The sequence below is a fragment of the Mytilus californianus genome, unplaced genomic scaffold (assembly GCF_021869535.1).
Source record: "Mytilus californianus isolate M0D057914Y unplaced genomic scaffold, xbMytCali1.0.p SCAF_4, whole genome shotgun sequence".
Taxonomy (NCBI): domain Eukaryota; kingdom Metazoa; phylum Mollusca; class Bivalvia; order Mytilida; family Mytilidae; genus Mytilus; species Mytilus californianus.
In genome coordinates, this window is record NW_026262690.1 from 118,554,334 (window position 1) to 118,684,792 (window position 130,459).

Sequence of the window (130,459 nt, forward strand, 5' to 3'; positions counted from 1 at the left end):
TAACCTTGAAATGTATCACTTTGTTTTTACTATGGAAAAGGTCAGAAAGACTCCCAAAGTTGCTTTATTTGAGTAGTTTGAAGATAGGCTTTTGGCTAGATGTTGCCTTATACCCAGTTGAACCATAACTGAAACAATGCAATACGCACTCTCTTTTATACTTAAATTTCTACTCGAAAATGACGTTTCGACTCTAAAAGACTCGGAACGTGACGTTAATGACACGTTTAACGACAATCGATACTTGATTTACGGCAATCGTACTAGAATAACAAAGATGACCTTTCAATGTAAACAATCGTACAAAATAATTGACCAGGTATCCGTACGAAGCATGATAAATGTGCCTGATATGAAAATAATGTTCTATATATAAAATTATCTTAATAATGAAGTTACGAATCACGGAAATAACCAGAAAGATACAAAACAGGTAAGTGCCTGCATTAACTTTTACGTTGCATTTGACGTCCGGAATTACTTGAAGGTTATCTGTTTTTAAACAGTTTTTGTGCATATAACTATTCATTTGTGAATATTATTAACAAAAGAAAACATGGTGACTAATACTGAGCATGAGCTGTAAAAGAACAGCGCAGTTAAGAAAAAGGGGGAACAGCGCAAATGCTAAAACGTTACACTGCCCCGTTATCTAAACAACTGTTCGTCCCGGACAGGGCATGATCAACCATGATAAATTCAAACACAATAAAAACATGATATAAGTACATATGTAAAATATAAAATCTCATTAACAATAATAATTTTCAAATGTCCATTCAATAATCTGAAATATAATATGACAACATGAATGTCTCTACTCATCACCTATAGTTAAAATCCACCCCTCCCCCCAATGTCTATCAACGAGTTACATCAGATTAAAATCTTAATTTCTCCACTCTGGGTCGACATGTCCTTTGTTGATGTCTCCGTTTGTGTCCCCTTCTCTTCTGTTTCCTTCCCTTGAATATCCTCTTCCCCATTGGTCTCCTCTTCCGAGTCACTCCCCTCAATTACCACCACTGTTGTTTCAACATAATTGCCCTCTACCGGCTCTGCCACATAAATTGCCTCTTCCTTTTCCTCTATTGGCGGTGAAGGTGGCCTGATACTTTTCGTACACGTTGGATCTGGCATCCAACACGCGCTGAGTTCATAAATGGTGCCATCAGGCAGAATGGCCTTTTCAACCTTTTTGACACCACCTATCCCATCAGGGATTACAGAACCTGAAAACATATCACTTCTCTTTGCCTTTTCTCTTATGCACAAAACCCTGGCGGCATCCTCTGATGATTGATACAAAGATGGCGGTGCCATGAACCTTTTCTTCATATCCTTTAAATCATCTTTCTTTGGGATGAAGAGGTGCAAGTTTCTTCCCTCAGAAAGCCTCTTTTCTTCTGTCATACTTTTTGTTTTCTCACTGGGTTTTGATACTTCAATTTTCCTCTTCTTTAGGGTGCTTGGCAAAGGTGAAATGGGTTTCACAGGCGATTCAAACAATGCCAACATCTCATCTGATAACGAGGAAATGATCTCATCATCAAATCCCAAAGTACGGTGGATTTTATTGGTGAAAAATTCATCGAACACGAGACTTGTTGACCAAGGACTCTTAGATGGTTCTATTATGCCACAATCTAGGAGTCATTGTACCTCCTTGTCGGCTTCCTCTCTTTTATGGAAAGGTAATCTACGGGCTGTAATTTAACTGGAGTAGCCGTTCCTGTGTTTATTTTATGTCTTATGGCTGTTGCTCTACCTAAGTCATCTTTTGTTTTTGAAAATGTACCTTTATGCCGTACTAGTACTTGTTTCAACTCATCAACCTGCGACTCTGAAAGATTTGAACTACTTCTGTCAAACATATCTTGTAAGTACAAGGGAATATCTTCTGAGTTTTCTTTAGTAACCATCTGTGATACTTTAGAAGTATCTTCATATCTTTGAGTCATGTCAACTGACTCACAAACAGCAATACAAGTTGATTTAAATACCGTTTGTACTTCATCCGTCAAATTTGCTATCCTCCAGGGAACATGACCCTGACTGGAGTCAACTAAAGCCTTAGCAATCAGGAGATTACTAGTATGATTTGACATCACTGGTTCGACAATTGCGTCCATGATATGTGATGAGTCACCTTGTATAGTTGCATGCATTGACAATCATTTCAGTATGGGCAGGAATGGTCATTTTTTCATTTATCGAAACCTTAAAAACTGAAGGCATTTGACTCAACTTCATGCAATTTATTTTGATACCATTTATGGTTAATATTCCAAATCCTAAATCAAGGTTACATTTATATTTATGTAAAAAGTCATACCCCAGTACAGCTGGTGCATCAATTTCTGCTACAGTAAATTTTTGTGTTACCGTACTTCCCCCAATCTTCACAGGTAAGTCAATTGTTCCTAAGGTTGGGATACTGACACCATTTGCCATGCACAGTTTTCTTTTATTTATTTTTAATAATGATTTTGCTTCAGGAGGAAGAGCATAAACTTTTCTAGGATGTATAATACAGAGGCTCCTGTATCAACCAAACAGATACAGTAATTGGTAAATATTAGACCTGACATCCAAATGTAATGCTGGTGACTGGTCCGCTTCACCAGCATTTTCTAGTTTCCCTGTCTATCAGTCTGGGTACCCTGTGTATATTGTGAACCATAATTAAACCTTTGTTGTGTGTTGGATGATGAGCGGTACTGTACAGTATTATTTTGCCTATCATTCTGCTATTTACGACAAGTTTTTTTTATATGACCTTTAACCCCACAATAGAAGCAGGTAACACTAGAGTAGTCATTCGATTTTTGAAATTTAGCCATGTCATCTAATTGGTGTCTCATTTTTGCAACCTGTCCTAAAATGTTATCTTCGTCATCTATTTGTTCAAAGGGAGTCTCATGTTGCATTCGAATGGCTGGTTTTGTTAGTAAGTCTATTTTGGTCAACCACAAATGCTTCGTACTCTACACCAACCCTTACACAATCGCCAATTGTTTTAGGTTCCCTATTTGAAAGTGTAAGTTGAATTTTAGTGTCATTTACTGCCCGTATGAAACAGTCTTTCGCTAACTGGTCCCTTATAGCAATAGGAGCTGTTGGGTAGGCTAAGCGTGTTATACGTTTTATTTCTTGGGCTAGTTCCGGAAGTGCTTGTACTTGTCTCCTAAACAAGGAATTCATTTGTGCTTTATACATGTTAGCTTGATTTGCTGGTTCAAATCTTGCCGTAAGCTCTGCTACTAAATATTTGTAATCAAGTCTCATTTCTGGCTCTAAGTCAGTTACTATTCCCCGAGCGTCACCTTTTAAACTTGTTGCAAGCTCATAAGCTTTTGTTGATTCAGACCAATTGTTTTTCAAAGCTATCATCTCAAACTGGACAAGATGGTCTTGCCAACTTGATATTCCATCGTATAAAGGTTGCACTTTGTAAATACAGCTGTTTCTTAAACCACGCCTCTTTTGGGGAGATATATTATATTCATAGATATGTTAATTTGTAAACGTACTGGTTCCCATTTATGATCTCTGTGTTTCATTTCATAGAGACATCACTTGGGAATGTAACCAGTATAGAAAAACATGGTAGCGCCTAAATTTTAATTCTTAGGAGGTCCAAAAATGGAGGTAAGGGTAGTATAGAATTTTAGTATAAGTTTAAACTCTTAGAAGTTCAGGGCATATAAATGTTGAAAATATGCCGCACAGCCCTATATTTTGACCTTTGAATAAAATAGTAGTGCATATAAACTTTCCGTTCTAGGATATTATTTTTCACGAAACTTCATAGTAAAAGTGTCACAGTTTTAGCCGCAAAGGGAGTTCCTATGGGAAATTGCATTGTCTATATTTACAGAATTGCAACCTATATAGGGTTAAAAACTAGAACATACAGAATTTCACAAAATCTTGTTTATCTCAGAGATTTTGAAGAATTTAACTCAATTATGAAGTTTTATAAATATTTCATGAAGATTGAGAAAATCCTGGGCCTAAACTATGATGAGTCAGCATAAATTCACAGTTTACAGTATGCATTGTTTACTTAAAGCCCTGAATTAAAAATAAATTCATAATGTATGCCTATTTTTAATTTAAATTGTTTAGAAGTACTTATATTTACTCTTCGCAGTCATTGCAACTCATTGATTCTTCTTAAATATTTTTGGTGGGGTGTTTTGTCCTGTCGATAACCCAAAAGTAAGCCGTAACACTTAAATGTGCTTTTTTGTGACTGCGGCATAAAAAGTACAAGCTAGAATTACAAAAAGACCTCAATAAAACTTAAAATAGTGTGTTCTATCCTGAATATGTACCAAATATTCCACATTGCTAGAAACAGGGAAAACATTTAGGAAATGTGAGGCCCCAGGGGCAAAAAACAGAGAAAAATGCCTCCCCCTGGGTCATAAAACAGATAATTTAACTTCTAAATGCTATGATTTTATTATTTTAAAGGTCTTTTGTAAAGAAAACAATAACTGTGCTAGGAAGTTATGCAAAAATAAGATGTAAGCAGTCATTTCTATCAAACTTTTAGTGAATTTATGCACCAGACTGATATCTTCATAAATACAACTTTTGCAAATATGGCTTTGTTTAAACACTTCTAGTTCATATATTAACTAACTTATGTTAAATATATGGTTAGGGATGATACTGTTGTAACATGAATTCTAAACTAACCATTTGAGGCAGAAATTGTGAACTTTCATTGACAAATAGGCATACAGTAAGATGTGGACTGGAGACATAGGCAGGATTGGATACTTTGTATAATCTTGAATGTTGGAATGATTAACTACTAAACATTACATCTAAAGTATTTTAAAATGCTTTCAATTTGTTATCAGAATAGTTTCAAACAGGTTTTAGACAGTTCATGTCAGAAAACATGCACATAGGGTAAGCTGGCAATAATTAAAGTCTTGTTTTCAAATTCTTTAAAAAATTGAAACAGGGGTAGGGGTATAAAATGTACTGTAAATGGAAACTTAGAGTATATGCAGTGATTTCTTTAAGGCTATAATTCTGATAAATAAGTATTGTTGTGAGAAAAAGTGTTTTTAGAGAGTTTTCTATTTGAATAAATGTTTGTATAGGTTGCACTTTGTAAATACAGCTGTTTCTTAAACCACGCCTCTTTTGGGGAGATATATTATATTCATAGATATGTTAATTTGTAAACGTACTGGTTCCCATTTATGATCTCTGTGTTTCATTTCATAGAGACATCACTTGGGAATGTAACCAGTATAGAAAAACATGGTAGCGCCTAAATTTTAATTCTTAGGAGGTCCAAAAATGGAGGTAAGGGTAGTATAGAATTTTAGTATAAGTTTAAACTCTTAGAAGTTCAGGGCATATAAATGTTGAAAATATGCCGCACAGCCCTATATTTTGACCTTTGAATAAAATAGTAGTGCATATAAACTTTCCGTTCTAGGATATTATTTTTCACGAAACTTCATAGTAAAAGTGTCACAGTTTTAGCCGCAAAGGGAGTTCCTATGGGAAATTGCATTGTCTATATTTACAGAATTGCAACCTATAGGGGGTCTCTTAGCTTTAACATTGTCTTGGTCATTTACTTGTGATTTTGTTACTGGGTTTATTTTGTTTAACCTAACATCAAAATTGTTTCTGTTCAAGTTTCTACTTGAGTCATATCCTTGGTCAGCTGAGTCAACAACCCTATTCATATATGTATTTGCTATAGAAGTAGTGGTGTCTACACACCCGTTTCTGTTCTCAACAGATATCCTGCAATCCTCCACTGGCCAGAAGGGAGCTACATTTGCCTCTCGTGTAGTCTCGTCTACAGAATAATCATTACCAGGAAAGGAAGCCTCCCATGGAAAGTTATCAATGCACGGCCGTTGCACGGGTCTCTCAGACCTCCGGGGATCATCCAGCTGCAACCTTCCCCTTTCAGTGTTAGGGAATCGTAGCCCAGGGTATTCCTTATTTGAGCTATCCCCCCTTCCATTGGAAAACCTTTTTTCGTATTTAGTTTTAAAACCCGTTAGCTTTTCTAATATGTCTCGCTCAGCCTCCTTGTGTTTTTCTAAGTCATGTAGTAGTTGTTCCTCGTCAGTGATTTTTGCATCATTTGAGTCTTTTTCTTTCTGAGTTCTACATCTCGCCGTTTCTATTGGTTGATCTCTATTTGATGACTGTCTGCAAATTCCTCTCGTTGCCCGCATCTGGACTTCTACCATATTATCCATGGTCAGGTCCATTGTTGATGCGGGGAGCTGTGGTCTCTGGGCAGTTGGTGTTATTTAACTGCTTGGTTCTTCCGTTTCCATAAAATTTAGTCGTCTTGGTATTCCTCCAGTTGCCATTTCACAGTTCTGGACTTCAAGTTTTTCTCCAACAATAAAAAGTGGAATATCCCACCGCTGCCACCAATTTGTAACGTGTCCGCCTCGTGTGAACTCTGTAACTTTCAAGATGTAATGGACTCGGAAAAGAACCTCTTGTTTTATTACTACTATTTTGTAATAGCGGGGAGGAGTGTAACTGAGTTACAGGATTGGATCCCTGAACACTGTGTCTACCTTCGGGCAGTGCTCAACGGACTCAGTTCTGATGTTGACACATTTCTGGCTAAATTAGTAATACCAATTGAAGTTAATTCTTTTATAGATAAGACAAATATTTAATGATGGTTATCTGATATAAGGTTATTAACTTCAGCAAATGTAATTGATTACTTAATATTTTAATAGTCACCAAGATTAAGCAAGTAATTCGTAGGGATATTCCTGGTCAAACAATACAAATTAAAACAATACTTAGCAATAGACAAAAAATGACTAGCTTTGAGCTATTATATCCTAACTTAGAAAATCGGCGTAATAACAATATCTTATGATGTGTTTTTAAATAATGTAATAATCGGACGCGTATAGAGAAACAATAGAGATCTTTTTGAAGATCTGTATAGCTATTTGCTATTGGATACCTAAATTACACGTTACTCTGAATACCTCTGCGTATAGAATTCGGATTAGAAAGTATAAAATTGTATACCAAAAATCTGTATGGCATTAACGTTTGAATATGAAGGTCACGTAGCCCTTTAATAGTGTATCTTCTTTTAAACTGAATAGTGTCTTTTATTGTATAGTTAAATTAAAGACTCTGGTAACGAGTCGTTAAGTATAATACGTATACAGAAATTGAGTCCGAATATTGACTTTAATGACTCGAAAAAGCTTTTTAAATAAGCTAACCTTGAAATGTATCACTTTGTTTTTACTATGGAAAAGGTCAGAAAGACTCCTAAAGTTGCTTTATTTGAGTAGTTTAAAGATAGGCTTTTGGCTAGATGTTGCCTTATGCCCAGTTGAACCACAACTGAAACAATGCAATACACACTCTCTTTTATACTTAAATTTCGACTCGAAAATGACGTTTCGACTCTAAAAGACTCGGAACGTGACGTTAATGACACGTTTAACGACAATCGATACTTGATTTACGGCAATCGTACTAGAATAACAAAGATGACCTTTCAATGTAAACAATCTTACAAAATGATTGACCAGGTATCCGTACGAAGCATGATAAATGTGCCTGATATGAAAATAATGTTATAAATATAAAATCATCTTAATAATGTTACGAATCACGGAAATAACCAGAAAGATACAAAACAGGTAAGTGCCTGCATTAACTTTTACGTTGCATTTGACGTCCGGAATTACATGAAGATTATCTGTTTTTAAACAGTTTTTGTGCATATAACTATGTATTTGTGAATATTATTAACAAAAGAAAACTTGGTGACTAATACTGAGCATGACCTGTAAAAGAACAGTGCAGTTAAGAAAAAGGGGGAACAGCGCAAATGCTACAACGTTACAATACCAATGGAGAGAAGGACGGATTTGCGATTTCCCTTCCTCTCTTGTGAATAATATGGAAGTATATGTAAACTTATCATAGATACCAGGCTTCGTTCTTGGGATTCCCAGTTTTGCCGATTGTGTTCTTTAAAGGTAAGGCTTTTAAAAGAAATTAATATTTCTAGTTCTGACCTTTCAAACTGAATTGACAAAGATAATGAAGCAATAGCAGTATCTAATCAATTGTCCTGCCATATTTAACTTGACAACATAGAATAAGATTTTAACTTCAAAAGTATTATTTTAAATGGTGGTTTTGGAAATACTTTATTCCATTTTAGGGTTTCAACGTACTAAGAAAATTGTTTGGCCTAATTCCATTCTGAAAGTGGTTTGAACAAACGTGTGTGTAATTTGTTGGTGTCCAATTTCTTCTGCAGATGGCAATTATCCATGCTCTTTTTACGGAGGGCTTTAATGTATGCTTCCACATTTTCCAATTCTCCCGGTAAAGTTTGAACAGTTCGGTTAACAGCAGTAATATTTCTTGATAAGTTCGAATTCGTAGCGCAAACACCAAACCGGAAGTCCGAAATACCTACCCACATAGGTAGATAAGTCTTATAATACTTGAATATGCATATCCGGAATTGTCGATGGAAACTATAAACTAACTATTGCTTTTACATTAGACGTTGACCTTAGGTCCTCTGTAACCATATGTGAAATGTTGACTGTCCTTACTGTCAAAAATACTGAGTTTATGATCTGTTGGGCTTCAAAAAGAATTCTGAAAATGAAGGACAAGGTCTTTAGTCATTGAAACATTTTCTCTAATTACTCAAAATTACTTAGCGCCTGCATATGGAGTATAAATCTCCCAGTTCATTGCAGAGCTTGCGTTTCCTATTATGATTTCCTTAATGGAGGAAGCTATTGGACCAAGGGTTCCAAGTGATAAAGTTGGAATCCGTCTACAATCGACAGCAAGATGTGTTTTAGGAAAGATAAAAATAAGTATTTATAAAACTTTAAAAAAAAGATTAAATCAGTTAATGCTGAGTGGTGTCATTTGTTTATTGTCGGCACTAAGATACTAGTACTGCACTTCTAGGCAGGTTTTATCCTAAGGGACTTAGAGTCCACTTGAGGTGTTGTTTGTAATTTCTTTTTTGTTCGTTTTTTATTTAACTTCTGTTCGTTGTATCTTTTTGGTCATTAAGGTTTATTTTGTTCGCTTTTTCTCCGTTGTTTTTTTTGCTTCATAGATTGTCACATTATTTGTGCGTTCGAGTATTTCTGATGCGATTAGTCGAAAACTTAACTTGTGCATCTTAAACAACTAGTCGAAAACTTAACTTGTGCATCTTAAACAACATTGTTTTGTTTTTATAGTTTTAGAGGGATATTGTAGGAGGCGACATCTACAAATAAATAAGTAAATATTACCTTTAGTTTTACTGATGTGTCTCACTTCAAACCCTTTGGGATCTGTTTTTGACTTCAACTGTTCTTCTATCACTAATCGTTGGTGTATTCTTCTTCTTAACCCTGAAGTAAATTGACGGACCATTTACCCATTATTATGATAATCATTAATATTATGAGCCTATTTAGGTTAATTTTGTGGGGCAGTTTCACAAGACTTATTTGGAACATCGACAACATTAGAAGTTTCAGCTACAATGTTGCGACCCCAAAATGTTTAAACAAAACACAAATGTTATATTTGTAATAGCATCTCAAGAATTATACGGGCTGAAGACAAAATGCCGAACAATAAAAAAATGTAGGTACAATGATAGTTCTGAATGGGAGTTTATTGTCACAACTCTTAACATCATGTGACCACAACAACAGTTAGAACATTTGATAGGTGGGTATATAGGCTAGTCTACTGGTAAAAAGGCAGTGTATTTTTTATGGCCTGCAAACGAAAATTACTGTCATCGAAACAAAAGCAAATACTTTAACAGATTTCTTCTATCCAGATTTGATTGTGAAGTTACAGGGACTACTGTATAGTGTTTTGTCGCTTTGTCCTCATCGCATTAGTAACTTGATACAAAAATACACTGTCATGACTGAGGTTGCGTATGAGAAGTTCGAATGCCGCACGTGGCATGTGCGTTCGACTGCAATCTTAATTGACGAGGATTGTTAGTTTTCCTACCAAAGGTCGGTGGTTCTCTACGGGTATTCCGGCTTCCTCCACAACTCTTCGGACACTCTGGCTTCCTCCACTAATAAAAACTGACCGCCACAAAATAGCACAATAGTGCTGAAAGAGGCGTTGAAGACCGATAAATTAATAAATAAATCCAATAGTTTTATTAGCATAAAGGCAAATACTTGTGTAATTGTTGAAAACTTTCAATTTCTTCTAACAGTTGCATTTATTTGTACTCGTTTCTGCATCATTGACCATTCTATCAGTCGCATTTGGAGCATCAGTACTAAAATAAATAAATCAAAATTAGAATAATTTTTTAAACTAGATGTATAAAAACTGTTTGGTTTGCAATTAAACAGCTGTCCGTAAAGCAAGAAAAAGTAACATTAAGAAGCTTCAAGTAAATAAGAATATGCGTCCATATGACACCATGTCCAGCTCACACACTCATTTCAAAGTTCAGTAAACAGAAATCTAGGCAAAATCCTAATTTGGCATAACATATATAATCATTCACTAATATAATAGAAGACAGTAGAGACAGTGCAACGCTCTTTACACGTTAAAATAGATGGCCTGTTGCAAGGCTAAGTTTCTATCCCTATCCAATGTACCCTCATTTTCCAATATAAGTCCAAATACTCGGTCGATCCCTATTACAGGACTTTAGTTACCTATTGTATTTAATGTTAATATGTTCTCATTCAGCCATCCACTATCACCACCATTATCTACATGGGTAAAGAAAAAAGAGGGCACACACTGGTTAAACACACAAAATAATGTGTTGTACCAAATCATGCTATCTGGGCCTAGTGTTGTTCGTTGTTTTGTGCCTCTCTTTGTATGTTTTATTTTTCCAGAAGATTCTTTGTTGTTAGTAGTTGATGTTGTCTGTTGTTGTGTCAAGTCTAAATTTTGTTATTGGTCCTTTCTCTGAAAACTCTTTCTCTTCTAATTGCCCTGCGTCCATTGCGTCTCAAAATAAGTAAGGCGACGGCAATCTTTGACGCTGCGCTTGCTTTGTGACAGGTTCAAGTACACGCAAATAACGTTGGCGATTTACACGCAAAGTACGATTGTTTTATGAAACAGGATTTTTGCGCAACGTATGTGATACGTTTGGTTAACCATCAAACGTACGCTAACGGCTTTTTTTTATGAAACAGCAGCCTGTATTCTTTTTTTGTATGATAAATTTATTGTAGTAAAGGTTTATAATTTGATAGTAGTCGCAAAAAATTAATCCCTTTGGAAAATTGCACTTGTCATTTTTACACAAACGAAACCTAAAATGTTGAAATAGACAATGAAGCAGTTCAATCTGGATTATCTCCCATTAACCAGAAAAAAAATCTTAACTAAAAACTAAATCAATCATCCTTTACATAGATAGATACTCATTTAGTCAAGGAAAGCATAAGTAATGTCGCATATCTGGATGTCCCTTTTATGGTAATAATCTTAACATTTCTTCATACCATGACTTCTGTATTCGTTGCAGTCATTGCTTTTTTTGGGGGGCTAAAATGTGTGTACCTTTTTTACTAATTTTTGGCCATTTTAAAAATTATACGGGTTTTTCATCTGCTCGTTTTTGTTTTGCCACAATATTTTGCAACTCTTTAGGCAAAATAACTTGTCCAGCAACCCTTTTTGTCTCGCTATTCTTTCTTTCACTTGCATCTCAAACTCTGAAGGAAAAATGATGTGTAATAATAATTGTTGAGTCTTGTATGTTTTTGAACTTTATTCCAGTATAACCCCAAGGGTTGACCGGGTATATACAAATATGTTTTTGAAATTTGAAACGTTTGGCAGTTAAAAAAATACCTCCTGTTTACAGTTCATTCTAAATATTACCTGAAAAATAAAGGTATTTTTGAGTAGATTTACCATGATCACCACATTTAATACATTCCACTTTCTGTCAAACTTTCTTAACCCTATATCTATCCTTACTTTTATTGCCTTTATAAAAATAATATAATTTTTATTTCAATTATTGGATTTTTCGACTCTCTAATTTTATAATGCTATTTGGTATAGTCCAAATTCAAAAATACTTTATTAAAGGTTTTCCAAAGGTCCGTGCGACTCGTGTCCTTTTTCCTGAGCAAACTATGCTTTCCTATCAATATTTGAAAATTTAAGAAATAAACTGGAACTAAATAGTTTTCAGAAACGAAAGATGTGTAGGTATAGTTTCAATATAAAATGGGGGTATGTGTTAGCCGTTCAGAAAAGCCTATATTGCCCACAACTGTCTACAACCGTCAGTAACATCAGAAGTTAGGCGTATGGTTAGCTTGCGAGATGTATAAATTCGCAGCCACGTCCAGTCAGAATAGGGACATTTAATCCGATGCCTCGTGTAGAGAGAGTTTCACTCTCTCTGAACGGATAGAACCCTTACAACAACTATATTACTAGAAATTCCAAATGTATTGCTTCCAATTTTGTATTGTTATTTTATAATAATAGAATGTAACATAATCATACCCAAACTTAATTGTGAAATATTTTAATAAGTGAGTGAAAGGTTAATGAAAGTCAAGTATTATACCAACATGTTCACCATAGTACAGTCATTCTAACATTTGTAGGAGCTTGGAGAATAACGTTATGAATTCATCTGTTGTTCCCAAATCTATTGCTGAAATTAACCCTATGTATCAAAAGTCGGAAGGACGTTTTGTTATCTCTTCTTCTTGTCATATTTTCTTTGGCGATTTTTTGCTAGGTCCAACTCGTGCTGGTGTTTTTTGACGGCCCATTCTGCTGGTTTCTATCTTGTTCTTGTTCTTAGTTCTAAATCTTAAAAAGTTGTTTTTTTAACTTTGAAAATTTAAAATATCCAGAATTCACAATTACATTGTTATCAATAGTGTTGGTTTGAATGTCCCTTTGGTATCTTTCGCCTCTCTATCAAAGCAAGGTATCCGTAAACGTAAGATAAGTTGAAATCGAGTTAACTCCCTTTGAACGATTTCTATACTTAAAAAAGTAGCGTTAAACAATTATGCTTAAAAAATTACATTATAATATTGGTGGCTTTAAGTTACCGTGATTTTAATTCAAGTTAAAAATAATCGGTATATCATCTTTATTGTCTGTATTGTAGAAATTCATGTAAACGCGAGAAATCCGATTAAAACATCTCTGAATTTTTATTTGAGGAATAAATGTATGAATACTAATATGGATAATCGAATTGAAGCAGCCAACAATGTAATGGTGGTGGTGGTATGACGTTAAAACTACACGAAAGTTATTTGGAATGAAATTTTAAATTCTTTTAAGTTCAGGTCCTTCTCCACAGAGAGTCAAATAGGGAACAATCGACAACTAATCTTCATTGCTTTTTAACTACCTCCCATTACTATCAAAGAACGTATAATTAACCTCTGCAATAATGCATATAAAAATGATGGTATTGATTATTTCGACTTTGCACTGCAATTCCACATAATCTTATTAAACACTGATTTTCTTACATAAGTAATTGTCCTTTGAGAAATCTGATTGCAAATTATAATGCAACCCATTTCAATCTTTCTTCTGTATTGAAAAGGGTGAATTGCTAGATATACTCACTGGAGATGTTATAAGATGATTAAAGCTTTAAATTTTCTTATTGACGACATGTTTGTATGCTTTGGCAATATACTAGAAGTTTATCGAAATGTTGTATGTATTTCCATAGTTGCCAATAATAATTGCACACCTTTAATAGAAGACTTTTCCTGTATTGTTATAAATCACAATGTATGAGTAAACTCAGTAAAGATCCGTCTAAATTAATTTAATTAATAAATTCAACTTTTTCGTTTAATAATCAAGAATTCTCTAAATATGTAGTACTCCTAGGTTCAATGGTCTGCTAAGTAGTATGTGAATTTGTAATAGCTTCCCCGCTTTTCAGACTTTAAAATAAGTACTGGTTTGAACTAGGAAATTAACCTTTACATGTAGCGTCTATATAGTGGTCTAAATGCTTGTATGGACGTTGGATTATTTTTGTCGAAGCCTGTTTACAAAGACGTTACGTACGATATTGCGTCTCAATTGGTAACGACAAAATTTGACGTGTTACTCCGATAAGTATAGATTATAACATGCCCTTTTCCATATTGGCCCTGGTATCATCCCGAGACTCCCATATCGGCCTCGAGGCTTTAGCCGAGGGCCGATATGGGTCGAGGGATGATACCAGGGCCAATATGGAAAAGACATGTTATAATCTATTTATCACATATTTAAGTTCTGCAGAAAAGAGAAAAAAGTTTAATTATAACAATTTAATGAAATATAACAGGTAAAATCTTAAAAATTTTATCACAAAAGTTTTATCACATTTTTAAATTTAGTTTTTATCATTTACACTATAGAAATTTATTGTCACATTTCCACTTATTTCGGAATCAGGGCACATTTGCTCTACAAAGTCTGCCGAATCGCTTTCCTCCACTGCGATGAAACGAGCAACGTTATTGTTCGCCATTGTCGTTAAGGACGCAATGACGTCACGTCATTTGGAATCAGGGCACAATAACCAATAACCTCTTTTTTGCCCCGGGCAATTTTGAGGTTATTACATATGCAAAACCCAACGTATTCGTAACAAATATGTGATAATCGAGGTTATGATATACATAAGAGTAAATAACATATGATTTTTACAGTAGGATAATAGCATTAAATTTGCGTGAATTCCATATTTTCCGTAATGGTGCTTAGCGGGCTGATATTAAAAAATTATCAACTGCTTCCGGTTATTATCGCATGGCATTTCGACGTCACTCGGCAATTTCCGGAAAATACACCTCAATGGTATTTTTTCAATGAAAAACATAACAAAGTAGGGTACAAAACAAATATTAGGAAACAGGAAAATATATTATGTAAAATGCAAAACAAATGATACAATAAATGCATTTTTCAAAGTTTTAAAAATAGTTCTTGTCTGAATTTCTTCTGCTGAATTATATGATAAAAACATACAAATATATAAAACAAATACATCAAGTACCGATTCATATATTTTTTCATGGTATCATTATATTCTATACTTCCGTGTAAAACTTTTAAAAGTAAAATGAAAATTTTAATTGATGGGTGGTCGGGGTCTTTAAAAAGTGCATACCATGCCCTCATGCGTTTAACTCATTAACAGCCCTTATATTAGCGATTAAATTTCCATTGTTGAAGCAGATGATAAAAAGATCATAACATTTCATTTTTCATATCTGATGTATTATCAGCCCTCGGTCAATATCAGCCCTCGAGCCTTCGACTCTTGGGCTGATATTGAACCTTGGGCTTCGGCTCTTGGGCTGGTATTGAACCTTGAGCTGATAATACATCTGATATGAAAAATGCTATTTAATAATCTGATAGAATTTTTTTTATTCGCTGGGAAAATTTTTTCTGATCAATATGGATACTTTTAAATGTTTGGTTATACTGAATATACAAGAAATATTTCCCACTGGAAATTACGGAAACAAAAACAACACAATGTAATATATTTGGGAAAGATAATAGGGTCTATATAAAAATAAGAAGATGTGGTATGATTGCTAAGGAGAAAACTCTCTAACACAGACCAAATTACAAAGAACGTAATGACATATAATGTTTTCCCCCATTTAAATCCGAGAAGAAGGAGAAAGCTATCCATGTTGCTTTAATAAAAAAAAGTCTGTTGGGATTAAAGTTAGCGGGTCTTACTTAAAAAGTGAAATATAGAAAAAAAATAAACTTAACTATTTTAATAACGGAACAATTAAATAAAGAAATGAAACGATTGTCAGAAAACATATCTATATTCAACCAATATGTTTACAAGCTTTGAATGATATCTAGGTGTAACTCTTCAGGCACAACAACTTTATTTTCACTTTCAAGTTCTATACATATGAATCGTATTGCAGAAGAATAACAAATCGCAGTTTTACGCTTCACAAATTTGAAAATAAATGGCTGATTTTCTATCCTCTCGTAATACGTACAGTCCTTTCGCAACTTTAGAACCTCGGCTAAACGAACAACTCCAGTTATATGATTTTTTATAGTTTGTGGTCTTGTTGATGCTATAACTACTCATAATCTATATCGTCCGCCAAAACCGCAATTAATAATATCATCTTTTTCAACAATGTCTTCGATTATATTATCATTTGAATCGCAATGGTCATCATGTTTTTCGGAATTCGAGTTCCTGCAATTTGAATCATTTTTACCGTTTTGAAATTTCCTATAAATAGCGTTTTCTCGAAATAAATCGTTTATTGCTCCTTTAAAACAGTTATCACAATAGTAACACGATAGTGATTGGGCAGGAAGATTTGTATCAAAATTTGTGATATCCCCATTTGGTGTATTCTGCTATTCTGTTCTAACTGACAGTTTACTTGTAAAAAGCAGCGAAATTCGATATTGGACATGCTTGCAAGTCATTCGCCAGAAGCCGTTGCTTTTTTATTGGTGGTGCGAATGCTGTAAAAATCCGGTTTTGAAATGGTCTATCTTATATTTTAAAACCCCCATATTTTGATAACTTACTATTTTCCGAAATCTGACCATGATTTATTTGCAAATAATCAGCTTTGGCCGTTGCATCAACGCAAATTCAGTAATCATTATACTTTATACGCATATCATTCATGCGAATTTTCGCGGATTTTATACTGTTTCGAAGAGCCCAAACACCCAGTAAAAGTTATTATTCGTATTATTTGTTACGTCTGTCGCGCATATTTTTGACGTTTTGTCAATATTTTTGTCCTTATTTGGACATTTTACAATGCTACCATCGCACTTACGCGTGACCACCGCGATTCAGAGTCCTACATATATATCCCAACTAGTTAGCTATGCCCGTGTCTGTAGTGATATTTTAGATTTCAATGAACGAAATCTATATATCACTGGTAAATTATCAAGTCATGGATTTCGTTTCCACAAATTACTTTTACCAAATTCTTTCATAGATACAAAGATTTGGTTTTGAAGTTTGGCTGTACCTGCAAAAAACTTATTATTAACAGTATATCACATCATAACTTTCACGGTGATGTTGGTTTGAGAGCTCGTAAATTTGGATACGATCTCTGTAGGCTTATTGGTCATTTGAGCAAACTTGTTCTAAAATGTTATCAATTTAACAGTAATGTAATCTCTGAACATTGTTTTATCGGTATTTACATTGATTTTGTTATCAATAAATTAAAACATAACAAATCATGTATTCCTAATCAGCTACTATAACTTACGGTTCTACATCCTGGTGATAACTATATTTTGGTATTGCACAAAGTCATGTTTTCCTAGACTGTAATGACGTGTTTACACTAAATCTATTGGATGTGTACTCATTGATATTGCGTCTTGGATTCATGATTTATTTTATTAATTTTTATTGGTTTTGAACAAGCTTTCAACTGATTTTATTGTTTGTTCTTCTATTGTGATGTTACACCACTGCCCTGGGTTACGAGAGGGGGTATTGTGTGCCCTCAAACATTTTCAACCCCGCCCCATTCTGTATGTGCCTGTCCAAAGTCAGGAGCCTGGATTCAGAAGTTGTCGTCTGTTGTTGTATATCATATTTGTTTTCGTTACTGTTTTGTACTTAAATCAGTTGGTGTTCTAGTTGAATTATTTTTCGTTTTGTCATGTCGGAATCTTTTTTAGCTCAACTACTTTGCGGTATGGGTTTTACTCATTGTTGAATGCCGTATTGAGACCTATAGTTGCTAACATCTACGTCAGTTGGATAGCTGTCTCATTGGGGATCGTACCACATCTCCTTATCTTACATTTTCAATGACGCGAGATCCGAGATAGTGTAGAAAAAAAATTATAGGTACATACATTTATGAGTGTCACAGACAATGTAATAAAAATATTAAGCAATCCAAATAATTAACTCGTGAAAGGGTAATACTAAAAATTCACTCATGATTTTATTCGAAACTCGAACTTATTCTTGGATTAGTTATTTTTTCAACTATGAAAGTCATCTTAGAAATTTAACCTTTTATTTAAATTCAAGCAAATCAAACCGAATCCCACCTATAATAATTGTTAATAGCTTTATAAATTTAATCGATTTTTAAACCTTGCTTGCGCTCGGTTTTAGCAAATTCCAAATTATACTTTATTTCAGTAAATGTTTTCATTTAATATCAGGTTGGTTTTTAAATAGTTGTTTCAGTTTTTTCAATTCAATACTAGCTGCAAATATCGATTTTTTTCTAATTACTAGACCGTAAGCGGCATACAGTTCTTCTTTGGAAAAAAGTCTACAGTAAAATTATCGCAACCGCGCGCCTTAATTGCACATCTTTTTCGTTACTGTTATGAATATTCTTTCATGGAAAAACTTCAGAGAGGTAAAATTGAAAGTGTTGAAAAATAATTATAGCAAATACACACCATTACCTTGATGACGTACTTACTGTCTATAATCCCGAGTTTATTATATATGCTAAATTAACTTATCTAAAAGAACTTAATTAAGCTGATAGAAACAGTCAATATTGTCCTCTCTTTTTAGACAACTGTATTGGTACAAAATGGGATAATTAAAAACGACGAAAAGAGAGCACTACATAGAAAACTTAAGATTGGATAGCACGTACCCCAACAAAAACATGCTTGTTTGGTGCTCCGGAAGGGTCAGTAGTTTCTCCTTCTCAATACGTTGACGAGCCATAATCAGTTATTATACATCGTCACAATAGCAGAAAGGTATAGGCTCTTATATATAGTTATAAAACGTCACCAAATTTATAGACAACCCGTGCATGCAAATTCTACACCCCTAAAACTTGACAAAATGTGGACTAAACTCTTCATAGATACCGGGATTAAAATTTTGTACGCCAGACGCGCATTGCGTGTACTTCGGTTCGAAATTAAAACAGTTTTCAAGGATCAGAGATGGATTGATTGATTGATTGTTGGTTGCTTTACGCCGCATTAGCATATCAGAGATGGACACGACTATTTTAGAGACAACGCAAATAATTAAGGTGTATATGCTTTTCAAAACAAAAAGAAAAGCGAGATAACGACGGGTAGAATAAAGAAAGACTACATGTATATCCATTCGGAATACTTGATCACATTTCGGGTTTCGATGGAAGTTTTATATTGTCCATAATTTCATGTTTTAGTGTTTGCTTTAGGGTTTCTGTATTGCTTATTTCTTTTCCGTATAGCTGTCTTAATCCTTATTTTGCTTTACACATGCGTGACGATGTTTGAATTTTTTATGCCCCCCCCCCCCCTCCCCAACTAAAAAAAGCTAGCAAAAAGGGGGAGGTCAAGATATGATCTATGAAATATTTAAAGCCCTAATATATTCGACATGAGTTAAAGGGGTGAATGAATAAGAGAGATTATCAAAGATCAAACCAAATTCCCAAAACGACAAGACACATTAATTTATGCAAAGATGTAATAGGTGATCCAGGTGTTCTCGATACAACAATAGAAAATTACAGGTCATTAGGTCATTGCACGGAATGCATACAACTCTCGTATGTTATTTACGTAATAGTATTCAAATAAATTTATGCATTTTCAATCAATTCTGTAAGAGTAACGAGAAAAATTAACATCGAATTGTCCACTGTAAGACCAATTATTCATTAAATTCATTTTCATTTTCTTTCCATCTCATTAGTCAAAATGTGTAAAAGCTTTCATCATCCTCATAGTAAATCAGAACACGCAATACTGTTTGCCTAGCAACCTCCAGCTGGACGTATTAAAGCGTCTTTGTGAAGCGTTGAAGCATCAAACATTTAACTGACCTCAACCGTGTTAATAACAGGACTTTTGAATAATTTTACACAATAATGTTTGACTTTAAAATAGAATAATCCGTTATCGATGTAGCCGTACATTCACCACTGAGGGTCTGGATTGGGGGTCCTTTATTTTTATATTCTTTAATTGTTTGGGTTATTTTCTTTATTCTTTGTCTTTTTATCCATTATCCTGTATTCTTTATATGCAAACATCGCATTATTCTCTATTATTTATTTTTTTAGCCTATTTTTCTCTATTCGTTATTTTCCTACTCTCTATTCTGTAAACCCCATCCAGACTCTCACCACTGTGTCCTCAAGGTCAATACAAATATTATTAAACTTCACAAAGAAATTGCTAATGAATCTTGTAATCCATGAGATAATTCATCCGTCTTTTCTTTCATACCTGAATAAAATTTGAAAAAGTTGTCGGTAACATTTATATTTTCACTAAATACTGGGCGAAAAGCCGTGTATAGAATATACAACTTATAAAAGTCACGAAGGTGTCAATTCATCAATGAAAAGGCGAAGATGTCAGGGGGAGAAAGTGACATCTACTGGTCAGCAGCTGTACTTAAACAGATGGAACGTCACTTAAAACTTCAGATTTTGAATATTGCCATGCAATCTTCTCATTCTTTGAGTATCTTCATTTTTTTAATTCATTTTTATTTCATTAGAGATCACGAAAGGAATAAAGAAAATGTCAACTACGATCTGTCAATGCTCACCATAAGAACAATGGAATACTGAATGTCTATGAAGGAGTTTTAGCATGATTTGTTTAATCAGTTTGAACACTTTAAATAGCATTTATTATTGGGTCATAACTTTCTATCCTTTCACGGATTTTGGATGAGTTTTTTTTTTATTAAACATGTGTCCATCTTCATGTGTGCATGAAATAGCTGCACTCATCGTTTAGCAATATTTCAGACTGTAAGGTTCTATCACGGAGGTGTTTAAAACTACCTTGGCTATCAAAGAAGGTCGACAATCTTTTACTACACAGCGCATTTTCCTTTTCTTTGTACTATACAAGACGTATATAAGTTAGACATTTTCCTTCTTTCCCTTTTTTATGGGGGGGGGGGGGGGGTTTATAAAGTATATAAGTTAGATATATCGGCTTCTTTTTGTGGGGGGTGGGGGTTATAACAAAAAGAGTTAACATATCTGTTTTCACTTATGTACTTTGACAAAACGAAACAAACAAAAAACTGGGATAAGAATTGTTTCTATGAAATCTTGAAACCACCCCTTACCTTTAACATGGTTGGTACCTTAAAAAATAATTTTGCAAATGTTGTATTAATCATATTCAGCTGTAGTTTAATTACGACCTGGTGACCGTAAATGACCAAATCAATGGCCTCACGTAACCTTGATGTTGAGGTAAACAAATACCATCAGTTACCACTAACCATGTCCGATCGGCAGGTGTAAAAAGTTTTATTGATTACCTTTACAGCGTCTTACGTAGACTTAATGACTCGATCTCTTCTTTTTTTGGTTTTTGGTCGTATGTCGGTAATATTACATAAAAAGTAAAGGAATACCTTATAATTTTTATTTAAATTATTTTCACAGTAAAATTGTGTCGTTTTCCCCCTCAACCCAATGTTTAATAGCTAGTATCGAACTTTTTTACTTCGTTTCCATGATTTTAAAAGTTTTGTTTTCCCTTTACTTTAATGCTGTTTTTAAGTTGTGACTCTTTTTTGTGTCCGAGGAAGGGTATGTTTGTAATAAAAATCTAACGTGGTTGAGACATATTTTGTAAAAAATATATTGCGTTTTAGTAAGAGTTTTTGTCTTTTTACAATATGGGCTCAATTTCGTGAAATTTGAACCTGATAGGTATACAATTTCGTCACCTTGTGGATATGTGTTTCTAGCCGTTTTCGGTGTCAGTCAAGCGGCGGTACCAACGCTTGTACTAAATTTTCTGAACATACTTAGGTAGTCCTCAATTGATTCTGGGTTTTGGGTCACTTAAAATTGAAATTAACAATTTAAATTTGGGGAGTACTAAGCCTTTTAGTTCTGGAATAACTATCATCAAGAACACTCAAATCCAAAAATTTGAAAGCCAAGGGTGTATATTATCATAAGATTGTATCCAGATAAAGTACTTGAGTACGTACAGAGCTAAATGATCAAACGGAACACCAAAAGAATAGCCAAATCAACTAAGGTCTACTTTAACTTCTCAAACCCTTCGATGAAAAGTATTGCAATAAATAACTTGTGTCTGGCCTTTGTTAGTCTTGTATGTTTTTTTTTTAATTTTGGTTCATTTATATGTTTCGGAGTTTAGTGTGACGTCCATTTTTTCTGAACCAGTATACATTTTTGTTTAGAGGCCAGCTAAAGCCCGCCTCCGGATGCGGGATTTTCTCGCTGTGTTTAAGACCCATTGGCGGCTGTTTTCTGCTCTTTGGTCGAGTTGTTGTCTCTTTGACACATATCCCGTTTCCATTCTCAGTTGTATACCTTTGAACTGTCTTTGTGTCTGCTGTTCTCGGGTAGGATTGGTTTAGAAGGGATGAATGCAAAAACAATATGTGGCATTACTTATGAGGGTCTGGACGTGGTTTACAGAATAGAGAATAACAACAGAATAAACGATAAAAAACATGAAGAAGAGAGAAAGCAAGCAAAAATTTTTGACGTTTGATTTCAGCAAGGGAATAATCAAACACTTCAAAGAATTGACTAAAAACATTTTCTCAAACTCACACGAAATTAGAAGTAGAAAACATTGAGATGTTTAAATATAAAGAGTATAGAAAATAATGGGCAAAAGAATAAAGAAAATGCCCTTAAAAATTAAAGAATACAGAAATGAAAGACCCTCCATCCAGACCCTAACTTTAAAACGGTCATATTTTTAAGATGTCCTTATCTTAAATCATCAAGAAGTGAGCATCGTCCGTGAATTTTTGACGTTTGATTTCAGCAAGGGAATAATCAAACACTTCAAAGAATTGACTAAAAATATTTTCTCAAACTCACACGAAATTAGTATTTAACATAGAAATCGTTGAAGATGGCTTTATGTTACATAAAAATTATATTTAACCATCAAAAGATATCAACATTTAAATAGGAGTAATTATGAAGACCACGTAAGTCAGTTTCGTCATAATATACTCTTGTGATCAATCACTGTTTCAAGGAAGATGGTTTTAGAATTAACTTGTATATTTCAGAGATCGCTGACCTATCGAATGGCCTTACAACACAGCTAGACGTGACCGACCATTGGAAGTGTAAAAATCTTGAAAAATCATTATTTTTCATATTATGAATTAGGTAACATGTGGAGAAAGAATCTTTCCTGGTATAAATCTTGTTATTAAGTAGTAAAAGTCACAAATAAATAACGAGGATTTTTAACCTCAATTTTTATAGAATTATTACTGGACATTTCATTTATTTTGCTGAACGAACTAAAATAAAGTCAGAAATAACACACATATTTAACCTTATTTTTTAAAATTAACGAAAGACATAATTCATTGATTATGTACAATTATATATGCACCTCCCGGAATGAAATAGTCATAACATTTACGCATATGTCTATATATAGTTTTTTCCAAGTCATATATTCTTTTATGTAATTTATTCCTGTCTGTTGTACATTTATACATTTATAGATAATTTACGGCTTACTTTAAATATGTCTGGCGCATATTTTTTCAATTTTCAGTACCAAGCAAAAAAAATCAGTTGAAACCAATTGAGTACAAAAGTTTAAGGAGGGTGGTAAAGGGTTATTTTCGTGCAACGTGTTTTGCCTTTTTTATTTCACGTGCAGCCGTGAAAAAGGTTCCTTATTCACCGTGTTTCGTGAAATCGGTAAAAAGATCAACGTGCAAGAAATTTCTAATTGTTCGTTCATCGTTAAATGACAATTTTATTTCGCGTTCTTCCGTGCAGATACCCCCCTTTACGCCCCTCTTTAAGGGATAAGAACAATTGTGTGTTACATATTGGAATGGTATACAAACATGTTTTTATTGCAAAACAGCCATGAATGTAGATATTAATAATCTCTATGCAATTTTGGAAAGATAATCTTTTACAGAATGCTACAGTGACAAAGGATAAATTTCGAACTTATTTCAAATGTAAGGATATTTAAAAAAAAAAAACCTTATTCAAATATTGTGAAGAATTTTGAGACTAGAAAGCTCCTCACACAATGGAGAATTAATGCTCATAAATTAGCTATTGAACAGGTTCGTTATAGAAAGTTTGACAAAGATAATATATATATAGAATTTGTAAATCTTGTTCTTTAAACTCAATTGAAGATGAAATTGATTTTCTGTCCACCATTCGAACAACAACGACAAGTTATGTTAGATTCTGCTTTAACAACTATGTAATGATTTCAAAAATCTAAATACAGAAAACAGATTTATTTGGCTTCCTTCATGTGAACATAAAGAAATATGCAAAACTTTGGGTTGAATTTGTTATTCATTGGAAGGTTAGGCAAGTGATTCTGTTGCAAGACACTATGTCTGACCGTACCCCGGTATAGAAAGAAGCCTACGACTTCTAAAATTTGACCTGGGCTACTGAAATTTTGTCTATTTCTGCAGAATGCTAGAACTGTGTGCTACTGAAAGTACAAGACTGGGATTCTTACCGAAAATTATAATTTCCATACACAACTATGCGTTATACATCGTACATTGGCATTGCTAGACACTTCTTGGCGTGGTGCGATTTTCTTATCGAACTTGATATGTCTACGTGGAAATATGAGGGTGTCGTATATATATGCTTCTGTAATATACCCTGTTCCTTCAGGACTACTAATATCACTCCATATTCGAAAGAAAGCTGAAATTGCTGATGCTTTTTCTAAAATTTCTTTTTATAGGCATAACTTTCCTCATATTTTTAAGTTCAATATTGATAGCATATTTCTTTACTGAATTCATTATTAATACTGTAGAAACTTAGCATTCCCTTTTATTTTTCATTACTGTGATTTTCTTCGGATTTCCAAATAATTTGTTGGTCATAGGCGCTGGAAGCAGGGACCATTAAACCTATACCCCTTAGTATCAGCCATCAAATTTAATGGATATAAAGAAATCTTAATAGTTCATTTATTTACTTTTTCGTCTCTGTTGCTATAGCACTTGCAGTGACTAAATTATTGCTCCCTTTTACGCCCACTTACACCATGCCATGCACCATAATGATGTGAAAAATTCTAGATTAGTTTAACTTCCAGATTTCTTTAATTGGTGATAAATACGAAAGATATTTTTATTTTTGTAGATTTTATTTGTCGTTGGTGTGGTGATTCAAAAGAAGTGCTCGTCCCAATTTTTAGCTAAGGAATTTGAATTTGTGTTCACCTAATTGCTTTCAATGGCGTCCGTTAATAGTGTTTCGTTCTTGGAGATGATCTTAATCTACCAACAGCAAAATGATCAGCAATACCAGATCTACAAACATGTAAAATTTGACTGAAACCACCAATTTATTCACTATATCAGAAAATGACTACTAGTATTGATTTTTCTACCAATAGTAACATGTTTCCTTCTTTCTTGAAACGACAATATATGAACAGAAACTACATACACAAAAAATGATCAGCAATACAATGAACATAGCTACCACCCATTGGGGTTGTGTATGTACATGAATAAACAAAAAAACAACAAGGATGTACAAATCCAGGAAACACCGTCTGAGGTCAACTATGGATAAATAGTTGGAAAGTTTTTATCAATCTAATTACACATGTTTATCTCCTGAGAAATAACCAAAATATGTGTTCTGAAATCAATCATGCCAAATTACCAACTACTGGGCAGATAGTACCCTAGGGTACTAAAAGTCCACACGCAGTGACGTTAACTAAAACACAAGACTATGTTTTTGAGTATACCAGTCATTACATGTCAGATAGGTTCTTAAGGTTAACACTACACACCATGGGGTTTTCTGGGTTTAAAATGGCATACATATGTCATTGAACGCCCGATATGTCTCTGGATTTCCATCAAGGGACATGCCGGAGAAAGGTCAATTTATTATGAAAAATGTACAAATGATAGACATCATTGGATTTTCAAAATTACTTCTCTTGTAAACATATATATATATATAGTGTTAAGTTAGGCCAATGTTTGATGAGTTAAGGAATATTTTTTTATAGATATATGTAAACCTTGAGAAGATACCAAGGAGGCAATCAAAAACCAAAAGAAGAAAGACCCAAATAAAAATAAGAAGATGAGGTATGATTGTCAATAAGACAACTATCCATTGTCAATGAGACAACTATGCAATAGTCGGAAGTCGCGGACGTAAGCAACGATATGGCCTCCAACAATGAGCAAATCATATACCATGTAATCAGCTATTAAAGGCTCCTACGTGACATTATGTGTGAGATCCTCAACCTCCTAATTATGAAACAATTCAAACGATGAAAAAAATCAACTGTTAGTTTATGATAAAACAATAAACGAAAACACATATGACAACAAACAACGACAACCAATGTGGCAGGTCGAAACATGTTTTTGATCCATGAACCGTTTCCCAAACATGGGACAGTGGTGTAATAGCAGAACATCAGAACCAACTGAAAAAAATCAATTAGAAATGGCTTAACTCATCATATCGATACAGAGCTAAAAACAACAAACATAAAGACGATCAACAAACACAAAATATCAATCTAAGACTATTATCAGCTACTGGACCCTAACTTAAAGCCAATTATAACTAATAGATAAATAATTTTCCCCAAAACTAAAGTATCAATCAGTACACATCCAACATATTTAGCGTAAAAACGTCAATCACAGTCCGATATAAGTACATACTAGTATCGACAGGATGAATGACCATTCGTTTTCATAACTATAGCAATACATATTAAGTTATATTTTGCGAAATTGTATATTGTCATGTCGAGGCCTTCATAGATGGCTGTACGGCGTTTTCTTTTTACAGTATATTTTTTAAGTATATGCCGTACGATGTCTTATAGTTGGTTACATCCTTAAACTTTGGTCTATTGTGGATAGTTGTTCCTTTGGCAATCATATTTCCTTACTTTTTCCTCAGAGAAAAGCTTTAAATCTATAAAACTGAAAGAAAATCGCAATTAATATTCAAATATACAAAGTTTTAGAATAGCCCGTTTTATTCCGATTTAACACAGTTCGAAGATTTCATTTAAAGGGAGCAATTAAACATCATTTTCAAAAGAAAGAAAGAACACCATGACCGAAAGAAAAAAAACGGACAGACACACAAAAAGTTCAGAAAACACCACACAGAAAAGAACTGGAGATTGAGCAAAACGAACCCAAAATACCATGGGTAGGGCACGAGAAGGTTGAACAGTTGATGCCTTAAAGTAAAACTAATGTATGATGGGATATGTGTACAATTGTTGACATTTAAAAGTCCAAATGATCTGAAATCACAAATCTGAAAATCTTAAAATCGTGAAAGGTATTTTGTAATCGTGATATAATACATGTACATGTATTGAAATATTGAAATGAACATTTCAAGAAAGATTGAGTCACAAGAGGTACTCGCAATGGTTGAAAATTGTAGTAACAGCTTCAAAACTATTATGCCTATTCTATGCTACGCAAATACACGGAAGAAATGTATATTGTATTCTGCAATGCTCACGACAGTCACTGAAATTATCCTCATCAGGTTCAAGTATTTGGTCAGCCAATTTAACAAATGGTTGACAATATCAACAACAAAAAAGTTGGTGAGGAAGCTAGGAAGGATTCTTACAAAAACATCTTGAAATTTTGATGTTTGGTGACTTGTAATATCTAAGGACCAAGTAGTGAGTGTTTTTCACAGTCAGCAGTGTCCTTGCTCTACATTTTTCATTGATTTCCTACACAATTTACTTGATTTCACGTTAAACTTTTTTCACTAGGTTGTTCTATTCACTTAATCTTAAGTACAGATAGATAATTACGATCGAATCAGAAATTTTGTTACTTTAATCTAATTTTGGCTTAATAATTTCGATAAAAGAGTTAACAATTTACTATAATAAGAAACCCAATTCTCAAAGCTAGGGTTAGTTCCTTCTTTTTCCTCCTCAGTTTTAGCACATCTGTCAAAATCGATTATCCTTTCCTTTCATATGAATAGAAAGAAATGTGCGGCATACGTTAATGAGACAGCAAAGAAACGACAAAAACAACCATCAGACATCTAGAGAGCAGTGTACAGTAAATAACAAGACCAGACATCTTTAATTCAATTAAAAAAAAGTCCATAAAATCCACTATACTATATATATAGCTATTACATGTATGAAAATTAAGTTTTTCTACAGTATACTTGTAATATCTTTTAACTTTAACAAATTTTGTCTTCATTGGTTTTCTTAGGATTTTAGGATTTTTTCAATGATCGATTTATAATCTCTTGTATCATGTTTCGACGTGTTCCAATGTTGAATTATTTCTTAAGCCAATACTTTTAACAGTGACTGGCATTGTTCCCTCCAAGGCAAGCTTCCAAATGAGGATCACAGTCTGTGCTCTAACTTAGAAGGTAATATCTTTTTCAACTTCTAATGTTTAACGAACGTGAAAATCGATAGTTAGTATTATACTTGGTTTTGGGAAAAGGCCGTACAGAGGGATTTATTATTTGTTTCCTGCATAAAAGTTATCTTTAGTAATCAACTTTAGTAAGAAAAAATTTAGTGATTATTGAGCATTAGTCTTGTGTTGTAGAGGTCTACTCAAAACTAACGTTGAATTTAAATGCTAGTTTGAATAAATATATGCCAATGGAAATGTGGTGGGCACAACAATCACTCATAGAAACTATAGATACGCTCTTTGCTTCTACCTGTTAAGGCAAAGTTCATATACTTCATTGATTGATTGATTGGTTGATTCTTGGTATTTAACTCCACTTTCAGCAACTATTGGGTATATCGTGGTGGCAAGTTTTTATAGGTTGAGAAAGCCGAAGAGAACCGTCGAACTTCGGCAGGAAAATTTACAATTCTAGTTAATAAAGATTGGAATCGACGTGGCGGGTACGAACTCGCAACCTCGGTGTTGACAAACTAGTGATACGGTAGATGAACCACTATATAAATTATTGATAATAGCAAACAAACTTAAAATAAGTCTAACCCCGTCACTTTTAGTCACTGTACCACGTCGGGCTACTGTAACTCAGAAATTTTGGGGCGCATTTTTTTTATTGCCATTATAGATCATTATAAAGCAATGGACAAAAAGGGGTTTAGTTATTGTTACGTCTATTTTTCAGAAGAGTCGGGTGTTTGTGATTGATGGTGACTCTTGTACGGTCCAATATTTTCGATAATTCCTGTATTCCACCTTATGCATTGTACAATCACAAAGACATGCACATGCAATGACTGACAGTTAGAGCTAATACGATACAATCTTGATGAAATCTGCAATTAATATCACGTGATCCAAAGTCGTTAACTGTCTTATTTAAAACATTAATCTTAAATATATTTTTTTTATATTCATTTTAATAATGCGCTGAATGACGAATATAGATAAAACACAACAATGCCAAATGCAACGAACAATTTATGTGTGTAAAATAAATTATAGATTTAATCATATCAGTTACAAACTAACAAACTAGAATGTATGAAGTATTCCAATATGTATATATCTATTTATTGTTTCTTCTTTATTTCTTTTTCTTCATACATGCTTTCAGTACTTTACTTTCCTTTTCCCATTCCTGTTCTGAATCCTTGAGGCAACTTTTCATTATATCATCCACTGATTTTAAATATCTCTTATTGTCTTCTTTTTCTCTCTTTACTTTTCGTTTGTCGTCCTTTATCAGTTGTTTTCTATGTTTCATTTCATTCTTCAAAAGCTTTTTTCTGTGTTTTTCTTCCTTAAATAAAAGTTCTTTTTATTAGTTAATGTAACGTGAGCTTTCGTGGGGATGGTGAAAGGAATATTAACATAGCGATGCATTGCTACATTTAGCTTATTTTATGAATAAGAGGATTTGTGGGTATACACTAATAAGACAGCAACCAATCGAAAAGAACAAAGACATACTAATTTGTTTTAAGTCGTTTAACAAGAGTTTTAGAAGAATTTCGTTCAAAACATTAGAGAAGATTATCAACAAGATTCGAGATTTTTTAAAGAAAGAATTCAAAGAATTTTATTAGCAATTGCCGTAAAGAGGAAGGGGGGTCGCTGATAACTGGACAACATTCCTACCAATTAAATTAAGAAGATGGACGATTTAACCTATCGTTTTTGAACAATGATAATGTCTTCTGCACCAACAATTCCTGGAAGAGAAAAGAAGGTTGCTGCATGATAACTTTACTACATTTCTTCCAATTATAAAAAGAAGGTTAACCTTATAACCTTTCGGTCTTGAACAATGATAAGGTCTTCTGTATTAACATGACCACAGGGATCATATAGTAACCTTTAATTCGTTTGATTTCTTTCTTATTTTATGTACTAGTATTTCTATTTCATTTACTTTGTACTTACTCCAGTCTCTTTCTTGGTTTTTCTTTTCTTTAATTCTAAAATGCAAAAATATCTCAGACTTAAACATTATTGCATTTCACGAGTATAAATGTGAAACGTACCTTATTCACTCTATTCGAAGAGTGTTTCTAGATACTCCAAACATTTGAAAAACCAAACATGTATAAGCATATGGTATTTTAAGCTATATGGTAATCAAAATATTCTATGCCAAACAACAGCTAAAGAAATGCAGTAGTTTCGGTTAAAATTACAGAATTTCTCAACATAATTAAAACTTATACGTAATAGATATTGACCCGTGTCGAAATATTGATCACTGGGCAGATCCTTTTCCTTTAAAATAGACTATGAACCATCGATTATCGTCACTTAATTAAAGGGAAACTCCGCAAAAAAAAATGAAAAATTGATATTTTGTTCTTTATGCATAAAAAATCACATATTCATAAATATGAAAGTTTCATTCTCCTTGTAAAGAGATCAAAATCGATTTTTTAAATTAACTATGAGTTCTCGACATGTCGCCATCGTGACAGCATCTCCGATCTAAAAAGTCTAAAAAGATCTTAAGACAACAAATAGCGAGGTTACCGACTTTGGACAGACTTTTCATTCAATACCATTGCCCTTATCCTCCGGTCAACAAAACACACAACCTACCGAAAGATATATAACTTAATATTATCAATATAAATGAAATAAATGTGACTGAATTTCCAGTTGAAACAACACGTCCTTTAGATTGAGGCCACAATCTGTTGAGTTTATATGGGGTGGGAATTTTTAGTTTGTACCACACAGTCTTTTTTGGTTGCCAAACTGAATGACGAAGACGGATTTCTATCCAACACAATTCTGATCGGACTTGTGAATTTAATTTCCAATATTTGATCATAATAGACTGTCCTGCATAGAAAAGGGAACATGTGTGGCAAAACACATATGTATGACAGCTATTCTTACGCAATTTCTATGTTCCAAAAAAACTTTTTCACATTTACCTTTCTCAAATTTTTTGCTCTCTTTGATATCAATCTCTAGCTTTCTTTGTCGTTTTGTTATATCTAATTTTAGCTTCTTTTCGTGTTCCTTAAGTTCCTGTTTCAGTTCTGCGATTTTCCTTCGTATATCTTTGATATGTTGATGCATCATTCCATCAACAACTTTCTCATATCTCCTGACAACCTTGTTTTCATCCTTTTCTGTTTCTCTATCCATTGCTTTCTCCATTTTATCTCTTTTCTTATGTTCTACCGTCTTTTCGGTATCAAAGTCAAGATTGACTTCATCCTAAAAAAATATTTCAATATATTGTTTGTAAAGCTCGTTCACTTAAAAGCTAGTTGCATCTTAAGTCTGAAACTTGTAACGCATCACGTGGTTTTATATGGTCAGTCCTATGCAAAACATAGCACTAAACAGATAACAAATATAGGGAAAATATATATAGGACAATTCTATTTTGTAATGATATTAGCCAGTATTCGCTACACAATACTATTAAGGAACCAATTCATGATTTGTTCGAAAATACTATATCTTTGTATGGAACTTTGGTCAAAATGAAAAAAGGTAACAGTCGGGTCTTTAGAGCAAACAAACTGGATAATCGAATCAAATAATTACGACAGCTACTATAGAAAACCACAAATAATTTAGAAAGTGAGACAAATATTAAATACAGATACTATAGAAAGTGACAGATAATATACAAGGTACCTTCTTAATGTATCCGATGAGGTTTCCAACTGAGTTTCTGATTTCTATGTAATCTTCTTGGTTCCCACCAGACGCTGAAGCTTCACCTTCGAAACAATATAATCAAAGCAGGATTTATAAACTTAACTTATCACTAAATATATATAAAAAAAAAACAGTCGTACATGTTAAATACCATAGTAAATGGCTTCGTTTAAATGAAACCAAATATTTACAAAACTGATGTTATTTTTATATGTTTTTAGAGATAATCTAACGTCTACAACACACGGAGGACTTTATGATATGCGTGTCGTTAGCATGCGACTATACAACACACAGAGAACTTTATGAGTGTCGTTTACATGCGACTATACAACACTTGGAGAACTTTATGATATGCGTGTCGTTTCCATGCGACTATACAACACTTGGAGAACTTTATGATATGCGTGTCGTTTCCATGCGACTATACAACACTTGGAGAACTTTATGATATGCGTGTCGTTAGCATGCGACTATACAACACACAGAGAACTTTATGAGTGTCGTTTACATGCGACTATACAACACTTGGAGAACTTTATGATATGCGTGTCGTTTCCATGCGACTATACAACACTTGGAGAACTTTATGATATGCGTGTCGTTTCCATGCGACTATACAACACTTGGAGAACTTTATGATATGCGTGTCGTTAGCATGCGACTATACAACACTTGGAGAACTTTATGATATGCGTGTCGTTTCCATGCGACTATACAACACTTGGAGAACTTTATGATATGCGTGTCGTTAGCATGCGACTATACAACACACGGAGAACTTTATGAAATGCGTGTCGTTAGCATGCGACTATACAACACACGGAGAACTTTATGATATGCGTGTCGTTAGCATGCGACTATACAACACACGGAGAACTTTATGATATGCGTGTCGTTAGCATGCGACTATACAACACACGGAGAACTTTATGATATGCGGACACACGGAGAACTTTATGATATGCGTGTCGTTAGCATGCGACTATACAACACACGGAGAACTTTATGATATGCGTGTCGTTTACATGCGACTATACAACACTTGGAGAACTTTATGATATGCGTGTCGTTAGCATGCGACTATACAACACACAGAGAACTTTATGATATGCGTGTCGTTAGCATGTGACTATACAACACTTGGAGAACTTTATGATATGCGTGTCGTTTACATGCGACTATACAACACTTGGAGAACTTTATGATATGCGTGTCGTTAGCATGCGACTATACAACACTTGGAGAACTTTATGATATGCGTGTCGTTAGCATGCGACTATACAACACTTGGAGAACTTTATGATATGCGTGTCGTTAGCATGCGACTATACAACACACGGAGAACTTTATGATATGCGTGTCGTTTCCATGCGACTATACAACACTTGGAGAACTTTATGATATGCGTGTCGTTTCCATGCGACTATACAACACTTGGAGAACTTTATGATATGCGTGTCGTTAGCATGCGACTATCTGCATGTCAATTGTCTGTATTTTGACAGATGAAATTAAATAGTGTATGCATGCAAACTGGAGACATTTCTAGACTTTTTGAAGTTTTTTTTTACTTTTGTTTAAATTTCGTCGTAAGTTTGTCAGTTTTCTTTGTTATGCCAGTTGAGTGTTGTTTAGTATTTTCTTTGAGTTAAAATCTGTCCGAAGAACTCCTTGGGTTCTGTAATGGGAGATATTTACCTGCTGTGGTTGTTATGTCTTCTTTTCCATTATCTGTTGTCTTCTGGTTTTTCTTAAACCCTGTCCATCCTTCCCAACCAGTTTTCGGTTCAGAGAGCATAGCTTCATATAGAAAAGCTTGATCCTCTTTTACCGATTTGAAAAATCTTAAATTATAATATAATTTATTTAATGTTAGGGAAAATATATGTTTACCTAATCATTGATTTATCAAAAATGTACAAAATCATAAACGTACAAAAATGATACAAATTTAATATATAACACGTTTTTTTTTTTTTAATTTTTGTTGCATCCGAGTTGGTTTTTTTAATTGTCCGTCATCGGTAACCCTCAAACCCAATAGTGTAAAGCCAATAGTGTATTAATGCTTGCAGAGCTCTATGATCAAAACGAAAAGCAAAAAATTTCTAAACTTTGACTGATTAGGTTGGAACCTTAAATTTTAAACTATTTTCAAATACTAGTATATCAAAAGAATATTTATCAACGAACAATTATGAAATGTATGTTATAAATATATCACTGTCTAACCATTGACTACTTGGCTAATGATACCCTCGGGGTGACTGTAATCGTCTTTCAGCAGAGGCATCGACACAGTGATAGTAAATAAGGATAACACTTTGTAAACTTGGTGCGTCCGAAATGCTCAAAATCTAAAAATTTGAAAGCCCTGAATGTATAACTACTTGTGGTGCTATATGACAATAAGTGGGTAAAAATGAATATAATCATAGATTTTAATTCTCCCATTTTTCATTGTTATTTTCCTTTTTAAAATGAAACATTGTTCGTTCCTAGCTTGAAACTAATTTATTACGTTGTCTGTTAAAATTATAATACCATTCGCTCCTGTTTCGACAGTGTTGATTTCATTGAAGCTAAAACGCTAAAAATCCAGTTTCAGTCATTTCTACCGAATGAATATAACATTGGAAGAAAATGAGAAGCCAAACTACTCACCAACTTTTCTATCACTCCTTAGTTTGGAAAAAGCTTAAATCGATTAGACCTTTAGACTTCCAACGAAAAATCCGGCCTCTATGTATCGGCGACGAATCTTCGATAACGCGTTGCCATTGGCTATATCTATGACGTCGCTGTATTATCGGCACCGTAGCAAGTTCACGTTTCTTTTTGGTATTCCAGATATTATCAAAAGCATATTTGTTCAATGTATAATAGCATTACCACCAATCCTTACTTTCAAACAAATCACATCGTAATGTTTCACAAGTTTGACGGGTAGAGAAATTACCTCCATACACAGCTTATAAAGATCTTGCATGTGTGTGTTGGTGTACCTTTCAAAACTCGATCCCATTCGTCATCGATCAAAAGATGTTCTTCAAGCTCTACTTTACGGGACTTTATAGAACACCGGTCATCGATTTGAGTTATATGCAAAAAATAAAATGAACGTCTACTGACAATAAGGACTTGGATTCGCTATATATATTCGTGTGTAATACGATCATATCCATGGTCATCTTTGACATAGATATTCTGTCTACCAAGTTATGATAGAGACAGTAAAAAGCGTTCGATGTGAAGGCTTCAACTTTGTTGTTCAGTAAAACTCAAGTATTTGTAATACATATATGTGTGTAATCAACGGTCAGTTTATGTTTGGATGTTATTATATAAATATAGTAATTACAGTTTATCTAACTTGTTTTGCAATATTTTTATGTTGAGTATATCATAGGCGTCAAAGGGTCTAAAGTTTGTAATAAAAAACCGAAAGATATAATTTCCTACGACACAACACGTGTTGCTAGAGTAAATTCGTTAGACACGTTCGGGAAGACAAAAACAAACCGTTTGAGAGCGTAAAAAGTGTATAAATGAAATATTAGACAAAACCTGACGGAGTTGCAACCTAAGTTTTTATCACAATTACAAAATGCATCATTCAATTGATATCAATACCGGCGCAATGGGTACTAGGTGGATGGTATGCCTTCAGGGACTAATAGTTCCGGGTACCGAGTCAGTGTGTTTATTTTTCGCCATCACTGGTTCCATAGCTTTTTCACACCGTTTGCAATCCGACTAGAAACATATTTCCCAAATTTGTTCCTTTCTCAACCCAGATTTGACTCAATTAAAACAGTTGAAAATCGCATTTTAGTCGTTTGGTGTGATGTCTCTGGGTTGCTGTCTTATTGACATGTATCCCCTATTCTTTTATTCATATCCCTAAAATGAACTTTCTCGAGCATCTGATATCGCTATAAATTTTGCATGCAGTGATCTTAATGTATGTCCCTATGATTCCTTTTGGTTATATTCTTAGTGAGGGGAAGGCCATTTGACCCCCCCCCTTTTTTTTGAAAATGACATTACCACCTCATAAATCGCGATGAAATATATTTACATGTAAAGTATGAATAAAAGGGGATGAGGGTTTGTGCATGTTTAGACAGCAACCCAACGATATAAATAACCATAAGAAAGTTAGCGGGCAACACAGCCTTTCACAATTGACAAGTGTCTAAAAATATGTTTAGCTTTAAAGCGTTCAGAGTAAAAATAAATTGAACACGGCTTAAAAGAAATATGTCTGATTATTAAAGAGCTACCATTAAAACAAAACAAAACAAAACAGCATGTTATGGTTAAACAATTTAAGTTGATGTCCGCCGGTAAAATAAGAATACCAAGTCTATAAAAACGGAAAAAGGTGTTGATAATTTCTGCTTTTCGATGATTAATTAATACCTTATTTTGATGCAATATTGTGAAAGCGTGCGGTCACATTTTCATTTAAATCTACTATTCGAGTATTGAACTAAATAAATTTTGCCTAGCTCTATCTCCCTGAGGCAAACTTAATGCTGACACGGATGTAAATATGTTTGGCAGTTCTGTCAAAGGTCTTTTGGTTTCATGTTAATTAATAAAAGACTGGATCCAAATGTTTATTTTTAGACCCTGTCATGTTTGATTGATGCTTTCCCACTAGGGAAAAGTGTCAAATGTACCTACTGATCTTCGAACTAGCCATCCAGCAGCGACCATTCTTTCGGGAGGGGTACAATGATTGTTTTCTGGGACAAACATTTTTTCCAACTTTAATCAAAAACAAACTCTCTTAATAACATAAAGAAACATTTTGCTGATTTTATATTTTTACTAATTTTCGATGGAAGCCAAATAAATCTTTTATCACTTCCCTTCGGAAGCAACGTTTTCATGAATTTTTTAAACAAGTTAACATGTAAGGGGGTAACAATAGGCGTTCGACAGTGTTTTCAATTCACCACGAATATATAGATATGTCTGTTTTTAGTTGGATTCACGTAGATAAGAGATTTAATTTGTCTTCCAGTAATATTTTTTTCCTTATAATGTATAATTCACTTGAATTCGGCGTTTTTTGTCTGCATTGAATTGAAACAATTTGTAAATTTTAATTAAAGTTCCAAACAAATAATGAACATTAACACCTTATTTTAGCACTTGTTTTATATATAATGACACGATTTATGATTGCGGTTTTAAATCGTTAAAACTTGTGCAATGTGGTGTTCATTCCAATCCCCAAAAGGTAAAACGGTCACGGAAATTGACAAACTTATGTAAAATTGATTTGATTTTTTTTTTGGGGGGGGGGGGGGGGTTTGGGGGGGAGGGGGGTATTAGTCAACAGCATAATCTCTGACCACGGACATACTTTGTGGCAGTATAAGCTTCTACAAAGTTACACATTCGTTGTGATGGTCCGGCGTTTGGTTCTATATTTTGAAAATTTCAAATAAAATATTATATCCATTTTGGTAGTGAAATCACTAAATTTTTCATCTTCGGTGATTTCATAGGTTTGATGGTCAATGATTTTTATACGTGTACAATAGAATCTACACTAAAATGGTTTAGAAAAGACATATCATTATGCAATATATGTCTATATCTTATCCACTTCTATGAAAAACAAAAATTGACAATTATAGGGCCAATGATGGACCTTAATGACCCTCCTATCTGTTAACATATATATTTTGTAGTCTTTTAATATACTCAAAAGGGGTTCATTTAGTTATCTACCCAAGATGACTGTTCGTTTTTTTTTTCATTTCTGGTAACAGTCTTAATATGCCGACCTAGATCAGTCATCGACTTTGCTGAACCTACTTAATTTGATATGCTCAAAACAATATCGGGTGAAAAATACTTTGAAAAGGGGGTCATTGAATATTTAAAAAAAACCATAGTGTTCATCTCCACTTGCGGATCCAGGGGGAAACCCCCTTTTTTTCGCATATTTTTTTTATAATTATGTGATCTTTTAGCCACCGGCCTATAAAATCTATTGAGTCGATTAAACATCTACTATATATATTTACAGATCTAACATTGTTGGGCTGATGTTTAGACGAGTTGTATATACAGAATGTACACAGCCATGTATCAACATCACTGCTGGTGATCCGATGGATAAATCTGTTGTAGAGTTGTCACTGGTTCAGACGTATATATATATATATTATATATATATATATATATATTGGCTTTCGACATTTTATGGTAAACGCTGTGTTTAAAGCTATAATGGTGTTTTCTGTAATCTATTTAAAGCTAATGGTGTTTTCCGAAGGTTTGTCAATCTGTACTAAAATTTGTAGTATCACAGCTTCAAAAGTATATATGTGTACAGCTTCTTTTCAATTATAGATGTCAAATTTCTAGTATTTATAAAAATAATAAATGAAAAGGGTATTCTTTATCAATAACAAATTTATTTGAAATAAAGCTGGGGACATTGCCTTTAAGATACAAATATATGTATTCTAGTAAAGTATACAAAACTTAACAGAGTAACATTGAAAACTTGCATTAATTTTATCAATATTATCACCAACAGCATGCTTAGTCAATATCGAATTTTAGGCTGTGTGAAACTTACTCATGGGAAATCGGTACCGTCTCTTTATACTACTTTTCGCCTTGTTTGTCTTGTCTTATTTTAGGTTATGCTTTTAAATGTTCTAAAACTGAATTTTTGCAAATACTAGTATGACATTATTACGATCAATCACATAACGACACTCGGGGTTAATTTACAGTCTCTAACAATGATCAACAATGGACAAGTGCGTATAGAATAGAATAGAATAGAATATTTTTATTTCCCAAATTACAGGGCCCATAAAGGGCATAAAATCAGATACAATTGATTTACATAATTGGTAACAACAACAATAATAGTCACTTGAAAATATATATTTAGTATATTAGCATTGGTCAGAATCAGAGCCAAAAACCACATATATATTGTGAATAAAAGAATAAAATTACATTATATGCATTCATTCTCAAATCATTTACTTGACTTAGTGTCAATATGCATACCTGATCTCCTTAATTCAAAACAGTCACAAATATAACAGCCCAGTTTTTCCATAAGAGTTACATTTTCTTGAGTCAAGAGCCATAAAAATTTAGAAGATTTATTTAAATTTTTAAAATTATAACAATTGTATATACTGTATTTGCTCTTAACTCGCTCCGAGTCTAGAAACCTGTGAATACGAACAAAACATACTATCAAAGAACTGCACAAATCTAAATATAACGTGGTTCCTGATTTGGGAGAGGCACATGGAAATCTGGCGGGGAATAACTTGGGTTTTTTTCTTTTGTTAATTTTGTTGTTTATTCAGTTGTTTTTTGTTTTATTTTTTGTTTGTTTTTTTGTTTTGTTTGGGTTTTTTTTGGGGGGGGGGGGATTTCAATTAACCCTCCATACTAAAAATTTAATCCTTGGCATTAGAAAAATTTCATCGAAAGCGTATAATAAATATTACCAGTCTATTTTCATTTACGTACGTGTTTATCAAGCTATTAATATTTTTGTATTATATAGCTAAAATAAATATTGAATATAATTTAATAATATCAATACTAATAATACTGTTGCTTTTAGTCATCCTTTCTTCATTTCAATGTTTTTTTTATTATTTCCGTAGAGACACTGGTGTCCACCTGTTGAATACACAAACATTTCCGTTAATGACCACTGGCTATCACCCGAGTTGACCTTTGGTCAGTCTGTGGTCAGTATTGATCGATAACATGGTATTTAATAGACGTCTGGACAACAGTTATTTAAGGTCAGCTGTTCACCTGAAATGAACTACAAGCGATAAGGTGTAGATGATATGGCCTGTGTATTGCAGAAGAAAAAACTTGGATTGGGTAAGATTGAATAATAGCGTTTATTTCCCTTTAAACATAATATTATTCAATAACATAATAATGAAGAAAATATTAAAAAGCAACTGTCCACTAAATCAATATCTATAAATAATTTATGATATGTTTTTCTTTGTTTGATTCTCTTATCACTTTGATCAACTAATACACAACCATTGGACAAAGCTGTCATTAAAAACTTATCATATCGGACATTGACCAGAAAGTAAGTGACCGTTACAATCAAAAACAGACAACTTCAAGGTGTTTACTTTATTTATAGTATATATGTGTGTCAATTCAATCAGTTAGCAAGTGCCAGCAGTTTCTGTAAATGCAAACGGAATGCAGAAATTATTGGTGAATACACATGCGGAAATGATGGTCACACTTGCAGATGTAAAATCACGTAATATTGCGCAAACCTCTTACCCCTTTTGATGTAATAGACTGTGCCGGTCGGCGGGGTCATTTGCTTGTAACATTACGGGCCACCACGCATCAGTTGACCGCACGATTACAAGGCGTTTTGACGACAAATTTTTACTTTTCAAAAACCCAATATGTTATTTTATATTGATTAATGACTGAAATCATACATATATATATGTTTGGTCAGGAGTCAGTGACTTTACCGGGATGAGAACGGCCGCAGCAACTCAACTGGACTAAATGATGGCGATGAAAGTGACATGTGCTTGATGTTGATTTCTATAAACTGAAACTAGAACAATACACAAAATACATTATTATATCGTAGATCTATTTAAGTTCACGTAAGAAATAGGATATTTACGTCCACTACAAAAGGTCTCCACGATAAACAGTTGCTTTCATTCGTCGAGAGGGTATTTCCTGATCGTGGTCAGTGATCATTACGTTGTAGCGGTCAGTGGCATAAGTGACCTGAAGTGACCCCAAGGACTTGTCCTGATGATGTAAACTTTGGAATGGAAGATAAGTAAAAAGACAGGTGAAGAAGACACATTACATGAAAATCCGCCATCTTTGTTGATATTCTTTGTCCAGATGTAGAAAAGGCAGTGGAGAGTTGGTTTTAATGAGCATAACAACATGTCCAGGAGAAAACAGGGGCGGCCACAACAAAGACGGACCCTAGATTCTCGTAAGTTGTCAAAATTTTATATTGTCTTTCTTTTAATTTCTATTTTTTATTTATATATAAATGGTCACCGTGGACCATGTCAAATACGTGTGTTGACCAACGGGGACAAGGTTACGTATTCGTTGTGTATTCAGTTATGTTGTAATACACAAGTGACGCGACAATACACATTTTTTCTTTTCAATTTCGACATCTCTTTTCATCAACTATTAAACAAAAAGACTGATTGGTTTTTGTATCTACATTAAATTCAAGCACCTGTTTAAAGTATAGAATGTTTTATATCTGTGACAATATTTGTGTCATATTTCTACATGCAGTTCTTCATACCCCAGTATTTTGGATTAACTAACTTCATTGATTTTTAATACATGAATGGAAATAGTAAAAATAGAAATCATATTATATTGGAAGAATATAGTGAGTATTGTTTTGTCATCATTGAGGTGTACTTTTAGTCTTTTTAATTTTATTCTTTTATTTTTGACTGATTTCTCTCTCTCTCTCTCTCTCTCTCTCTCTCTCTCAGTTTTTTATCTTTTATGTTTCATGTGAGTTAACTTTATTAAATAGATACTTCTATTTAAAAAAAAAAGAAGACTTGTTCATTTCCTTTAGAATATTTAGTTTTTGAATTTTTTTTAAACACATATCTATCAGAACTTTAGCAGTATGTACATGTATGAATTTTAAAGGTTAAGATAAACTGTTTCATTTTAATAATCTTCACCAATTTAAAAATCATATATTATATTTTCCCATGGTGTTTTTATATACATGTATGTCTAGTGTTATGCATTAAATGTTTGCATACATTAGTGAAGTATAATTGTATATGGTCACTGAATTGTGTAATATATGAGAGTGGGCAGCACAAAAAGATATGAGTCATAGTGTCCATAAATATAGGTGTTATAGAACTGGTGTATATTTGAAAGTCAGGGCATGTTTATTGTGTAATTTTAGATAAGACATTTTGACCTTGTCTGAGGCTTAAATGTCTAGCAACATTTTTTGCTACCCTGTTCTCAAAGGCCTCTAACTATCCATCGATCATATTTTATTATTTTCACATTAGATAAATTACTTTTTACAGCCTTTTAAAATTTGATTTTTTAACAATAATAGGTGTTTAAATTGCATTTTGAATGCACAATGTGCAATAGACTGTTGAATAATGTATTTTTTCATAACATTTAACACCCAGTTTTGAAAAATCAATGTTGGACAAACACTTAATGCATTATTTTTATCACAAATGAATTCTGATGCTTTTGAAATATTTTTTTCAAAGTATGAAATTTGATTTTATGTCTCCCTGAGTGGACCCCTACACCAGTGTACAGTTGCATTGTGCATTGATTGGTCACTGTTAGATAACATGTCAGTGGCGTAACTAGGTTTTTAACCCAGGCTAAAAAAATTTAACAAACTTTGATAGGGAAGTTCGCTATTATGTAATTTATAAGATTTATCAAGGGATTTGTAATTTTAACTTCTGGATCTTAAATCAGATTGTAGCAGGATATTCAATAAAGAAAAGGAAAATTATAAATGAACAAAAACAAGTATTATTATAAGTGCGCATAATTTCCTTTTGAGAAATTGCATCTGAACAATTAAACATATATACTAAATGCTAGAAATTTTAAACAGCATAATTCTTTAAAAGAAGTTAAATGAAAAATTAATTGATGTAGACATCAGCAGCATTTATTTTCTAAAGTCATTTCTGTGCCCTGTTTTGTCCCTGCAGATTTTATTGAAGTTCATGCTGTGTGTATTCTGTAGATTAGATATGTGGACATTTTTTGGCTATTACACCAGAAATTGGCATGGGTAATAGATATTATGTTCCTCAAGTGATGTAAATGCTATTTTTAATATGTCTGACTGCATAACATATTTACAACAGATGAACACCTCTAAAAGCCATTGGTTTCTGCCCTCATTACACATTCCAGTAATAAGCCAGAAATTATCTCCCCTGTCTCCACTCTTGAAACCTTGACAACTGATGGAGAGTTGAGGGGAAAGAAGTACACAATTTCCATTATGAAACAACAAATGAATAACCTGTTTACTTTTTATATTCAAATTATTTTAACATAGACGACCCATCTCTGGCATAAAAAAATAAGTCTTGATTTAATTATGAATGTTTAATGTTTAACAAAAATTGTTTAATTAATTGTAGGTTGCTTCATGTCTAATGATTAAAACTTTGGTTCTTTTTTTAAGAAAGATAGCATTTGACATTTCCTAATATGTGGACTTGGTCAATGTCTTCAGACAAGATAAATATCAGCCTGCACGATTAAATCACAAGCCCTATGGCCTAGGCCAGTAAAAATGTTGTTGGGTCGGTATAATTTTCCTGAAAAAAGGACCCAAAGAAATTTTATGACCGTCTGATTTCGGGCTTGCATTAGTTGAAACCTTTTCAAAAATATTGATATCAATTGTTCATTGGGTAAACATATAGATTTAGATAAAGATCCTGTAAATTTGAACACTTATGTGAGTCTAAACTGATGAAAAAGAGGTATTAAACTTTAGAAATGTGATGAACTATTAATTTTTTTTGTAAAAACCTACAAATAAAGGCTAATGGCCCTTTATAAACTTGCTAAGAAAATCTACTTTTTCATGGCAGCAGGTTGTATATAGATGTTAACTTTTTACATTAGTTTTTTTATTTTGTTATTTGATGTCAGTAAATTTTAATAAATTATAATCAATGTATTAACCTTTACTTTGTCTTGATAAGTTTATTAACGTATGAATCATATTTTTATGTTTTAATATATCTTATGTCCAATCATTATGGGTTTTAAAATTAAAAAAATGGTTTTGGCTTCTTTAAATTTTTTTATTGTATTTGAGATGTGATAGTTGATTGGAATGATTGAATTTGGTGTTGTTGTCAGATTGTTGATAGTTTCTGCTTAATTTATTCCCAATTTTGATTGATAGGTGACTATTTAAATCTTGATATATACAAAAAGTTTAGTAAAGACACCTGTCAGTTTTGATGACATTCCCCTCTATATGTCTTTTTGGTTATTTTTGTCTTCGTGTTGCTGTCTCGTTGACATTTAGATCCCCCCATCTATATCATGTACTGAAACAGGTACTACCTTGGTGGCTCACTCACCACTTGTAAGGTTTTACTAGAAATCATATTTTTCTGAGATTAAAATCAAATGTTCTGAAAAAGGGAAGTAACTCCTTTTAGCTCTTAAGATGGTGAATCTATGAAGAACAGACTCCAGAAATCTAAAGACGGGAAGAAAGATGAGAAAACATACAGTAAGAAGATATGACTATATTAGATTTATTACTATATACGTGTTGCATGTAGAATGATAATTTATTGATGCTATCTATAATTCTATATTTCTTTTATTCATATTTGTACATTTTATGATACATGTACTATATATGAATATTTATAAGTTTTATTTTTTTAACGTATGAGTAAAAATGAAGTAGTTAGTACATTTTTGAAAAGAATATAAAGTCTGGGTTCAATCTACAGCATGTCTGCAGAATTCCCATGCTTTTACTGAATTTGGAATGGTTGAAAAAATTATGAAAGGGGCAGTGAGAGTGATGCCAAATAAATAAAAGAACAGGAAGCTCTAAATTAATGTTTATTGTTAGAAAATATTGATATTGCATCATAATTATTGGACAAATGTATTTTTACTATCAATAATATCACATACAATATTAAAAATCTATTTAAATATTAATATTTTTTCTGATGCGGAAATAAAATCAAAATAAATGGAGACATTGAGAATATGTAAATGAGACAGCAATCCAACAACAGAAAAAACCCTTGCAAAAGATATAAAACCATTGCATGTTCTGGAAGTTTGCGTTTTGTAAACCACTAGATTTAAAGATATTTTCTCCAAGACAAAATTATTTTAATATTGAATTTGGTTGACTGCACCATGAAGAAGATAAATTATCCAAAATCAATTATTTGTATACATGTCCTATAGGAATAATTGAACCTTTTTGAAATATAAAATGGCCCCTTTTTTTGAAAGACAATCTATATAGGCCATTTCTTCTTATCACAGTTTCTCTATTATCTGCAAAATATAAATATAAAGCACAATTACACCTAAAAAAAGAAAATAGGTAACAAGCTCCTGAAAAAAAAAGAACAAGAAGTCAAAATATTTATGGTATACTACTTCTTGCTTGCTTTTTAATGGTTTTTGTTATATTCAACAGTCTGCACCAAAATCTTTTCCAACTACTATTCCGAAGACAAATATTTAGACATTTCACTTATGTGTCTACACAAAGTTTTGCAAAAATTTACTAGTCCGAATAAAATTTTTATTAGTCTGGGGCATCAGGCTAGTGGCTTACGGTGCAGGCTGATTCAATTCTGTTAAGATTTCTTAGACTACTAGGTAATTAATCATTGACTGCTTGTCATTGGTAAAGGTGGTTTTGTGTTTGTTCAAAAACAAAGACAACATTTCTGTCTTACCCTAGACAATTAGCCAATGAGGACTCCACAGAGTTCACCAGTCTAAATTACTATGAATTACATTCATAAATGGTTTGAAAGTTTCATGATTAAATGATTGGTTAGAATAGAATATGTACATAATTATCTCAGGAAGATATATATGTAAAATTGAGAATGGAAACGGGGAATGTGTCAAAGAGACAACAACTCGACCAAACAGCAGGAAACAGCCCAAGGTCAACAATGGGTCTTCCAACATAGCGAGAAAATCTCGCACCCAGAGGCAGGCTTCAGCTGGCCCCTTTACAATAATGTATACTAGTTCAGCGAAAATGAATGTCACACTAAACTTTGATATATATGAGTATGGGTAACTTGTATTCTTTGTGTTGTTAGTTTTCTGTTTCATTGATGTGAACTCTATGTCTTCTTCTTCATATTTTGTGTATTAATGTGAACAAAATCCAAAGATAATGCTTTCTTTAATATTGTAATGATTGACAAGTTAAAAAATGATGAAGAGGTCAATATATGTAGGGTAACAAATTGTTAATTTCTTAATATAACATGTTGGCCTATATTTGGTGAACCCCACTAGCAATTCTATGACAGATAAATTGTGGAATAGTGCTGATAGATTTCAAGATTTTTTTCTATGTCAGATATAAATATTGTTAGAAATTAAGCTGGATATACTTTAGTTATTCCACAAGTTATCTGCCATGGTTCGTTTCCTTGAGTTGTCTCCAATTCTGGAAGTTATTCGGCATATATTAATTAAGTCCGTTAAATATGTTATTTTATTTCAAGCCAATGAAAAATGAAAAATCTTGTCATGAAAGTTGGGAAAATGTGTTGTAACATTGATGAGGTCTTTGATCGCAGGTAAACACTCTATAATTTTATGTTCACCTTTTTGTCCAGCCATCCTTGTTGAGTAGCTGTCTCATGGGTGCTTACAACAAAATCTATTTTTATATTGATTTCATTTCAAACCAAATGTGCATGACATTATGGTAAATTGATGAAATGGTCCAGAAGACGCAGTTATATGATTAAAAGTTTACATAATAAATGTCACTTTGTCGTAAGATATTGTTTTTTAGGTGATATTATGTCACAACAAGTCCTTGGAATGTGCACATATCTTTTATAAGTTTTAACATTTTAAATATTTAAATGTCTTGAATTAAACATGGAAAGGTTACAGTCCCCTTGTGTAAATTTGAAAGTAAATAGTAGAAACAGGACGTCAGAAGAAGGCTTGACAATATGTAAGTGACCCTGTATTGTTTGGACTACAATACACGATCCTTATCAAAAAACCCTGTTATTGAATTATGCATATTGGTTGTACAGTATTTCAAAAGCTTGAAATTGTCCGGTCTGGCGAATTTAAATGCGATCAAATATTAAGATATGTTTGGACGTATTGTCCCCATACCAAAAGTGTCAGTTTGTATTGAAATATTGCCAAGTTTTAGTCCACACAAAGACTGAATGCACACCCATTATGCAGTAAGTAAACTTCACCTACCGATGGACAGTTTTATATAACTTAGCGAAGTGTATAATAAATTGAAATAGTACAAGAAAAATCGATAGAGATGACTTTTCAGATCTTTCACACGGAACACTTATCAACCATTTTCTCAAGGAACTTGTTTTAACAATCATTTTTTAGTTGACCTTGTTAACAAATTTAAAAAAAAAATAAAAGGTCTGCTTCTATTTTTAACACAAGACTCCACTTTCAAAGGCCAACAAAATTAACACATTTATTAAGTTCTTGTAATGTTTGAAATTTTATTTTTTCAAATTGTAAATAGTTTTTTTTCAGCATCAACACTATTTTAACAGATTTAATAAATCAGACAAACATCTTTTTTACAGTTTTACTAAGATTTTGATCAATGTAATTACAAGAGGGATGCACTTACGTAAGCAACCAAATGTGACAAAAAATCTTAAGTAAATGTAGTTCTATTTAATTTTAAGAATTTCAGTCAAGTAAGTCTTTTTTAATTTTTTTTAATTTATTATAGAATGTCATCTACCTTTGAATTTATCATTTCTTTGCTGTAGATTATTCTACTTAATTTCTTAGCTTTGACCTTTGCTAGAAATTTCAAATAGATGATCATTATTGCTAATTTAATGTTGATACATATTATTGTTCCAATACAGACCTTAAATTTATTTAATTCTGTTGGCTATAAATGGTCAAAACATATTATTAATAGATTTAAGTTTCTCAGAATTAGGTTTTTAATTTTTTTAGTACAGCCATAGCTAAATGTTGTCAATATAACTAAAGTGTTATTCCTTAAGTAAAGGAGTCCATGGATTTTCTTCAAATAAAACGTCCAACTGTAGGGATGATATATTTATTGTATTAACTATAATGATTCCGATTTCATTGGATAGTTTATTTTATTGTGATGCCACACACAGAGAAGAATTCAAATAAGTTTATAATTAATTATTCATTTATTCATTCATTTAAAAGCCATTATTTTTGTTTAAAAAAATGAAACTATTGTGCTTTTTTTTTTATCAAGTATATACCATTTTGTGTGTGTTTGTATGAATTCAATTCCAAAATCAAGGAAGATAACTGTATTTTTTTAAACAATGCTTTAAGGGGCTCTCAACTAAATAGATGCACTCATTTTGACTCATGTGATTTACCACATAGTAAAAGAAATACTGTAAAAGAGAGGATTTTGCAACTATACTGGAGGACAGGTAAAAAATGTCTAGGGCTCAGTAGATGACCCAAGAAAATGGATATAATAGTAATCTACTTAAATATAACAGATAACTGTAAATTCAGAAATTATTGTGAGGTTTTTATTAATGCGAATAATGCGAATGGGTGATTATCGCAATAATAAGAACTCGCATTATGATATCTGATGCATATATATGTATGCAGATTTTTCTGAAATCGCAATAATTAATCTCGCATTTGTGTACATTCTTAAAAAATCAGAATTTAATAAATGCACACAATAATTTCTGAATTTTCAGTACCTGATTCAATGTAATGCATTTGGGATCAATGAACTTCACATTTAATCATTTCAAAAGCTGTTTGTAAAATCTGTGCTGATGATTTTTTTTATTTTTGTGCATTTTGTTAAAAGTAACAATTATGATTATTTTTTACAAAGTTTATTGGTGTTTAATTCACTCACAAACTTAAAATCAAAGGACTTTTTTTAGTTTTTGAGTGAGTCAGTATGCGTGAAAATAACTTTCATTACTTTTGTGTTTCATTATACTGACTGTTTAAATATCCTTTTTATTTATTAAAATGGCCTTGACCTCATGTCATTTTCATACACTGTTATGAGTGTCAGTGTGGTTCAAAACAATGTAAGGTCTTATTTGATTCTGTGAGGGCTGATGATTTTTTTAATGCAATTTTAATTTCATAAATTGGGGAGAACTGAAAAAAAATTGAATTTGAATTTTGAAGGGCTTAATTATTTTTATTCAAACATCAAGGATCATTTCATTGTGTTCCTTGTTGCTCCATTTGTTCATGTAAATATAAAAATAAGGAGATGAGGTATGATTGCCAATGAGACAACTATCCACCAGAGTTCAAATAAAGTGGTTGTAAGCAATTATAGGCAACCATACGGCCTTCAACAATGAGAAAAACCCATACCATAGAGTTGCCTATAAAAGGCCTCGCAATGAAAAATTTGAAAGAATTCAATTGAGAAAAGTCTGTTAAACTTTTTTTTTATGAATTAATAATTTTTTTTGTATGTCATGAGTATTAATATAATTTAATTGTATAATTGCAAAGGTCCACCAGACTTCTTTTGTTTCATTATGGAAGGTTATATGGTTGGACTTATATAATATTTTCCAATCCAGAATCCCGAGATGTGGCTGATTTACCATACTTGTACTCATATCTCAACCAAGCCAGTTTACTATTTTCTGTTTGGAAAAAGGTCAAAGGCCTTTTAAAAGTTGATTTCCAAAAATAAATTTAAATGTTGAATTTTGAAACTTTAACTCCTCAAACTTGATGTGAAAAACTGGTGAGAGAAATAAACCCTTTAGTTAGACAATTGTCATTCAAGTACTATATATTTGATTTAAATTCAGTAAAATAAAGCTTTATATGGAGTTTGAATAATATTACATGGCTATTGGCATCTTGGGGTGATAAAATTTTTATACAGGTGTTTCTCCAAATAAAAGATACTTAACAAAATGGACCTTTTAAAGAATAAATTACATAGTCTTTTCATATGAAAATTACAGAATTCTGAGGATTAAATTTGTTGGACCATAATATGAAATCTTGAACATTTCTCCTCCCCGGGTACATGTGATTAAGATGAAAGCTTCTCTTGAACATGGCCTGTCGTAAGTACTGTACTGAAGGAATCAAAGAAAAAATGTCAGCAATTTAGATTTTTTTAACATTCAGGACTATAATTTATTTATTTATTTATTCATTTCTGGAGAACAAAGTGTTTTTGTACCTTTAGTTAATGACAGCTTCTTTGTTTGAAATTCGTCTTGGCCTGCAATTTGGATGAAGTATAAAGTGGTAAAGGAACATTCAGAATGGGCAAATTTCTGGGAAAAATGGACTTTATTTGCTGTGAAACTTGTATTTATTTTCACTTTTCAAATTTATAACAGTCATGTGCATTGCGCTAAATAGTTACAGAAGTTGTGTTAAGTGACAAGACATTCCTTCAAGTTTAGAGAGATTTTCTTTATTTAATAGGGCTGAGTAATCAATGATGAAAAAAGGAAATAAATTCCAAATGACGAAATATTCCATGTCTAAAATGATGCCTATTATTATTATTTTTTAAGTGTTACAAAATTTTAAATTAGTATCAGTTTCTTATTTCTTAGTTCACATAAAAATTATCTTTCTGGTATCAGTATGGATCAGATAAAAATGCATTATGGGAATGACACTGTTTCAGATGCTCTGATTGGTTCAGCATTATTTACAAGGATGCAGAGTCTGCCAGATTTAATTAACATGGGGGGATTTTGAATATCCAAATTTGTCTATTGTGAAGGTTTTTTGTTTTTACTTGTGATGTTATAATCTAACGAGGCAAAAGGGGGAGGGTGCTGCTCAGGAACCCAGAGAACTATTCCACATTATATCCCTGAATTAAGAATTGTTAAGGCCAATGTTAAGCTTAAATAGTAATTTATTTATTTTTATTAGTTTTTGATTATCATTTTGATTGATTGGTTTCTTGAATGAGTTGCTTATGTATCGGTAATTATGTTGAGTTTCTTCATTTTTTCAAAGAAATTATTTAAACATTCAAGTGTAAAATGATAAGTTTGTACATTTACATTTAATATGGGGGGAGGGGGGTTATACTAGTTTAATACAAAAATAAGAACATGTGATATGAATTCCAATTCCTTCCTACCAGAGACCAAATGATGTAGAAGTTTAGCAACTATAGGTCAGTGTATGGCCTTCAACAATGAAAAAACCCTTACATCATAGCAAGCTATAAAAAGCCCCAAAATGAATCTGTCCATAATTCCATTCATCCTTTTGTCATTATTTTTGTGGCATTTTTCTCAGGAACTACAAATCAAAACTTTTTAAAATTGGCATGAAGCTTCTTGTGAGCATGTTACACCTTTTGATGGAGTTTCACAAATACATGTATCACTCATCAACTTCCTGTTTACCGAAAACTTGAAACAGGAGTATCATAAATGAGCTATAGCTCAACTTGTTTAATCTTGGCCTAGAATTTTGTATCCACCGTGAACAAGATTATAAGCTTGAGCTTGTCTGTTCTCCCTGTATGGGGGTTGCCTGCATTATTTAATTTGATCTTGCAGCTACCTGCTAACATTATGTAATATCATGATACAAATTTACTCTTAGAATTTTTTTTGTACAAAAATGAGACATTAAATCCGTTTATAGAGTGTTATTACAGGTAAAACATACATTCTAGCAAAAGTGGTTCAGTAATTCATTTGAAAAATAAACGGACCCTGCCCATTCACTGTGAATAGATCATGACAAAAAATTGAATATATAAAAGCAAAAGCTTAATTCCCCTCTTTGAACTTTTCGTCTAATGTCACTATCCTATTAGCCATGATTGAAAAGTATTTTTCAATAAAATCTACCTCCAAATACCCGGAACATTTTCCAGCTGATCGGGTAGTTTTTCTGCTCTGATTATCACTTAATGAGTTTATTACATGTTTTTCCTGTTCTCACTATTCTGTTGACATGGGATCATAATTTTAACACCAATATGTGCATTTTGCAGATTTTAAGTGTGACACAATATTAAAAGGCTGTAGGCAGATTTACCAATCCATGCATACATCTGACACAGATGAACGATTCGGTATAACATGTGACAATAATGTCCACAACCTGTTGTAACATATTCACACTAATCGTTATTAATAAATTTCATACCATTTTAAACCAAAACTGTTTATTTGATGATAATACTTACTAAAAAATACTTGTAATATCATATTCGTGTTGAATTTGTAAATGTTTGTGGCCAGGTAATCAACAGTTTTTTATTAAATCTCATTTTGGAGGTGTCCCTCATTATTCCAATGATTCTTCATTCTTGCCTGATTTACAAATATGTTCTACTTCTCCTTCAGTTGCAAGACATTTCCTCTTCATCAGCATCTATTCTGCTTGCACTGTTTTTTTTATGTAGTTGTTGCCCTAATTTTTCATATCTTGTTGCTGCCTAATGTACCTTTACAAATCACCTGAGTATTAGTCCTTGAATTTATTTTATGTTACCTACTTTTAACTGTTTGTAGTCGAAAAAAGAACTTTTTTAGCTACAATGCTTCAACATTTTGACCTACATTTTGATTATTTATGTGGTTGGGTTTCTGTCTCATTTATGCACATCACAAATGTGCTTTTATTCATAGATGATATACCTGAGAGAACGCCCATTACAGACTTGTACTTTTTCTTAAAGAAAGACTAGCAGATAAATATGGTCCAAAAAGGGCAATGCTATGGACATGGCACATGTGAAGCAGGATATGCCTACCCTTCATGAGCACCTGATGTCACCAATTTTGACAGGAGTTCATATTAACCGAAGCAAAACTTTAAGCATTTTATATGTTTAATTTTGTATTTCTGTTCCCTTTTTTGCTGCTTTTGATATTCTGATATTCCTCGCCTTTAATGCATTTGTTTCAGTATCCGAAACCTGGTATTATATAGATACAATTATCTTTGCTGTTGTGTTAAACCTTTTTTATTTGTGATTCTCTCAAACATTTTTCTTTTTTGGTTTTAAGAGATTAAAGTTTAGACCTCAAGCGTGCCTTAAGTTAAATTGAGGTTATTATTACAGAAACATGGGTTATTGTATGTCCTAAGAGATCCATATCAATTTTTTTTCCCAGTAGAAATATGGGTTTCCTTACATTGTTTAAAGAATAAGATGTATGTAGAAAATAGACCACTGTGAGTGTACCCTTGCATCCGTTTTTTTTTTTTGTTGGTCAATTTTGAATGACCTGTCAAGTACTTTACGTCCCTTTAAACTCACTTGGTTTGATATTAAGTTTCATAAAATGCTTACAAAGCATAAACAGATTAAATGTCTATGTATATATACATTGCTTACTATTTTATTACAAACGTTAATCACTAAAATATGCAAAAATATTGACATTGTGGAGCCATTGGTCAATGACACTTAATATATAGGTCACTAACCTACCTGTTGGCTAAATACATTTTATTGACTATCTCCCAGCTAATCATGTACCTACATGTTTTAACTTTTCCTAGTTTATTGACGGCTTCTAAATATAGAAGTGTTCCAATGTATAAGGCCATTCAAATTGATTTTTAGTTCTAAAAATTCCATCCATGGCGAGTATTTGATTAAGAAGAAAAAAATCTTTGCATTATCTTTTCAAAACAATCTTAAATTTGTCTTTTCATTCACACTTTTATAGGTTTCTATTAGTGCAGAAGGTGTGATTAAGATATTGGACTAATGAATAGCAATTTTCATAGAAAATATTAATCCTGCATCAGGTTTTACCATTTAGCCCCTTTTATATCTGTTTTGTTAACTATTGTTCATTATTATTTGTGGTGGTACCCATGTTTGTGGTTTTCGTGGGTATAGCTAAATCGCTAATATGAATTGTTAAACAAAGTAATTTTACACTTTTTCTATAGACTTGTATATATAGACTTTGGCAAAATCATGAAATAAAATATCCATGAATTTTGTTTTTCCTCACCCCAACAAAAATTGGTACCTCCAAAAATATATAAATCTACAGTATATAAGGTAAAAAAATTGACTCACTAAGCAGCTATTTCTATGCCCCACCTACGATAGTAGAGGGCATTATGTTTTTCGGTCTGTGCATCCGTTCGTTCATCTGCTCTTTCATCTGTCCTTCTGCCCCACTTCAGGTTAAAGTTTTTGGTCAAGGTAGTTTTTGATGAAGTTGAAGTCTAATCGTTTTGAAACTTATATAGATATAAGAAGATGTGGTATGAGTGCCAATTACACAACTCTCCATCCAAGTCACAATTTGTAAAAGTAAACCATTATAGGTCAAAGTACAGCCTTCAACATGGAGCCTTGGCGCACACCGAATAGCAAAAAATGAGAAACGAGAAACACTTATGAACTACATCAACAAACGACAACCACTGAACATCAGGTTCATTAGTACACATGTTGCCTATGATATAATCTGTCTAATTGTTATGCCAAATTAGAGTTTTGACCCCAATTTCATGGTCCACTGAACATGGAAATGATAGTGAGTGGGGCATCCGTGTACTATGGACACATTCTTGTTTTTGGTAAATTCAAAGAAAAAAGATAGGATGGTATTGACCATCATCCAATGGTAGATTTTTAAAATTTTTATTCAATGTGTATTGTAAACTTAGTCACTTGTATGGGAGCATTTGTTGAAATAAAATACAGTTGAATGAACAAACAGATAAATGGACAAAACAAACCACCACTAATTAAATAATTGCATCCCCACTTGACTTTCACTCAGAGGAAGTATAACAATAAGTCTTCTGGTGCTTGTCATGTTCCATGTCTATAGGTATTAAACTCCCACCTTAGTTTCTGTGTGATCTACAAAGTTGATTTTATCAGAGAGTTCATTATCCCAGTGTTTGTGTCATAGGCTAGCTGTGTATGAAAGCCGGATGACTGACTATGCTAACGGTTCAGTCTTGTAAAGTCACTGTCCAGAAAAAGACTAATTAATACTGTATTAAAGGTAAAAGGTGATAATTGGGGCGTAATCAGTTCACCAAAAAAAAAAAAAACACATCTAAAGCTACACCATATAATCTTTGAAAATTGATGAAATTGATGGTACGAAAAAATATCAGAATTCTTTATTGTTATCACATTGATGGAGACTGTAGCTAAAGGTTGGTGACTTGTGACAGACACACCAACATTCAAACATTAACCTTAATTTATGGTATTAAGTCCTAATATTATATCATGCTGTGTATTTTTTTCTGATTGTCACACTAACTAAGAAAAGGTTGTCCAGGATAATTTAAGTAAATTCATGTCTTTAAATAAAATTTGATAAGAGCAAGGTTAAATGTGGAAGTTAGTGGTCATTGAAATAAAGTGTTAAGTGGTCATTGAAATATAAAAGTACATGGTCATTGAGATGTAAAAGTAAACAATCATTTAAATAGAAGTTAATTGTCCAAGGTGAAACTTGTTCTTTTCAAAACGGTTAGAATTAGCTTTTAGAAAAAATTGTTTCATATGAATTTTTTTGTTAGAGGAGAATACAGCCTTTCATTCATAGTTGCCCTATTTGTAAGAACAGTAGGGTTTAATTTTTGAATTTTTTTTTAAGTTATTAATTTAAATGACCTTTGTTTTCAAACATAATATATAATGAAATTCTATGTATTGTTGCTCAATTGATAATACTCAGATATTTGTGTTTTTGTGTTTTCTTGTTTATCTACTGCACACTGCTGTCAGTTTCCAGGAACTGAATTCAAGAGAGAAGTTGCCTAAAGTGATAGATAGGAGGTGCCCTTTTTATTATTTTTATTTTATGGGGAATATAGTGTCAATTATTTGTCTAACAGCACAGTACTCTATGTTAATGTAAATGACAGGATATCTGCTGGTTAAAACCATTGGCAGAAGTGGAAATATATATATAGTAAATTTTCTAAGAAATTTGAAAAAACAATCTTGTATTTCAAATACAGATTAATCTTAAATTGGGTCAGATCTGGATGGCACATGAGAAGGGTAAGTCCAGAATTTCACTGAATGAGATAAAAAGAGAGAAAAAAAAAAGTCAGATTTTCATTAAAAAACATTGAAAATATATGCCAAATCTCTTATCCAAGCATACTAGCTGGTATGTTTACCATAACCTAAACCATATTTGCTCACCCATGCTTGTTGGATATCTCTCAGTTATGTTCTATGGTTTTAATGTGTATTTAGAATTGAACCCAGTGATCAAGGGTCTGACAGAATTAATTTGAAATTCTTTGCAGATAGAAAATCTGATTTCTATCATTTCCATGGTTTTTGTCACAATTTCTGCAGTTTCAATCTGTCTGTCAAAAAGACATTATTGAAATTTCACAAAATTAGAGTTTTACTTTTGTCTCTTCATTGAATTCGAAATTTAATTTAAAAGACAAAATGTTTGATTTTCAGTGTAAAAATATCTGGTAAATTTGAATGAGATTTAAAGGAATAAAAACACATCTGAGACCACGATTTTGGATTATATAATACTATGGATTTTAAAACCAGATGAGGATTTTTCTTTTAATACATTGCAATGATAGCATTTGTTTTGTAGGATTTGGATCACAAGGGACAATACTCTGATTCCAAAGCACTTCGCCATTGTCAAATAATTCAGCTTTAACTATCAATGACATTGTAATAGTAGCTTTTGTGACACTGAATATTTACTTCTCCCTCAGACTGATCATTTCACTCCACATTTTAATTACTATAAGCTTATTGATTTTACTGAAGAAATTTTATTATTTCGTTTTAACATTAAAAACGTGATCTTGTCAAAGACTTGATTGATCGATAGCCCAACACAGGCCGGCTCCAATAGCGGTAATTAAATGCCCTATGGTCAATAGTTTGTCCACTCGGTAGCCCTCGGTGGTCACCTTTAAAGTGGTTATTGATGGAGGTCAAGCCAGGTCGTGATCAAGGATCAGTGATGAAATAAAATAACAATACAACACCAATACAGACCATTCATTGAGACAAATAAATAAATTGTCGTTCAAGTACAAGTTCAAAAAGTCAATGTTTCTGGTCAAATCGAAACAAAATATTCATTTGTAAATGAAAAATTCATGAAGATATCTGATTGATTATTATAATAAATGTTTATTGCTTTAATTATTTTTTTATTTGTTTTAAATGTAACTTTATTGTCCTTAAACTAGACAATGTGACAGCTTCCTGAAAATTAAATTAAACCCATATACAAGACAACAATTTAATCCTAGGAGAACCTTAAAGACATCATTAATATGTATTCACAAGATTTTCTGGAAATTCCAGAATTTCTTTTATTGAATCGACTTTCTGATGGACATTTACATTTCTGTTTTGTGAAAATCTACGATAAAAATTCTGACATGGATTGGTCAATATCAGGATTTGAGCGAGAAAAAAACACATTTGTTTTCACAAATTTATAGGGAAAAATAAAAAAATCCCAATTATTGGAATTCCATTCAGCAAAGAGAATCAAGGACAGGTCATTATGGAGTTATACCACTGGAATAAATTATCAATGTTCTGTCAGTTTGGGAAAACAGTTTTAATGTCTTTTCAAAGAACAGTGACGTCAACAGTGTTTATAAATTACTAAAACATGTTAGGAGATTAATGCTCTAACCTTACACAACTAGTTGCATGTACCCTGTTGGGTTGCTGTCTCATCTGTATATAATTCACATCTCTTTTCATTCATTTCTTATGTCAATTAAAGCTATTTACTCATCTAATTTCCCTCATATTTCGTTTAAAAAAACCTCTCTCAACAATTTTTTTCTGAAAAACACTATAGCTCACCTAGGTGTATACATTCAGTTTAAAATATCTCCTGGTTATGATATCAACAGTGTGAGGTCCTAGTGGGTAGTCAAGGTTATTCAACACCCTGATAGTGATTTTTCACAGTGAATTCTGGGTGATTGCTCGTTGATTCATTCTGTATTCTCTGAAATATCTTTATCTATATTCCATAATTATGAGGCAAATTCTTACCTCCAATTACAAGCAATCATCTTGTAAATGTAGGTATATTTTGCTTACTGTGACTAAAGCTAAAGTACTTGTGTTTCTCTTCCAGCTTTATTTCTTTATACCTAATAGTTGACATTTGGTAATGAACTGCAGTCTGCACTGTTTAAGGTGCCACATGTGGAGCAGGATCTGCTTACCCTTCCGGAGCACCTGAGATCACCCCCAGTTTTTGGTGGGGTTCGTGTTGCTTAGTCTTTAGTTTTCTATGTTGTGTCATCTGTACTATTATTTGTCTATTTGTCTTTTTATTTTTGGCCATGGCGTTGTCAGTTTGTTTTCAATCTATAAGTTTGACTGTCCCTCTGGTATCTTTCGTCCCTCTTTTAAGCCACTAGTCTGATGCCCCAGACTTGTTAAACTTTATTCTGACTTAGTAAGTATTTGCAAAATTTTGTTTAGACACATAAGAAAAATATCGGAATATTGGTCTTCAGACTAGTAGTTGGAAAAATTTTTGGTGCAGACTGGAATTGTGACAAAATTGCAATTTTAAGGTTTTCTAATCTAACAACGCTTACAACATGTTTATTACTCAAAGGAGTTGGTATTATATACAAGAATGTTTTGGGGATCTTGAAATTTCAAAAATTCTCCAATCCTTTCAATTTTTTAAAATTGAAATCTTCTATCAATATACCAGTTATAAGCCCTTTCCAAAGTTTTATATGGAAAATTTAAAGTATACAGAAATCTTTTAGCTTATTTGATACTTTTTGATGTTTTTTTAACAGTCCTGTGATCAATAATTACACTTGGAGTGTTCCTTCAGCTTAAAAATATCTCCTGAAACGCTTTAAATTTCATTGATTCTATCCCATAATGTTTCACTTTAATATTTTACCCATTGGCTTAAAACATCTTCTTTTACCCCTATTAGTTGCAAATACATGTATAAACAATTTTTTCCAATTATTATACTATGTGATATATATATTTGTACATTTCCAAAAAGGGAGCTTACTTGCACGGTTCTTGAAGAAATTTAACTTAACTTATGACATGATACACATACAGAAAATAGTACCTTTTTTTTGGCATTTTACATTATATTCATAACAATCTTATGAAGATCAGTTTACTTCAAACCAGATCTTTGTTTTTCATGTATTTTCAATTTGTGTTTGATATGAAGTCCCAAAAATATATATATGTATTGCAAGCAAAATGTAGATAACTGTGTTGATCTATTGTTTTAAAGTCGGTATTATATAATAAAAATTGGGCATTATCATGCAGAGGATATTTGTTTTAATGATTTGTGCCTATGTTGCATGTATTACTATTGTGTCTTTTCTCTGTGCTCATTTAAAAAATAGATATCATATTATGAATTAAAACAAATGAAAATGTTGGTTGTCTTTATTTATTTATATATTTTATTTTAATTAATATTTTAATGTTTTAATAATAGGCAAAGGATATTTTTACAAAATGGTTTAACAAAAAGTAAAGAAAAAGGATTTTATTAGACATCACATAGTTAAGCTTGACCTGTTTTTTCATAACATACATTTAAAGGAACTTTGTTTGTAATAAAAAAAAAAAATTTATTCAAAATTATATTTTTTGTATTGATTAATAATCTGAAACTGTGATTATTTGATATTCTAAGATAGAAAATTTGTTGATTATCTGATATACCTTAGGTTCACTGAAAATTGTGTGGAAGTAGTTTAATTTTGTAAATTAAAGAAATTTTACATAAACACAGATGTTGCAAATTAGATGCACACATTTTGTCTTTTCAGAGGTTGAATATTTTGATAATTTTCTTTCTAAGAAAGTAAAATTTTGATAAGATGCCCACATTTGTCTTTTCAGAAACTATAGACATTTTTAAAATGATATTTTGAGAATTTTGTCAAATTTCTTATATAAAGATGTACCGTACCTTAAAGAAAAAAAAGAAAAAATTCTGAATGACAAGTTAAAATTAAAAAAAAAAATTTTCGTAAAACATTTAATAAGATGTAAAAAAAATGCTTTAAGTGATTTAATGAACGGGTGAATTTTCCTTTTCTGTACTGACAAACAGATTGTTACTCATGAATGCCTTATTGTGAATTTAAATTTCTCCCTAATTAATTAGAGGTTTTCATCTTTAAAAAAAATTGTAAGTCTAATTCTTTCTTAAGGGCTGTCATTCTAACTACTTAAAAAAAATAATTCAAGTTTTTAATCCTTTCCTGTCAATTAAATGTTTTATACATGGTCATCAGAGGTCTAATGTTCATGAAGATTAAAAAAGTAAAATTCCATTTTGCTATTTCTTGCTGTAAAGTAGCTATTTCTTATTGATTTTACGTAACGGTTAAAGAAATGCTATTGGTAATAAAGCATACAAGATGTCCTCAAATTCCTAGCTTTCACAATTACGTCTTGGCTGTGAGATTTAAAGTATCTCATTAAATCTTGACAATGTTCTATCTTCTTGTCACACTGTTTCAACTAAGAGTCCAACCTCAACATTATATTTAAAATTCAAATATACCAAATGAAAATAAATTCAACATATTTTCCCATTACCATTGACAGAAATTCACTTAAATTTTAAATTTGAAATCTACAATTATGCTTTTAGATCTTTAATTTGCTATTTCATAACAGTATTCATGGATTTAAAAGACTTTTTTCCTAGGAAAAAAAATAATGAAGAACATTTATGTGGAGAGTGAAGTCAGCAATTTTAGCTATGAAACCCTGCTTAAAATATTAAAAAGCAAATGCATTAAAAATTCAGAGAATATAAAATGGTTTATTGCAGCTGCATGTCAATTTGAAAGATTTGTTGAGAAACGCAGGTATAAATTTGGAAAAATATTAATAATATAAAGAAATGGCATTTCCTTCATTTAGATTAAGTAGATGGAGTATTATAATGACCCGCTATAAACTTTTTTATGGTATTCAATAATGGTTGAATGGACAAAGTTTATAATGACAACTGACCGTTTGTACTGACCACCTGAAGCATACCTTTAAAATGCATTTTATTTATGACTGGTCAGGGAACATGGTCTTCTATTGTTGGTTAATTGTGGCAGGATATTTTTTGAGAACATTAATTTTGATGGGATTAAATGACCACGGTCAAGGGGTCCCCGGTGAATTCATTTGACCAGATCTTATTGTTTGTCAGAGGTTGCGGTCAATTCATAAAAAGGTCTGGGAAAATTCTTTTTCTTTTGTTTTCTGCATAAAAAAGAATTAATATGATAGCCATGTATTTTTTCTCTCTTGAATAGATTTGTATTTCTCAGAAGAAATAGTGACTCTTTCAAAGTAATTACCAAGATGAAAATGTCCATGCTTTTTGCAAAATTAACATAGCTTTAGGAAAAGTAAAGATATTCATATTACTTTAAAAGAAACTATTGACGTTTTCAACAGTTATTAAAACTTTGATGTTAAAAATATATTTTTTTAATAAATATTTATAATGATCATTTTAATACAAACTATATTTCTACAAGCTTTTTGTGATGTAATGCTAATGATGAGCTGTTTCTTGATTATGAAATGTATAAGCAATTTCAAATAAATGATTTTCATGAATTTCATATATGTCTTTAGTTCTGTTGTAACAGTGTTTTCTTACACAAAGTCAGAGCTGTAACTTTATTTTAGCCACACCAATTTGAATTTTTCTTTTAAATTATACATATCATGAATTTTTTATGTTTTTCGAGGTAAAAAAATATCTAGTGGCAAACAAAATTTATATTTTCTTTTTCTAAATTATATGAATACTTGCCAAGTGTTTCACTCATACAGGACCTAGAAATGATTTTATTATTTTACGTTGATCTGGAAAATAAGTTCTTTTTTAAAGTTGTGTCTAAAAGTTAGCACTTAATATTACTATCTATTTTGTAAAGGTTGTGCAATTACTCTTTTTATTTGTGTATTTTCTCTTAAATATTTGTACGAGAAGTCTTGTAGTTTCCAAAATATTTTTTTAAGTATAGTTTTGAGTTTTATTAGATCAGGTCTGTTTTGAGAAATTACAATCTCTGCTTTGTCTTTTTTTAATTCTTTTTTATTTAAAAAATGAAAATTAAACTTGATATATTTTATGCTTCCAAAGCGCTTTTCTGGATTTGCCTTCATCTGGAAGGCTCAAAGCTAAAAAGAATTAAAAGCCCAATTTTTTATATAACGAAACAATAATGGAATTGTTTATTATTAACAATGCCTATTTATAGTACTGTAAACCAACTAGTTTTACAAATACAAATACATTTGTACTTTTTTTTCATATTTTCCAATTTTGCTGACTTTTACAGAATTTTTTTCTCGCAATTTTCAAACTAGCTTAATTAATGTATTCAAATGAGAGACGGTCCTTGTTTGACTAAATTCAATGTGAGAATTTTTATTTGTGTTGATGTTCCTATTTGTTATAGTCCCATAAATATATCGCTCATCAAAATTAGTTGGTTTAAAATAAGTGCAAGAGAGTTTTGTTGAACATTGAGAAATATCATGAAGGTAGTGACCGCCATTAGATAAGCGTTTTGATGTAGTTTAACAGTTTTGTTATATTTATATGTAAATTATAGTGTATTTTGTGAAAATGTACAAGAACCAGAAGACCCCATGTTTTTTCTAAGGAAAATTTTTCAGTGCATGATTTTTTACTTGTTAGGGAAGGCCTGAATTTCATTTTAACCTTTGCTGTGACATCAGCACTCAGGGCTCATATATGGCATCTTTTTAATGAACCAACAATTATCCATTGTATCTATTTTATGTAACTGCTTTTATTGAAATGCCATGTGTTTATTGTTTGTCTTTAAAATGTTTTCCATTTTATATACATGACCTATGAAAATTCAATGGATGTCTTGGCACCAGCAATTCAAGGATTATGCCCCTTAAAAAATAGTAATAATAGAAAACTAAAAAAATTATTAGTCCCCTACGACGAAGTCAAAGGGGACTTTAGGTTTGCACTCCGTCTGTCTGTCTGTCCATTTGCAGTCAGGCAAATCAGTTTTCCTCACTTTTTTCTTCGTGCTTGAAGATATTAATTTGATATTTGGTGTATTGTTTTATCATGACAAGTTACAGATCAAGTTTGACTTTTGATCTGGCCTGACGATTTTGTGCAGAGTTATGGTCCTTGAACTTAGAAAATTCACTCAAATAATCAGTTTTCTGCACTTTTTTTTGTCATGCTTGAAGATATTGATTTGATGATTGGTATATAGTTTTATCATGACGAGTTACAGATCAAGTTCGAATTTTGGTCTGGTCTAATGATTTTGTGCAGAGTTATGGTCCTTGGACTTAGAAAATTCACTCAAATAATCAGTTTTCCTCACTTTTTTTCATCATGCTTAAGATATTGATTTGATAATTGGTATATAGTTTTATCATGACAAGTAACAGATTAAGTTCGAATTTTGTTTCAGTCTGATGATTTTGTGTAGAGTTATGGTCCTTGGACTTAGAAAATTCACTCAAATAATCAATTTTCCACATTTTTTTTCGTCATCCTTGAAGATATTGACTTGTTATTTGTTTTACAGCTTACACCATGACAAGTTATAGATCAAGTTAGCATTTTGTTCCAGTACAATGAATTTTTAACTGGTAGGGGACTATGTATTGCCAGGCAATGCTCTTAGAATGCTTGTTGATTTTAGTATACAAGTTGTATGACTAAAATGGTGGTCATTTTATGAAGTTCAAGGTCAGTTATCAGCATCACAGCTTGCTAGGGTCAGCTTTGTCTGTGATTATTAATCAAACAACAATCAATCAATCATGTTAGTGTCAGGAACTATTTCCATTCAAAAACATCAGGGAAAATTGATTACTGCCTGTTTATACATGTATAACAAATCAACACTTTTATAGTGCTTCCTGTAAAATACATGCATTTCCATGAGTTGCGCCATTTTAAAAGGAATAACCATGAAAATTTACATGTACTGTGGATTCATTTATTTTCGTGGGTACCAATTTTCGTGGATTGAGGAATGTGCCAGTATTTTCGTGGATATATGATTTCTTAGTTGTGCCCAAGTCTGCATACAAACTTATAGAAAATTTGCACATTCGTTGAACATTTAAATTCGTGGTTCACCTGAACCCACGACATCAATGAAAATTGGTATCCAAAGAATAATAATGAATCCACAATATATTATGTAGAATTTGGGTAGCACTGGACGACTGTGCTTATCTTTTACATATTTATTCCCATATTGCACGATTATAAGTATTAAAATAGAGGGGGAAGCTACCAAGGTGACATAAAGTCCATTCCTGGAATTCGCTGTTAAGTTTAGAAATTATTAAGAAACTGAAGTACCAACTCTTTCAGGTGAACTTGTCACCTTAGGTGGTTTCAGCTATTCTTTAAAAGATTCCTGTTAGTCATCTAGCTCCTCAAGTATTCACACATTCTTGGCTTTCAAATTTTTGGTTTTGAATGTTCCCTGGTAGAGATAAATCTAGAAAAGCACTGCCAATGCATCAAATGTTTTAGACATTATTTTTAATCTTCAACTTTATCAAATTTTATTAAACCGCTTGACTCTCCCAAAAAATGAATGATATTTTTGAACCATGAAAAAATCAGCTATATTTATTTTTTTTCCTTGCATTTTAATTCCTCTCTATTAATTATTAGTATATTTTAAGTATATATGTTTTAAATTCTGTATATTATCTTCCAATATGTGATAAAAATGATAATAACAAATATGGCAAGTCAATGTTTGTGTAAACAAACAATTGTTTTATTGTCTTGCTGATAGGCTAAACTGATACTAGAGATTTAATCATGGGTTATGAGAGGTCAGCAATGTTCAGTGTCCTGTGACACTAACTGACCCTTCAATGACACCACTGTCCACTGTACAATATTTTATTCTCTACATGAGAACTTTTTTGCTTGATGAATAGTCAAAAAATATTATTTGTTGTTTGATTGATGCAGGTGACCGAGGGCCATTTAAGGCCAATGGACATTAGGACTGACCAATCAGGGTGGCCTGAGTTGTTTATAAGTCTCCTGAACTGACCCCATGTTTTATCACTCCAGTGTAATCAATGTAAATGGAAACTTTATTTTATATCTATGGGATACTTAAAATCCTACCCTGTTTTTGTAAGGTTATTATGATGGAAAATCATGATTTATTATGTAATTGCAATAATATTCCTCACAAATGTAAGTATTCATTAAGAGGCTTTTAGTTCAGAAGTAATAATTATCAGAAAGAAGAATACATACAAAAATAATTTGACACTTCAAAAATGCAATTTAATTCTTCTCTTTGCAGTAGTGCATCAATTTAATTCTTCTCTATGCTGTAGTGCATCAATTTCTTTAATAATTTTTTGTATGTGGTATAAGTCTTTAAAAGTAATGCTTGTCCTTTATTGAGGAAAATTAAAAGAGGCAGACTCTTTAATTAGGAAATGTGACAAAGGCTCAGTTTTCATTAACTTCCTGTAGAACACAGGGTAAGATCAAAGTATCTACCTGCCATTTACATATATGTAGGTAAATCATTAGAAGAAAATCCGAAAAACCTGCTCCATTATCATTAGTGAGATTCTAGAACAACAATGTCATGCAGTGTAACAATATGTATACTATGATGACAAAAGAATTGTCAAGTTATCATCAGCATTCCCCCAAAAGGGACCTATTTAGATAGGCCAAGGGGAGAGTTGTGTTTAAAAAAAACTGGGTTAACCTTCCTGTGCCTGTTACAAGATTGGCTATCTGGATCATGTGTTGTTCCTAGTTGTTTTTCTTTGTTTGTGCTCCTGCTTTCTTGGAAGAGTTGAGGTGTTTTTGTGGTCTGTTGTACTGTCAGGAGTTGAGGTGTTTTTGTGGTCTGTTGTACTGTCAGGAGTTGAGGTGTTTTTGTGGTCTGTTGTACTGTCAGGAGTTGAGGTTTTTTTGTGGTCTGTTGTACTGTCAGGAGTTGAGGTGTTTTTGTGGTCTGTTGTACTGTCAGGAGTTGAGGTGTTTTTGTGGTCTGTTGTACTGTCAGGAGTTGAGGTTTTTTTGTGGTCTGTTGTACTGTCAGGAGTTGAGGTGTTTTTGTGGTCTGTTGTACTGTCAGGAGTTGAGGTTTTTTTGTGGTCTGTTGTACTGTCAGGAGTTGAGGTGTTTTTATGGTCTGTTGTACTGTCAGGAGTTGAGGTGTTTTTGTGGTCTGTTGTACTATCAGGAGTTGAGGTTTTTTTGTGGTCTGTTGTACTGTCAGGAGTTGAGGTTTTTTATACGAACGCAAAAAATTTTTGTGGTCGTATATTGGTATGACGTTGGCATCGTCGTCGTCTTCCGAAGACACATTAGTTTTCGCACTCTAACTTTAGTTTAAGTGAATGGATCTCAATGAAATTTTACCATAAGGTTCAATACCACAAAAGGAAGGTGGGGATTGATTTTGGGGGTTATGGTACCCACAGTTAAGGAATTAGGGGCCAAAAAGGGGCCAAAAATAAGCATTTTTGTAACTTCCAGACATAACTTGTGTGTAAGTGTATGGATCTCTCTGACATTGTACCACAAGGTTCCATATCACAAAGCGAATGCTGGGATTGATTTTGGGGGTAATTGCCTCCAAATTTTAGGAATTAGGGGCAAAAAAGGGGCAAAAAACAAGCATTTTTCTAGTTTCATGACAATAACTTGTGTGTAAGTGTATAGATCTCTCTGACATTGTATCACAAGGTTCCATATCACAAAGGGAATGCTGGGATTGATTTTGGGGGTAATTGCCTCCAAATGTTAGAATTAGGGGCAAAAAAGGGGCAAAAAAAACAAGCATTTTTCTAGTTTCATGACAATAACTTGTGTGTAAGTGTATGGATCTTTATGAAATTGTACTGCAAGGTTCCATATCACAAAGGGAAAGCTGGAATTGAGTTTGGGGGTAATTGCCCAAAAAGTTTAGGAATAAGGGGCCAAAAAGGGGCCAAAAATAGGCATTTTTCTAGTTTCATGACAATAACTTGTGTTTAAATGTATGGATCTCTCTGAAATTGTACTGCAAGGTACCATTCCACAAAGGGAAGGCTGGGACTGATTTTGGGGGTAATTCCCTCAAAATTTTAGTAATTAGGGGCCATAAAAGGGCAAAAAAACAAGCATTTTTCTAGTTTCATGACAATAACTTGTGTGTAAGTGTATGGATCTTTATGAAATTGTACTGCCAGGTTCCATATCACAAAGGGAAAGCTGGAATTGAGTTTGGGGGTAATTGCCCAAAAAGTTTAGGAATAAGGGGCCAAAAATAAGCATTTTTCGAGTTTCCAGACAATAACTTGTGTTCAAATGTATGGATCTCTCTGAAATTGTACTGCAAGGTACCATTCCACAAAGGGAAGGCTGGGATTGATTTTGGGGGTAATTCCCTCAAAATTTTAGTAATTAGGGGCCATAAAAGGGCAAAAAAACAAGCATTTTTCTAGTTTCCAGACAATAACTTGTGTTCAAGTGTATGGATCTCTCTGAAATTGTACTGCAAGGTACCATACCACAAAGGGAAAGCTGGGATTGAGTTTGGGGGTGATGAATCATAAGGGGGTTCAACAAATTTGGGGGGATTTTTGTTCATTTTTTTTCTTTAAAATTTTCCATTTTAAATTGGTTTTTTCTTATTTATATATTAAAGCAAATAATAATGATATGGTTTGAATAGGTAAATTAAAAAATTTTAAGTTCTTAGACCACTTTCATTCTGTGTGAGAAACCTATGCTGTGTCAAATATTTAATTACAATCCAAATTCAGTGCTGTATCAAGCTTGAATGTTGTGTCCATACTTGCCCCAACTGTTCAGGGTTCGACCTCTGCGGTCGTATCAAGCTACGCCCCAGCGGAGCATTTTATTGTGGTCTGTTGTACTGTCAGGAGTTGAGGTGTTTTTGTGGTCTGTTGTACTGTCTAATACTTGTGGTAATTCCTGCTACTCTGGATTCATTATTATTCATTGGACACCAATATTTTGGGATTTCGTTGTTTCAGGTGAACCAGGAATTAAAATGTTCAACGAATTACAGATTTTTTAAAAAGTTGTATGCAAACTTTGGCAAAATCGTGACATCAAATATCCATGAAAATGCAAGTTTTCTTCAATTAACAAAAATTGGTACCAACGAAAATAAATAATTCAACAGTATCCTTTTAATAGTCAATGAGCTAATATAAAAAAAAGCAGATTGGGTATGATTGCAAATGAGACAACTCAATATGTAATGTCAGAATCAAAAGAATACCAAAGGGGCAACCAGAATCTGTTTATCAAGGACAGACAACACCATTGCAAATGGGAAAAACAAGCATTGGTTTTCTAAATATTATTGGGACCTCAGTGGCTGAATGGTGTAAGTAGTCCAACTACTGTATCACTAGCCTGTCAACACTGAGGTTGCGAGTTTTAATCCAGCGTAAGGGAGGTGCTTTTGACTCCAACCTTAATTGACTAGGATTGTCATTTTTCCTACCAAAGGTTCTCTCAGGGCACTCCAGCTTCCTCCACCAATAAAAACTGACCTCCACAAAATAGCCAATAGTGCTTAAAGTGGGGTTAAACACCAATCAATCAATCAATCTAAACATTACATAGAAAGAACCTTTCAGAACTGATTGAAACGGAAGTCACGTAAACTCATACTCAATTGTTGGAAGGATTGTTTTTAAATTTTTGTGTAATTAAAGACCAGAGTAATTTATGGTCAGTGCATAAGACGTTTGCATATTTGCTGCAAGTATTGATTTCTGCTTGATAAATCTGTGTTATATGTTCCTGTGAATTAATAAGAAAGGAAGATATTTATCCTTCTCTATGGCAGTCATGACACATACCTTTGTCACCCTGATGTCATTTGTCACTGCATAACAACTTATCTAGTGTCATGGTAACGTGACATTATTAAATTTTATTCCATATATCGGTATGTCAAGACATAATTTTGCAGTCTCCATGGATTTTGGTCATATGCTTTTCTTCAGAACTGATAAATTGTTTGCAGTTGTAAAATTAAAACTTGAAATGATTTTGAAAAATAAAAATAAAATGCATATGAATCTTTCTTTTTTTTTTTTTTTTAGATGAAATTGCTTTCCAAAGAAGTTAATGAGTCTTTACATGCATTTTAATCTTGAATTTTATACATTTGTGTATTTAAACTAATTCCAATGTCAACATACTTGTATTTATAACATGTATTGATATGTCTTCTCTCTTTGTTGGTTTTGACATCTAAAAATAGCATTTTGTAGTTTCTGGAATCTTAAAAAAGAAGATGAGTGTTTATAAAAAATCAGAAATGAATATATAGCCTTAAGACAGTCTATGTTTTTTTATTGTTAAACCATTAATACTGTATAGATATATTGTATGAAATGTGAATGTCCTTTATAAAATTTAAAATTTAAATAATGAATGTTTTAAAATTGACAAAAAAGATAAAGGGCACTAGGATTCATTGTATCATTGACTTATTCTGTGATGAGCACAATATATTCAAGCTGCAGTAATATTTAAAAGATTCTGTAATAAAAAGTTAGAAAATGTGTACACTAATTGTGTGTACAAAATCAGCTGTTATAAATAAAACAAATTATGAAAAGAAATGTTTTTCTCCTCAAAAGAATATTCTGTTTCATTGTATCATTGATTTTAATGGATATTTACCATGGTTTATAATTTAAAAAATTCAATTTCATGATTACTAATTTGTAGTTCTGATCACAATGACAATTTTTTTTGAGTTACTGCATTAATATAAGTTTACAAAATGTACTACACAGTGCAGTTAGCGCAGTTAGAAAAAATTCTACACTATAAATTTATTCAACTTTGTTCAATATTAAATTCTAGAAAATGCCTCAAGACTTTCTTGTGAATAAATGTCACTGACCTACAGATCAACCTTGAAAGTACATTAAAGTTATTATCTTTAAGAAAAATTGTACTTCATTAAAACAAAAAGAAAACATGCACAATGTTCACTTCATCATTCTTGGGTTTTTGGTGAACAATTCCATTGACAATTTATTATTTTGAAAGTGTAATAAATTGCATATTCTTAATGAGTAAGTATAGTACAGAATGTTTTGTCTTCCTGTATCATTCAAGATGGAGAAGACATACCATTGATCTTGGTTAGGTATAGATCAAAAGATTAGAATAGGAAGTGTATTAATCAGGTGCAAGGGATTTGTCTGGACTGCTCCTTAATCGATATAATCCCCAACATGTAATGAAAGGACTGAAGTATTGCTTTAGTTACTTTATCTTATTAGCTTACCTGAGTACCTAGTGTAATGGAAAATACATTGTCTTACCTTTCCTTAAATCTTTATTGGATTCCTTGCTTGTGGAGGTATTATTTTCTCCATTAGTAATCCTGATGATTTTAAAAGAAAATTTAGCATGAAAATGTTTATTTTTTGGTTCTTAATGTAATTTACTGAAGATAAATGCATTTTGATTCAGATTCAAAGAATAACGAACTAAAGTTTTGGTCATTTAGTTTTGTTTATATTTTCAACAATATACTTTTAGCATTTCTTTTAATGAAGTTTGTTTTTCCAAAGAAATTTGTTGCAATATTTTGTCCATTGTTAACAAGAGATGACCACCATCATGCAGTGCACATGAGTAAAACCAATATAATGTGTTTACTGTATCATTTATTGGATAATATTGGGTGATTTTTAGTTATATGATTACAGATTGTCCAGTGAAACTTTGTTTGACATAGTAGATTATAATTGTATGCTTGGACAAATGTTCATTGAACCATTCAGCACATTTGTGAAGTCTTTTAGTGTATAGTCCAAGACAGTTACTCAAGTCAGTCCTATTATATATTGTGATTTTCTTTTGCAGTGGAACAGGAAAATGACTTACTTGTATGTGGAGAATGCCAAACCAGCTTTCCACTGCGAGACATACTCAAGTTTATCAAACATAAAATCAACAAATGTAACAAAGACGATGGTGATGCAGATACCCCGGAAAATGACGATGAAGACCAGGAGACTGCAGACATATGCAGTATCAGTCTTAAACGTACCAGTATATCTGCACCTATCTCCAGAAAGGAATCCTTAGAGACAAGACTCTCACCGTTACTAGACTGCAGTAACGATGATATCAAAGAAAATGATTTCTCCCCTGAGGAAGAACTCAAACATGTCCGGCCGCCATTGAAGTTGAAACAAGGGGTAGATGCCGAATCTAACACAACTCATACAGGTAGGTCATGTTCACTTGGCAATAAAAAAGATGAAATGGCATTTAGTAGCTAGATATATATAGATTCTTGCTTCTATGCAAATATGCAATAGAAAAGACTAAATGGTATTCAGTAGCATGAAGTGTGAATATTCTTCATTCTTTACAAGTTCATATATGCATTATTAACCAATTAGCTTTTTCTTGTAATAAAAGTGTGAAAAGGTTCAGACCATTGATTTCATTGTACACCTTATCCTGTTTCACTGTGTTAGAAGTACTGTAGGCCCTTTAACATATTTTCATTTTTTATAAAGACTCTGACTATGTGGTATGGGTTTCACTCTTTGTTGAACGCCGTACAGTGACCTATAGTTGTTAATTTCTGTGTCATTTGGTCTCTTGTGGAGATTTATGTCTCATTGGCAATCATACCACATCTTCTTATTTCTATATATCATAGACTTAGAAGGGAGGATTCATGCCAATTTATTCAATGAATTGCTGATGTTATATAAATGTTAAGTCCCCAAATACAAGATAATTTTACCTTGCCAAGGACATTTCTTATTTCTTATAATACTCCCTATAGTCCTTACCTTAGCCTATATCACGTTGCTCAGTCGCTCTATAAATTCTTGTATCACATAGCTTTGAGATGTGAGCAGAACTTATTAGTGACATCACAATGTCTTAGAAGTTATCCAGAGGGGAAAATTATAAGAAATAGCAGGATAAACAGATTATCAGGTTTTCTGCATATAGATATTGTGAAATATCAGCCACTTAACACTATGTCAAAGCATTTAATTAACCCACAAAAAAGATTCACATTGTGGCTTGCGGCAGATATTTGATGATGTCAATGAACAGCAAAGCCAACAACCTATACAACTCATATTCCCCCCCCCCCCAAAAAAAAAATATTAGCTCCTCCATCTGTATACCATAGGATACATGTAAGTTTGATATTATAGGCACAAATTTATCATTCTGTCCAATATTTCCTTCATCTTCAGGGTTTGAAGTAAACCTTTTTTACTGTGGTAGTCAAAAAGGACTTATAATGACCACTACTAAATAACTAATCTGATATATAGGTGTTGTTTTTTTGTCTACAACTAAAAATTCTAACTGAAATATAAGTAATCCTTTTAAGTATATTATTGACCCTTTTATGGTACGCAGCAAAATAAATTTGTTAAAAAAAAAATCAGTAGTTCTTGGACTATCAGATTACTTTTAGTATGATTTTGGAACTCCATGCATTAAAACACATCTTCACCTGTTTTTAGTTACATAATAAAACATCTGTATGATGAGTGTATTCTCTGAAATAATTAAAATATAATCAACACAATGACATCAACAGAAGGGTTCCAGGTTACTCATAATGACAAAACAAATCTGCAGTTGCTAGCTAATTACATCAGTTAGGTTCTTTATTAGTTGATATGTCATAAAATTAACGGAGATAATTATGTTTTTATAAGAAAAGTAGTTCTTCAAAATAGAATTGTTATGCAGACTTGTATAGGACAGAGTAGTTAGTAAGTTACTTCATCTTGTTCAGTTACCTATTCTCCTGATCTACTAATATCTAGTTATCAATCAAAGTATTGTTCAGTTACCTATTCTCCTTATCTACTAATATTTAGTCATCAATTAAAGTATTGTTTTTTTCCCTAAACTTAGCCTATCCAGAAAAACTGCTACGTATACAATTCCAGTCTCAAATTTGTGCAGAAAATTTTTTTTTTCATATATTCTCTATATTGTTCACTAAGCAGTCTCAGTCTTGTTAAGCTCTGTTAAATTGACTTCTAAACACATTGATGAGAGGTATTACTTATATAACTGTTTATCTCATCATCTCTTAACCACAACATAGTTTTGTAAAATAAAAGATTTACCTACCTACAGTATACATATAAGTAAGGAAGGTTGAGTTTAGAGAACACTCAATAAATTATGACTTTAGCATCAATTAACTGTTCCTGATCTACTAATTAGTTCCTTCAGTTACAAATCCTTCATCTACTAATAATTCTCAGTTTCATTTTCAATAATCTACTAATAATTGTCTTCAGTGATCATTCCCTCTTCAATTAACAGATGCATGTTAAGTTGGAGCATAGTCTGTTTCACAAACTTTCGTATGGTGAATGCACATTTTGATTATATTTATTATCAATTGTATTGACAAGGTATATGTCTAATGTTCCAAAAGACATATGAATCTGCATAAGTCATATTCAATAATATGTATTGTATTTGACAGTCATAAAAGCACATCAAAGATACCAGGCTTAAGTTGATCTGTGACTTACAGGCTTACATTGGAAACTACCAGTTTATTAAGATGAAGAACAACAATAAAAAGTGCCATTTCTATAATATAAATCTACTAAATTGTAAAATCATAGTTTTTCCAATGTTATGTCATGTACATCAACCTATTTTTTTGTTTATCCTTTTAAGATAAAATTCTGATACAACCTATTTGTGAGTTACAAGAGAGTTAAAATAAGCAGAAGTTTTTTCCATAGTCAGATTAAGAAACAAGAAATGTGTTCATCGAATCTATCATTCAATTAATCTTATGTTATAAAATTGTAGGCTGATGAATTGGTTTGATTGTCTAAAGTCTTACTTAATATTGAATTTAAACAAAATATATGCCTTCTTTCTTTTGTTGTTTTGTTACATCTATTTTTATTTTATTTTTACTCCCTTGACCTTGGCAGTTTTTTGTTCTAGCACATGAGTACTAAAAATGGTATGAGACAGATTTTTTGTGCACTGCATATGTTTTTTGGAATAAAGTTTGAGAAGCTTTAAACACCAAATATGAAAAAAAAAGTATTAACAAAAATACCAAACTCCAATGTAAATTAAAAAAGGGTTGAGGTCCATAAAACATAAAAAAACAAACGCTCGACAATATCAACCAATTGAAAGAATGGAGACCAACTGTCATATTCCTGACTTAGGACATTTACTGAAGAAGAAAAGCATACAAACCAGTAGGACTAAAACAGAACAGGAAAAGAAAGGTCATTTTGCCCAAGGTAGTGCAGCTTTGGTGTAGAACAATTAATCTGTATTGGGACCATCATGACATGATACTGTGAAAAAACCGTGTCATTAAGTCCTATTTACTGATGTATGAACCAAGCATAATAAATAGAATCAATGTGATGTAGAAAAAAACAGTTTTTTGTAAAAGTCTTTCTGTGTGTAAAACATCCAAAGTTATTTTAAAATGTGGTGTACATGCGATAATTTTACAAATTTGTAAAAAAAGACTGAGGACCATTTCCATGGGTCAGTAAAGAAACTTATATAACTGAGGAGTGTTCAGAAAGACAAATTTCCAATACTTCAGAGGAAAAGGATAAGACAACACATCTTTAACTGTTCTTTATGGAAAGAAGGCTACATCCCTTCGGGATTCAATACATGGTACTGCAAAAAACTGCGAAAGCCAAATCATTTTCTTTAAAGTATGATCTGATTTTGATTCTTTTGATAAAGCCTTTTACCTTATTTTTACAAACTCGTTGCTTCATTCTGAAATAACCATCTAGTTTCTTTTTGTTTCTCCCTTCTGATTATTATATTCACAACTTTTCGAATTTTCCATGTTTCATTTCCCCCCACAATAGAATTTGTAAGATTTTGATGGATTTCTTCAACATATTTTGAAAAAAAAAATGCATTCAAATTTCTTGACATTACATTCTGAAGGATCTGATATCAAAATTAGTTCATACTGCTCATATATTATCTACGTGTATTTTTTTTTCGTTTTTTATTAGTTTGTCCTGGTTTTAAAATGTAACATAGCCCCTTCAGTATCTTGGACATTAGCTTCTCCAAATTTTTTACCTACTTGCACACAGTAAACGTTTCTTGCATTTTAACAATATGATCAGGTGTAAAAGTTGGTGTGTTGGCTTGAAACAAATGTACATACTAATGTTTAATTCATTAATTGATTGATCTTTTCTGGCCAGCTGTGACAAATGTCATAGTGCACTAGTTCTACATATGAACATGGAAACCCGTTACATGAGTGGTTCACTGTCGACAGACGTAACAGATAACATCATAATAAAATAAGTCTTATTTCTTTTGGCGAAATTCTTTTTTGTGTTGACAAAATTCTTTTTGTGCTAATGATGTGAGTTGTATCCATGCATATCCTGTATTAAAAATAAGAAAGGTCATTTCATTTTGAGTGATATACATGCATTATCATCTTCTGCTTTCTTTCAGTCCATTGGAATGCATGAAGATTTATTTCACGCTTTTCATTTAACAGATAAGGCAAGCATCAACCATTATTTTGGCATCCGCAGGATGGAGAAGCTCTTTGTTAATGCCTATGATCTGAAGTTGTTGATGATAGAAAGTGATAAGTGAAGGGACATGTAACATATGGTGTTACATAATCATACTAGCTTCCGGTTGTGGTAGCTAAGGTGGATTCATCATTTTTTTTATAACGTTTGATACACATAATTTTTACTGACTTCCACTCAAAGGCTTCTGGGTGAACACATTATACACCCGTTTGCAACTTTTGAATTTCCACATTAAAATTTAAATATTATTCTGGTAAATTTGACTAAATAATGAAAAAGGAAACAAAGTCATGAAGTGACCTTATATTTTTTTTATGGTTAATTGGAAGTGATCCTTCTAAAAGTAATAGAAGGTTAAACAATCTTCAAGGAAAACATTTCTATAACGCGAGTCTTTCACGTTTTTGGACCTGGCTTTAATCTATTAAACATTTCACCTTGGAAATTTCCTTCTTCGAAGATCTTTTTCATCAGAGTGCAAAGATAGTCAAGATCGGAAGAATTTTGCTTGCTTTCATTCTTTTACTCTGGGACCGTTTATAACGTATATTATGTCCCAGTCTGACTGTTGCTCTGCGGTTGTTACCGAGCACAAGTAGTGGAGAGGACCTGTTTGTCCTTCCGTTTTAGAGGACCTTAGTCCGACGTTTGTTTTTGAGATGTCTTATTAATTGTGTAAATTTCTGTGCAAATAATTTTGGGTCATTGTCCTTTTGATTTACATTCCTATTATATCCCACTAGGACTTTGTATGTCTACAATATGTCAATGAAGTACAGTTATATTCGTTCAAGACTGGTAAAATTGTTACTTTTACCTTATGTACAGTGCGAGATAAGTTCAAACCTGTTTAGTTAGATAAGAGCTTGGTCATTTACTCTTTCAAAATTAGACCAGTCAAATTTCTTTTTCCTGATGTAGGTTCCGATATATCAAGACGGCGTGATGGCAATATCAACATTGCAAAATCGTGTTAAAAGTACGGAAAGTTAATTCTTTGAAATGTGACAATGTTGTAGTTTTTTTTAATTGAGGATACACGGTTGTAAACCACCAAACGTCATTTAAGGAAACGCCGTTCAATTGACGGGTGATATATTCACTGTAAGGACGTCGGGTCTAAACGCCACCTGTAACATCTTTGTGTTATAGCGTTTTAAATACTAGAAGAAAAAATATTTCCAAACGACTTTGGTGTCGGGCATCACTGATGAGAGAAAATTTGTCAGCATGCGCAATTCGTATGATTAATTGAGATCGTTTCCGTTTGATGTTGTCATGAGTAACAGTATCACAAGATTTGTCAGTAAGATACTGTCTATACCTAATTATTTTAGTCGAGCTACATAGGAAAAGTACGATTTTCAAACACTGAGCTCGATTGTCCGGCACAAAAATTTGTCAACGCATTTCGGTCACGGATAAACCCTTATTCACCTTTGTATACATGCCTACGAACCTCAAATAATTTAAAAGATCTGACCTAACATTACAAACTGAGATCGGTATGATAGTCACAGTTTCATATAAAGGGTAGGGTGTGGGAAACTCGTCCAGTATGCAAGATTAATAAAAATTAAACTATAGAAACACACTATAATATACACTATAATGAGATACAGACATCCGGGATATCACAGTTATTAGTTTCTTTGTTATGTATACTCCCTTTACCCTCTATTCTTTAAAATGTATCCCGTAAGTGTCCCCAAGAGATTTTAACTTTTTTACTCAACGTACGGTTAAAAAGGGGCCTGGTGTATCCAAAAGATTCAGATTCTGGTTTTTTATTTTTAGTATTGACGTTCATCAAAATTCAGTGAACTTATAACAAACAGTTGAGGATTATATAGATTTAATACGAGCTTTTGATATCAGAATAAATGAAAATAAGGCAAAGTTATGTTTGTCAAAAATCTGAAATGCTCATTTTATGATTTTTGTTCAATCCACTTTTTCAGTTGTTTTAATCAATACGTCATATTTTCACTAGAGTTACGAACTTTGATGTACACCAAGATCATTTTCATACTCATCATATGCATATGTAGTGACCTACTACAAGTATGACCTTAGTACATATATTGCTATTAGAAACAACATGAAATCAAACACTGAGAAAATCGGATTACGATGGGATTTTTTTCACTACAAATTAAAAATTCATATTGGACTTCAAGAAATAAAGTAATAATTGCAACATTGGTTGCTAGCGGTATTAATCAATTGCTGTGTAAAAATGAATTTTTCCCGATGGCGGAAGTCTTGTTGTTGTATACTTGTCAATAATCGTCCATGGTTCGAGTCTTTAAAGGCAATTTTTGATTACATGAAATTTGCTCTTTAGAAATTAATTGCATAATTTGAAAGATGCCAGCAGTGTGGAAGTTACATGTCACCCGACCGATGCATTTAAGTAGATTTTCTGTGTAGGTATTGGATATAATCTAAAGCCAAAAGACCGCTGTTTAAATTTGACTCTTCCTGCTAATAAGGTGTCGCCAATAAATTTTCATGTTTGTTTGAATTCGTGCTGTGTTTTGTTTTTGGACGACCGGAATAACTGTAACGGTTTGTCGGTATAACCGATATTACTATAAACATAATAAGGTCAAATGATTCAGCTGTTAACAAGGAAAATAGACAGAAGGTAGAATATTGATGGTAAATAGATTTCATAGAGACAAATTATTTACTAGTTGAGAGCAGTAAAAAAAAAGGATAAACAAAACATTCTAAATATCGGGACACCTCTTTACGGTTAGATAATTATTTAGTACACAAATGCAATGGGGGTCGTCGGAATGGTCTTCATTGGTCCTTTGAATTTCAACATTTTCGTTATTTTCTGTTAACAATCTTTTCTGTTCCAAGTCAATGTTTTTGTTTGTTTTTAAATGATTGCACATTGAAGACTCAATACAAACAAATTGTAACTACAAAATAGAAAGTACCCGTAGTAGGAGCATTTACGTATCTTTAGTGAACAGGAAAACTATCAATGATATCCGACATTGACAGATGCTTGAGAGTGCGTTGACCGACAGTTTGCCAGAGTGACCAGAGGCAAACATTATTTTTTTTTATCGATTACACAACTTCCTCGTGAGTTAAAAATAATATTTCTACATGCTGATTACAGATGTAATTTAACATATTTTGTCAGATCTATCAGTTTATAGTCAACTTGTTATATGGAGAGAGGTCTTCTGTTAAAGTATTCCTGGCTTCCGAATAGATGGAAATCCTGCTAATTCAGTGGTTAGTCACACAAATCCATCGATTTACTGAATAATTCAAAGGGAAGTAATTTATGAATGGGTGAAAATGGAAAGTCATATCTTGATTCTGTCACCAAAACATTGTTGTGTTTTGCAACATTTTTGTACTCCCTGTTGGAAAGACTTTAGTTCATCCTTGCTATCGTAGAGTTATAGTCAAGTGTTATTTTTTTGCCCCAGAAACAAAACGTTGATTGATTTTGATTTTTACTACGATAGAAGTAGGGGCATTATGTTTCCTGGTCTGTGCGTCCGTCCGTTCGTTCGTCCGTCCGTCCGTCCGAGTACTCTCTGTCGAAATGCCTAGAAGTTAATGCTCCTGTCCTGACATGAAAACTCCAACCTAGAAGTCAGTGCTCCTGTGCTGACATAAGATATCATTGATATTTCTTGAAAATTTAGTTATTAAAAAAACTTGTGTTTTTTTTACCCGCAGTCATAGATGTCGTTTGCCGGATTTGATTTTTTTAATGCTCCCCGACTTTTTACAGATCTTGGCCACCCAACTGTTTAGATTTGAGCACCACTGAGGAGTCTTACGTAGATGATGAGGCAAAAGTTGATATCAGAAAGTTTTGGCTGTTTGTTTACATGACGTTTTGTGATTGATGCTTCTCTATCTTATGGTTTCGGACGAACCCGATGAATACAATACTTCAAAACATTACGCGCAAGGAAATCAGCATTTAAGCAATATTGTCATTTATTCGGTTCCATAGGTATTCGCCTTATTGAATTCTACCAAATTTCCATTTATTTCAGTCTCATAAAAAGATATCAAAATATTTCTGTGATCAAAATTATAACATGGCTACATTAGATTATTTATTGTGTAATCATGTTGTCGTTTTCAGTTCTGGCATACACAGAGCTAGAGGACAAGTAAGGCATATGCACATGTAAACGATAAACAAATAGTGTTTCTAGCCAAAATCTTTGCCGCTTATTATTTTAAAAAATGAGAAAGAACTAAGATCTTAATTCCTTAAGTTTTTGTAGTTAGTGGTGAAGACGATTTGGCTTTATCTTTTGAACTGAAATTTGAAAAAAAAAATATATGATGCATTAAGAATAACATTTCTAAAACATTCGTTTTATAAGAAAGCTTTAAGTGTGCAATTAATGTTTTGTGCAAATGGTTTGTTACATACTTTTGGATTACTGTGGAGAATCTCTAATGTGATTTGTCGTCCAGATCTAACTGTCACTGAATATTTCTTGATGTTAAGTAAATTTAATTTCCAAGAGATCTTCATGACATGCAAATTGAATTTTATTCTAATCAAACAGATTGTCACTTCTACATTTTGGTTTGTTTAAAAATCGGTTATGGTTGCACAAATGCATTGATTGTTTTAGGTATTGATGATCTGCAATTTTTTAAAAAATAAAGTGCAAAGTTGAAGAAATTTGAGTTGCAAAGAAAGAAGTTGGAAATGTAAATTCAGAAAATTGTACATTCAATTGAATATATTCATGTCATGATTGAAGCAGATTAAGATTCTGTTTGACTTAGTTTGGTCGAAATATAGGAGGATAGTTCTGCAAGTTCATTAATCACAGCGCTTCCTGGAACATCCAAGGATTGTTTCGAGTAACTGTTATATTGAAATATTGTTTTCCATAAAACACTTTCAAAACATCGTACGTAGCTCAGAATCTATATTATCATCAACAATGCATGCTTAAAAATGAATGGGATACTTCGATACTTCTCATAGAGGTTTCTTTAAAAAATATTATTAATTTTCATTACCAAAAGTTAAAAGTTAATATATGGATATTTAAAAGGTGTCGAATCATGATGTGAAGGATCTGCTTACCCTTTTGTTTTGCCATAGCCTTGTCATTTTGTCTTTGGCTTAATAGTTTGAATATCCCTTTGGTATCTTAGGCCTCTTTTTTATGATGTTTTATAAATATTTTTTTTATAGAACAAGTGACCAAATGCTGTTTTAAGATTTGTAATTTCCTGTACAAATGAATCTGGCGTGTCAATAATCCCTCGAAGGCTGCTAATTTCTCTGACTTTTATATCTGATGACTGTCCTTGAAATTCCAGCATTGTTCCATCAGAGATTCAAAATTTAATTTACCTTCGTGTGGCAACATGTATTAGGCTGTTGATATTAATGAAAGGCATACGTAAACTTGGTCTTGATGAAATTCTGATGGATGAATATAATCATCCATTGTTGAAAGAAGTTTCAGTCAGCAGTTTTATATCAAAGTGAAAAGATGTTTGTTACATCTTCAACAATATATATGAAAGTGCTTAAAATCAATTATCAAAAGTATGGGGATTAATACTTTAATAGTATTCTACACGGCCTTCTTGCAAAGGGTTGGATGTTCAGAAAAATATTTAGTCATTTGAACCAATTCGTCATTTTGAAAAGTTTCTTGTACTGTGACAGGAGCTTGGAATGTCTTGTTCTATAAATATCCTTTTTGTTAGTTCATGCAAATTGAAAATCTCTTCGACATTGGACTCTTTTTCAAGCATTTTCTGGTTTGAAATATACTAGTTTTCATAACTTTTTGACCATACAAACTGTTGTTTCATGTTTATTTTAACCACAACTTATTTAAATTAGTATTGAAATATTCAGACGCCAAGAAAAAGATTGATGAATTTGATAATTTAAAGATCGGACAATTAAACTGTCATATTCATCATTAAAGCGTGAACAAATTGTACAATTTAAAGATGAATTATTTACTGTTACGAATTGCATAAATTTCCTAAAAACATGATGAATCGTAATCAATTCTGACACGAAGTCATTTTAAAAAGTTGTGTCATGGTTATGTCCATTTCAAATATCCTTGATATGGGCATGCTCTTATTTACTTGACATAATATATTTTTCAGCAAAAATCTTGGATTTACCAAGAGAAAGAGGTTTATTGGTTTGTTTCCTGGAATTTTGATTTCCATATTTTCATGTCGTATCTTGGAGCATATGTCCTTTCAATTCTTTGATGACCTATTACACTCAATTTTGAATCAACTGTCATGAAATATTGCTATCATTAGACGTAATAACTGCAGCGTGTATGGGTATAACTTAATTTGAGATAGTAATAAACGCGCTTCATACCAGTGTTTCTATTAGATAGAGTGTAGGATATTTAATGTCCATATTCTAATGATCCCTTGTGGATTTTTCATATCTAGTATTTCAAAGATTTTTTTGAGCCAGATAAGGCAATATCGTGAGCAAAATTGTTGAAATTAATCTCGAACTTCTTCGGCGATTCCTGAGGAGTTTTGCTTCAATATGCATTAAAAATATCGTCATGTGATATCGAATGACAATGTTTATAATCACCTGAAGATTCTAGTGTCAATATGTATGACCTACAACTTCGTCCAAATGTAATAACAAAATGAAATTTGAACTACAACAGCTTCGAGCACAGCAGTTGATCTGAGAAACGGGGATCGGTTTATGAGATGACAAAATTAATAAAGGTTTTGGATTAAAGTGACATAAGATGGTCTTCTCTGTTCGTATATTTGATGCCGAGCTTTTATCGTAGAGTTGTTATGTCTACTTTGATGAAAGTTACTATGATATCTGAGGAATTGTTTTCTTTGAATTGAAAATGATTATGTTCTCTCATATGGTACACTGTCAAGGCTTTCTTGAATATACTCCCAGTCGTGTTCAACGTTTCATTCTTTTTTGTCGTTGAAATTTTCCTTTGTGTTGTAGCAAATATTTTTTCCCGTGTAGCAAATATTTTATTTCTGATTGTATGTTGCAATTGTTTTTGTAGAAACACAAAAATTAAGAGCTGTTGCGTAAATTTCAAAAACTAGGAATCTCAATCGTATCGTTTTGTTATTGACATATGCAATGCCTTAAAAAAGAGTTGGAATATGCCAAGGGGACATTCAAAACGTGAAAGAACAAAAACTGACATTTCCATGTCAAAACTTGAAAGACAACGGAAGATGTCCTCAAACAAGGGGGGGATTTCGGTACTCCGGAAGGGTAAGCAGATCCAAAATACGATACGGTCTTCAAAGTGTGATTTTCAGTTTTAACGATAAAAACGTTTTAATTGGATATAACAGAAACAATCTTGTATCTGCCTTTAACTCCTATTTCTTCAAATATAACGAATCGAGCGCCACTTATCGATTTTATTTAAACGATATGCACGCCACGTCCAAAGTAGCAAATTATAAGCTAGATATCTTTAATGAATTTCTTACAGCCACTTTTGGTGCATGTTTTGTCCTCGAGGGTTTCACCAACCAAGGAGTCGACACTTCCGTATTGACATTAAATTTCAACGATAGGTCATTTCCTGTATATATATTTTGAATAATTCAAAACACAAAGATGTTTTACCACCAGACATAAATGGCCTTGGCCATATTAGTGAGAATTTTCAGAAAATATTTTGGTTTACCATGCTTTCAGCTTTGTTTTTGATTTGCCCTTCTAACTGTTTTGATTCGGCTGCCACTGATTAGTCTTATATAGACGAAACGCGCGTCAATCATACCAAATTATAAGCCTTTATTTTTGATGTCGTTTACATTCCGTAGATTAAATTTTGAGAGGAATTTTTTTTTACAACAAACATTCGTAACATACACATATTCGTATATTGTAATATTGAGTTTAATGGATGCTGTTATATGTTATTCTGTCTTTTGTTGGAACATAAGTGCTTTCCATTGTTATATGGATGTTAAAAGTAGTCAAAGATATGCCAAATTAACATCAGGAGCGCTTGTCAAATAAATTATCAGCATGTTACTTCCATTGTGTACCAAATTATCATTCTCGTATTTTTTATATACAATCGGCGTTGAGAAATTACTAGTTTTTGTCAGTAATTATGTAAGGATGTAATGTCTTAGATTTAGAGTAGAATTGATATTTTTTGAGTTATCACTTCTGTATTTTTACGCAATGTTAACTTAAAAACATTCACGTTCTGATGAGAGGTTTATCTTCGTGAAAAATGTATTTTATCTGATTGACAAAAATAGGAATCGCCCCAGACAGAATGTGCGGTATTGTTGGTGCACCTGTTACCGAATATTTCACACAAGTTGTGCAACAAATAGCCATTTCTTGCCCTGGATGTAATCTACCAATTAGTAACAGCAGAATCTGGAGGAGTCTGCTAATGATATCAGTTTAGTTGTTTTAATGCCTCTTCTCACTATACAATTTAAAATAAAATTGTGTGTAACGGTTCTTCGTTACAAGGACTCATATTATTTAAGCAGCAACTTTTCATGCATCTAAGGGAAGACATTTTCTGTAATTTTTATTTGCTGATTTAATTTGAATTTTCGAAATGACCTTCCTGTTATTTTTGATTAATGGAGAAATTTTAAGTTTAACAAGCGCACAGAATGCTGTAATTAGATATTCTGCTTTTGGCTATTTGTGTATTTCAGTATTATATAACGTAGTTTACCCATTGATCACGTCCAGGCACTAATGAAGAAAGATGTGGTAATAATTATCCAGCATGGACTTGGCACTACGCATGCGTAATTGCCACAGTATTGATTTAGTAACTCTGGAGTACTGACCCTGAGAAGCCGTTGGTGTGACACTGTTTTAAGCATGCACATTACGTAATCCTGTCATCTGCAACACCAAGAAAGCAAACCACTAATTGTATATACCGAATTATCTCTTTATTTTATAGCTACTTGTAACATCACAATGGTTTCATTTTATGATGTAAAATGATAAAGGCTTTCAATGCCATAAAGGAAGAAGAAACCATTTGACGAGTAGAGAACTTCACTCTGGGTGCTTAAATTAAACGAAGCTGTTGATCTTTTGATAAATTCGAACAGAAATCCGCATAAATAAAACTTTTATTGAGTGCAACTTTCATTAGAAAGAAGCAGAAAAATATCAACACATTTTGCCATAAATAACGGAACGTAGAACCTGTAGAGACAAGATTTACGGTCACTTTAAAAGCAGTGATTTATACTTCTATCAATTTACTTTTTTAAATAGTTTGGACAAATACAGATTTGTAGATGAATTTTAACACTTGTCTATTTCGGTTAATTGTTATAGATGCGTGCAATAAAAGCCTTCTTCCCGGGGTGTGTACACACATTATTGGGCATGTTGAATTAGCAAGCATATAAGTCAATATTGTGTAATCATTGTCCCTGATATCCACATGTCAACTTAATGTGTATTTTTCTGCCAAAGTTTTAATAGGCTTTAATGGAGTCGTGAAAAATGAGGTTGATGTAAAAGTCGTTTACATCCAGTTAATCTGCTGTGGAAGGCGTTTATGCCGCGGGGTCATTGAAGGTCAGAATGGAAGCTTTAAGTTGGATCATAAATTTGTAAATTGCATCATGTGATTATACATTGTGGGTCATGCAGCTTATATCGATCGCTCGGACACAGCTGTTCTTAGCGTTGCTACCTCTGATACGTCTTTAAGCATGTCCTATGGTGAAGAAAACATCTTATTAAATGAAAATAACATATGTATGATTTTTAATTTGTATAGTATTGAGCCATTTTCTACGCATTATTATTTAACTGTTCGTGGACAACCATATATACATGTATGCAATATTATACTTTATATTGATTTTGATGATATGATTTACATATTTAAAACTTCAGTTACCAATTGTTGACCTAGTGAATTTAAAACTAGCCAAGGTTGTCTGTCGCTATAGCGATCCATGTATATTGTCTGAACAGTAGCCAATGGCTAAACACTATTAACATAACACGAAAGGAATTTTGTACTGAGTGTCAAGTGTTGAATTACCTGTATATATATATTGTTTGTCCATTTATGCACACCTGTATTCCTTCCGTGTACATTACGTCATTATATGCTTTAACTGCATGTAGGCGTTGATGGTACAGGTATCCGGGCTTAACGTCTTGAGGTTATGGAATGAAATACACCAACAACAAAAAAATATAAAAAACAAATAAACATGCCTTGTTTGATTTGCTTTAATCGCCATATCGTCTGAAGGTCTAATATTGAAATGTTAACTAGTTTTGTAATGTCATAAATTACATTTGGTTAATGAATAATATATTTGATCTTTAATGTTTGTCCTTGCAGGCGATACATTCCAGTTAAGTGTGTTATGTTTCACATTTGTTATTACATATATCATTTCATCTCTTGTCATTTGAGACAAGTCATTCCAGGACACCGAAGCCTAGGTGGCTACTTCCTGTTTGATTTGTCCGAGTTCAGAGCTTAAGTTAAATCAACAAACAAGATGCCAGACAAAAGTTATGTTGACCCGTGTCGCTGTAGATTAGTTGACCACTTAACCCATTTCTTGACATTTAATTGTTCTGATAAAGAAATGGACTAACCGACATAAATGTCCATCAGTTAGGTCATTCTTATTTTTATGAAATGATGAAGTATTATTTTTCGCCTCTTTCAATGTACTGCATTGTTCAATACCGTAGAAAATAAGGACGTTGTTACAGCTTAAGTATAGTTAGTCAAGTCAATCCGGTTATGAATCGGCGACAATCGTTGGGACTGTCGTTACTCTTTGCGTTTATCCATTTACTTAGATGGTTATATATTTTGTTGAATTGACATGTCTGCTTTTTATTTTTTAACATCAACAATCTTTTAATTTTTACATCTTTTAAGGATATTGGATGTTCTACTGCACATGCTGTAACAATCAATTCAAAATTATGTGATGATCATTGTGCTTTCAACTTTTGATGACATAACTACTGGTTTCCAAATATTTTTTATATCCAGTATACATTTCACAGGATTTGTTTTTAAAATTATTTCTTCTGCATCTCTTGTTTAATTTTTGTCACATTATCACATCGGAAATCCCTGCAACCTATTCATATTACTATCTGTCTTGCCTAGTGTTGATAAGGTTTGTTCGAATTAGATAGAAAGCAAGCTTTGAAGGTGCAGCAGGCACTTCTGAATTTGTTTTGTTTAAAATGATAACAATTGTGTCATAATTTCTGGCTTTTCTTGCATAAACATCGAACATATTTTCCCCTTGTGCAGTATCATTCCTATGGACCCTCTATGAAAGCATCACCTTGTTTATACATTACGTCTGATTAAGTCAAATAATCATAATTACCCTGGGACTCAATTAACAAACATATGGGTTATCTATCTTCGTGGTCATTTAACTGAGTGACCTGGCAGTGTCGGTTATTGACCGTATGTTGGATGAAGTCCAGAAAAGTAGGGGCATATGTTAGAGGGGGAAAATGTAAATGACGTTTTGTATGATATTAAATATACATTTATGTTCATAGATTGAATATATTATGTTAGAGCAATTACAACGCACCAGCAATTTTAAATAACACTGTATTTATTTTTGCTTTGATACTACTTTCCAATTACTTTTATCTATTAACAAGTTAACTTTGTACAGCCCAATGGTCATATATATTTATCTAAGTTGGTCAATCACGCCATAGACAGGTAGGTCGGTGACCGTACTCTCCCGGCAAACTCTATAAATATCTTTATATGACAATATATCTCATAATACAGTTTTATAAAGTTTTTATTGTGATGACGTGTTGAGTTGGGAGACTTTCAGGAACTCCAATATATATTATTGTTTATATACATAACTACTCTAAATATCAGCACAACAATGTTAAATCTTCAAATTTGCAGAAGCAAATTTTTGTTCTTCCCTCGCCGGGAACTCATGCTATTGGGATATCGAGACAACACCGCCTGCACTGTGTCCTGCGCTCTAGACCACTCGGCCACCTAGACTGAACATATATTGAGGATAGAAAAATGCTTTTTCTCCAGGCATTTGCATTTGTTTCTATGTCTTTTTTTTTCTTATCTTTTTTGGCAAAACCTTCCGGAATTTTAGGTCCTCAATGCTATTCTACTTTGTTTTTTATTTGGCCTTTCTAACTGTTATATAAGATTCGAGCGTCACTGGTAAGTCTTTTGTAGACGAAACGCGCGTCTGTCGTACTCAAATTTAAGTCTGGTATATTTGATGAATTTATTTTTACCTTATTACTATATCTTCCAAAAAATTAGATAGAAACAACTACTTATTATATAACATAGCGATTTGTCAATCAACATTTTGTGAAAAATAGCTTATTTCGCCAGTTTTCTCTTAGCGCCTCTCTAGTTTTCCTAAAGGCTTCACCAGTTTCTCTTGTTATGTCTGCTTGCTGATTTTCGAGGGAACAAATATTAGGAACAATATTTACACTTATTTATCTATCTCTATAAATATATATGAACAAGTCTAAATTGAAAACAACGTTAAAACCTATGATTGCGTTGGATAAAACCGGCAATTATATATATATATATCATTGAAGTAAATTTACATTTTATTGATCTATGTAGATTTTATTGAGACCTCATAGATCATCAACTGGCCAATATTGTTCTCAATATTTTAAATTTAAACCCAGAATTGTAATAGTATTTAGGGTCATAGTAGCTGGAGACCAAATAGATTCTGGAAAAGATATGTGATGGGGTATTGTGTAATAGTTTTCCCAGAGTCATGCCATATTAGGTCCAAGTGTAGCGGATTACTGTCACCACAATTAGTCTACCTGAAAATGATCTTCCCAGGATCTTCCTTCAATACATGTGTAGTTCCTTTGTCATTTAAGTCAACCTCTTTACTTCTCTGAAAACAACTTTTGTGTAATTGAAAACATAATTTTGACACCACGAAGAATGAAATACGATTCTGATTAGGGTTTTAATAATATTCATGGCTATTTTTTTTGTCCAGTACCAGCTGCCAGTATGTAAAATAGGCCTGGTTAATAATGTAGTGTGTCCGACAGCTGTCGTTGTTTGTTACACAATAACATGCTCCTGGCATTATGCACCCCCTAACGACTGTTGTCACCCCTTGGATTATATCACTCATTCATTTGCAAATTTTTTTCTTCAATTGATATCAAAGCCATTTTCATAATAGGTCACCATTCAGAGTGAAAAGGGTCAATCTTTTGTTCCGTATTTGTTTGGAGATTGAAGACGTCTTGGACTTGAGTGCTTTGTTATTGAGTGTCAGTGGCGTAATACAATCCAGCAAGCTGGCATTCACTGTCCGATAACGTATAATTATACATACATATTTTCTTTTTTAATTTCGACCATTGTTGGATTTGTTACAATCAATTAATATTATTTTCAAAAGCTTTTCCAATTGTAAACTTCAGATTGACGCTTTTTGACTTAAAATCTTTGTTCGTTTTTTAGTATGTTTTCCAGTCCAACAAAGCCAATATTAATATCTGTTTGGATAAAAGACCCACTCCATTTGGTTTCTCCCTTCAGGTTATATCCATAAACACAGTGAAAATGTCCTGATTTAGTAAAAGATACATGCATTAGGAGCCATTAATATTATATATCATGCAGAAAAATGAATGTTCCGTATGACTGGTGTTGATACGTGGACCTGTTACGTGATAATTGCAGCCAATCTTATTTTATGCAATTAACACATAAAGGTTTCAGTATAATATATTGATTTGACTGGTGTTGATGATGTATATGTTAAAATCTTATCAAACATTTAAAGGTTTTTATATGTAGATCAAACGACATGTCTGGTTTGTGGTCATGGATGGATTCAGCTGACTGCGGGGTAGTCTGCGGGAAATTCAACATCTTTCTTCTTGGTCACTTTTCTGAATGAAGTCTGTTGTACATATGTCTCGCTTCCTGTTGTTTGACACACGTTTTTATTTGAGATGCATAAAGCGTATATATAAAATAAATACACACCAATGTTTGATGATAATCACACCATCTATTAGAAAATAGATATTTTCCCTGTATACTGCTTGCCCGTCGATTACAACGAACATGTAAAAATCTGAAAATGGTCGTTCATAATCCCGATCTATGGGACTTATGAGGACTTCAAAATTTTCTTTCAATGTAGTTTATTAGAAATGTTGTGGATGGATGGTGTATTAGACATTATTGTGACGATTTTATTGACGGCCATTTTAAACTATGTCATAACACACCGAAATTTAGCCTCTTTTATACAGTTTCAAAATTTGAAGAGAAGTTTTTATCTAAGAAGTTGATAGAGTTATTTTCAGTTTTTGTTGTGTTTTTAGTTTGCTGTCTCATTAACTTGTTTCCACTATTTTTGTTATTTATAGGGAGAGTATTATTTAAAGTAGTCAATTGTTACTCATTTTACTTTGAGGCACGATGAATTCATAATACGAATATATTCATTAAAGTAGAAAAAATTAAACTTTTCCCTCCAGATCCCCATGCATATTTAATAATGTCTGGTCAATTTGCTCTATTACATAAAAGGTATTAACCAAGCGTCGCGATAAACCTACCTGAATCGATCAAAAACTTTTACACAATATCAAGCTTGGTCTACTGTTTGCCCAGTCTGCTGATCAAATAAATAATATTGAATTTCTTTCTACCTTGTGCAAGTAAGGTCATTATAAACAATGTATCGTTTTCAGGACCACAATTTAAAACGTATGACTCATTTGTACATTTGTAAAATATTCAATTGACATTTTGGTCAATGACAATGAAAAGATAGATATATGTTAGTTAATTTAAATCTATAAATTCCATTTGACATAAAAACATGATAAATTTACAATGAGTTAAACAAATAATGAAAATTAACATTTCCAAAATAGGTTTATATTTTTCTGTTTGAAAATTAAATGGAGACAAATGGCGTTGAATTTAATATTTACTCGTTTGGACTGTGATATGGCTTTTGTCGTAACCAATTAATTTATGGAATGTATAACCTTAAAACGTATTGAATAGAAGCTAGCTTAATGACTTTTCTATTTTGATTAATTTTTTTTTTATGTCTAACGGAACATATTTTCCATTTCAGAGCCAACGAAGTTTGTATGCGAATCCTGCAAAGCCACTCATGAATCGGCATGGTCCCTCCTTCAACATGCTCAGAGAGAACATGGCATGAAAATATATTACACTCCACCATTGATTGAATCTTTGCCGGTTAGCAAAACAATTGATGCTGTGATGAAAGATCTTCACGATTCTAAACGTTCTCCACAGTTGTCACAACCCCATAAACTGCACGACGACATTCGTGATCAACATTTATCTATACATCGTGATCATCACCGAACACCTCCATCAGCGGGAAGCTCAGTCGGCAGTGGTGACGCAACCATTACATCACACCATTCTCCGAATCCATTCATGTTCCGCTTTCCATTTGATAGACCTCCTCTTTCTCCGAGTCTACAATTCAGCCGTCCACCAGGTCCAGATTTTATTACTAGCGAACCTCGTCATCTCGGATTGCTAAATTTTCCACATTTTGATGGTCCCTCGCCACCATTTCCTCATTTGTTTGACAGGACGCCTCGTCCTATGGGATTCGACAACAAAACTCTTGAATCATTTTATTCACAAAGATTGCGAGAGTTGGCATCAAGAGACATCATCACTGGAACAACTTCTGCATCCCCGCCCATTCGGAAGCACACACCTCCTTTCTCGCAGGCCAGCACAACGACAACGACTTTATTTTCACCTCTTACACCACAGCAGTCCTCTCCTCATCAAGTGGAACCTGAAAGAGCACAGCGTCCAGATAGTTTAACACCACCTAGCAAATTAAAATCTTGTGAATTCTGCGGAAAATCTTTCCGTTTCCAGAGCAATCTGATCGTACATCGAAGGTCCCACACTGGTGAGAAACCGTTCAAATGTCCTCTCTGTCCACATGCCTGCACTCAGCAAAGTAAGTTAAAAAGGCACATGAAAACGCACATGAATAAATCCCCAATGATGTCACAGATCTCTAACTCCTCAGACGGAGGCAATCATGGTTCAGGTGATAGCACACCAGAAGGAAGTAAAAAATTCATGGACGATGAGGATGAAGATGAGGAAGAAGAGGAAGAAATGGAGGAGGATGAAGAAGAGATGGATGAATCCGAGATGATGGAAGAAGAAGAGAGTCGAAAACTGTCCAATAACAATCTAGAAAAAAAGCCTGATCTTTTTATCCCAAACTTTGTACCGACTCATTCACGTAATGGTGGTTTAGCAATTAACTCAATTCAGGACAAATCGTCATTGCTCAAAGAAGTGATGGAAAATACAGGTTTGACGGGGATTCCGACATACAAAGATGCTTTGAAACAAGCCATAGAAGAAAACTTTTCAAAAGAGAATCCAGAGTCTGGTAAAGAACAGAATGACAACGGCAGCAGAAATGGCAGCATATCCAGTAAGGAAGATATCAAATCAGAACCTGAAACTAACCAAGGCAACGGCATTGATAAACAAGCAAATAGTGAAAATAGACAAGCCAAACATATAAAAAGCGAACCTCATGAGGCAGCACCTACTCCTATGTTCAACTTTGACATGTTTTCATCATTGCAACAATCCCTTTGGAGAATGCCGGTCGCTAATCCACCACCAGAGATTTATCCACATCTTATACCGGGATACCCTTTCGACCCTAACCACAATAATGGATTCAATCCTGTGTCTACGGTTGAGAGTGCCTTGAAGACTTACAACACTCAAAAGTCTGTAGACAATCTATCTTCGGCTAATAGTTCCCCTTTGCCCCGAAAGGAATCTAGAAGAAATGACACTTGCGAATATTGTGGGAAAATTTTCAGAAACTGCAGCAATCTCACCGTTCACAGACGCTCACATACGGGAGAGAAACCTTATAAGTGTGCACTGTGCAGTTATGCATGTGCACAGTCAAGTAAATTAACAAGGCATATGAGGACGCATGGTCGGATTGGAAAAGATGTATACCGTTGCAAATTCTGTAGCATGCCATTCTCAGTTGCCAGTACTCTTGAAAAGCATATGCGAAAATGTGTCGGCAATGGACAAATGAAGATGATACCAGACTCTGATTCTCAGTCTCAGTCAGATACTGCCAGGATGATTCAAGATTCAGAATCTGATTCAAGCAATGCTCCTTCAAATTCGGCAAACACACCAACGAGTATATACGAATCAAATAGCTTAACAAAGAACGCTTATGGTTCTCCCAACTCCTCCACTAGTATATTCGATTCCGTGAACTCCTCGAAGAGTTTATACGAGTCAGCCAGCGTTGCCACGAGTATGTTTGATTCAGCCAAAGTACCAACTAGCCCATTTGATTCGGCTAAAATGGCTGCAGCTTTCAAAAAGGAATCTGGTTTATTCGATTCGGTTAATGTTACCCCTACTATATGACTGCTATGGTTTGCTCAATATTTTTGTTATTTATTTGACACCTTTATTGTAAACAGCACAAAATACTCATCTTCATAGTCTGCCCAACTATTCGCTGTTGTGTAAAGACTTGCTGGCACCATTAACCGGTGACGTCATCTTCATCATCATTTATCGTCATAGATCCACACGATTGTTGTAGTTTGGGGCAGACAAACTTTAGATATTGTAGATTTGTTAATTTGTATATAGATGTTGATTGTTGAGATGGGGTGTGTTTAGGAGGGAATTTGTACCCCATGACGTGTATCTTTAGATGGTGCTTACCCCTTCTTGCATTGTATACGTGTCATATTTTTTTTATATTTGAATAGATAGATGCACATTACTGGGGCTTTTAAAGCATATATTTTGAGATTATCAATAGCAACATTGCTTCAAAGAAGCAGCAACTAAAATGGCAGACATTGATTTTGGTGATTTTTAATTCTGTAAAAATAATTGTCAGTCTTTAGACTTTAAAGAGGAGTAGTAAAAATATATCATCGAAATTTGAGAGTAATATCACACTGTGTGTTGATTTATATATTTGTTTATTTGTTTTTTTGGAATGTGGCTTCAGTACAACATCAAACAGACGGAAATGATCAGGGCTTTCAATCAGGGAGAATATTACACCAAAGGTTTCAATGTCTTAACTGTTTCATTAAAACTTGAAATTATTCTAGAAGCATATTTGTGCCTATGTCTTAGGTCATCTTTTGTGACAATAAGTCTTTTTATAAAATATGTGCCATATTATGTTTATATTCATCTGATGATGACGTCATGTTATTTAAAGAAAGCAGCAAGTTATTTATTTAAATGCAAAGGGAAAACATGCTAGGAGTAATTTTGTTACACTGTGAGTTTCATATAAAACTTTTATAGTATCAACTTTTAATGGAACAATTGGGAAATCTATATAAATGAAACCTGTTTTGATATGTGATGTAAAGAAATATTTAAATTTATTGGAGGTATAGAAATATGCACACTGCAACAGAAAAGCTTAAGGCAGCAGAAAAATAATTGTAATAATAGTGCCTAAAATAGATCCTGCCAAGCAGAATTTTACATGTTGTACGACCAACAAATTCAACTGGTTAAAATTTGGAGAAAACAATACAACAGTGCAATTTGTTTTTGTTTTTGTTTTTTTTTTTTTTTTGTCAAGAAGGGCGATACTACATTGAAGTGTTTGTATAAAGTTTTCATTGTTAGATTTAGATGTTAGAGAGTTTTATATATTATGTATACCCTCATCACATTACTGTTTCCCAGGCAGTCTAACAACTAGGGACTTGACTCATTTTGGTGCAATAGTGTGCTTAAATCTACCCATGGCGTTACAACATCACATTCGGGTAGTTTTTTTTTATGTAAGTGAACTTGATTTCGTTTATTGCATATGAATTTTGTCCAGAAATGTGTTTTAATAAGGTCAGATGTGCAAAATATCAGTTATCAAAACGATGATTTTTTTTTAAATATAACTCTTTATGCAAAATTACGAAAGGAAAATGTAGAACGAGAAAACTCCTAGAAAATACCAGGAGTGTTTGGAACATCGTAAAAGCACACTCAATGCAGCAAGTCAAGTTCAAAACAAACTGAAATGAAATATTGATCTTCACATGTCACTTTTCTTAGCTGTCCAGGGTTTAATTACTTTCTTGAGAAAAAAAATTATCCATGCTAAAATTCCTTTGGAATATTGATAGTTTAAACATGCTTAGTAACACCTAATTGCAAATTTACTTTATTTATATATTTGATTATATGGTAGTTGTGTTAAAATGACAAATTGTTGATCATCAATATTCACACTTTCGTTAATTGTGTATATTTTAAGATCAATATGATATAGAACTAAATCACAGCAAACTTCATAGTAGATAATTCTATTTGTTATAAGCAGCAGTTTGTTGTATCAGGGGAATTATGTTCAAGTTTGTAACCATAACTTTTTCATTATTGTATGATATCCCATAATTCACCAGTTATGTTGTTAGTCTGTCCTTTTATGTGTTTGTTATTGTTAATGTCTTTCACCCTTAATATCAGGGCAGTTTCTGCCATAAGCGTGCCATATTTGCGTTACGAGGGTTCAGTTTATATATAGGTATAATTTTGGTGCATATTTTTTCTGAATTTCTATATTGCAAACAGTGCTGCATTTTAAAATAGCCATATGACCAGGGTCTTAGCTTATATTTATTTTCAATATTATGCCATATATTTGTACATATTTTGTCTTCCCATTATTTCTTTTGTTCATTTTAAGTGCTGTATTTTGCATTTTTACATTTTCCACTGAAAATTTTTAATTATTTTGTTTGACATATTAGTGCTTAACTATTTTCCAGTGGACACATTTGTTTTTAATTAGGGCCATATTTTGTCACATTTAGTTTTCCCGGTGATCAGTGCTTCTTGTGTTTTTAGATCTCTTTTAGGGTTGTTCAACAGCAAGACTCTGGTCAGTTATCTGTGCCATAATCATGATTTTTAAATTCTGATAGTTATTTTTGTGTCTCATTTTTTACTGTGATTGCTTATGTATTCTCATAATTGCGAACAAAATTCTAACCATTTGTTTCATTGTATTACACATTCAGTAGAGAACATTGTTTTCTGTTCTTGTTCTGCTGAAATCGTTTAGAAAAATATCAGGTGCTTCATAAATTTAAATCAATAGGAAATGTAATTTGATTTTATCATAGTTGATGGTACATCTTCATAAAAAAATAAATGATTAACAAGAATTTATGATAAAAAGAATAATATGTATCTAATAATGAAAATGTTGTAGTGCTAAATCTGTTTGTATTCTTCAAAATGAATTAGACGCATGATTACTTATTTTTAAACAATTTTAAATTTGTTTTAATATTATTTATTCCGAAATAAGGCTACAAAACCGAATCTTATATCAATTCTATATTTATTTTTTAAGTCCAAAGTGGTTTTATTTTTAATAATATACATTACTCCACAATGAATCTTTTAATCCTGATAATACAATCTTATTCATTTTTTAGCTCACCTGACCTGAAAGGTCAAGTGAGCTTTTCTCATCACTTTGCGTCCGTCGTCCGTCGTCCTGCGTCCGTCGTCCGTCGTCCGTCGTCCGTAAACTTTTACAAAAATCTTCTCCTCTGAAACTACTGGGCCAAATTTAACCAAACTTGGCCACATTCATCATTGGGGTATCTAGTTTTAAAAATGTGTGGCGTGACCTGGTCAACCAACCAAGATGGCCGCCACGGCTAAAAATAGAACATAGGGGTAAAATGCAGTTTTTAGCTTATAACTCAAAAACCAAAGCATTAAGAGCAAATCTGACATGGGGTAAAATTGTTCATCAGGTCAAGATCTATCTGCCCTGAAATTTTCAGATGAATCGGACAACCTGTTATTGGGTTGCTGCCCCTGAATTGGTAATTTTAAGGAAATTTTGCTGTTTTTGGTTATTATCTTGAATATTATTATAGATAGAGATAAACTGTAAACAGCAATAATGTTCAGCAAAGTAAGATTTACAAATAAGTCAATATAACCGAAATTGTCAGTTGACCCCTTTAGGAGTAATTGCCCTTTATAGTCAATTTTTAACCATTTTTCGTAAATCTTAGTTATCTTTTACAAAAATCTTCTCCTCTGAAACAACTGGGCCAAACTAAACCAAACTTGGCCACAATCATCATTGGGGTATCTAGTTTAAAAAATGTGTGGCGTGACCCGGCCAACCAACCAAGATGGCGGCCACAGCTAAAAATAAAACATAGGGGTAAAATGCAGTTTTTGGCTTATAACTCAAAAACCAAAGCATTTAGAGCAAATCTGACATGAAGTAAAATTGTTTATCAGGTCAAGATCTATCTGCCCTGAAATTTTCAGATGAATCGGACAACCTGTTATTGGGTTGCTGCCCCTGAATTGGTAATTTTAAGGAAATTTTGCTGTTTTTGGTTATTATCTTGAATATTATTATAGATAGAGATAAACTGTAAACAGCAATAATGTTCAGCAAAGTAAGATTAACAAATAAGTCAACATGACTGAAATGGTCAGTTGACCCGTTTAGGAGTTATTGCCCTTTATATTCAATTTTTAACAATTTTTCGTAAATCTTAGTAATCTTTTACAAAAATCTTCTCCTCTGAAACTACGTGGCCAAATTAAACCAAACTTGGCCACAATCATCATTTGGTTATCTAGTTTTAAAAATGTGTGGCGTGACCTGGTCAACCAACCAAGATGGCCGCCACGGCTAAAAATAGAACATAGAGGTAAAATTCAGTTTTTGGCTTTTAACTCAAAAACCAAAGCATTTAAAGCAAATCTGACATGAAGTAAAATTGTTTATCAGGTCAAGATCTATCTGCCCTGAAATTTTCAGATGAATCGGACAACTCGTTGTTGGGTTGCTGCCCCTGAATTGGTAATTTTAAGGTAATTTTGCTGTTTTTGGTTATTATCTTGAATATTATTATAGATAGAGATAAACTGTAAAAAACAATAAATGTCGGCAAAGTAAGATCTACAAATAAGTCAACATGACCGAAATTGTCAGTTGACCCCTTTAGGAGTTATTGCCCTTTATAGTCAATTTTTAACCATTTTTTCGTAAATCTTAGTAATCTTTTACAAAAATCTTCTCCTCTGAAACTACTGGGCCAAGTTAATTATAGATAGAGATAATTGTAAGCAGGAAAAATGTTCAGTAAATTAAGATGTACAAACACATCACCATCACCAAAACACAATTTTGTCATGAATCCATCTGCGTCCTTTATTTAATATTCACATAGACCAAGGTGAGCGACACAGGCTCTTTAGAGCCTCTAGGTTAAGAATATATCTTTTTTCGACAAACTATACATATTTAGGCAAAAGTCTATTTGAAATGATAACTTGTCGACATTGTTCGAAGATCTATAAGAGAGAATAACATTTTCAAAAGATTTTATTTGAAACAAAAATTGCTATTAGCGTCTTATTTTCAGAACTTCTAAAAAAAGCACATTTAGGAACTGGCTTAACTTTTATCATCGATACAATAATGTTGCCTCTCAATCTATTGGATCTTAACATAGAACATATAATTACCCTTTTGAGCGGTTTCATTTTTTTTTCTAATCTTTATTAATATCGATTTCAGCAACCAAAATGTATGATACTTAAATTGTTAAACGATATGATAAATACTAAAAACAAAATTCGTATATCTTTTTCCGTTGTTACCGAAAACATACCTGCTTAACAGGGATGACAACTCATAAAAAAGGCAACTAGTGAAAATAAGAAAAAGAGGCAACGAGCAGATACAAGAACAGATAGCATTGTTTATGTGCCTTTGTTTACAGATATTTTTGTACATTCAATGTACTAGGAGTCATTTAGAACTACAGCTTCATGTATTTATAATGTGATTGTCCGTATGACAGTACAAAGTACACTTAAATAAAACATTTCTTCTTCCTCTTTCTTCTTTTATTTTATTCAAGATGTGTAAGAATCACTTTTACACTTATCTGAATGTTATTTCCGTGTTTGCAGTGCATAATACAATTTTTGTTAAAATGATGAATAGTAACAGGAAGCGAACAGTGGTTGCATTTTATTTGTCTTATTGTAACTATACCGTCTTATAGTTGATTAACGCTAAGCTAGCTTGGTTTTATATACTTGTGGTAATTTCCAGAAAATATATCGAGAAAATTGAATTACGATTTCCTGGAAAATATATAAAAAAAAAACAATAATGAATGCCAAATTGTTTTCTTAAATTCGAATTTTTGTAACTTTATATTTATTTCGTCCATCATTTTTTAGACTGCTTTGAATAACCTTAAAGAATCGACTGTATGAATTATCATTATTACAAAATATGTGCGTACTACTTATTAATATAAGGATTCGTTATCCATTAATTATTTGCTGACTAACGTCCAGCAGAAGATGTTACATGTACATAAAGGACAAGATACAAATAATAGCGTTCATTTCAATATTGGACAGACACCACGTTTGACAAAGACAAAAGACACAAAAATCTAATGGAACATGATATACATAGGTCATTGACCAGAGCAGTTAATATTTATTGCGTTTGCAAACACCTGTCTCGACTCGTTAGGTTCGATAGCAATGTGGGTTACAAATATGCAAAAATGCATATATGGCAGCAATTTCTTTCCACTATGGAACATGTCCAATACGTAGATGTTACGAAGAAGTCCTGGCATTGTGTATTACACGTACAGATTACACGTACAGATTACTGTTGTCAAACCTAACATATCACTCGTACGATGAGTCTTCAAAACCAAAACCATATGATACAAAATCCTTCAAAAAAGAATTTCGATAAGAAAGCATCGGTCAGTAGGAGCACACAACCTAGGTTGTTAGGAGGTTTGTTAACTATTTTGGAGACTTCATTGATGGTTGCTATTTTATTGGTGTTTTAGCACACGTGAAACTTAGTTAATATCCATAAAAAAAAAGCTAGAATAAATTGTAGACATATAATTTAAAGCATTCATTACCGCATGGAGATCCATGACTATAAGAAATAGATAGATTTGATATATTCCCCGAAAGATGGAAATCCTATAATGCCAATAAAAAATGACAAAAAAAATGTAGACACACCATACAATGCCGTTTAAAAGATATCAAAAGAATCTAGAAAGATGGACCGAATCAAGATTCAGTAAAACACGTACCATTAAACTTGTTAACTCAGTTGTTATTGAAGGTTTGGCATACTAGTTACTAGTAATCAATTCGAAATGGGCTAGCCGGAGGTACCTTGTGTAAAAACAATATCTAGCTATCAGAAGCTGATTAGTTGGTACTTTCTACAAATTTTGTGATAGTAATAAGTGAGATTGCCACTAGAAATGAGGGACATTTTGATTTAGTCGTATTGCTTTCATAGAGTTCCAGAAGATTCCACGTGTTATGGGAGAGGGACGAAAGATACCAGAGGGACAGTCAAACTCATAGATCGAAAACAAACTGACAACGCCATGGTCATAAATAAAAAGACAGACAAATAATACAACAGAAGACACAACATAGAAAACTGAAGACTAAGCAACAGGAACCCCACCAAAAACGGGGTGGTCTCAGGTGCTCCAAAAGGGTAATCAGATCCTGCTCCACATGTGGCACCCGTCGTGTTGCTTATGTTATTACAAATCCGGTAAATAGTCTAATTCGGTAAGTCACATTCGTGAAAAGGGCAGGGTATTGTAGTAACGACATAAGGAACATATTCGATATCATCTGTGAAACTGTTATTACATAACGGTCAACCAACTCGTGATGACAGTCTAAATATAGTTTGACATTCTGTTTAAATACAATTTGAGAACACAGGTAGTCGTCTAATAAAAGTAATCTCCATTTTAGAATTTGACATGAGGACGGGAAAACACTTGTCATACAAAACTTGGCCTTCTTTAAAAGTTTCACGTGTTACTGCTAAACCGTAGAATTGAATATTGAATAATATTTTTGAAGTTAGAAGCTAGTGATAACATAAAGTTGTAAATGATGTATTAATCTGACCGACACTTCCGAACTTTACGTCTTAAAATACTGATGTGTGATATGATTGCAAATGAAACAACTATCGATAAAAGAGCAAAGGACAAATTTGCAGACAATTACGGCCTGTGTTGATGTGTGCAAAAATTGGGCCAAACTTTAAAGATTCTTTTAATCATCAAAGTTTAATGGAATGATGTCATATTTTTCTCTTTAACACAATAGGCCGTACAACGACTTTAACATTATCGGATGTGAACAAGATTACCACGACAGGTTTCGGTACGAGGAGTTGTATATGATCAAAAGGCAGAAAAAATATCCCGGTTTTGATTTGGTTCGTGATTCTCAATGTATATCTTATTAGTGGTATTTTGTTTACTGGTGTTTGTCTTATCGTATTTCGTTTGGCCACGGTATTGTCCGCCCTGCTACGTGTGATCTTGTAATGGCTACTCGGTGTTTTCGTGAAATTACAGCTATTGGCAATTTGCTGTTATAAAAATTTGGAAATCATATGTTATTAAGTAATTTACCTGCCTCAAGCGTAGATCTGACTCCTTTTCCGAGCTTTGCTATTTTGGCCTTAAGAGATAAATTGACAAAATGCGCATCTGGTGTAATAAAATTTGTGCCTTTTAATGTTATTACAACTTGGTCAATATCTATTCTGATGACTGTTAGTCCCCGAAGGTATGACAATCACTTTAGTGCAGCACTTCAGTGCTGGCATAAAACAAAACCGATTTTGACATTTGTTGTAATAGATAATAGGAATGATCTGAATTTAAGAAATGTATCTCCTATATGCATAGCGCCGATTCTTTAACAAAGTTTGGCTGTTTTGCGCCCTTTTTGGTTTCATCAGTACGTCACAGTTTGTGTTAGGTTTTAAATTTCAAAGATATTCCATCTCCCATAACATATTCATGTGATTGTTTCAAATTGAGAACCCCAAAAAATTCATTAAAGACCATGCTTATAATTTGGTATACCAGACTACATAAGACTCATCAGCTCGAATCAAAACAGTTGGAAAACCATATCAAATCGGGTATCAGATTTATTCTGGATTAATGATTATCGTTCAGAAGTTTGGCATTAAAATGAAAAGGAATACAAAAATAGCTTACTCGGTGCTCCAAGGAACCTGAATCGCTCACTTGGATTACTTTAGTTCAAAAAATATAACGTTAACAAGTGGCTTGTAAAGAGTGTAGTGTCTCCAATTTTCAATCACAATTAACATTTGGCATGGAAGTTTTAGGAAAGAAGCATTTCGAAAATCAGCCAATAAGAATCAATGATTGACTCTTGCAGTTATGTTTTCGTGTGATTGGACTCAAATGAGGATCGTTTGTTAAACACCGTTCATAAATCTATCCTGTCAACTTGGGGTAAAATTTGCCAAATGGATTTAGAGAAGATGAAAATATGAAAATTATTGAACGACGGATAACGACGACGGACACAAAGTGTTAGCAATCACTCGCATGGACATACAGCCGAGATAATGAGCATAGACCTTAGCGAAGATCCTATCTGCATGATCCATGTCATAACCAGTATTTCAGACGTTACATCCTATCTGTGCCATACGCAAGTTCTAGTTTGTATTGTAGTGTTTACATCTTACCTGTCCCTAACAAAGCCATTGCCAGTATTTCAAATGATCAAATGTCTATTTCCCAACTGTGCCCGACCCAAGCATTGGACTGTAAGATGGTATGTCCTAACTCTGCAAGATCCATGCGAGTCAAGTCATACAATGTCTGTATTTCAGATGTAATATCCAAACTACGCCTTACCTAAGCTATGGACTGTATATCATATCGTACAACGAACTATACATCAACGAATCCAAATAAGGATGAGACAAATCCAACAGAGTCCAAATGACGTGGATTTAAGCAGCTAAAGGTCTTATACGGTATGGGTTTTTTCTCATTGGCCATACAAAGACCTGAATTACGACAAAACATATTGCAGACAGTAACCAACGACGACCACTGGCTTTGGGACAGGCACATATAGAAGTGACGGGGTTAAACATATCTGTGAGCGCTCAACCCTCCCCTTACCTGGGACAGTGTTGTAACAGGACAACATATGATTAAACAGATTAGTACTAAGCAAAAATATCAAGTAACATAGAGAGAAAAGACACAAAGTCCCGATTTAAGAGTAATCGCAGTTCCTTTTAAATAGTTCAAATTCAATAACAAGTATTAGATAAATAATGTTCTCCTAGACTAAAGTATAAACCAGTGTACGTCCAACGGATCAAGTGTAAAGAAATCACAAACAGTCTGAGATAATCACGAACTTGTGAAATGCAAAATATCAGTACTTTACGTCGACAGGATGTAGGATAATGTTTTCATAAATGTATAGCAAAACATATTTAGTTATGTTTTAATTAATCAAAAACAAAATCAATGTTTGTACCGATTAAAACAATATTCAAAATTCTTACTACTATAGCCCGTATTACAAATTTTACATCCTAATTGTGCCTCACCAAAGTCATGGCCTGAATTTCAGATATCATATTCGCACTGTCCTAAGCCAAACCTTGTCCTTTTTTTCAGATATTATTCACATATTTTCTGTGCCTTAACCAAGCCACGGCCTAAATTTCAGCTGTTACAGCAGCAGTGATATCGATCATTTAGTAGTAACCTTTAATACAAGAAGCGCGTTTCGTCTACAAAACCCGCATCAGGACAAGGTCAGAATGCCTTTTTCATCAAATCTAGAGCACCCAAGCATTGATCTGTTTATTACAGATTTTACATCCTAATTGTGTGTCCAAAGCTATTCCCTTTATTTCAGATGTTCTGTCTTGATTTTGTGTCTGTCCAAAGCTATTCCATTTTATCTCGGCTGTCCTATACTAATTATGTCCAACTCGAACAATGTCACATCCTTTCTGTGCCTAACCAAAGTCATGGCTGTATTTTAGATGTCACATTCGTACTCTGCCCGACCAAAGATTTGGTCGGTTTCAAGATGTTATAAATAAATGTGCTTGACCAAAGCCATGACCTGTATGTAAGTTGTGATATCTTACCTGGACTTGAAGATGGTGGCAATTACATCTCTGTTCGCTCTTTTTTTGTTGCCAAAAGATAATCAAGTAAATCTCTACATCAAACACATAAAATTGTAAATGCTTCTTTGACGATTATCTGCTCCAATTTGGTTCAATCCTATATTTTTGGGGCTCATATAAATCTTTTGCATTTCCTTCCAGAACAACTCCAAATCTATATGGTTCGCTTTTTAGCAAGCATATGTTTTCCCTGGTACCTGGGTTGTTTGCAGGTGCGCATGTTTTGGCAATTATTCTTAGCTTTGTGGATAGTTTTGATTGATTGCCTATTGTCGGTTTGGTAGAAGCTATGTTCATCAAGACTTATAATTTAGTTCGCCATATGCGAATTTCGTCTACACAACACTCATCAGTGGAAATCGAACTAAAACAGTTTGAAGGTCAATTAAAGAGCTTTGTAAACAAGACATTTCCAAAAATTGTGCCCACAGGTAGAAAAATTTTAATGTTCCGAAAGACTTAAGCAATTTCATCGGAAAATTAACAAAAAATTACCAAATCAATGTTATTCATGTCAACACAGGGGTGTTGACTATTGCGTTGGTGGTATCCGAGGGAACAAAATTCCAACAGCAGTGGTATCGAACAAGTTATAGTAATGTTAGATACCAGGCGCGCGTTTCGTCTACACAAACCGCATCGGGACAAGGTAAAAACGCTCATTTCATACACTTAAACACTTTAAAATATTCTATTGATAACAATGTTGATCATATATCTTTTATCGGTCTAGTATTGATGCTGTGAAGGGATGAATTGCTTTTGTCGAAGATATGTTCATTTTCCCTTGTTATAATGTTTTTTTTTACTCTTTCGGTCTCTGCTTATCTACCTTTCACTTCTTACAGTTATAACCTTGTCTGTCGATTCTTGAAGGACGATATCCATTTACCTGTTCTCAGCTTTAATTCTTATGGTTGTCTCACCTAGTTTATTTTATGTCCGTATAGGTGCAACTCGATTGTGCACATTTTATGTTTATCTGGCCTATACAATACACATGTACTATCATTAAATGTCATTGATACGGTCATTTTTGTAAAAAGTTCAAATCATTTCAAACACGGCTTTTTGTCTATCCCTATGCATAGATGGCATTGGCCATATTTGGCACAATTTTTCGGAATTTTTGGTTTTCAATGCCCTCTAACTTCGTAGTTGATTTTGGCCTTCCCACTTGTTCTGTTTTGTTTTGGGCGTCAATTGTGAGTTTTATGTAGCGCGTCTGCCGTATTAAATGTTAAGACTTGTATCTTAAGTGATTTTTTTTTTATATACCTGGACATATGATATATCAACTGAACACCTGTCTACTACCTTTGTATTCATTACGTCACGGTATCTTCTAACTTATTTTTTTCAAAATATTACGAGGGATATTAGCTACAGCGTACTAAGGGTATGCTTGTCATGAACAGTCATCAATTATTCCAGGAACTGTGTTCAGTGTAAGAATTCAATACAAACTTGAAGTTTGTTTTCAGAAAGCAAGGACTGCCAAACTATATTTGAGTAATCTTTTAACATGTTTTGTATTATGAGCTTGAGTTTTATTTTTTTCTTCTTCAAGAATTGTGCTTATTTAAGTGTATAAGTTCAAAAATTTACGATATTGTTACGAAATTCAATTAACGAATTACAATTTGTACCTCTCAGTTGGTACTGGTCATTTTCTTAAATTGAATGACGTTATTTTTTAGATAAAAACAATACATAACATAAAGCTTGTCGTTGTTTAATAAAAGATGCAACGATGTGTACTAACAACTTGTCAAAAAAGAAAACTATCAAGGGGAAAGCCTTGTTGATGGAGAATATAGTTATCCTTCCCTAATCCATGTCTAATTAAAAGAGCAGATATTGTGTAATGAAGTCCTCAACCGATCGATCGCTATGTAAAGTATTACATTATTTAATTACTCTTCTATCTGTCAAGAAAATCTTCTTGTCGATAAACCCGTCATAAACTCAAGCCTTTCCGACTCACCACTAGGATTATCGCAGACTTTATCCAATTACTGCGCATGTTCACGGCAGTGGCTTGATTGATACATCGCTTTTCGAAGTCCGAGCCATCCTAGCTCGTTAATTATCCCACGCTTTTGAATCTCTTGATAATAGAGAAAAAGAACATGCATATTGTAATGTCAACTTAAAATTTATATTACATGTAAATTTAATTGCAAATTTCAACGTGATTACCAGAAATCTCTAGTTCCATAGTTAAACGGCATGTCTTTGGCTTCTTTCTCACGCAGCAGGTTGTTGATCTTTTAATGATGAATTCCAACGGTAAAGATGTGGAAATTCTGGATACAGGATAATTTAATTCAATTTCATTCTTATTACGACGGAAATGAAGCCTTGAAATATAAAAAAAGTCAATTTGACCAATGTAGAACTGCAGCAGGAAGCCCATTAAAATACATTTCTCGGGATTGTATTGTTTTAGTCCATTATAAAAATAAACAATTCAATCCGCAATTATCGCAAAGTTATCTTACTAAAAAAGAGCCCTAAGGAAATTTTTCACTTAACGAAATGCTTAAGTGGAAATGCACAGTAAAAAAGCTATGCGACTCAAAAAGGCTTTACAAAATGTTAAACATATTTTTATATATACATATACTATTAAGCGTTGCAAATCAAATTTGTAAAATGAAAACACCAGTCGTTCAAGCTTTACCTTTATATTTTTTGGATATGTCTTTTACAACAGGGACTTGATTTTAAAAAAAAAAAAGTATCGGAAAAATATAAACGGCAGGATTGTTTTTTCGCAGTATGTTTTGTTTTCCCGTTAGAACCTGTGAAACGGTAAAAGAAGACAATAATTTTCAATAGTGACATCTCCATAATCATATCCTAAAGATGTTTTTTGTCGTTTATGTTTTCGTTGTCTAGACGGTTTCATTTGGAGCTTTGTTTCGGATCTAACTAAAATGAATGAAATATTTGGCAGTAAAATTATTTCGCTAATACCCTCTCAGCTTGAGAAGAGAAGAAAATACGAAATTATAACCTTGGCATCGTTTCAATATGAGAAGAAAGGTAGAAATACTGAGCGACCGCGGCGATTACGTTGTAACCATGTCAACATAGCAATTATCAACTAGCCTTGATGGGTTGCACTCTTGGCAAAATTAGAGACGAACAGAAGCCAAATGTTTCTCACTTATGGACAAGCAGATTGCATAAGAAGAATTCGTCGGCAGCTGTGTGTTATGTCTACTTTGCAGTCTGTAACCTTTGCCAAGTAATAGATTCACAACTTCAAATTAATAAGGAACCGATGAAAAAATATTACGTGATGATTATATGCAATACTTGAATAAGTGGAGAGAATTGTTTATTGAAACTGCACCAATGTAGCCGATAATGTGTAAGCTATAAACACATGTACATGTCAGTAACGCCCAGTTTAAGAGCACCAGTCATTCCTGAACATTTTGGGAACAGGAAATCAATTACGCCATGCTGTTAAGAAAATGGATATAGAACCTGTATTTGGAAGTCCTGAACCAAACTTCTGTTTATGAAAATATGAGTACAAAAGTAAAAGTAGGTTTGCTGAAACACTCTTTTGGTAGATGAATCTTTCCTAAAAGAGGCTAGCATTTAAAAACTAAAAAGGAGGTTCCAAAATAATGCAGAAGAATAAAACCTTAGGAATTAATATTCCTGATGAAAAACTGGAAAAAATATTTCATGAAACGAAGAATTAGGAATACATCACTGATGAATAAACAAGTCAACAAGTCTGTCGTATATTTGATTTAATTATAATTTAGCTTTGGTGATATCTTTTTACAACCACTGGGTCGATGCCACTGCTGGTGGACGTTTCCTCCCCGGGGGTATCACAACCCAGTAGTCAGCACGTCTGTGTTGACATGAATAATCAAGGTAATATCAATCCTGGTATCTATGGTGAGTTTATTTATTATCAATAAATCAACTGTTTACAAAACTTTGAAATGTTCGAAAACTAGGTTTTATCTACCCCCATTGAGTTATTCCTAATGCTCTTCAACTTAGTACTTTGTTTTGCCTTTTAACTATTTTGATTTCAGCGTCACTGATGAGTATTGTAGACAAAACGCACGTCTGGCGTACAAATTATAATCCTTGTATCTTTGATGAGATTTTTGGGGGTAGAACGTAGACAATGATATTCTCTCTGTAATGTATAAATCATTGGTTTTTTGTTTTTTTTTTTAACTTTTTATAGGTTTCAATGAAAAAAATAAACACAGTTATGTTAGATTTTCCTAAAATCTAGAAAAGAAAGACAATTCTTGAAATTAAATAGTAATCGTAGTATTTACAGTAAAGTAGAGCGTCATTGGTGTACCGACGATAAATTATAGAGGATGTACAACTAAGATGCACTAGTTGCTTGAAATTTTAAAATCACACACTTTCCATTACAAAACTGCCTACAACTAGCTTACCTTCAAAACTATTTTTTTTTTAAATTGTTAATATCTAAATTCAGACCATCGACTAAACCGAACTAAAACAAGTTTTACAGTTTTATTGCAACTAATAGGCGCTAGGAAAGCATTGGTGCTAAGAAAAACGGATCTATACAACTGATGTGTTTGGAATTTATTCATGAACAACTGTATGGAATATTGAAGAACATAAGAATGCTTTTATCTTTGTTGTATTTTATGATCGTATTTGTTCTGACAGTTAAGCGAATGGTGATCATTTTACTATTTTTTTTGGAAAATTTGGAATTTTTTTTCGTTCTCGAGAAAAATTTACAGGGATTTCTATTTCTTTAATCTGTGCTTTCCTTGATGTCAGTTTTCGGTTATTTTCTAGATAACATTTATCCCAATTGATATCCGGATGCCCTAAAGAATGCTTCATATATTATTTCAAAATGATAGCCAAACAAGGTGACGATAGTTTTCAATGTTGACCTAAGGGATCGCCAAACAAGATGACGATAGTTCTCAAGGTTGAGTCTGACTTAAGGGATAGCTGAACAAGGTAGCGAGAGTTCTTGATATTGACCTAATGGATAACCAAACAAGGTGACGATAGTTTTCAATGTTGACCAAAGGGATAGCCGATCAAGGTGATGACAGTTCTCAATATTGACCAAGGGGATAGCCAAACACGGTAACGATAGTTCCAAATGTTGATCTGAAGGATAGCCAAACAAGGTGACGATAGTTTTCAATGTTGACCAAAGGGATAGCCGATCAAGGTGATGACAGTTCTCAATATTGACCAAGGGGATAGCCAAACACGGTAACGATAGTTCCAAATGTTGATCTGAAGGATAGCAAAGCAAGGTAACGATAGTTCTCAATGTTGACCAAAAGGATAGCTGAACAAAGCGACGATAGTTCTCAATGTTGACCAAAGGGATAGCCGAATAAGGTGACGATAGTTCTCAATGTTGACCAAAGGGATAGCCGAGCAAGGTGACAATAGTTCTCAATGTTGACCAAAGGGATAGCCGAGCAAGGTGACAATAGTTCTCAATTTTGACCAAAGGGATAGCCGAGCAAGGTTACAATAGTTCTCAATGTTGACCAAATGGATAACCGAACAAGTGACGATAATGTTCATTGTTGACTAAAGGGGGTTTTGGTTGTACTGTTAAAACACAATTGCTTTTGATGTTTACACATGAATTAAAACAACAGTAGTTTACCGATATTATAATCATAAAAACAAAAACGGAGGGAACCGCATAAACTGAAGGGAGACCGGATGCATCGAAAGGGTAGGCAACTCCTGCTATGCATTCATCACCTACCATGCGAACCAAAACTCAGTCAAAATGTCACAATCGGGAATAAGACACAAAGGTTAAATTACAGATCATAAGACTATTCTAGTATCTTAAGATATTAGACCGCAAAAACATGTCGCTAGCGAGTTGAGACACGGACAGATCGTTCCAAATATTTCTGTATACCCGAATTTTGAGCAATTTTGTTCTGACGATCACCTTTGTGAAAACTTCTGTTAGTACATCAAACAATTTTTACAATTTAAAGTTCTTTATTCTTATTTTCTAGTTTATATAGCAACTCAAATCTACTTATAGTATTAACAAAAATACCGAACTCCAAGGTAAATTCAATAACGGGAAATCTTTTAAATCTGACAAAATCAAACGCTTGACTGCATCAACCAACTGATGGAAAACAGCCATCATATTACTGACTTGGTACTGACATTTTCCGAAGAAAATGGTGGGTTAAACCTGGTTTTATAGCTAGCTAACCCTCCATTCCTCAACTGTTGTTTATATTTTCGTCTGTTCTTTTAGCCATGATGTTGTGTGCCTTTCTTTAAGTTACGGTTTTTGATTGTCCCTCGGTTTCTCTTGATTTTTTAAAAAATATGTATGTTGTTAAAAATTTCCCGCAAAATTGTTTCTTACACCTTACATTGCCTTTATGAATATCGTTGAAAATTGTAAATTTTATCGGAAATCTTAATGGGGGATATAAGGGGTAAAAAGGGGGATGTGGGATATAGGGGGTAAAACTTTTGAGATCTGGGCAAAAAAGGAAAAAATATTTGGAAGTGGGAAATAAGCACCTCCGTGTCACCCCCTCTTGGAAAGTCAAAGATAGAAACCGTAGTTTAACACATAGAGCAATAAAGGACCTAAACAGAACAGTCAAAACCGTTCCAGACTTTCTCCTCCATGGGGGGTTTACCTTAGCTTTCTCCTCCATTGGGGTTTTACCTTAGCTTTCTCCTCCATGGGGTTTTACCTTAGCTTTCTCCTCCATGGGGGTTCTACCTTAGCTTTCACTGCAATGGGGGTTTTACCTTAGCTTTCTCCTCCATGGGGTTTTTACATTAGCTTTCTCCTCCATTGGGGTTTTACATTAGCTTTCTCCTCCATGGGGGTTTTACCTTAGCTTTCTCCTCCATAGGGGTTTTACCTTAGCTTTAGCACAAGAGAAAGTATGTGTAGACTTCTTTGGTTACTCTTTGATAAGTACCTCCTGGTTATCTAATAAAAAGTTTAACTTATAACATTGTGACATTTATTCACTGACATATGATGTAGGCGTCTAAAGAACATTGTCCGAGGATGCTATAACCAGGATTCAACTATTACATGCTAATAAATCAGTTAGGTCAAATTGATAGTTTATTCAAAACCTGAGGTTCTGACTTAGTTTGTCTTTTGTTTATAAATTAAAACTCCTGTAATGTGTTTATAAAAAGATCAGTACAATAAGTTCATGAATGTTTTATATATGATTAGTCAGAGAGAAGGTCACTTAGACATGGCTTGTGACAAGGTCATAGCAATATGTTTCATCTAATAAAAAAAAGAGAGAATTGATTCAAATAGAAAAGAATATTAAGAGTACGATTGACCAAGGTCCGTTATCTTCAGAACACTTTGACTACCTTATCAACTTGTTTACTAAATGACAATAAATTTTACGGTTTAAAAAATCAATATATCGATAGTCAAATACCTACAAAGTTAATATATTCAGACATTTTACTAGTCTTTACTTTTGCAATACCAGTATATTAATATTTAATTTGAAAAAGAACGATTAATTTAATGATGTTTATAACCTGCGCAGACCTGCACAAGTTTCAGTCTGATGGTTTTGTGCCTGGGGCGGCTAGTTTTAGACATATTCTAGCATACTGATTGACCTCAAGGTCCACATAAAATATCAAATATTCATAAACCACGCTGTTATATTGACATAACTTATTACACGGATATTTCCATAGTAATTTTACATAGTTAATATTTTTCATTAAATTGAAAGTGTTTTGTAATTCAAATTCGTTTGATGTTGTTTTAAGTAAATTTTCACTTTCAATTACCTATCATATTACTACCTACATTGGTCAATAAGCACCTTACGCGCTATAAATAACTTTAAAGTTTAAAACAGACAAAAAGGTGTTGAATAGTAAATTTATAACAGCTGTTTGCAATAAACCGGTGCATATCATAGCAGAAATTTGTTTTATTTGCAAACTTGAATGCACATTGCATATCGTTATGTTTTTTTACCCCTCCAGGACACATCGACTGGGTCAGATTACAATCGCCGACCAATGGCAAGCCGTCTCGACCTACCTTCTCTGTCCTTTTGGGGTCATCGTATCTATGATCATTGTGTGGGTCAAAACGGTTGAATCCATTATATTTGGGAAGGTAGATTGATTAATGCACTTGGTTACGTCACGTGGGTTACGTGGTTTTTTGACCATGTGATGTAATGGAAGAATGCAGGTGAATTTTATTATGTGTAAACACTTTACAAAGGCTATGGTGATTACATAACAACGCTCAATGTTTAAATGATACTAGGAAATCATATGAAATGAGTAATGAAAGTAAATAAGTAAACATTTTATGTCAATATACATGGTTTAAATGGATATGCCCTCATCTTATTATTACTTCACGTAAACAGCAATAATCTCGTCACGGATCATACATGTATAAGTGTAGATGGGTATGGTAGAACAAAGAATCCATTTCTGTATGTAATAAAATATGAGAAAATTTCCCTTTTCTTGAATTGATACATGGAATCGTTACAATACTTGTATAAAAACGGAAATGTCAAGTATTATAGATCTATATGAAATTAAACTAAATTTTGTTAGTTAATTAACACCACAATTAGTACGTCATTTTAGAATCATATTGGTTCTAATTTTTTGACTTCAGCTAGGTCCATGTTCCTGAAAACATAAGGGTATTTTTTCAAAGATGTATTGACTAAGATTATCATAGTTTAAGTTCCCTTGGCTCTTTTCACAAAAATGTTTCACAAAAAATCTTAAGAGTAAAAATACTCGTAAGTCATGAACATTTCAGTATAACTTACGATCAATTTTAATCGTAAGATTTTTTGTGAAAAGAGTCTCAGATGCATCAAGAAAATTTTGTTTTATCCCAATTTTCAGTCGGTTCTCTATTGAGCATGACCAGCGTTTGTTCCTGGAATCCCATTTTATAGAAAATCAAAACCAAATGGGTTAAAAGGGAAAAGTCAAAACCGTTCAAGGTCATTTTTACTGGAGGACTTTTAGTATATTAAAGTTAAAACAAAAGGAAAATCGAAATACAAGATCGGAATGATGTTTTTATAAAATATCACAATCATTTGTTTGTGTTGTTTCTTGTACGTTCTTTTTTCATTAATTGGGATTAGACATATACTTCATAATAAGGCTGCCTGCAAATTTTTATTTGTTAAATAAAGCACTATTTCCTTATTCTTTATTGCACTTATTCGAATAAAGAAGACATTGTCTATCTTGTCACTAGTAATTTGAGAAAAGGGTAGAAGATAGCAGGTATGGGAATAAAAAAAAAAACATAAGTCGAACATAAAACGACAACGCCTTGGTGAAATAGAATGAAAAATAAGTTCCGCATATTGTATTATAAACTGGTAATGTATTATAAACTGGTAATGTTCACGCAATATGCAACAATATTTGTATATTCCTTTTAAACATACAAATGATTTGGTGTTTCCCAAATGGACATGACTCCAAACAGAAGATCTAAGGATAAATATGACAATTGTTAACCGGTGGTATCAGAAACCATGCACTATAACCAGTGTTTTACTTATCCCTTGAAATATTAACCTGACCTTGTAGAGTGAATTTGATGTCAAGGCAAAATGACACATATCAGAAGGAGAATAACAAACACTCCTCGCAACCAATCTTCACACAAAATATTGTCCACTAGAGATGTATAGATCAGTTACTGAGGAACATACCTTTTTCGGAAGTTTAACCCGATAAGTGAAGCATGATACTGAAGTCACGGTCTTATACTATATACTAATTGCAACGATTGTTCCGACTTTATATATCCAAAGATGAAAAGGTGTAGTGTGATTGACAAAGGGACGATCAAGTGACAAGAATGTACGCAACTGTGTGTCACTGTTCTACCATAAGCAGTGAACTAAGCCCATACTGCGGAGTCACTGTTCTACCATACACAGTAAACTAAGCTCATACTGCGGAGTAAGCTAAAAACAATTATGTGTCCCTATTCTACCATATATACACGGTGAACTAAGCCCATACTGTGGAGTCACTGTTCTACCATACACATTGAAACTAAACCCATACTGTGGGTCACTGTTCTACCATAAACAGTGAACTAAGCTCATCCTGCGGAGTAAACTTAAACAACTGTGTGTCCCTATTCTACCATATATACACGGTGAACTAAGCCCATACTGCGGAGTCACTGTTCTACCATACACAGTGAACTAAGCCCATACTGTGGGTCACTTTTCTACCATACACAGTGAACTAAGCTCATACTGCGGAATAAGCTAAAAACAACTATGTGTCCCTGTCCCTGTTCTACCATATATACACGGTGAACTAAGCCCATTCTGTTGATCACTGTTCTACCATACAAAGAAAACTAAGCCCATTCTGTGAGTCACTGTTCTACCATATACACAGTGAACTAAGCCCATACTGCGGAGTCGTTGTTTTACCATACACAGTGAGCTAAGCCCATACTGCGCAGTAAGCTAAAAAAAAATCCACAACATAACTCAATTTGAAACAATTCAAAACAGCTTGATATGAGCAAAACCTTTACAGATTAATTGATTGATTGTTGTTTGTTAAACATCCATTCCAGTGGCATATATATCATGCCTATTCAGGATAAGAACTTTTTTTTTCAATTATAGGTTCTGCTTAGTGTGTCGATTGGTAAAGAGGCCGATACTTTCAGCTGCCAGTAGAAAATGAGAGTTTGTTGCATAGGTGGCATAAATTTTGCCTTGCATGGCCATCTACGGACCTTATTTGTCATCAAAGAGTTGTTGAAAGTGTCCTTTAATCTGCAGAGAACGTTGTACTCTCCCTATACGAGGCATCGTTTTTTTTTATTTTAAAACAGTCCGACCGGTCGTTGCTGCGTATTTATAAATCCGCACAGCCAATCGGTCGTCTCACATAAGGAAGGGTTTTTTGCCGGACGGGTGATGTTCAATGAATTACCATATCTATATAACCTTGTCAACCCTTGGGGTTAAACATTACAGCAAAACTATTATTGACAGACAGCAACCAACAACAACTACTGGACTTCGGGTTTGCCTTGCTGAACAAATTTAATTCGTCCTTAAAACTTGAACCGACTATTAGACCATGAAATTAAGGACAATTTCGTATGAAATATGTGAAACAGACATATATTTTATGTATAGATGTATAGATACGCTTCCAAGTTCGGTCTTTGTTTTCGTTAGATGTTTTCTGCTTTGTATCGATCTGATGAGTTAAGCCCTTTTCCACGGATTTTTATAGTTTGTTCTTATGTTGTACTGTTACACCACTGTCCCAGGTTAGGGGAGGGTTGAGCACTCACAAACATGTTTAACCCCGCCACATTCTGTATGTATCTGTCCAAAGTCAAGAGCCTGTAGTTCAGTGGTTGTCGTTAGTTCATGTCTGTCATATTTGTTTTTCGCAAATTGTTTTGTTATAAAATATGCCGTTAGTTTTCTCAATTGAATAGTTTCATACTTTTCATGTCGGGGCCTTTTATAGCCGACTATACGGTATGGGGTGTTCTCATTGTTGAATGCCGTACGGTTGCCTATAATTGCTTATATCAACTTCATTTGTACTTTGGTGGATAGTTGTCTTATTGGCAATAATACCACATCTCCTTATATTTATATGTTTTCCTAGCAATCAATTTATTAAATGAAAATTGATGACCAATTATGAAAAAGAAGGAAAGGGCTGTATATTCATTCATTTGGCAAAATCCATACAAGCATATCATATAACTAAATAAAATTGCAATTTGGATTTAAATACACTTTAAAATTACTTAAGTAGTGTAAATGCTTAAAATACTGTTTATCCACTATTTCAATACTAAGGCTAAGATAGTATTCATGTTATTTAATGACTCAGTCATCACATCCTGGTTGACCACTGCAAAGTATCTTTGTTCATATGCTTACGTCATACCAGTTAGTGGTACACACCCAAATTCACGGAATGGACAGGCATTGATACGTGGAATGAAAATATTGGTGTCAAACCACCATATCCGATTCAAATATGAAATTCTTTCCTTACTATTAAATTGGGGATGTCCTCAATAGGTTTATGTTTCTATTCCAGTAAAACCTAAAGAAAGTGGCCCCAGATTCTTCAAAAAGAGGGGGCCCGGATGGTTGAAACGAAAAAAAAAAAATACCGGAAAAAGATGTACGTCAAAAATTTCAAAACAAAATGTACTTAATATTTTTCATAATTAATGGGCCCAGACTACCTTGTGTCCCTTCCATGGATCCGCCGCGCCTGTTGCTCCAGATTGTGCCCATTAACCACATACTAGATGTTAACTCTGAACGTGTTTTCTTTGATTGCTATACTTGTTATCAAACAGCAATCTTTTCCCTCCAATAATTGTTTTCAAAGGTCAGCCAGTTTGCTCACTAAATGCAATATGCAATTGTAACTCCATGAGGTAAAAGATTCATACAGATAAATAATAGAATGATTTACAGGATAAAGTGGAAATCGTGATGTACAACTTTATCTAGCTATTTTTCATGCAATAAAACTACAGCAAAAGGGAAATAACTCAGATACAACCAGATATGATGGACAATAAAAATTGAAAGGTAATGAATGTTTTTTGCAATACAAAAGGTGTAAAAATTGATTGACCCACATAGAGCGAACTTGAACAATATGCAATATCATCTATCAAATGATTCAAACATTACTAATATGTTAACAGAGTGCAGTTTCATTGTACTGTCAGATCTAGCAATTAAATAAAAATATCAAATGAGATGGAGGCTCACAGTTACCAATATTAACACATTTCCAGTGTATGTGGGACCAATTTTATTGGACAATTCTAAAGGTTTTAAGTTATCCTTATTGTTTTTTTTCCATTGAGAAATGAAACATTGCTTAAAATGGTTCAAACAAGTCCAGTAGATTTTCGGACGACATATTTAGTGTTAGATTTTCGGACGACATATTTAGTGTAGGAGGGTATGATTTCTTAACGACAGTAAAGTGTTTTGAGCTCGGTTTAATGCCACGGATACTGCATATTGGTCAAGACAATACACTTTAATATTATTTTTTGTGTAATTTTTTTACAGAGAAATGTGTTTTTCCTGTCCTGGTTTACATTGTGTTTTTCTTGTCCTGGTATACATTGTGTTTTCTTTAATATAATTTGTTGTATTGGTCCGATGCTTGGGATTAACAGGGTTGGAGGCTTCTGATTAAAAAAAAAACATTCTAACGCCGCCATTTTTGTATGTACCTGTCTCGGTTCGGGGACCCTGTGTGTGGTTGTCATTATCATTTCGTTATTTTATTTTAGATTAATTGAAGAATTTGGTGTAGATGTAAGATCTTTATAAAAATAAGGTGTGGTATAAATTCCATTGAGACAGGTATCCATTGACAGAGACCAAACTAAGGACGAGAATGTAAACCCCTACATTGGCTAGAGGTATAGGGGGAAGGTTGAGCTCAAAAAACATGTTTAACCCCGCCGCATTTTTGCGCCTGTTCCAAGTCAGGAGCCTCTGGCCTTTGTTAGTCTTGTATCATTTTTAATTTTAGTTTCTTGTGTATAATTTGGAGTTTAGTATGACGTCCATTATCACTGAACTAGTATACATATTTGTTTAGGGGCCAGCTGAAGGACGCCTCCGGGTGCGGGAGTTTCTCGCTGCATTTAAGACCCATTGGTGGCCTTCGGCTGTTGTCTGCTCTATGGTCGGGTTGTTGTCTCTTTGACACATTCCCAATTTCCATTCTCAATTTTACCCTATAAAGGATTGTACGGCCTACAAAAATAAGCAAAACAAATACCGCACAGTAAGCAATAACAGTTCAAACGAGAAAATCAACGGCCTTATTTATGATAAAAACAGCAAAAGAAAAAAAACAGACAGCAACCTACAGCCACTGAATTACAGGCTCCTGACAGGCACATTAAGAATTTGGCGGGGTTTAAACACCGCTATCTTGTTAGCATTGTTTTACTTTTTACTTACACATTGTCATGTCGGGCCTTCTGTAGCTTACTATACGGTATTGGAGAATATTCTTCGATACGGTCAGATTATTTCTTCTAGGCACAATTTCAAGTGTAGTTACTCGGTTACTGATGAGTAAAATCAAGCTTACAATCGGTGCAATTTTTGAAGAAAAAATAAGTTCTTTCCGATGATTTTGTCGTGTATAGAAAACATGAAACTATTAATTTTCTCCAAAAATTGCACCGATTGTGAGCTTTATATTACTTCTTTTAGTCAAAAGTCGGTAACATGAATATAGTCTATTTCTTAACAATATATGTGTTAGTATGTTAAGTAACAAATGACAGTGGTTTGTAAATGACAAGACAAGACAAGACAATACGTCATTAATAAACCTAAAACGCATAGTTGTACACGAGAACATAATGTATATACATAAACATCAATATACAAAACTAAAATGATTGATTGGTAAAATACAGAAAAATGCAACTTTACATATAATAATAACATTTAAGGTCTTAATTAAAATCCATAGAATTTTTTAATAATTTGTCAAAATGAAGTTTTTATCATGCTCTTTTCAAAATATAATAAAAAGTATGGGTCACCGGACTTTTTTTCACGCTACAGGTTGTGCAAAATTGCCAGTTTTTGTATAGATTATGCATGGAAAATCCAATTTTGTGTGATAAAAAGAAAACTACACCATAGAATTTTAAGATAAAATGTGAGCAGATAGCTCTTATAACATGCTTTCAGATAAGAAAAAGAAAAAATGGGGTCACCAGACTTGTTTTCTTGCTACATATTAAAATAGGTATATTCACAACACTTTCTATTATAAAAATTCGTAAGGGTTCCGCGTAACCCAGTGTCTCGCCTACTTTTTCTTTTAATCACAGGCTCAACAAAAATGAGGAAGTAAATCAATAAATATATTCCTCTTGATACTATCTTTTGATTGTAAGAAGCTTCTGTCCAAGTTTGGTAAAAATCCAGGATAGTTTATGAATCTAATAAATGTTTAAGAACTTTAACTGCAGACTGAATGTAATGTTAACTGGAAGAAAACAAAATTTCCTTCTAGATACTAGCATTTGATCATAAACAAGCTTCTTTCCAAGTTTGGTACAAATCTAAAATAGTATAAGAAAGTTATTAAAATTTTAAAAACTTTAACCACAGAGTGAATGTGTTGTTTCCTGGCAGAAAATCTAAGTCCATTTAAAAGTAAAATATGGAAAAAATGGATTTATTTTTTTACAAAATTTCCTTCTAGATACTAGTTTTTGATCATAAACAAGCTTCTGTCCAAGTTTGGTACAAATCCAAAATAGTATAAGAAAGTTATTAAAATTTTAAAAACTTTAACCACAGAGTGAATGTGTTGTTTCCTGGCAGAAAATCTAAGTCCATTTAAAAGTAAAATAAGGAAAAAATGGATTTATTTTTTTACAAAATTTACTTCTGGATACTATCTTATAATCATAAACAAGCTTCTGTCCAAGTTTGGTACAAACCCAGGACAGTTTAAGAAAGTTATTAAAATTTTAAAAACTTTAACCACAGAGTGAATATAATATTTCCCTGGCAGAAAAACTAAGTCCATTTATAAGTAAAATACGGAAAAAATGGAATTTTATTTTTACAAAATTTACTTCTGGATACTATCTTATGATCATAAACAAGCTTCTGTCCAAGTTTGGTAGAAATCCAGGATAGTTTAAGAAAGTTATTAAAATTTCAAAAACTTTAACCACAGAGTGAATATTTGTGGACGCCGCCGACGACAACGACGACGACGACGACGACGACGACGCCGACGGAATGTAGGATCGCTATGTCTCGCTTTTTCGACTAAAGTCGAAGGCTCGACAAAAATTACTTTATCTGAGTTATCTCCCCTTATGTGTGAAAGTTAAAAAAAATGAATCAAACAAAAATGTTGTGGTTTTTTTATAGAAAATACAGCCGTAAATATGATAAAACACATAATTTTCTTTACTAACATGAAAAGTCTTACACATGAATTACATTTTACTCTTAAATTTGCACATTTCAATAAAGATCTAGACCAATTGTTATCTGCTACTTCAAAAGGCAAGATGGAGGAAGACACCCCAGCCACCACTACTCGAAAAGACAAACCAAAACCAATTAATAAATATCGAGTAAAGATAAAAGAAAAAATTAATAAATATCGACTAGGTATTTTTTTTTGAAATATTGATATTTTTTCACCGTAAAGTTCAACATGACAAAACATTAAAAGCCGTATAATGTAATATGTGCTCCCTTGCATTTGCAGTGTTATATTGTGGTATATATTTATTTTCTAAAGTTTTTTTTATTTCCTTTTTTTGACATATGAAATGATAATGAAATTCATCGCCTACTCCATTTCTACAGAGATTACTAATTTGTTCATTTTTGGAACCCCCGACTATCTTCTGTTCCTGTTGAAGATTCTAAATTTGAGCATCTGAGTTTTGATACATAAATCCTGTCACACGGTTTGAACTTTGTTATATACCTTTCCAAACGGAAGTCCTGTTTGCATTCTGAATAAAATTATAAAAAAATACAGTGCTCCGATTTCCGTGTGCGCCAATCGTAGACGTGGCGAGAATGTCAATAGAACAATCTAAGGTCAACGTGGCATAAAGGAGTTTCGACCTTAATTTTATTACTACAGGAAATATACATTGAAAAATTGCCTGGGTCAATTTTGACTGATTTATTTGTTTACTTTACGCCCAGGAGCAAAAAATTATTCCATCATTTTCCGGACATTGAACTTCTGCAATATATATATCGAAATGTATTTTTTACACATGCATCGACCAGGATAAAGGGCGTGAAATTTGGACTGACACTGGGAAAGGGAAAACAACTAGTACGATGGATAGAAGTTGAATTTTGCCTTGCAGCAGGTCACCTAGGGAGACCCCTTAGAAAGTTGTCAAACGGGTTAGCTCTCCAAATACGAGACATAGGATTTAACGTCTTAATTCCAACCGGACGCAGCTGCATGCATATTCACACATCCCATTTTGCCAAATGAACTCCCTGCAGGTAATATGTTAGACGAGAATATTTAAATACCCTCTGCCATGCTGTCACCCTCGGGATAGGGACTGACTAAAACTGGAAACTAATATACAATTTACAAGAACGAAAGTACAACATAATGATTATTGATATCCTTAAACTATGATAAAAATCTTTACAATGATCAAAACTGCTATTTAGCAAAACATTCATGTCATCTAAAGTGTTGTAAATAGTGTAACAATACATGACCTTGTTTGTAATATTGTAATTAAATTTCTAGGTAATGACGACACAAATGAAAATTATGAACCGTTTTGGTTGACAGTCATGTCTGCATTACAAAGCCGTGCCTCCAGGACACTGGCGCAATATTTGCAATCAAAAGTGACATTTATTGCACAAGGTATTTTGATTCCAAGAGAGACATTGACTTCGTTGATCTTACTGCGGCAAAAATGACGACCATAGTGTCACCTAATTGGCTATAACATGGATCATAGGTGAAAAAATGACATGCAATTAAATTTTCTAGACATGTCCTTCAGGTGCAAACTTTATATCTATATAAAGATAGTGATCAATTATGACAAATTTGAAATGCTTAGACAATAAGGTCATCAAATCTCTTTGTAATGATCATTAAAATGGTTTGCCCAAACAACAAATCAAGAACAAAATTATCTGGACAGGTGAAAAAGTTCGTTTTTTATTATGTCTCGTCAATTAACATTTAGTATTAATAAATAGAGTTTAAAGCGACCTTACTTGTGTCATCAAATAGACATGAAACATTATTGATACAATACAGCATTGATGTTAACCTGGGAAATAATATATTGAGTAAACTCTTAAACTGAAGAGTTTTAGTTTTCCTTTTTTTTCTAAACTTGCATATGATTACATGTGAAAATCTTTTAAAATGTGAGCCAAGGCTCCGTGTTGAAGGCCGTACTTTGACCTATAATTGTTAACTTTTTATACATTGTGACTTGGATGGAGAGTTGTCTCATTGGCACTCATACCACATCTTCTTATTTATATCATATTTACATTTTGAATTTCGAGTTTCGCATTCGTGTTCGATGTTTCAACACGGCAATTCTAAAATAAGTTTTTATTATTTTTTCATATCGAGATCTCATATAATAGAATTAAATAAACTGTAATCACAGAGAAATGTCTCGCCTTTTTGTAATTTGATAATGCAAATGTTGAAATTAAAATAGCAATACTTTAACATGTAAGTTATGCAAATATTCAAAGTCGATGAACCATGACTGAAGGTACATGGCTAAACAATCTCCATGGAATGAGATGTGCCAATGCTAATACAACTGCATACCAAATACCATTGACTTATTATAAGTCGTTCCCTTTAAACAAACCTAACCACACACATTAACTTGTAAACTATGTAAAAGTTTCAAAGTCAATGAACCATGATCAGGGGTGGGGCTATATAATCTCCATGAGAACGATACTTGCAAATGCCAATAAATTTGCATACCAAATATCATTGACTTAACATTAGCAGTTCATCTTAAATTGACCTAATCACAAACTAATACATGTAAACTAAGCAAAAGTTTCAAAATATATAGACCATGACTGAGGGGGCGGGGCCAAATATTCTCCATGGAAATGAGATGTGCTAATGCTTATACAACTGAACACCAATTAACATTGGCCTTCCACTAATGGTTCCCCTTTGAACTGACCTAATCACAAAGTAATACATGTTAACTTAGCAAAATTTTCAAAGTCTATAGACCATGACTAAGGAGGGGGGGGGGGGGGCTAAATAATCTCTATGGTAATGAGATGTGCCAATGCTAATACAAATGCATACCAAATATCATTGACCTACCACTAGTGGTTCACTAGACCTATTCACAAACTAATACATTGTTGACGCCTCCAACGCCGGAAACAGCATACCTATGTCTCGCTTTTTGACTCCGTCAAGGCGAGACAAAAATGAGAATTTCAAATCTAGATTTAACGAATGAAACCATACATAGCAATATTCTTTATTCGCAATAACAAAAACATAATATAGTGTTATGATATGAGAAATCATATATGTATAAGGTTTCATTTAGAAATCTAAATAGTTTATATTGTTAGATGTCTGAGATCTAGAACATTGTCAATTTTGTTTTTCGTTCATTATTTTGTACCTAAATTAGTCCGTTAGTTTTTCTCGTTTGAATTGTTTTACATTTGTCATTTTGGGGCCTTTTATAGCTGACCATGTGGTATGGGCTTTGCTCATTGTTGAAGGCCGTACGGTGACCTATAGTTGTTCATTTCTGTGTTATTTGGTCTCTTGTGGAAAGTTGTCTCATTGGCAATCATACCACATCTTCTTTTTTATATATGAGTTAGCTCTTTTCTCCAATTTTATGCTTTTATTTCCTTAGCTGTGCAGATTGATTAAAGTATCTCTTCAAAAAGGTACTCCTGTACAAGTTCTATATTTATGCATTTATAATTGTTCCATCGCACAATTTTGAATACTTGAAACGATTACCGGTAATCTCTCTTTATATAGATCCGTATATGGTCATTAGTGCAATATAAACTTATAAGAGGGTCTGGAAGGGGTCCTTCATTTCTGTATTCTTAAATTTTTAGGCCACTTTTCTCTATTCTTTATACTTTTTGCCCATTATTCTCTATTCTTTATATTTTAGAACCTCAGTATTCTCTATTCTTTATTTGTTTGTCCATTTTTCTCTATTTTTTTATATATATTTTGACCATTATTCTATATTCTGTAAACCCCCATCCACACCCTCTTATAATACAAGATCATACAAGTTTAATTGCGCATGGCATGTTCTTCTTAAAGGGTCCGCTATATCTGGGACTAGTATAATAGTCCCAGCCTATATCAGGTTCGTCCGAGATAAAAGCATGAGAAGCTAACTAAATTAACACTTAATGAGCAGCACCAATACTTGGCCGAAAAGGCATTTTAAAACCGTGCTTAATTTAAAATCAAGATTGTTACTACAACAATATCATATTAAAGAAAAAAGGAATTAATGCATATGCCAAGAGATAATTTTCTTACAAAATTATTCAGCTTTTTACAGTATATAAACATATACGATCAATCACTGAAAAGTGAAGTTGCGAGTGTTACATACATTTATGTATGTTTTTGCAGTCAAGCCATGAGGGTTGTGTGTACCTTTTGTTTAATGTTGTAATTTTTTCATGTGATGTAAATTTTGTCTCTTTTTTAATCAAAGTGACGCCCCAATAGATTACGTTGATCTCAAGCTAGCCTTTATTTGTTTAACGGAACGATGAGGCATGGATAGGTCTCCCCATGTTCGTAATACGACTGAGAAAGGAAATTAAATGATGGTTAAATAATAGCAATGTTCAATGTAAATATTTAAGGATATGTTATACGATTGCCAATGAGACAACTATCCACCATAAACCAAAAATGACGTAGATGATGCAACTATATGTCACCGTACGGCCTTCAACAACGAGCAAAACCCATACCGCATAGTAAGCTATAAAGATCCTGACATAACAAAATGTAAAACAATTCAAATGAGAAAACCAACAGCCAGATGTATCTACAAAACAACGCGAAAAACAAATATGATATACAAAATTTTATGGTATAATTTTATTACGCATATCTTCCAAAATTGGTAAAAAAAATATCATCATTTAAAGTGCAATAGCTCCTACAATAAGCGAATTGTTGGTTTAGGAATCAATTTTATGTAGATCTGACTTGCTGGTCATTTACACTGTTAACTGTGTTTTTATCTATAATAGTTTTCAAGACAAAATGTAAATAACATGAAAATTGGTAAACAATTGCGGTAAAGGGCATTAATTCCTAAAAGGTGGTTTCAATCAGTTGATAGTTTTGTAGATCGTATATTTTTGATCGCTTTTGCAGTTTACAGTTTCTGTCTATCAATTATACTTTCATGATAATAGACAAAAAAGCAAAACTATGTCAAAAATCATCATTCAACAGCAATAACTCATATAAGGAGTCAGATTTCAGTCATATGAGCATTTTTTCTAATAATGGTCTCAGTCATTTTGGCATTTCTTAAATTTCTTAAATGATGGTTTTAGCCATATGCCCATTTTATCAAATAATGCCAGTATCATCAGGCGCGTAGCTGCCTTTACGCAAAAAATCATTTGCTTGCACATTTTTTTCACAAACAAAATAATTCTGAAATTAAATTACGAATGAGTAGGAAGACAGGTTAACCGGGCTAACTATCAAGCTGACACTCCAAGTCAGTATTGGAAGCGAGCCTTGTATTTCTCCTTTCTTGACTATTTCATTGAGGAACTCACAGGATGTTTACTGGATAACTCTGATCGTTTTCAAGGCCAGAACCTTATACCTGCAAGTTTGGAATCTTTAACAGCAGAATGTATAGACAAACTATACGAAACATTTAGACATGACTTGACGGACAATCAAGAAACCTTCAACTCTGAGGTAAAGAGATGGCAGAGACGCTGGTCGGGTCCAGATGTTATAGAGTAGCCCAAATCTCTGATGTCGTCTCTAGCAGTGACTAAAAAGGAACTAGATCCTTCAATAGTTTGCAATCGTGTCAATCCTAGTTACAATGCCAGTAACTACATCAACTACTGAACGGTCATTTAGTGCATTACGGCGACTGAAAACTTATCTCCGTTCAACCATGGTATAGGACAGACTATCTTCGTTGGCGCTCATACATGTTCACAGAGAAATGAATATCGACACCGAGAAAGTTCTGCGATCATTTGCCTTGGCAAAAAATAGATATATGGACTTTGGATATTAACTATACTTTAAGTCTTACATGCAGTATTAACATTTAATAATACAGGCTCAATACAATAACCTTGAAAACATCTTAGATTTATATCCCTCACTTATAAGTCAAGACTTAAAAGTCGCCGTTTGATTTCGTATTCCAATTGTCCGTTCATCCAAAAGACTATTAATTCACCTTGGGTATCTGTGTCCCAAGTGACCTTCTACCGTTGTCGTAGAAACCCCTCTTTGATTCGAAAATGACCTTAGTGAGAAACGCTACGGTCGGGTGTCTTGCAAGGAGCACTGGAGGTCGCCACATTTTTTTTTCGGGGTTCGTGATTTTTATCTGTATTTAGTTTTCAATATTGAATGTTTTTGTTTGTTCTTTTGTGTTTTATCTGTTCCCGGGTTGGTCATGTGTCCATTGATTGCCCTTCTATTGATAAACGCTTCGGTTGACTTGTCGACTGATCTTCCCGTTTTATAAAACTTATTTTATAAGGGGACGAAGTCCCCTATTACGGTAGAAAAATCAATAAAAAAAAAAAAAAAAAAAAAAAAAATCGGGAAAATTTCCCGAAATTTTCATTGTACTAATGAACTCAAAATCGTTAACTTTTTTATTTTCAGACTTTTTTATTTTCCCGCATTTGCGCAGAAATCTACTTCCTTTTTCCGGTCTCGTTTGCATGAGTCTTTGAGTAAAATATATATTTATCAGTCTAGTAAAATATAGGAAGGAACGCAATACCAATTCCATTTTTAATAATTCCTTGAATGACTTGATATGAAAAAACGTTACCTGATAGCGTTTCTTTGTTTACATTGAATATGACGTCATAATATAAATAACGTCACAACTAAAATTCCGAACAACAGAACCGAAATCGGAAACGTAAGGGTATTTCCGTTCTTTTTGAACAGATTTTGAAGTTTAAACATATGTTTGAATTAAAAAAAAATAATTCATACAGACTTCGTCCCCTTTCACAGGTAACGCCTGCCTCATATTATTTGAAAACAACCATGTTAATAAGGAGTAATGTGAATTTCATAAACATGGCATACCTGGAAAATGACCGAAAAATAATAATTTTCTGCATAAAAAGGTCCCAAAAATTTGTTCGCCTCGCTCCGCTCGGCGATACAATACTTATGCTTGCACTTCATTTTAGGCCAGCTACGCCCCTGATCATGAGCTTTTTTGTAGATGTTTGTTTTGCTGTTTACACTTTCTGTCCATATATTATAGTTTTCAAGATTAAAAGTGCAATAACTCATTTACAGAGTCAAATGATTGTTTCAGTCAATGCGATGTTTTAGATCTTGTGTTGCTGATCAGTTTTGTTGTTGATAGTTTTTGTCTATCTATTATAGTTTACAAGATAAGCAACAAAAAACGGAAACATCATTGAAAAAGAGAGGCGGAAGAAGAGACATATATATCTCTGACAGAAGATACCAAAGGGATATTCAAACTCAAAAGTTTAAAACAAACTGACAATGCCATGGCAAAAAAAAACGACAAAAATATGAAAAGACAAATAACAGTCTTCAAAATACAGCAAAGAAAACTAGACTGCGCAACACGAACCCCAACACAAACTGGGGTGATCTTCGTTGTTTCAGAAGGGTAAGCAGATTTTTTATTCACATGTGGCACCTGATGTCACATTCAAGGAAAAGAGGACCGAATTATGGTTACAGAGATTGGAACGTATCCGTTGTCATCTGTCTGTCATTCAAGGACGAAATTTTATAAGGATTAAGTTGGTGAGTTTAGCAACACGAGTATTTTTTAGATTACGTATTGCCAATCAGTTCTGCTGTTTACAGTTTCCGACTATTATACTTTTCAAGATAATCAGCAAAAACGTAAACTATCGTCATATAGCAGCAACACCCCCTATAAGAAGTCACCCGATTGTTCTTGTTGAAATGGATGCGAGTGTATATTGATATATAATTTTTGCTACAACAGATTTTTTCTATCCTTTATTATTTTCCTGATATTAGACAATTACTTGTGTTAACCCTTTTGCTCTATTTTAGCCATGGCAGCCAGGTTGGTTGATTGGTGTGGACCAAAAAAAAACAAAACACGAAGTTTATACTAGACAACATGAGGATCATTCATGCTGAGTTTAGTTGAAATTGGTTCAGTAATTTCAAAGAATGTTTTTTTTCAGTTTATGATGAATGACGGCAATGATTGCCAAGTATTCGCACTAGCTCACAAACCCAAAGTAAAAATATGGGTATTCACAATTCCGCATATTGATTACATTAAATCATATTGCATTTCTGCAAATCCTAAAACATATAAAGATGAAGGTATGTTTAGGCCACCTTTTGGTCCTTGAATTTGAATCTACCAAATGACATCATTCAGAGATTCAGAAAACATAAGTCTGCCAGATAAATATAGTTTTATCTCTTGTCTTACATATTTACTTTAGGGCTTCTAACTTCTTGCAGATAGTGCAATAATGAACCGATGATATAATATAATAAACTGTTGACACAGAGATATGTCATGCCTTTTGAAATGTTGGTAGTATAATGCAAATATAGAATGTGAATGTCAATATTTAAACATGTAAACTATGCAAAACATTCAAAGTCAATGAACCATGACTTAATGTGCAGGACCAAATAACCTCCATGGAAATGTGAAATGCCAATACTTATAAAACTGCATACCAAATACCATGGACTTATCATAAGTGGTGTCCATTACACTAACCAAAACAAAAACTTTAACTTGTAAACAATGTAACAATTTCAAAGTCAATGAACCATGATGAGGTGATGGGGCCATATAATATCCATGGAAAAGAGACTTGCAAATGCTAATACAACTGCATTGGGAATATCATTGACTTAACACTAGTGGTTCCTCTAATACTGATCTAATCTCAAACTTTAATATGTAAACTATGCAAATCATTCAAAGTCAATAGACCATGAATGAGAGGGCAGAGCCAAATAATCTCCCTGGAAATGAGATGTGGCAATGCTAATGCATCTACATACAAAATTCCATTTACCTACCACTAGTGGCCCCCCTTAAACTTACCTAATCACAAACTAATACATGTAAACTAAGCAAAAGTTTAAAAGTCGACAGACCATGACAGGGGAAGGGCCAAATAATCTCCATGGAAAGGAGATGTGCCAATGCTACTACAACTGGATATCAATTATCATTGACCTACCACTAGTGGTTCCCTATAAACTGACCTTATCACAAACTAATACATGTAAAGTTAGCAAAAGTTTAAAAATTAAAAGACCATGATGGAGGGTAAGGACGCATACTCTCCATGGAAATGAGATGTGCCAATGCTAATACAACTGCATAACAAATATCATTGAGTGGTAGTGGTTCCCCACTAACTGACCTAATCACAAACTAATACATAATTGATGACGCCACCGTCGGGAACAGCATACCTAAGTCTCGCTTTTTGACTCCATCATGGCGAGACAAAAACTAAGTCATGTACTCTGCAAAAACTCTTTGAGGGTACATAGGTGGCCTAATGCCATGAACTTTTAACATTTCTATCCCTATGCAATATACCCCCGTTTTCCATTGGCATACAGAATTTCCAACTCTTCATCATGGTTGACCCCCTATTGTATTAATTGTTAATTTGTTCTCGTCCTGAACATGCATGAAATATTTGCCACTGGACAAGCAACAATCAATCAGAGTGTAAGAAGGCATGATTTTATCAGCAGATTAATTGTTGGAGTTATATTCTGTAACTGTAAGCATTTTTGATACAGTATTATTATTGTTTTGTTATCTACCAGTAGGATACTGTTATTTTACAGTAAGGTACTAGCCTAAGATAATAAAACAACATCAAATAAAAATTGATACAGGAAAAACACCTTACTGTAAAATAACAGTATCCTACTGGTAGGTATCGATTTTTATTTGATGTTGTTTTATTTATCTTAGGCTAGTCCACTGACAAAGATTAGATGGGGGTAGGGTGGGGATCTAAGATTAAATGGGGTAGGGTGGGGATCTCAGATTAAATGAGGAAGGGTGGGGGTCTAAGAATAAATGGGGTAGGGTGGGGATCTAAAAATCAAATTTATAAAGCCAGATATAAAATGATCTGACATGACAAAATATAAAACTATTTAAACAAGAAAACCAACAGCCTGATTTATGTACAAAACAAAAAACGAAAAAAAACAAAATGATGTACAGCAACAAATGACAACCATTAGCCTGTCAACTCGGAGATTTTGAGTTGATATCCATTCATGGAGAGGTGTGTCGGACCTTAATTAACATGGATTGCCAGTTTTCCTGAAGATTGGTGGTTCTCTTTTGACACTCCTGTTTCTTTTAACAATCATTACTAGCTGCAGTGATATTGCAAAGGTTACTGTAAGTCGTGCTAAACACACCAAACAAACAAATATTCAGTGAAATATTTTAACTGCAACAACCATACTTGTATCGATCTGAAACAATTAAGGTTTTTGTTGACTCCTCTTCGCTATAGAATTTAATTCTTATACTACATCATAATACAATAACTATTCACTGAATTAAAGTAACAAGA

The 130,459-nt window shown here is 33.1% G+C and overlaps 2 protein-coding genes across 2 annotated transcripts; one reads left to right on the top strand and one right to left on the bottom strand.

The window, feature by feature from the left end:
- Nucleotides 1–29,521: 29,521 nt before the first annotated feature.
- On the bottom strand, nt 29,522–34,978 carry LOC127699207 (golgin subfamily A member 6-like protein 22). Its single transcript, XM_052202976.1, has 6 exons — nt 34,868–34,978; nt 33,902–34,047; nt 32,177–32,262; nt 31,459–31,747; nt 30,455–30,489; nt 29,522–29,831 (listed from the first exon to the last, which is right to left on the bottom strand). The coding sequence occupies exons 2-6, from the start codon at nt 33,999–34,001 to the stop codon at nt 29,616–29,618; spliced, it is 726 nt and encodes a 241-aa protein (XP_052058936.1). The 5' UTR covers nt 34,002–34,047; nt 34,868–34,978; the 3' UTR covers nt 29,522–29,615.
- A 5,510-nt stretch (nt 34,979–40,488) lies between these two features.
- On the top strand, nt 40,489–98,746 carry LOC127699186 (B-cell lymphoma/leukemia 11A-like). Its single transcript, XM_052202940.1, has 3 exons — nt 40,489–41,228; nt 70,978–71,346; nt 90,885–98,746. The coding sequence occupies exons 1-3, from the start codon at nt 41,177–41,179 to the stop codon at nt 93,236–93,238; spliced, it is 2,775 nt and encodes a 924-aa protein (XP_052058900.1). The 5' UTR covers nt 40,489–41,176; the 3' UTR covers nt 93,239–98,746.
- The last annotated feature ends 31,713 nt before the right edge of the window (nt 98,747–130,459 follow it).

Excerpts from the sequence above, each read along its gene's own strand:
- LOC127699207 (XM_052202976.1), bottom strand. The coding sequence starts at position 34,001 with ATGCTCTCTGAACCGAAAACTGGTTGGGAAGGATGGACAGGGTTTAAG. Across the intron at positions 32,263-33,901 it reads AGACATAACAACCACAGCAG|GTGAAGCTTCAGCGTCTGGT; the intron begins GTAAATATCTCC and ends ATTGTTTCGAAG. Across the intron at positions 29,832-30,454 it reads AAACCAAGAAAGAGACTGGA|GAAGAAAAACACAGAAAAAA; the intron begins GTAAGTACAAAG and ends CTTTTATTTAAG.
- LOC127699186 (XM_052202940.1), top strand. The coding sequence starts at position 41,177 with ATGTCCAGGAGAAAACAGGGGCGGCCACAACAAAGACGGACCCTAGAT. Across the intron at positions 41,229-70,977 it reads AAGACGGACCCTAGATTCTC|TGGAACAGGAAAATGACTTA; the intron begins GTAAGTTGTCAA and ends TTTCTTTTGCAG. Across the intron at positions 71,347-90,884 it reads ATCTAACACAACTCATACAG|AGCCAACGAAGTTTGTATGC; the intron begins GTAGGTCATGTT and ends TTTCCATTTCAG.